The 144,179-nt window shown below is 45.9% G+C and overlaps 7 protein-coding genes and 1 pseudogene across 8 annotated transcripts; 1 reads left to right on the forward strand and 7 right to left on the reverse strand.

Annotated features, from left to right (window-relative positions):
* Positions 1 to 9,863: 9,863 nt before the first annotated feature.
* On the forward strand, positions 9,864 to 10,820 carry LOC120399962 (olfactory receptor 51G2-like). Its single transcript, XM_039528285.1, has one exon. The coding sequence runs from the start codon at positions 9,864 to 9,866 to the stop codon at positions 10,818 to 10,820; it is 957 nt and encodes a 318-aa protein (XP_039384219.1).
* Positions 10,821 to 16,238: 5,418 nt separating this feature from the next.
* Positions 16,239 to 26,185, reverse strand: LOC120395846 (olfactory receptor 51G2-like). Of its 2 annotated transcripts, XM_039520597.1 has the most exons (6): positions 26,138 to 26,185; positions 22,861 to 22,969; positions 22,503 to 22,576; positions 21,836 to 22,074; positions 21,659 to 21,753; positions 16,239 to 17,213 (listed from the first exon to the last, which is right to left on the reverse strand). In XM_039520597.1, exon 6 carries the CDS (start codon positions 17,172 to 17,174, stop codon positions 16,239 to 16,241), a length of 936 nt encoding a protein of 311 aa, XP_039376531.1. In that variant the 5' UTR covers positions 17,175 to 17,213; positions 21,659 to 21,753; positions 21,836 to 22,074; positions 22,503 to 22,576; positions 22,861 to 22,969; positions 26,138 to 26,185. The 2 variants fall into 2 exon arrangements, with proteins under 2 accessions (XP_039376531.1, XP_039376532.1); XM_039520598.1 differs by lacking the exon at positions 22,503 to 22,576.
* Positions 26,186 to 29,162: 2,977 nt separating this feature from the next.
* LOC120394897 lies at positions 29,163 to 30,885 on the reverse strand (annotated as a pseudogene).
* Positions 30,886 to 45,728: 14,843 nt separating this feature from the next.
* Positions 45,729 to 46,664, reverse strand: LOC120379004 (olfactory receptor 51G2-like). The gene has a single exon (XM_039497143.1). The coding sequence runs from the start codon at positions 46,662 to 46,664 to the stop codon at positions 45,729 to 45,731; it is 936 nt and encodes a 311-aa protein (XP_039353077.1).
* Positions 46,665 to 52,699: 6,035 nt separating this feature from the next.
* On the reverse strand, positions 52,700 to 53,647 carry LOC120378988 (olfactory receptor 52M1-like). The gene has a single exon (XM_039497142.1). It carries the CDS (start codon positions 53,645 to 53,647, stop codon positions 52,700 to 52,702), a length of 948 nt encoding a protein of 315 aa, XP_039353076.1.
* Positions 53,648 to 75,666: 22,019 nt separating this feature from the next.
* LOC120395952 (olfactory receptor 52K2-like) lies at positions 75,667 to 76,611 on the reverse strand. Its single transcript, XM_039520794.1, has one exon. The coding sequence runs from the start codon at positions 76,609 to 76,611 to the stop codon at positions 75,667 to 75,669; it is 945 nt and encodes a 314-aa protein (XP_039376728.1).
* Positions 76,612 to 108,194: 31,583 nt separating this feature from the next.
* On the reverse strand, positions 108,195 to 109,142 carry LOC120392178 (olfactory receptor 52R1-like). The gene has a single exon (XM_039516805.1). It carries the CDS (start codon positions 109,140 to 109,142, stop codon positions 108,195 to 108,197), a length of 948 nt encoding a protein of 315 aa, XP_039372739.1.
* A 31,445-nt stretch (positions 109,143 to 140,587) lies between these two features.
* LOC120375756 (olfactory receptor 52K2-like) lies at positions 140,588 to 141,535 on the reverse strand. Its single transcript, XM_039496704.1, has one exon. The coding sequence runs from the start codon at positions 141,533 to 141,535 to the stop codon at positions 140,588 to 140,590; it is 948 nt and encodes a 315-aa protein (XP_039352638.1).
* Between the last annotated feature and the right edge of the window lie 2,644 nt (positions 141,536 to 144,179).

Raw genomic sequence — 144,179 nt, forward strand, 5'->3', positions numbered from 1 at the left:
CCCCCGTGTGTAGAAACAGCCATGGATTGGAGTTCAGCAGCAAAGTTGTCTCTCATTATTGTCAACCCAAAGCATTCAAAATCCGTGGGACAGAGTCCCCTCCGACACACACACACACACACAAAGATCATGAGATTGACAGAAAAACCATGTGATTCTAGCAGTAATTATTAATTTATTATTAGTAGTATTGCGGGACTTTTCAACTGCCTTCTGTTTTGTGTGTGCAGTGTCCTTGTAGCCATATTGACTATAGGATACTAGAGACACAATGTTATATTGTGTTTTTTGAACATTTAGAGGGCAGTTGCCATCCCCAATTCATATGTGAGCATGTCAGGTTTCAATCCCAACCTTAAACACACCAACAGACATGCGGGTCTTCCTGTGTTTGCTTGGCAGGAGCTCTAGTGAATCTCTCCTGCTGTTCTGTCCCTCCCTTACTTCCTTATCACCCTTACTGCCCCCACTCAATCGCCTGTCCCTCCTGCATTCTGTCTCCCTGCTCCTTCACTCTCCCCAGTATTTCTCCTCCCTTTCCACTCACATTGTCGCTCTCTGCTCCCTCCTCCCCTGTCCCTCTGGCCACTTCTGGTATTAAAATCTATGAATGTACCAGTGCTGTTGAAAGGTAATTGCTTGGACTAGAAATTTGGGACTACATTTGAACCAGGAGCAAATGTTTTCCTTTGTTTCAGAGCAGGGAGGGGTTGTGTGGGAAGAGAGGATCTAGGGTGTGGGCTGAGCAGCCAGAAGGAAGGATCCATATGAACATACCAACCAATAGAGGAGGTTTGAGCTGAACTTCCTATTTGATTATTGCTAATTTCTGCCTTAAGAAAACTAAGCCCCAAGAAAGGGGAGAGCTTCTATAACACATGGGACAGTGTGTGTGACATTTCCCTCTGTGCCTGATCCTGACGATATAGGTCTGTTACAGATCTCAGCTAAAGCCTCTGGTATTTTAGCTCAAGCTCACTGGGTCTGGCTTTTAACTGTGGATGTCCCCAAGCCAGAGTCTCTGCTCTTTCAGTCCCAATCCTCGCTGAACCATGGGACGTGAGGAGGCAGGTGAATAATATTAAATGAAATAGAAAAGAAGCATGGAGATGGGGGAGCTAACTGCACAGGTCAGAGCTCTCCAGACAGTTCCATGTTGGCTTTAGAAGTGGACAGATGTTTATGTGGGAGCTTAAATTTTTTGAAAACCAGTTTGTCAAATAGAGGAGGTTGCAGGAGTGGAGATTGGAGGAGAACACTGAGAATTGGCAACCAAGAACATAGCACATTAAAGGACATAGATGCCCTTCTTATGGTTTAATAGTTTGGGTCCAGATTCTCAGCTGGTGTAACCGTGTGTAGCACCACTGATGTCAATGGACCAGATACTCAACTGGCGTAAATTGGCCTAGCTCCAGTGATATCAATGGATCAGATCATCAGCTGGTGTAAACTGATGTAGTTCTGTTGAGCTCCAAGGACCAGATCCTTAGCTGGGGTAAACAAGTGTAGCACCACTCACATCAATGGGCCAGATCCTGAACTCACGTAATTCAGTGCAGCTCCATGGAGGTCAATGGAGCTAAGCTGATTAACACTAGCTAAGAATCTGGTGATTGGTGTGCAGCACTTATAGGGTTAAAGAACACACAGAAATGTTTTGTTCCCAGATGATCAGCAACCCCTGGGGAGTTTTTGAGGGAACCCATTATAACAATGCCAAAGGGAGAAGCTAACAGGCACTGCATGCTCTGCATGAAAACCCTACAGTGCATCTCATCCCTGTCTGGTGAAGATCATCCCCATTTCCTGCTCTCTGTTCATGCCTGAATTTGGTGAGTATGTCGGTTCCTCCAGTGCAATGCATGGGTCTGTGCAATACATGGGTTGGATTCTGAGCTCAGTTACACTGGGGTACATCTGACATTGTCTTTCCTGGTTTGACTCCAGATTTATACTAGTGTGATGGAAGGGAGAAGCTGCCCCAGAATATATTGAATCTTGTATAGTTCTAAAAGCAGGACTAATGCTACTGACTCACCAATCTCACAGGTGTATTGAGAGGCTTCATTTCCACGCGCAGGGCCAGGTAGGCAGGCAGAGCTTCAGAGTCTCAATGCGTGGATGAGACGCTGGTGTAGAGAGGAGGGGTTCACGTTCATTAGGAACTGGGGAAACTTTTGGGATGGGGGGAGCCTATAAAGGAGAGATGGGCACCACCTAAACCAAAGTGGATCCAGACTGCTGGCACTAAACATTAAAAAGGTTGTAGAGCAGTTTTTAAACTAGGAGATGGGGGAAAGCCGACTGCTGCAGAGGAGCATGTGGATCGGACACAGACTTCTCTTAGGGGAGAGTCTGATGATAGAGAATCTCCAGGTTATAGTCAGGAGCAGAGGACGGAAGAGGATAATGTAAGGGCCAGATCAGATGATAAACAGTCACATAAAAAAGAATCTGGCACATCAGAAAAGGGCAGATAAATAAACAGGGACACGTTTGTAAAGTGCTTGTACACAAATGCCAGAAGTCTAAATAATAAGATGGGTGAACTAGAGTCCCTTGTGATAAAGGAGGCTATTGATATAATAGGCATCACAGAAACCTGGTGGACTGAGAGCAATCAATGGGACACAATCATTCCGGGGTACAAAATATATCGGAAGGACAGAACAGGTCGTGCAGGGGGAGGAGTGGCACTATATGTGAAAGAAAATGTAGATTCAAATGAAGTAAAAATCTTAAGCGAATACACGTTCCATAGAATCTCTATGGATAGAAATGTCATGCTCTAATAAAAATATAACATTAGGGATCTATTATTGACCACCTGGCCAGGAAAGTGATAGTGATGATGAAATGCTAAGGGAAATTAGAGAGGCTATCAAAATTAAGAACCCAATAATAGTGGGGGATTTCAATTATACCCATATTGACTGGGAACATTTCACTTCAGGACGAAATGCAGAGATAAAATTTCTCGATACTTTAAATGACTGCTTCATGGAGCAGCTGGTACGGGAACCCACAAGGAGAGAGGCAACTCTAGATTTAATCCTGAGTGGAGCGCAGGAGCTGGTCCAAGAGGTAACTATAGCAGGATCGCTTGCAAATAGTGACCATAATATAATAACATTTAACATCCCTGTGGTGAGAAGAACATCTCAACAGCCCAACACTGTGGCATTTAATTTCAAAAGGGGGACCTACACAAAAATGAGGGGGTCAGTTAAACAAAAGTTAAAAGGTACAGTGACTAAAGTGAAATCCCTGCAAGCTGCATGGGCCCTTTGTAAAGACAGCATAATAGAGGCCCAACTTCAATGTATACCCCAAATTAAGAAACACAGTAAAAGAACTAAAAAAGAGCCACCGTGGCTTAACAACCATGTAAAAGCAGCAGTGAGAGATAAAAAGACTTCCTTTAAAAAGTGGAAGTCAAATCCTAGTGAGGCAAATAGAAAGGAGCATAAACACTGCCAAATTAAGTGTAAGAGTGTAATAAGAAAAGCCAAAGAGGAGTTTGAAGAACAGCTAGCCAAAAATTCCAAAGGTAGTAACAAAATGTTTTTTAAGTACATCAGAAGCAGGAAGCCTGCTAAACAACCAGTGAGGCCCCTTGACGATCGAAATACAAAAGGAGCGCTTAAAGACGATAAAGTCATTGCAGAGAAACTAAATGGATTCTTTGCTTCAGTCTTCACGGCTGAGGATGTTAGGGAGATTCCCAAACCTGAGCTGGCTTTTGTAGGTGACAAATCTGAGGAACTCTCACAGATTGAAGTGCCACTAGAGGAGGTTTTGAAATTAATTGATAAACTCAACATTAACAAGTCACCGGGACCCCATGGCATTCACCCAAGAGTTCTGAAAGAACTCAAATGTGAAGTTGCAGAACTATTAACTAAGGTTTGTAAAATGTCCTTTAAATCGGCTTCGGTACCCAATGACTGGAAGTCAGCTAATGTAACGCCAATATTAGAGGTGATCCCAGCAATTACAGACCAGTAAGTATAACGTCAGTACCGGGCAAATTAGTCGAAACAATAGTTAAGAATAAAATTGTCAGACACATAGAAAAACATAAACTGTTGAGCAATAGTCAACCTGGTGTCTGTAAAGGGAAATCGTGTCTTACTAATATATTAGAGTTTTTTGAAGAGGTCAACAAACATGTTGACAAGGGGGATCCAGTGGACATAGTGTACTTAGATTTCCAGAAAGCCTTTGACAAGTTCCCTCACCAAAGGCTCTTACGTAAATTAAGCTGTCATGGGATAAAAGGGAAGGTCCTTTCATGGATTGAGAACTGGTTAAAAGACAGGGAACAAAGGGTAGGAATTAATGGTAAATTCTCAGAATGGAGAGGGGTAACTGGTGGTGTTCCCCAAAGGTCAGTCCTAGGACCAATCCTATTCAATTTATTCATAAATGATCTGGAGAAAGGGGTAAACAGTGAGGTGGCAAAGTTTGCAGATGATACTAAACTACTCAAGATAGTTAAGACCAAAGCAGATTGTGAAGAACTTCAAAAAGATCTCACAAAGCTAAGTGATTGGGCAACAAAATGGCAAATGAAATTTAATGTGGATAAATGTAAAGTAATGCACACTGTAAAAAATAACCCCAACTATACATAAAATATGATGGGGGCTAATTTAGCTACAATGAGTCAGGAAAAAGATCTTGGAGTCATCATGGATAGTTCTCTGAAGATGCCCACTCAGTGTGCAGAGGCGGTCAAAAAAGCAAACAGGATGTTAGGAATCATTAAAAAGGGGATAGAGAATAAGACTGAGAATATATTATTGCCCTTATATAAATCCATGGTACGCCCACATCTCGAATACTGTGTACAGATGTGGTCTCCTCACCTCAAAAAAGATATTCTAGCACTAGAAAAGGTTCAGAAAAGCGCAACTAAAATGATTAGGGGTTTGGAGAGGGTCTCATATGAGGAAATATTAAAGAGGCTAGGTCTCTTCATCTTGGAAAAGAGGAGACTAACGAGAGATATGATAGAGGTATATAAAATCATGAGTGATGTTGAGAAAGTGGATGAGGAAAAATTATTTACTTATTCCCATAATACAAGAACTAGGGGTCACCAAATGAAATTAATAGGCAGCAGGTTTAAAACAAATACAAGGAAGTTCTTCTTCACGCAGCTCACAGTCAACTTGTGGAACTCCTTACCTGAGGAGGTTGTGAAGGCTAGGACTATAACATCGTTTAAAAGAGAACTGGATACATTCATGGAGGTTATGTCCATTAATGGCTATTAGCCAGGATGGGTAAAGAATGGTGTCCCTAGCCTCTGTTTGTCAGAGGGTGGAGATGGATGGCAGGAGAGAGATCACTTGATCATTGCCTGTTATGTTCACTTCCTCTGGGGCACCTGGCATTGGCTACTGTCGGTAGACAGATACTGGGCTAGATGGACCTTTGGTCTGATCCGGTACGGCTGTTCTTATGTTCATTAATGGATTAAGATGCTTAAGGGAAGGTCAAGCACTTGGAAAGCTTGAAAAGGGACTGCGAGAAAATTCTTTATGCAGTGTCAATTCTCAAGCCTGCTAGTTAGGGTTTCACCCTGAATGTCTGAAATCAGGGTTCCCCCACATGCGTCTCATGATCCCACTGCAGAAGAGCACTGTGTCCACAAGATACCAAGTATACACATCTCACTGGTCAGGAGTAAATTCTGTGTTCACATAGCAAATGAAATAAGGTTGTGATCATTCGAATCTAGTCTGGTCTAATATTGAACAAAGTGAGATCAAAATTTATTATAAACAATAATCTGGTCAAGGCAGCAAAGAGTCCTGTGGCATCTTATAGACTAACAGACGTTTTGGAGCATGAGCTTTCGTGGATGAATACCCACTTCGTCGGTGCCACAAGACTCTTTGCTGCTTTTACAGATCCAGACTAACACGGCTACCCTTCTGAATAATCTGGTTTTACCTCCTGTCTACCCCAAGCTGTACAATTTCACACGGTAATTCCTGCATCAGACTTATAATGTCTGGCTAGGAGAGTTTACAGCTATGGATGGGAACACACAGGATCTAATATCCCGCAGATTATGACTTGATTCATAGTGTTAAGGCCTTTAGATCATCCCTTCTGTCCTTCTGTCTAGCACAAGCCATCCCAGGTCATCCAGTTACCCTTTTATTGAGTCCAATAACTTGCATTTGACTAAACCAAAACATTTGCTTGGCTAAAACACCCTCCAGAAAGGTGTCCAGTCTTGGTCTGAAGACACTGAGAGATGGAAAATTCATCACTTCCTTTGTGAGTTTGTTCCAGTGGTTCATCTCTATCCCTGTTTATCTAATTTCGGCGTGTCTGAATTCAGCTTCCAGCCAGGGGTTTTGTTCTGTGTTTCTCCGCTAGATTAAAGACCCCATTAGTACCCTTCATGTTCTCCCCAGAAAGGTCCTTACACAGCTCTCCTTTTCAATAAGATGAACAGACTGAGTTCTTTAAGTCTCTCACGTGAGGCATTTTCTCTGTCCCTCAAATAATTTATGTGGCTCTTTTCGGCACCCTCTATAATTTGTCAACATCCTTTTTAAAATGACGGCACCAGAGCTGGATGCAATATCCCAGTGTCGATCTCACCAATGCCCAGTAGAGGTAAAATCCCCTCCCTGCACCCTGGTCACTATCCCGTTCATATATCCAATGATCACATGATCCCTAGCATCACCCCGGAGCTCATACTCAGTCGCTTGTCCACTATGACCCCATAATCCCTTTCAGAGTCACTGCCTGCCAGGATATAGTCCCCCGTTCGGTAGGTCTGCCTGCATGCCTTGGTCCTAGATGTCTCTCTTTGCTTTTGGCCGTATTCAGATGCATGTTGTTCAAATGGGCCCAGCATGCCCGGATGGGTCTGGGGGGTGATGCCCTCACTTCATTATTTACTGCCCCACCAATCTTTGTGTCACCCACAGATGTTACCAGCCGTGATTTTACACTGATATAAAAATAGAGGTCAGAGTCTGATATCACCTACACTGGTGTAAATCTGGAACATTACCATTGTCTTTCCTGGTTTGACACAGATTTCCAAACTGGCTTGGCTCCAGATTTGTGCACATAATTGAAGAGTGTTGATACACCTGCCAGTCACGTACACTAAGAACACAGAAAACCATTCAGCAGACTGTGCTGCTCGCTCTGCCTCCAGCAGAGAATTCAGACAATACAGTCGGAAGGAGAAACTCCAGTTAGGAAGATGAATCTGAAGGCTGTGCAGGAGTAAATCTAAGGAGAGGGGAAGTGAAGATGCTTAGCATCGTAGCCAGTGAAAGGGAGAGGAAAAGAGCGCAAAAAGCCAGTGCACCGTCATATATTCACCATGGGTCAAAGTGAAGTGGGACCCTGGATTTATTATTTTGGGGTGTAACCTGGTCTAAAGATTATGAATTAAATTCCAACTTATCACTTTGAGGGTTGACAGGTTCTTGTCCCAAGATCAGGCTCAGTCAGATTCTTATTAAAGTTCTTATATGACTGGGCACCCCGATGTGCACAGGTGCATCACTTACACTAGAGCAACTCTTTTATATTTACAAATACACTGAGCAAAGACACACGCACAGTAAGGTAGATAGAGATAATACAGACAGTACATCTGAATATCCAGACCGACACCATCCCTTGCAGAACAACCTGAAATGTTAACCATTATCTTCCTCATCACTGTCACCATTCTCATCTTCACCAGTGGCCATCACTCTGGCCCCTACCAAGGTCTACATCTATCTCTCCCCTGCTGCCCTGGGATGCAACGAGGAGTCCTTGTGGCACTTTAGAGACTAAAATATTTATTTGGGCATAAGCTTTTGTGGACTAGAACCCACTTCATCAGATGCATGGAGTGAAAATACAGTAGCAGGTATATTTATATATTATACATGATACAGAAAAAGATGGGAGTTGCCTTACCAGGTCGGGGGGGAGTCAATCTAATGAGACAATTCAATTAACAGTAGAATTCCAAGGGAGGAAAAATGACTTTTGTAGTGGTAATGTGGGTGGCCCATTTCAAACAGTTGACAAGAAGGTGTGAGTAACAGTAGGGGGGAATTAGTATGGGTAAATTAGGTTTTGTAATGTTAAGATGTCCTTCTTCTATAGGTTAGTGTATTTATGATTTCACCCCATTATCATATACATCAAGCCGTTATCATGGCACCCTTGCGGTCAGATGTTCTGACTGAAACCTGGTGTCAGTTCATGTTCTATGGTTGGCTGATATCGCTCTGGATAAAACCCCCTACAGCCACGGAGCTGCACACCTGGTCCTGCTGCCAGCTGCAGTGCTGTGCTCCCGGCCCCCAATCGTGGTACTCTGCAGCCGCCTTGCCTCTTCCCCCAAACACCCCAGCTCCTCCCCCTCCCTCCTGAGCTTATTTCTGGTGCTCCAGAAGCTGTAGGATGGCGGGGGAGGAGTTACTGAGTGCTGGGACCCTGCAAGTGCTCCAGCCCCATATGCCGGTTAACTGAGTTTTCTGGATATTAAAGTGCAGGCTAACAAACCTTGTGCTGTATAATGCAAAGCGAATGTAACAGAGGTAAGCTGGCTCACTGGGCTACAGGGGGCTGTCAGTTTCAGTCCAGAGATTCTGACACTCCATTCCCTTACGTTGGTGCCAACCAGGATTTTACAGTGTGTGAAAAAAGGTTTAAGCTGCTACTGCTGGGAGGGTAGTCCCCAAAAATCCCAAGGAGGGTCTTGGAACACTGATGCGGGACCTGTCCATTGGTGCAGCTACTTTGACTTCAGTGGGATCGCTCGGAGCATGTGAGAGGAGAACTGGGCCCACCCAGGATGACCCCATCTGCAGCTTTCACTGAAACCAAGAGTTTGCAATAAAGGCCGAACTTGCTGTTTCAGGTTCTCCGTGCAAATTGGTTTCCTTTGAAAAGAGTCAATTGTGTGCGCGGACTGTGAAAGAGTGAGGGGGAGGGGGTGGATATGTGTGTGCTAGAGGTAGTGGGGCAGGGAGGGAAGAAAGCAACTGCTCCCCACAGGCCAACAGTACAAAGAACACCCCCAGGTCCACTCCAGGAGGCCACTGGGAGCTGTGAGTGTGCCGCACTTCTGGCAATAGGGCTGATTGAACTGGGTGTCTAAATGCAGATTTGGGTGCCTAGCTTCTGGCATCTACCTTTGAACCCACAGTGTATGCTCGGTACGCTCTCAGCACCCATCCACCAATGCTGAACAGTCTTTCAGGGGTAAGGATGAGGCTCATCTGTGTCACTGGGCCAGCTCCAAAACCCTCTCTCGGTGGTCACTGAGTCCTTACTCCCATGTATTGCAGTGGAAGTTTCTCCTGAGCAGGGGCCTCAGGAGTCGGCCCCCGGTGAAAGGTATGTGAGCTCTGGAATGAGACGATAGAGATGTATTAACTTGATTGAAGCTGCGGTATGTTAGAAGTACGCAGCTCTGATCTCTTGTTCCCAAGAAGCAGTGATGGAGTCAGTTAGCCAATGACAGGGTGGAGTTTTGCTGCCTCAGGAGAAATCATAAGTGATGCACAGAATGCACAACTTCATACAATAAAGAGAGATTGCAAGGTCCTTGCAGCTAGTCAAAGCTAAACAAGATGCCTTTCTAAAAGGGAACAGGTGTGGTTTTTTTTCTCTCTCTCCAGTATCAGCAAATCCCAAATTCACTGCTGCAGCAACTGCTTGGGAATCAGTGGAGGTATACCTGGGAAGAGTTTGGCTCAAGGACTTGTACTATGTTGTGAATAGATTCTGTGGCTCCCAATCATGGCTTTAATAACAAAATTGCTTTTCGTTCTAGGGAACGGTGTGGGTGACCCGGGCGCGGCAGCATGGCAGCTTTCAATCACACCTCAGCCAGCCCTGCCGTATTCCTCCTGGTGGGCATCCCAGGGCTGGAGCAGGCACACGGCTGGCTCGCCATCCCTTTGTGCTCCTTGTATATTGTGGCAGTCCTAGGGAACTGCACCATCCTGTTCATTATATGGGGGGACCTGAGCCTCCACCAGCCCATGTATTATTTCCTGAGCATGCTGGCACTTAGTGACCTGGGCCTGTCAGCTTCCACGCTGCCCACAATGCTGAGCATCTTCCTGCTTAATTCCAGGAAGGTTAATGCCGATGCTTGCTTCGCCCAGCTGTACTTCATCCACACCTTCTCTGTCATGGAGTCAGCCGTGTTGCTGGCCATGGCCTTTGACCGCTTTGTGGCCATTCACAAGCCCCTGAGGTACGCCTCAATCTTAACCAACACCACTGTTGCCAGGATAGGGCTGGCTCTCATGGCGAGGAGCGTGGTCATGGTAATGCCAACCCCTGTTCTCCTACGGCGGCTGCGGTATTGTTTTCCCAATGTCCTCTCCCACTCCTTCTGCCTGCACCAGGATGTCATGAAGCTGGCCTGCTCCAACAGGACGATCAACAGCATCTATGGCTTGTTTGTGGTCATCACCACGATGGGCTTAGATGCGTTGCTCATTGTCCTATCCTATGGCATGATCGTTACGACTGTGTTGAGCATTGCATCCAAGGAGGAGCGCCTCAAGGCTCTGAACACCTGCGTCTCCCACATCTGTGCCGTCCTGATCTTCTACATCCCCATGATTGGCATCTCCATGATCCACCGTTTCAAGGAAAGTGCCTCTCCCCTCGTCCCCGTCCTCATGGCTGATGTCTATGTGCTGGTCCCACCCGTGATGAACCCCATCGTGTACAGCGTGAAGACCAAGCAGATCCGCAGGAGGATAGTCCAGAGGTTCCAGAGGAAGAGGATCCCAAATAAAGACTGAGGGGGCTTGTTCACACTGGCCCTGCACCCATGCCATCATTCACACCTGTGTAAAATGCATCCCTTTGGTTCTGGTAGCATTTGCACCCACTTTTCACAGGTTTATAAGGCGTCATGAGGTGCGAGGCTGTGGCAGAATCAGTCCCATTGTCCGGTGGGATTCTCCATCAAAGGCAAATTGGGAAAACAATGTAAGGATTTCCCAGAGGTTAGCCGCTGGATGGCTACTGGTAGCCCTAGGGAGAGAACAGCTGCTATGGTCCTCACGGCATCCAACTACCCTGACTTCAGTAAAGTTATTCCTGAGATACTTGCTATAGCGGGGGAGGGATAGCTCAGTGGTTTGAGCCTTGGCCTGCTAAACCCAGGGCTGTGAGTTCAATCCTTGAGGGGGCCATTTAGGGAACTGGGGATTAGTCCTGTCTGGGGATTAGTCCTACTTTGAACAGAGGGTTAGACTAGATGAGGTCCCTTCTAACCCTGATATTCTGTGATTCTATGCTGGCCTGACAGTTGCTTCACTTCCTGCCTCAAAATCACATGCAGATTTTCTAAGAGTGGTTAAACAGCTGCTACAGGCATCCCACCCAGAGGTGCCTGTATGTAGAGAGGCAGTGTGACCTAGCAGATAGAGCATTGGGTAAGACTTGGGTTCTAATCCTGGCTCTGCCCCTAGGTATGTTGGGTGACATTGGCCAAATAGCTTCATCACCCTGTGCCTCAGTTTCCCCATATGTAAAATGGAGGTGCTGACACTGACTGCCTTTTAAAGCACTTTGAGATGTGCTGATGACAAGTGCTAGGTATTATTATTAAGCACTCAGTGAGTGATCCCTGTATAGCAACTGTTGTGTCCCATCCCACTCCAGGCCCATACAGCTGGGGCACGGCTTCAGTGCGGCCAAATGCACCAGATATCTCCAAAGGCCTATTTTAGCCTGTACGCACATCATATCCTGCTTTGTGTCCTTCACATCCCAGGTACGCTGGCAAAGACTGAAAAATAATAATAAATTCTGACCTGAAACCAGAACAGTCGAGTGAGCTTGATCTTTTATTATTTCTTTTCAACTAGGCAAAATTACCCCATGGAAATCCCAACCACCTGCTGCTATAGTTTAGGAGGATGCCACAAAAGGATGGGATGTTTTTACATATGACAGCACCACATGTAGAAGAGTTCTTATCTAAGTTCCACGTCATAATTTTCTGCTACTGTCCTGTGACTGGGAAGAGGAAGGATTTCTGTCAGGATTTCTGTATTTTAAGAGGTCTGTGCACCTGTTTTTCAGTTAGCTGTTAGCAAGAGCTGATTTTTTTTTCTTTTCCCTTTTCTCAGCTCTTCCCCAGAGGAGGAGTGAAAGGGCTTGAGGGTGCCCCACAGGAAGGAATTCTCAAATGTGCCTTCCTGAGCTCTCCAAGGAGTTCTGCACTTAGATGGTGGCAGCACTACTAACCAAGCCCAGGGGGATCTGTATTCATTTTTTAAAGTCCTTGTGGGCCCCACTTCTGCACTCAGAGTGCCAGAGTGGGGAATGAGCCTTGACACTGGGATATATATAGTTTCTTTCTTCTCCACCAGGTATCTTCTCTTTTTGTCTTGGGGGGAATCTCCACTGTGTTCCTTGGAGGAACAACAACACCCTGCCTATGCTGCTCACACTCATCACATCTGAGGGACATCTCAGTCGCTTCCTTTATGTTATTTGTTGTGACCAGAGCAGCTTCAAACAAAACAAAAAAGGTTTATTAGTAAACAGCACAAAGCATTACATACAATAGTTTTAAAATAACAAGCAGCTGTCACACATCTACACTCATCCATCTCGCGTATCACTGCAAGCTGAGTTAGGTGGGGTTTGCTCTGGAGATACAGGAACAGAACTGCCCCATCTTACATTCTTTGGGGAAGCCAAGGAGCTCTTGGGCCCCAGCCCAGTTTCCCTGTGTCTCTGGGAGCATCTTCCCATCTGTTTGCCCCTTTCTTGTGGAAGCAGCCAGTGCTGAAACCTGTGTGAGCCTGGGCCCAGGCACCGTTGTGCTCAGCTGTGTCCATGTTACAGGGTAAGAAGCCTCTTATAGACAAATATCAGAGGTGTTGCTCTTTGGATCCCTGACACAGCCCTGTGTGATAGGCCTCTCCCTCCTCTGGGGTGCCACCTGATGTACTGGGGTATCACTGAGCCTGCCAGTTCCACCAGCCTGGGCTCTCTTACACTGTCCTACTGAGCCAGACCCCCAAGCCTCCTCCAGCACACACACACACATGCGTAGGGACACATCCAGCTGCTGAAAGCCACAGACAATGAAATCAGCTCTGCACAGGAAGACTCAGCTCAGGAATTGCCTGGCGCTGAAATACACATCCCATCAGGAGTGTAAACCCAAAATTGTATTGTCCTGCACTGCACAGAGAGCTGTCCAGCACTCCCTCCCTGAATGTGGAGGAATATACACACAGCTCCCCTGGTCCATTATGAATTCCACAAACTGGGTTTTAGAATAAACAAAAATGAGTTTGTTAACTACAAAAAGATAGATTTCAGTGATTATAAGTGACAGCAAACAGATCAAATCGGTTTGATCAAACAAAACGAACACCCAAACCAAGCTTAATACACTAAAGAAACTGGCTACAAGTAATAATTTCTATCCCTAAATGTTGTTTTAAGCAGGTTGCAGAGTTTCTTGAAGATAAACTGCTCTTGCTTGCAGCGTAGAACTCCAGATATTCCCTTCACAGGCTGGACACCTTCTAGCCTGGGTCCAGTTCTTTCTTCCCCAGATCAGTCTTAGGTGTTCTCAGCAGTCATCATGGGCGGGGATTCTGTGAAGAACCGACCCTGATTAACTCAATTCTATGCCTTAAATAGGATTTACACAGGGCAAGAATGCTTTGTTTCCCAGTTTGAGCCCCACTCCCTATTTTTGGAAAAATATTAGCAGGCCAAGATGGGGTCCAATACCACGTGATATGATCACATGAAGCTGCAGTGTCAAAACAGCATCCCAGGAAGCTTCTCAGGAAGATGGGAGATTCGCATGTTCAAACTCCTATTAAAAAGCGACAGAGTCCTATGGCACTTTATAGACTAACAGACGTATTGGAGCATGAGCTTTCGTGGGTGAATACCCACTTTGTCATGTTACCTTAAGTGTTAGATATTATGCTAGCCATTTATAAATGTACAGTTAGTTAATCACTCTCATCGCTGGACTGAGTAATCAGGTCAAGGTTGAGAATGTTTTAGTTTAAGCCTGTTCAGATAAAAGCACAGTGATAGGTGATGTTTCTTGCTTTTAACCGCTTTTCAAATATGGTGAGAAATAGTGAAAAAATGATGCTATCTGAAAGCTAGGAAGGTAACTTGACTAGAACAAAGCTACAGCTCAGTCTTTTAACTGGACTGGAACACATGAGAACAGGCAAACCTTGGTCTTACCCCTCTGATAACAAACTCCTATTGTTCTCCCAAGCAGGGCGGCACGCCACGAGAGGTGCTCTGCCAGTCGCCGGTCCTGCAGCTCCGGTGGACCTCCCGCAGGCGTGCTCCGAAGCCGCGCGGGACCAGCGGACCCTCCGCAGGGACGCATGCGGGAGGGCCACCGGAGCCGCCTGCCGCCCTCCCGGAGACCTGCAGAGCGCCCCTCGTGGCATGCTGCCCCTCGCTTGGCGTGCTGGGGTCTGGAGCCACCCCTGTCCCTAATGGCCCATCCAGGCTGATTGCATAATACCTGGTGGGTGTTCTCCAGGCATAGACACAGTTGTAATTGTTACCTAGTCAATTTTCCTAATTTCAGAGACAGAAATGGTACGTGCATACAAATAGGATAATCATAGTCAGTATCTTTCCAATGGCACCTTACATGATTCATCTTGCATAAAATAATCCTAGATATGCTATAATCATCTTATAACAATATTTCTATGAAGAATATGGGAAGTAGTCACACCCTGATCTTAGAGTCCCATGTGGCTCCCTCGTGAGAGAATCTGAGCACATTGAATGTATATATCTTCCCATCACTGCTGTGAGACAAGGCAAGGTTATTCCCCACCTGTGCAGAGGCTCAGAGACAGCCAATGGCGCATGGCCACACAGGGGAAAGGCGTCAAACCCAGCTCTGTTGAGTCACAGAGCAATGCACAGACCACAGGCAGCATTCCAGCCATGTGAGCGCTGACAGGCCTGGCTGGACTCAGCAAGCGGGGATGTCAAGGAGCCAGTTACAGAGGGTTGATTCACAGGCCTGTTCTCCCCTTGTTTCACCAGAGTTTAGAGCAGCCTGGGGGTTGGGTGGAATTCCACCTAGTGGTAACGGCTTCCAAGAGCGCGGCACACTCTGGCCAAGTCCATGCACACAGGGGCCGCCCCAGAGTGACTCCTTGTGATCTGAGGTAGCCCTGCAGGTGCCCTGCCCTTCCCTCTAGGGTCCTTGCAATAACTGACTCTCAGCCTGGGATACTTAAAACAAGACCCCCCTTTGTGGGGTCACATTTATTCAGTCTTCTCCCAAACACAAGGTCTCCTAACCCCTAGCCCCACCCTCCTCCTTTACTCAAGAGCCACCCACCACCCTGCTGGCTGGGGTCAGCACCGTTCAGGCTGGGCTGCTCCACTACCTGAGGTTCTGGGTCAGGCCAGGGCACCGGCAGGGCTGCGGGTAAGAGCTGCCCTGGGAGCCCAGGCCTCTGTGGGGAGCCTCAAATTCTACAACTTCCCTAAAGGGATGCATCCTGGGGGCACCGGCCGGGCTGGGGGCTGCGGGTCGGGAGTGAGGACTTTTTTTAAAAAGTCTCACTACTGTAACTGGAATTTCTCGTTACCCATACAAAGAGCCCGTCACTCTAATTCGGTCATTAGAACTTGGCTAAAGGGGTAGGGGAAGGGTGGGTGTCTGTGCCCCTTGAATAGCCCCTGGCCAGAGTTGGTGCAACACCCCTGGATCACGCAGCACCCAGAGCGCTCAGGAAGGGGAATGACTGTGACAGCACAACAGCATTGCAGCTTTTTTCATGGCCCCTGCATGTTTAACCAGAGACGGGCGAGGGATGGGCCAGTTATAATGCAATACAACATCCACATCCCGTCTCCTTATTGACTGTATCAAGACTGCTCCAACTGCCGATACAGCTCTTTATGGGCCAACACCTCACCATTCCCCCAGTCTCTCCAGGAGCATAGTAATTTTGTAAATGCTGGTCACCTTCCCCAAATGCACTGTCCTCCCTCACCAGGAAGCAGGAGCAGCCCCTATCCCATTTTTCCAGGCCTTAGGTCCTGCCTGAACCTCTGTCTCCAAAGTGGAGATCAATAGCTTATGTCGTCTCGGATGTAAGGGTCCAGGATGGAATAGGTGTCCCCTGGTTTTCATCTGCCATGTAACCAGCGCTGGACCCGGGTAATGAACTGACCCATCACTTGACAAACACCCTGATTATCCTCGCACGAAGGTGTTTGCTTTTCACGCTGTACACGATTGGATTCATCAGAGGCGGGACCAGCAGGTAGACATAGCCCAGGAGAATCTGAAGCAATGGAGGAGAGCCCTTCCCGAATCTGTGTAACACAGACAAGCCGATCTCTGGTGTGTAAAAGAGAACAACAGCACAGAGGTGGGAGACACAGGTGTTCAGGGCCCTCAGGCACTCCGTGGGGGATGCAACATTCAGCACTGTTTTGAGAATCATCACATAAGAGAGGAAGATGAGCAGCGAATCCAACCCCACCATTAAGAGTGTAATAAACAAACCATAGATGCTGTTGACTGTGATATCTGAGCAAGCCATCTTCATGACCTCCTGGTGCAGGCAGTAGGAATGGGAGAGGACATTGGCTCGACAGTATTGGAACCGCTTCAAGAGAAAGGGGAGTGGGAATGTTAGGACAAACCCTCTTAACACAAACACCAGTCCCATCTTGGCTATTCTCGGAAGAGTTAGGATGGAAGCATATCTCAGTGGGTTAGAGATTGCGACGAAGCGGTCAAAGGCCATCAACAAGAGAATGGAGGATTCAATGAATGACAGTGAGTGGATGAAGAACAGCTGGGTAAAACAGGCATCGAGGCTGATCTCCCTAGAGTTAAACAAGTATATGCCCAGTATCGTCGGCATGGTGGTTATTGACATGCCAAGGTCTGCGACGGCCAACATGGAAAGGAAAATGTACATGGGCTCATGGAGGCTGGGATCTGTTTTTATAATGAACAGAATGACTGAATTTCCTACTATTGAAATAACATACACTAAGCAGAAGGGGACAGAGATCCAGAGATGGACGTCTTCCTGCCCAGGTACCCCGGTGAGAAGGAACACTGCAGAGTTCAATATGGTGTCATTGACAGCTGACATGATGTACTGGGCAGGTCCCAGGAGTTTTTACTTTCCTTCCTAAAAGGAAAAAGAAGAGGAGCCTAGTTGATATTTAACAAGACATTTTTCTGCTCTCAGTGGAAATCTAGAGACTCCTAGGAGTTCAAGGAAGATCAGCAAATACATAGTCTTGGACTTGCAGCAACAACAGGGAGATAGGCATGGCCAGACTGGATCAGATCTGCAGTGCATCTAGCCCAGTATCCAGTGGCCAGCTCCAGATGTTTCAGTGGAAGGTGGAAGAAACCCTGCAATAGGCAGCTCTGAGATAAACTGCTCCCAGGGAAAATTTTTCACTGGCACCCACTAGTAGACATATTTTGTGATGTAAATCAGTAAGGTTTAGAGCCCTTACAAGACTTTTTTTTTAAAAAGTCTCACTACTGTAACTGGAATTTCTCGTTACCCATACAAAGAGCCCGTCACTCTTTCAATTCTGCTAAGCTTTTGGCCCCTGTGATATCTTTTGACTGTGAGTTCCACAGCCTATTTGAGCACTGTGTGATTTTAGAATTGTGACCCTCATACACAGACCCTTTCTGGCCCTCCACTTCTGAGTCTGGCCCTTTGTATCATGACATGTGGGTAAATGCATGGCAAATGCATGATGAAAATGGTATTTATGTGTCCTACATTCAAGCTATTTATAAATGTGTTTCATTGCCTCATTACACACGCACATGCACACACACACACACACACACACATAATTTTCTTCTCTCCTGAGAGTTTAAATGATGCCACTGCCCCTTTGCAATTTTTTGGGAATAAATTATTAGGGCCGAGTGCTTAATTCAATAACAGTGACTTCAACAGCATCACTTTAGATTTACATGTGTACATTCAATCAGAACAAGGCTCTGTTAACTTTCCTTTACCAGATGCACCAGGTGATATACTTTGACCCCCAAGAATCCCTTCAAGAGAAATTGAAGTGTTTTGCCTGCCCAGCTTTGAATGAATCCAGAGAGTTTTATAATCCATGGGCTTCTTTTCATCCTCACAGGACCTAAATCCTCTCTCCATGCAATGGTCTGTAGATATCTGGCAAGTTACACTCTAACACAGACAGTTACTTCAGCTGGGTAGGGGAGGGGTTGGTATCACAAATGAGTGAATAGTGTAAATGCTAGATTTGCACTAATATCCAACTGAATGTACAAGTTACTTCAGCCCTTCTTGTGTAAGAGATGATGAGAGTAAATTACATACAACCAATATTACACTTTCCTGCACCTCAGTTCTATTTGGGGCTGAGTTCTGGTCTCTCATGACTTTTTGGATAGTCTTGCACAGGTATTGCAGTGGGATTGTGTTCATGACTCTGAATGTAAGTGTTAGAAACAGCTTCTGGGGATAGTATCATACAGCTGTTCACAGAAGAAAGAGTTAATAGCACAAACCCATAACAAACAGTTTGTGGGGTACTTCTGATATACTTTCTAAAGCATAAGCCATTAAGTAGAAAGTTACCACTGCTCCTTCCTGTACAGATTCAAATAACTCTGCTGCTGACTTTCAATATACATGCATCTCATGAAAGTTTGGTTTGTAATATTTATATTACAATGAAAAGTTTTGGCATAACAAATCTTTTTTCAGAGAAGATTTCTCAGGTGGGACTTAAAAAGTAGCATATGTAAACAGGGGCTGAATGAACTCTCCTCTGACAGCTACCTGGAAGGGGGAGAGACTTGAGGAGCAAACTGTATTTACATGAACACACCTACTCTCCCTAGATATCAGTAGATAAACAGGTGTTCCTCAAAGTGTTCAACTTTGGCTGGTGTACAAATCCCTTAGTACTGAATGCGGGGATAGTGAAATACTGTTATTAATGTTTTTGTCTTTATTGTATGAATAAAGGGGAGCAAAAGTGTGCTCAACCAGTCTGAAATGAGGTGGTTACCTTCAGCTGAAAGTATCTTGTTAAGCCAGGGGCTCAAAAGCCGGAGCCCTGTGAAGTTAAGAGGGGTGGGGACAGGTATCCCAGGCAGGAGATGTTGGCTTTCTTTAAGGGTCCCGGGTATGGTTTTATCTGTTCCTCCCCATCATTCAAAGATAGAGCTGAATAGACTCCATTGGGAGCCTTTTTTTACTGTAAGTGCTTAAATGAGAGCTGAAATCACTGGTGGTGGAAAAGCATTTCTGCCCAGCCTTCTACAAGCTGACAGTCATGAAGAGTTTTCGGACACAGGGCAGGTGGCAGCAGAATGTAACTGACAGTCAATCGACCAGAGTAGAACAAGTGACTAGTGGGGCAGTCAGCAGAGAGGACCCATGGCTGGTGGGGGTGGCCGACCACAGCAAGTGATCAGATGGCAGGTGGGAGGTGAAATCACACACATGCACCTCTGAACTCCAGGGCCTCACTGACCAAGGACAACCACCATGAGTGGGATGCGGGCACAGTAAAGGAACTTTGGGTTGAAGAACTCAAGAGCACGAGACAGAAGACATGTCCGGCTCACAATTTTAGGATTATGAATCCTGTTTGTGGCATTTTCCCTAATTAATGTCGGGAGACTTCTCTCCCTTTATTACAAGTTTCTTTTCTACACTTGGACTCTGTGCTTGCGAGAGGGAAGTATTGCCTCTCAGAGGTGCCCAGGAGTGGTGTGTAACTTTCCCTGGTTATTGGGTGAGGGCTTGGTCCTCTTCTTTGTTGTATTATTGAAAAGGAACCCCTAGATATTGAAACTGGCTCTGGTTGCTGCCAGCTACATCGGGCCGAAGGGTTACATGTCTGTCATCTTGATTTCTCCCGAAACGGAAAAGATCCCAGCGTCTCAGCCCTCATTCAGTCGCTTGTCAGCAAACAAAAGTCTAGTAGCTCCTCTGTCACTGGGTTAATAACTAACTGATTATCCTCAGGTTCTGTTCTGTCAGTCTGCAGCCTGTATCCGGAGTGGTAACAGGCATCGGGGTCAGTACAGAAAATATCCATTGCCTGAGATTTCACTCTCTAGTACAGAGTAACCCCAGTACCTGTTTTTCAGGCATGATGCAGATTTTCATGAAGTGCATTTAAAAGTCAAATGCAAGTGGAACATCATTTTCCATACAAAAGTAGTCTATTGCTCTCTGACTGCCTATGACCTGTATTAATAAAATCCATAGCAAATGGGAATGATATTGGGACAGACATGGAGCTGAGCTGCCATAATGAATGTGTGTGTTAAACTCAGTTCTTGGGATGCTTCCTGTAAAGCTCTATTGGGTTAACTATTAGAATGTTCATGTTATGGCTGTAGTGAGTGAAACCAGTTTGACTCTTCTTAGTTTAACTGCAGGCTGCTGGAAAACAAGCAGGAAGGGAAGCAACAGCTCAAGAAAAGCCATCGCTCAGTAACCACCCCAGGGAGATTGAGAGACAACATTGGAGCTACAAGCTGGGAAGAGCCTATTTCTGGGCTCCAGCCACATCACACAGCTTGTTTTGCCAGCACTGGGAGTCTGTCCAGAGCTGGGGCAGCTGTTGTGAGAATCTCTTCAGACTGACAGGCACAGACACCGCTGGGGAAGTCATAAGGCCTTCGGCCTGCCTGGGTCCCCGTCAGAGCGGGAAGGCTTGGGAACAGAGACATGTACAGATTGTTGTTTGAAAACCCTCTTATTCTCCCATGTTATACTTTATTCCTGCTGTTCAGATTAAACAATATTCTGGTTCAAGAAGGCTGGCTGGTCACTCGTCTCACCACTAGTCACAGACTCCCAGAGGGAAGAAACACAAGTGCTGGATCCACTTGGACAAGCTCAGCAAGCACAGGTGACCTGCAGTGTGTGGTAACTCCGGGCCCAGTCTGAGGGTGGGAGAATAGAGAGAGAGGGGAGGTTACGCGGCCTGACATCTGGCATTTGGAGACCAGAGAGGGGTTAGACATGCAGGTCGTCCTGTAACTCTGAGGGGTCTCTACAGGGCAGAAGTGCTGGAGCCCTCAGACAGTCAGGAATCAGAAATGAGCCCTACAGGACCTGTTGCCACAGAGCAACGCAGCTTTGAATTCCTGCGTTCATAATAGAGCCAGAGAACAAGACCTTTGAAAATGCATTTGCTGATTAAATTTCCAGAAGCAAATAAACCTGAGGCAATTTGGGAACTACTCACTGATATTTCATGGGGTCTCCTCTCACTCAGCCCTCGGCAGGATTGGGCCCAGAGCACACGGCACCTCTAGAGATGGGCCCCCTTGAGAAATCCTGACTCGGGGCATCAGGGTTTTAACACTCTGAGCTCGCTTTGAATATCAGGTTTCTGTGTAGCTTGAATGACCCATCGTGGAGCATGGGCAGATGCAGGGGAGCTACCTAGCTACTTAGTGTTGCCTGCTCTCCAGCCTCATCACTGAGTCACCCCAACAGCCCAGCTGAGTTTTCTATCACTGCACAGAACCTCTGCAAATGGAAACAGCTCGCAGCCTTTCCCCTTCACATTTTAAAGATCGTGAAACCTGCCAACGTACCTAATTCCTGTTAGCCATGGAGCAGCTGACACCAGAGATCTTCACCATAAAGGACAAGGAGTTATTGGAGAGGTTGCACAGGCAGCAGGCAGTATCTGTTCAGCTAGGGAGGGAACTGCCTTTATGAAGCATGTCTGCACATTCCCTTGGGGCCATTTGGCGATCAGGAAACCTCACCTGCTTCGCTTAGTGTGCACCAGCTTTAACCCTGTCATGGCCAATGGCAAACTGCAGGAGGCCAACTCACAGGGGACGTGTGGTGATGCTGCCCAACTGGATTGCAGCACAAAATTTGCTGCAGGCTCTATTCCTGGAATCCAGGCTTGTCATCACTGTTTGTTTGGTTCTGATTAGTCACATGGCTACCTCGGGGGTGGCTGAGTGGTAACGATGATGCTCTCAGAGCTGTGATCTGGCTGAAATAAAATATAATAATAATAATTACATCTCTATCCGATATAACATGAATTTGGATAAAACGCGGTAAAGCACCGCTCCAGGGGGGCGGGGCTGTGCACTCCAGCAGATCAAAGCAAGTTTGATATAATGCGGTTTCACCTATAACATGGTAAGATTTTTTGGCTCCCAAGGACAGCATTATATCAGGGTCGGGGTGTAATAATAAATAACTAATAATACAGGACCAGCTTTCTCCCAGGCAACCCCTTTTCCTGCATTATGAACCCAGGGTGCAGGCCAGGAAAGGGAGATTCCACAAGGCTCCCTACATGGAGATTTCCCTTGGATCTTTATGGCCCAGGGAGGTAGTGGAATCTCTATGATTGGAGATTTTTAAGAGCATGTTAGACAAACACCTGTCAGGAATGGTCTAGCTAGTACTTACCGGTAGTTATGCCACGAGCTCAAAGGTCTGGACTAGACGACCTCTTGCAGTCCCTTCCAGTCCTACAATTCTCCCTGAGGAATGAAAAGGGGAACCCAGGACCCCGGGATCCCCCAAGATAGGCACAGATCTCAGAGATCCACTGATAGCTAGAACCACCCACCCACAGTCTCTTTTTCTCCACAACTGCTCTAGGACATTCTCCAGCTCCTGGCTAGCACAGGTTCATCAGAGATGTGCTACCAGGGCCTGTCACACTAGCCACTGCCCGCAGGACCTGCTGAAGGGGCCTTGTACAGGGTGGAGGGGGCTGCACAGAGATGGGAAGGCTGGTTAGAGTATCAGATGGGCACAATACCCTAGTCGCAGACTGGTTGGGAGGTTTAGACATTTGCGTTTCCAGAGTGCAGCCATAGACTCCAATTTCTCTTGGGGATCCAAGCAGCTGCAGCTGGGCAGCAGTATGACTGAAAAGGAAACATTTAGTTTGGGTCAAAAAAATTGTTGGGGGAATTCTGTTTTTCAGCACATCTTTAGCTGAAACCATGAACCTCTGTGACTCCTGCTACAGGACCTCACTCCTTGGGGGCAGCATTCACCCACATCAGCCTCCCACACTCAGCAGGCCTTGGGCGTCTGCCGTGGTGTCTATGCCAGCTCTATAACAGAGAGATCCCCTGGAGAAGGCCAGTCTGCAGCAACCCCTCCATCAGTGGAACAGTTTAAGAACATAAGAATGGCCATATTGTTTCAGACTAATGGTCCATTTAGCCCAGTTTCTGGTCTTTTGACAGTGGACGGTACAGATGCTTCAGAGGAAAAGAAGAAAACAGGGCATACATTGAATGATCCTTCCCCTGTCATCTGCACCCAGCTTCTGACAGTCAAAGGTTTAGAGACACCCAGAGCATGGGGCTGCGTCCCTGAACATCCCAGCTAATAGCTTTTTATGGACCTAGCCTCCATGCACCTATCTGATTCCTTTTTGGATCCAGTTAGACTTTTGGCCTTCACAACCTCCCTTGGCAAATTTCTGACATCAAATCCTAGTGAGGCAAATAGAAAGGAGCATAAACACTGCCAACTTAAGTGCAAGAGTGTAATAAGAAAAGCCAAAGAGGAGTTTGAAGAACGGCTAGCCAAAAACTCCAAAAGTAATAACAAAATGTTTTTGAAGTACATCAGAAGCAGGAAGCCTGCTAAACAACCAGTGGGGCCCCTTGACGATCGAGATACAAAAGGAGCGCTTAAAAATGATAGAGTCATTGAGGAGAAACTAAATGGATTCTTTGCTTCAGTCTTCACGGCTGAGGATGTTAGGGAGATTCCCAAACCTGAGGTGGCCTTTGTAGGTGACAAATCTGAGGAACTGTCACAGATTAAAGTGTCACTAGAGGAGGTTTTGGAATTAATTGATAAACTCAACATTAAGAAGTCACCGGGACCCGATGGCATTCACCCAAGAGTTCTGAAAGAACTCAAATGTGAAGTTGCAAAACTATTAACTAAGGTTTGTAACCTGTCCTTTAAATCGGCTTCGGTACCCAATGACTGGAAGTTAGCTAATGTAACACCAATATATAAAAAGGGCTCTAGAGGTGATCCCGGCAATTACAGACCGGTAAGTCTAACATTGGTACCGGGCAAATTAGTCAAAACAATAGTTAAGAATAAAATTGTCAGACACATAGAAAAACATAAACTGTTGAGCAATAGTCAACATGGTTTCTGTAAAGGGAAATCGTGTATTAACTAATCTATTAGAGTTCTTTGAATGGGTCAACAAACATGTGGACAAGGGGGATCCGGTGGACATAGTGTACTTAGATTTCCAGAAAGTCTTTGACAAGGTCCCTCACCAAAGGCTCTTACGTAAATTAAGCTGTCATGGGATAAAAGGGAAGGTCCTTTCATGGATTGAGAACTGGTTAAAAGACAGGGAACAAGGGGTAGGAATAAATGGTAAATTCTCAGAATGGAGAGGGGTAACTAGTGGTGTTCCCCAAGGGTCAGTACTAGGACCAATCCTATTCCATTTATTCATAAATGATCTTGAGAAAGGGGTAAAGAGTGAGGTGGCAAAGTTTGCAGATGATTCTAAACTACTCAAGATAGTTAAGACCAAAGCAGACTGTGAAGAACTTCAAAAAGATCTCACAAAACTAAGTGATTGGGCAACAAAATGGCAAATGAAATTTAATGTGGCTAAATGTAAAGTAATGCACATTGGAAAAAAATAACCCCAACTATACATACAATATGATGGGGGCTAATTTAGCTACAACGAATCAGGAAAAAGATCTTGGAGTCATTGTGGATAGTTCTCTGAAGATGTGTGCAGAGGTGGTCAAAAAAGCAAACAGGATGTTAGGAATCATTAAAAAGGGGATAGAGAATAAGACTGAGAATATATTATTGCCCTTATATAAATCCATGGTACGCCCACATCTTGAATACTGTGTACAGATGTGCTCTCCTTACCTCAAAAAAGATATTCTAGCACTAGAAAAGTTTCAGAAAAGGGCAACTAAAATGATTAGGGGTTTGGAGAGGGTCCCATATGAGGAAAGATTAAAGAGGCTAGAACTCTTCATCTTGGAAAAGAGGACACTAAGGTGAGATATGATAGAGGTCTATAAAATCATGAGTGATGTTGAGAAAGTGGATAAGGAGAAGTTATTTACTTATTCCCATAATACAAAAACTAGGGGTCACCAAATGAAATTAATAGTCAGCAGGTTTAAAACAAATACAAGGAAGTTCTTCTTCACGCAGCGCACAGTCAACTTGTGGAACTCCTTACCTGAGGAGGTTGTGAAGGCTAGGACTATAACAATGTTTAAAAGGGGACTGGATAAATTCATGGTGGCTAAGTCCATAAATGGCTATTAGCTAGGATGGGTAAGGAATGGTGTCCCTAGCCTCTGTTCATCAGAGGATGGAGATGGATGGCAGGAGAGAGATCACTTGATCATTGCCTGTTAGGTTCACTCCCCCTGGGGCACCTGGCATTGGCCACTGTTGGTAGACAGGATACTGGGCTAGGTGGACCTTTGGTCTGACCCAGTATGGCCTCTCTTATGTTCTTATCTGAGCATCTAGAATGAATTTATCTTCCCGACGCCTATTATAGACTTGTGAAGAGGCTCAGAGACAGCCAATGGCTTCCCCATGGTCACACATGGCCAGGGAATCAAACCAAGCTTTCTAATGTCATAGACCCATGCCCAGACCACAGGACCAGCCTTCCAGGCAGTGACAGGCCCAGCTGGGTTCTCTGCTAAGCCAGCCCTTTGCTGTAGAGCATGGGGATGGCAAGGACCCAGTTACAGCGGTTTGATTTGCTGGCCTGTTCGCTCCCTGCTGCGGCAGAGTTTAGAGCAGCTTGGGGGCTGAGCTGCACTCTGCCTGGGAGGTAAAAGCTTTCAAGAGCACAGCCCACTCTGGCCAAATCCCTGCACATGGGTGCCACCCCAGAGTGCCCCCTTGTGACCTGAGGCATCCATGCAGGCACCATGCCCTGCCCTCTAGGAACCTTACAATGATTTACGCTCAGCCAGGAATACTTAAAACAAGCCCCCTTAGTGGTGTCTCATTAATCCAGTCTTCTCCAAAACACAGTCTCTCCTACCCACCTCCTTTACTCAGGAACCCCCCATCGCCGTGCTTGCTGGGATCAGCAATGGTTCAGGCTTGATGCAACCCCTGCTCCTCCCCTTCCCCTGAGTCCTGCCCCCTGCTCCTCCCCTTCCCCTGAGTCCCTGCCCCTCCCCTTCCCCTGAGTCCCTGCCCCCTGCTCCTCCCCTTCTCCTGAGTCCTGCCCCCTGCTCCTCCCCTTCCCCTGAGTCCTGCCCCTGCCCCTCCCCTTCCCCTGAGTCCCTGCTCCTCCCCTTCCCTGAGTCCTGCCCCTGCTCCTCCCCTTCCCCCGACTCCTGCCCCCTGCTCCTCCCCCTCGCCTGAGTCCCTGCCCCTCCCCTTCCCCTGAGTCCCTGCCCCCTGCTCCTCCCCTTCTCCTGAGTCCTGCCCCCTGCTCCTCCCCTTCTCCTGAGTCCTGCCCCCTGCCCCTCCCCTTCCCCTGAGTCCCTGCTCCTCCCCGTCCCCTGAGTCCTGCCCCCTGCTCCTCCCCTTCTCCTGAGTCCTGCCCCCTGCCCCTCCCCTTCCCCTGAGTCCCTGCTCCTCCCCTTCCCCTGAGTCCTGTCCCTGCTCCTCCCCTTCCCTGAGTCCTGCCCCTGCTCCTCCCCTTCTCCTGAGTCCTGCCCCTGCCCCTCCCCTTCCCCTGAGTCCCTGCTCCTCCCTTCCCCTGAGTCCTGCCCCTGCTCCTCCCCTTCCCTGAGTCCCTGCCCCTGCTCCTCCCCTTCCCCTGAGTCCTGCCCCTGCTCCTCCCCTTCCCCTGCGTCCCTGCCCCCTGCTCCTCCCCTGCTCCCCTTCCCTGAATCCTGCCCCTGCCCTCCCCTGAGTCCCTGCCCCTGCCCCTCCCCTTCCCCTGAGTCCCTGCCCCTGCCCCTCCCCTTCCCCTGAGCCCCTGCCCCCTGCTCCTCCCCTTCTCCTGAGTCCTGCCCCCTGCCCCTCCCCTTCCCCTGCGTCCCTGCCCCCTGCTCCTCCCCTTCCCTGCGTCCCTGCCCTCTGCTCCTCCCCTTCCCCTGAGTCCTGCCCCCTGCTCCTCCCCTTCCCCTGCGTCCCTGCCACCTGCTCCTCCCCTTCCCCTGCGTCCCTGCCACCTGCTCCTCCCCTTCCCTGAGCCCCTGCCCCTGCTCCTCCCCTTCTCCTGAGTCCTGCCCCTGCGCCTCCCCTTCCCCTGCGTCCCTGCCACCTGCTCCTCCCCTTCCCCTGAATCCTGCCCCTGCCCCTCCCGAGTCCCTGCCCCTGCCCCTCCTTCCCCTGAGCCCCTGCCACCTGCTCCTCCCCTTCCCCTGCGTCCCTGCCCCCTGCTCCTCCCCTTCCCCTGAGTCCCTGCCCCCTGCCCCTCCCCTTCCCCTGAGTCCCTGCCCCTTGCTCCTCCCCTTCCCCTGAGTCCTGCCCCCTGCTCCTCCCCTTCCCCTGAGTCCCTGCCCCCTGCCCCTCCCCTTCCCCTGAGTCCTGCCCCCTGCTCCTCCCCTTCCCCTGAGTCCTGCCCCCTGCTCCTCCCCTTCTCCCGAGGCTCCATCCCCTAGGCAGGGTTGAGCCAGGCCATAGTAAGAGCTGTCGCGGGAGCCGAGGTTGCTGTGGGGAATCCCAGACTCACCACATTTCTTGGGTTCTGCATTCAGGGGGCGGGGCGAGGAGATAGGTTGGGGGCTTCTCTTGGGACCCCAGTTCCTGGCCAGGTCAGGTGGAGAATCTGGGGTGCCTCACGGTGGTTCTGGCTCCCTGGGCAGCTCTTACCATGGAGAGGGGGGTGGAGCCTTGAGGGAAGAGGAGGAGTAGTGGGTGGGGCAACAAATAGGAAGAAGACGGGCGGGACGGGGTCATGCAGGGGATGGGGCCCCTGCATGTGTCCCTCTTTTGCCTTTTGAAAAGATGGTGACCCTACACTGAACAGGCTGGGCTGGGATAGTGGGAAGCTGGGCCTCTGTGGGGGAGCTGAGGATCGTTTCCACCCCTTTGCAAGCAGCTCAGGAAGCACAGACAGAGGGGCCGGGGCGGGAACCTGGGCCTGAGTCTCTTGCTCAGACTGCTGTGTCAGACTCTCACTCAGGGCTAGTCTACACTTACCAGCCGGGTCGACGCGGTGAGTTCGACTTCTCTGAGTTTGAACTATCGCGTCTAATCTGGACGCGACAGTTCGAACTCCGGAAGCGCCGCGGTCGACTCCGGTACTCCACCACTGCAAAAGGCGGTGGCGGAGTCGACCTTGGAGCCGCGGACTTCGATTCCGCGGCGTCTGGACGGATGAGTAGTTCGAACTAAGGTACTTCGAATTCAGCTATGCTATTCACGTAGCTGAACTTGCATACCCTAGTTCGACCCCCGCCCTTAGTGTAGACCTGCCCTCACACAGGCAGCTCTGCCCTGCCTCGCTGGGGAGTGGGCTGAGCAGGTGTGCTGTGTGCAGGGGAGGGGGCTGCCTAAATGGCTTCTCCTGGGGCTCTGGCATTAATCATGTTTCTGACATGACACAGGCAAAATTACCTGGAGGGCGTAGGGGAAGGGTGGGTGTCCGTGCCCCTTGAATCGCCCCTGTCCACAGCTGATGCAGCCCCCATGGATCAAGCAGCACCCAGAGCACTCAGGAAGGGCCTGGACAGCAGAACAACTCTGCAGCTTTTTTTATGGCCTGGCGATGTTTAGCCAGAGATGGGACAATGACAGGCCAGGTATAACGGGAAACAACATTCACATCCCTTCTCTTTATTGTCAGTATTGACAGCAATTCTGAGGTCAGAGCATCCACCAATATGGCTCTTTGTGGGCCAACATCCTACTGGTCCCCTGGCTCTCCATGAAGATAGTCACATTTTAAATGCTGCTGCTTGCCTTGATCTCTTTCCCCCAGTTCACTGTCTTCCCTCACCATTCCCTCTCCCACTGCTCCAGGCCTTGGACCATGTGAAAACCTCTCTTTACAGTGAGGGGATCAGTAGCTCATGTTGTCTCAGATGTAAGGGTGCAGGATGGAATAGGAAGCCCATATTTTTCATCTCCCATGTCACCAGCGCTGGAGCTGGGTGATGAGCTAAACTTTTACTTGATGAACACCTTGATTATCCTCACACGAAGGTGTTTGCTTTTCACGCTGTATACGATTGGGTTCACCAGGGGCGGGAAAAGCAGGGAGATGTAGCTCAGGATAATACGAAGCAAGGGGGAAGAGCTATTCCCAAATCTGTATATCACAGACAGGCTGATGTCTGGTGTGTAAAAGAGCAGGACAGCACAGAGGTGGGAGACGCAGGTATTCAGGGCCCTCAGGCACTCTGCATGGGACACGACGCTCAGCACTGTTTTGAGGATCATCACATAAGAGAGAAAGATGAGCAGCGAGTCCAACCCCATAGTTAAGAGTTTAGCAAACAAGCCATAGATGCTGTTGACTGTGATGTCTGAACAAGCCATCTTCATGACCTCCTGGTACAGGCAGTAGGAATGGGAGAGGACATTGGCTCGACAGTATCGGAACCGTTTCAGGAGAAAGGGAAGTGGGAATATTATGACCACCGATCTAAGCACAGCCACTAGTCCTACCTTGGCTATTCTTGGCAGGGTTAAGATGGAGGCATATCTCAGTGGGTTACAGATCGCAATGAAGCGGTCAAAGGCCATCAATAAGAGTATGCAGGATTCAGTGCATTGAAGCAAGTGGATGAAGAACAGCTGGGCTAAACAGACATCGAGGCTGATCTCCCTAAAGTTAAACAAGAATATGCCCAGTATCGTCGGCATGGTGGCTATCGATAAGCCAAGGTCTGTGACGGCCAACATGGAAAGGAAAATGTACATGGGCTCATGGAGGCTTGAATCTGTTTTTACAATGAACAGAATGACCGAATTTCCTACTATCGAAATAACATACATGAAGCAAATGGGGACAGAGATCCAGAGATGGACGTCTTCCTGCCCAGGTATCCCAGTGAGAAGGAACACTGCAGATTGGAATTTGGTGTCATTGGCAGCTGACATAATGTACTGGGCAGGTCTGAGGAGTTTTCAACTTTCCTTCCTGAAAAGAAAAAGAAAAGGAGACTAGATGATGTTTAATGAGACATCTTTCTGCTTTCTGTGCAGGTCTAGAGACTTGCAGGAGCTCAAGGAATATCAGCAAGAACAGCATCGATAGGAAAATAGGCATTGCTAGACAGGATCAGACCTGTAGTTCATCTAGCCCAGTATCCATTGACTAGTTCCAGATGCTTCAGATGAAGGTGGAAGAAGCCCTGCAGTTGGGAGCTATGAGATAACCTGCTCTCAGGGAAAGTTTCCCCCCCGAGACCCAATATTTAGACATTATTTGTGGTGTAAGTCAGGAAGGTTTAGAGCCCTTCCAAGACTTATTTTAAAATAAATCCTCACTGCTGTACTTAGATTTGACCATGAGTTCCACAGCTTACTTGAACACTATGTGATTTTACAATTGTGACCTTCACAGACTCATTTTCTGGCGTTCCACTTTCCGAGTGTGGCCCTTTGTATCATGATGTGGGTAAATGCATGGCAAGTGCATGGTAAAAACGGTATTTGTGTGTCCTGCATTCAAGCTACTTATAAATGTGTTTCATTGCTTCATTATACTCCAGATTCACGTGTATAAATTCAATCAGAAAAAAGGCTTAATTAACTTTCCCTTACCAAATGCCCCCAGTGATACACTCTGACCCTCAAGAATTCCTCCAAGAGAAGCTGAAGTGCTTTAACTGGACAGTGTTGATGGAATCCAGAGAGTTTGATCATCCTACTGGCTTCGCTTCATCCTCCCAGGACGTGCATCTTTTTCCCATGCAAGAGTCTGTAGATATCAGGCAAGTTACAAGCTAACACAGACAGTTACTTCAGCTCGGTGGAGGAGGTGTTTTCATCACAAATGGGTGAATACTGCTAACACTGGTGTTGCACTAATGTCCAGGTGTGTGCGCGCAAGTTACTTCAGCTATGCTCATGTAAGAGATGATTGGCATAAATTACATAAACCACTATTGGACTCCCATTTCCTGCACCTCAGCTCTACTCTTTGCTGAAACACAGACCAGCAGTTCTGGTCTCTCATTACTTTTTGGAAAGACTTATAATGTATTGCCGAGGGTTTGTGTTCATGACCCTGAATATAAGTGTTAGAAAAAGCTTCTGGTCAGTTATCAGGAGACAGTATCATACAACTGTTCAATGTACAAAGAGTTAATAGCAGAAACCTATTGCAAACAGCATGTGGATTACTTTTGAGACACTTTCTAAAGCCAAAACTATTAAGCAGTAAAGTTACCACTGCTCTTTCCTGCAGAGATTCCAGCAACTCTGCTGCTGGTTTTTGATATACCTCATGAAAGTTTGCTTTGTAATATTTTTATATCTGTCTCAGCCCTCATTCAGTTGCTTGACAGCAAACAAAACTCTAGTAGCTCCTCTGTCCCTGGGTTAATAGCTGACTGGTTCTCCTCAGGTTCTGTTCTGTCAGTCTGTAGCCTGTATCCGGAGTGGTAACAGGCTTTGGGGTCAGTATAGAAAATATTCGTTCCCTGAGCTCTCACTTTCTAGTACATAGTGACCCCAGCAGCTGCTATTCAGGCAGGATGAGGGTTTGCAGGAAGTGGATTTCAAATTCAAATGCATAAAGCATCTGGGAACAACATAATGAATGTCTCTGTTAAACCCAGTTCTTGGGATGTTTGCTGTAGAGCTACATTGGCTTAACTAGTGGGATGTTTATGTTATGGCTGTACTGGGTGAAACCTGCATGGCTCATCTTAGTTTAACAGCAGGCTGCTGGAAAACAAGCAGGAAGGGAAACGATAGCTCAAGAAAAGCCACCACTCAGTAAACACTTCAGGGAGGTTGAGAAACAACAATGGAGCTACAAGCTGGGAAGAGCCTATTTCCGGGCTCCAGCCACGTTACACAGCTTGTTTTGCCAGCGCTGTGAGTCTGTGCATAGCTGGGGCAGCTGTTGCTAAGAATCGCATCAGACTGACAAGCACAGACACTCTGGGGATGTCTGAAGGCCCTCGGCCTGCCAGGGTACCCTTCAGAGTGGGAGGGTTTGCGTCAGAGACCTGTAAAGACTCCTGTTTGAAAACCCTTTAATTTTCCCATGTTACACTTTATTCCTGCTGTTCAGATTAAAAGTGTTTTGGTTCAAGCAGGCTGGCTGGTCACTTGTCTCACCTCTATTCACAGGCGCCCAGAGGGAAGAACCACGGGTGCCGAACCCACTCGGACCTGCTGGGAAAGCAGAATCGGCCTGCAGTGTGCTATAGCCCAGGGCCCAGTCTGAGGGTGGGAGGATCACAGGATTCCATCCCATGAGAGGGAGAGGCCACGAGGCCTGACATGGCACTCAGAGAGCAGAGAGGGGGCAGAGATGCCAGTAGACCCATAACTGCGAGGGGTATCTACAAGCTAGAAGTGCTGGAGCTCTCAGCCAGTCAGAAAACAGAAATATGCCTCTTTGGACCTTTTACCACAGAGCAACGCAGCTCTGAATTCCTGCGTCCACAATTAAGCTGGAGAATAAAAATCACTGAAAATACATTTGCTGATTAAATTTCCAAGAGCAAATAAATCTGAGGCAATTGGGAACTAGTCACTGAGATTCCGTGGGGTCTCCCCTCGCTCAGCCCCTGGCAGGATCGGGCCCAGTGCACATGGAACCTCTAGAAATGGGACCCCTTGAGAAATCCTGACTTGAGGCATCAGAGTTTTAACTGTATGAAGTTGCTTTCAATGTGAGTTTTTTGTGTAGCTTGAATTACCCACTGTGGAGCATGGGCAGATGTAGGGGAGGGGTTCCCTAGCCACCTGTTGCTGTCTGCCCTCCAGCCCCATCACTGAGTCACCCCAACAGCCCATCTGAGTCCTCTGCCGCTACACAGAACCTCTGCAAATGGAAACAGCTTGCAGCCTTTCCCCTTCACTGCACATTTTAAAGATACTGAAACCTGCCAACGTACCCAATTCCTGCTAGAAGAGGAGCCGCTGACACCAGAGGTTTTCACCCTAAAGGACAAGGAGTCATCGGAGAGGTTGCACAGGCAGCAGGCAGTATCTGTTCAGATAGGGAGGCAGCTGCCTTTATGAAGCATGTCTGCACATTCCCTTGGGGGCCACTTGCCCCTCAGGGAATCTCAGCTGCTTGACTTACTGTGCACCAGCTTTAACTCCCATCATGGCCAATGGCAAACAGCAGGAGGCCAAATCACAGGGGACGCGTGGTGATGCCAGCCAACCTTACTGCAGTGCCAATCCTGCTGCAGGCTCTATTCCTGGAATCCGGCCTTGTCATCACTGTTCATATGATTCCAATTAGTCACAGGGCTACCTCAGGGGTGGCTGAGTGGTAACGGTCATGCTGTCACAGCTGTGATCTTGCTGAAATAAAATAAAATAAAATAAAATAGGATCAGATTTCTCCCCTGGAGCCCCTTTCCCTGCATTGTAAAACGAGGGTGCAAGCCAGGGAAGGGAGATTCCACAAGGCTCCATACAGGGAAATTTGTCTCGGATCATTTCAGTAGTAGAGATTCCTTCCCTTCTCCCAGAGGAATGAAAAGGAGACCCAGGATCCCCAAAGTTAGGCACAGATCTCAATGATCCACTTGTAGCTCATCTCACCCACAATCTCTGTGCCTCCACAACTGTTCTTGCTCCTTGCTAGCACAGGTTCATCAGAAATGTTCTACCTGGGCCTGTCACAGTAGACACTGCCTGCAGGATCTGCTGAAGGGGGCATTGTACAGGGTGGAGGATGTTACCCGTGGTTCTTTTAACCGAAAGCTCTTGGTAACGTTTACTCTGTGTAAGGTGGGGTCAGGAAATAAGGGGAGACACGGCCGTCCGACCGATAGATGGCTGGCAGGACAATACAAGAATGCTTTCACTGAAAGCTACACTTTACTAGTCTCAAGCACTTACACATGTCTGCAACAGGTTAGTAAAACAGCCCCAATCCTCAATAATTACTGAAGCAGAGAGTGGCTTTCGAGTGGCACCATAACAGGCTTCTGCTGGCTAGGCTTCCATCTGCGCATGGGGACCAAGATGAGTCCAGAGGGAGCGTCCCTGAAGATCCCCTTCTGAGAAGTCCAATTACCTCAAACTTTCCCCCCTTATTTATACATTAGTAATACAATGCCATATCCCTTAAAGAGAACTTGCTAAGCAAGCAGTTTTTAAAGATCAAGCAAGAGATTTTCTTATGTTCATCAATTTACCAGATATGGTTTTTTGTTGTTGTTGTTTTTTCCAGGATGTCCATGCCTTGAGTCCCTGACAAACATTCCTGGAGCCACATATAGACAAACTTCCTGGTTTTTTTCTAAAATACATGGATCAGCAATTTCAACATTCCCAGCAGGAAGGACGTGGGGTCAAGCTGCCCTGTCTGTGGCACCCCAAATCCCCTCCCCTTTTGCCCTGGTTACACTGAGGCCGCTGCATGACCAATTTATGACCTGCTGACTTGGCTACTTTTAGCAATAAGCAAGAATGGCTCAGTATGACCTGCTAACTCGACCGCTGTTAGAAACACCTAGTGGTTCAGTACGGCCTGCTCACTTGGCTACTATTAGCAACAAGCAATAGTGGTTTAGGCACTTTACTGGTTTGCCAAAATCTCCCTGAACAGAGAAGGCTACACAGATATTGGAAGGCTGGTTAGCATAGCTGATGGAGACATTGGCCCAGCAATAGACTGGTTGGGAGGTTTCAACCTTTCCATTCCCGAAGTGCAGCCGTAGACTCAGTCACTACAACCATTGTTTCTGTTACGAGGGAGAGGTAGATTAAAAGCCTCCCATTTCTTTTGGGGATCCAGAATGTCAGCTCTGTAAACAAAGGCTGTTGTGTATCTACCCCACATCGAGGGGAAAGTGACCTATATTAACAAGTTTGCATTGTACAGATCCCCATGCAGTGCAAGATGGGATAATTCTGGATTTATACTCCTGCAAGAGTCCAAGGCTGCCTACCTGGGAAATTGGCTGTTGTCTCCTGTTTGTCCTTGAGTGGCTTTGGTAAAGCACTCAGGTAGCTCAGTTGGGCGTGTGGTGCCACCTGCTGTCATGCTGGGTGATAACAGGGCCTGGAGAGGCTGGCTGTGTCAGCAGCAGATCAGTGTGAGAGAGGCCAGCCCAGCTGAATGGTTAGGGGTCTCTGCAGTTCCATGGGATCCCAGCCTTCTCCAGGGGTGACAAGCCATCAAAAAAGTTTTAGAACAAACTGATAATTTAAACAAGAAAAATCACCAGGACCAGATGATATTCACCCAAGAGTTCTGAAGGAACTCAAATATCAAATTGCAGAACTATTAAACGTAACCTATCACTTGAATAAGACTCTGTACCAGATGATTCACAAATAGATAATGTGAGGCTGATTTTTTTAAAAAGGCTCCAGAGGTGATCTCAGAAATGACAGGCCAGTAATCCTAACTTCAGTACCAGGTAAACTGGTTGAAATTATAATAAAGAACAAAATTATCAGACAAATACATGAACATGATTTGTTGTGGAAGAGTCAACACTGCTTTTTAAATGGGAAATCATGCCTCACTAATGTATAAAAATTCTTTGAGTTGGTCAACAAAAATGTGGACAAGGGTGATCCAGAGGATATAGTGTACTTGGACTTTCAGAAAATCTTTGACAAGATCCCTCACCAAAGGCTCTTAAGAAAATTAAGCAGTCATGGGATAAGAAGGAAGATTCTCTCCTGGGTCAGTAACTAGTTAAAAGACAGGAAACAAAGGGTAGGAATAAATGGTCGGTTTCAAAATGGAGAGAGGTAACTAGTGGTGCCTCACAGGGGTCTGTACTGGGACCAGTGCTGTTCCACATATTAATAAATGATCCGGAAAATGGGTAAGGAGTGAGGTGGCAAAATTTGCAGACAAGACAAAATTATTCAATATACTTAAGTCCAAAGGAGACTGTGAAAAGTTACAAAGGGATCTCACAAAATTCAGTGGTTAGGCAACAAAATGGCACATGAAATTCAGTGTAGATAAATGCAAAGTAATGCACGTTAGAAAACATAATCCCAACTAACCTACAAAATGATGGTTCCAAATTAGCCATTACCACTCAAGAAAGAGATCTTGGAGTCATGTATTGCTCTCTGAAAACATCCGCTAAATGTGCAGGGCCAGTCAAAAAAGCTAACAGACTTCTGGGAACAATAGATCATGGATATAATAGGCCAGGACAGGTTAAACCTCCTTGGCACAGCTGTGGCCGCTGACCGCCAGTTGCGGGGTTTGCCCAGGGAAGTTTTTGCTTATTATTATACACCATGCAGGTTCCAGTGTGGCTGGGGAGGCAGTATGTGTTACTCAGCTTCCTGCATTCTCCATGGAGATTACTGATGAACCCAGGAAGCTGAGTAACGCATACCACTGTGAGAGATTGTCACCCCTGGGGTGCACTCTGGGAGCCAGTGGAACCGCTGTGCCATTTAACCCTCCAGCTGGGCTGGCCAATCTTACACTGCTTTGTTGGTGAATACAGCCAGCCTCTGCAAGCCCTGTTATTACCCAGTACGACAACAGATGATGGTGCCACACATCCAACTGAGCTGCCTAAGTGCTTTACCTAAGCCATTCAAAGACAGGCAGGAGACAACAGCCAATTTCCCAGTTCACCTGCCTTGCATGCTCCTGGAGTATAAACCCAGAATTATACCATCTTTCACAGCACAGGTATCTGCACAGCATAATTATTAATCTACGTCATTAATATAGGTGACTTCCCCGTTGATGTGGGGAAGATATGCAACAGCATTTGTACACAGAGATGAAATTTTCACCAGACATTACTCAAAACATGCTGGTAAAGATAAAGCATAAAGCAAATTTATTAACTACAGAAAGATGGATTTTAAGTGGTTATATGGGATAGCAACCAGATTAAAGCAGATTACCTAACAAATAAACAAAAATGCAAACTAAGCCTAACATACTAGATAGATTGAATATGAATTAGAAATTTCTCACACTGACTGATGATACAAGCAGTCCACCAAGTTTCCATATGCAGGCTGGACATCCCTTTAGTCTGAGACCAGCACTTCCCCCAGTTCAGTCTTTGTTTATCCGGTGTTTCTCATGTGTGGTGGTGAGTGAAGTCGAGAGATGGTGTCACTCCCTACCTTATATAGTTTTTCCATATGGTGGGAACCCTTCATTTCAAGCCAAGTTCCCAATCCAATTTCTGGAAAAACACAGGTACCAAAATGCAGTTCAGTGTCATGTGGTCTCACCCCATGCCTTTGCCAGCCCTGCTGAGTCATAGCAGCCTGTCATGGGGTCACTCAGTACCTTGGCACCTCCTGTTGGGTGTTTCAGGAATTAGCTCAGTCCCAGCAGGTGCAGGTAGTGGTGTCTCTCCCACCCTCGCCTCTGCCTACAGACCATTACAGCTCCTTTCTCTCAGCATCTGCTTTGTGGCACAGCCCTCCCGCCATGTCACCATCCGGTTTCCCCCCCTTCTTGGGGACTCCTGCACCAAGAGTCCAGCTACTCCTTGCAGTGGCTTGGCAGTCCACAGCTGGTCCACACTCCTTCAGTGGCTAGTGGGGGCTATGCCTGGCTACTACTCCAGGCCCCGGCCCAGGGACCCTGCAAACAGCAGCTTCTTATTGCCTTTTCCTTCCAGCTCACTGTCTCTGTTCCCTGGGACACTTCCGCGCAGCCTCAATTCCATCTGCTCCTGACTCTGGCTCCAGCTCTTTTGCCCTCTTCCCAGGGCCTTGATCCTCTAAGTCCTGGCAGCCCGCCAGGAGCCCGCCCTAACTCCCCCGTTCCCTGCTAGCACGTGCCCTTCCCCAGGGGCTGGTCTCTCTGTAGCCCTCTAGAAAGTCAGTCTTCTCCCTAGGGCTCTGGTCTAATCTGCTCTGGTCTGCAGCTTCCTTTTATATGGGCCAGCTGGGCCCTGGTTGGCTGGTCCAGCTGCCACCCAAATTATCTGTAGCTGCTGCCCTAATTGGCTGTTTCCCCTGAAGCCCCTCCTTAGGCTGCCTGCCAGTCAAGGGCCCTAGGCTGGTTTTAACTGGCTCAGGGCCAGTGCGTGGCAGGCGCCAAGTCACACAGCAGTTACTGATAGGCTGGCTGAAATGGTCACAGGAAGGTTAAGCTCTTCTGTGGTCCATTGTCTTTGCTGATGATCCATCAGCACTGTCTAGCTTCTTCCTTGTTGTACCAGTGAGGCTATATGTCGGTGTTACCCAGAGTATTGAAACACAGATCCATAGTGAATAGACATAACTTAGGTACAAAAATGATACATACACACAAACAGGATAATCATATTCACCGAATCATAACTTTTCCAATAACACCTCACAAGACATATATTGTCCCAGATACATCATAATTATCTCATAACCATACCACTATGATTAATATATGGTGCAGCATCACAATGTCCTCTATCAATACCTTAATGTGGGACAGTTCCTCATATCTGTCACCTAAAAAAAATGGGTCAGGTGTGGGACTTTTCCTCACATCCTCCGCTGTGAAGACCAATGCAAAGAATGTATTTGGCTTCTCCACAACAGTCTCCAGTGGCCCCACTGATCGTTTGGCAGGTTACTGCTTCTGATGTACTTTGAAAAAATTGCTGCTAGTTTTTGTTTCATTTGCTAATTGCTTTTCAGATCTTTTGAACTAGATGCACAGTATTGCCAAGCCCCATTCAACAATTATAAGTCACTCCTCCAAAACCCATGAGACTGGTTAAAAATAATTAGATTTAAAAATAGATGAATGTGGAGTTCGTTTTCATTTGCCTCTGGTGTCCAAGTTGTTGGGGTCAGCTGCTTCGGATTTTCTAGCTTTTCTGCAACTCTCTTTAAAAAAAAAATTTTTTTTTGAGAAAACAGAATGCTGAGATTCTCTGTGCAGTGCCTTGATTCCAGAAGTTGGATCTTTAAGAAAGACAGGAAATCATGCGAGACTCCCAATAAAATCCCAAGGTGGGGTGCTGCTGGCTGTATCTCAAGCAGAGCACCCACAAATGAAGGAACTGAGGGTTAGTTAGTGTACATTTCTGATCTCACAGACCAGTGGCAGAGACGCTGTTTCCCTCTGCACTGGGCTACAGAGCCTCATGTTGTAAGGAAGAGGGTTACAACACAGACAGACGGACATAACAGTGACTGTCTTGTAGAGTCACAGCTTCCTCAGACACAGCTCAGAGGGTCTCCTCCTCTTGTTCATGTAAGCAGGGGAATGGTCCCGCTATTGTGGGGAACTTTCCTGGCTTCTGCAATACCCCGGTGAAGTGGGCTAGTGAAAGGATCTGAGTCCTCGCTCCCACTTCCTTTACCCAGAGGCCTCCCTGCCCTCGAGGACTCCCCTTCCACTCTCCTGTCTGGCAGAGTCCTCGTAACCCCAACAAGGCTCGGCCAGGATTCCTGGGGGACTCGACCCCCAACCCTGCTGTGGTCACCGAGGACAGGGGCTAGGGTGTCCCCACTCCGGGGTGCTCTCTCTCTGGGCACCTCCCTGACCCACTGATCATTTCATACAATTTAAAACAAATGCAAGTTATTTAATCAACAATTAATTTAAAAAAAGAATAACGAAAAATGGGAAAGGTTGAAGGAAACACATCACCCTGCTCTGTGGCAGGGAACATCACAAACAGCGTCTCTGGACATCAGGGCACTTCATAGTCTGTTCCTTGTAGGTCCCCGGCCTCCTTCTCAGACCCTGGCTGTGCTGCAGGGATGCTGCAAGTTGGACACTTGCTCTGGTGGTGGCCACACACCTCCGTCTTTGGGTGATGGGACCCTTCTTCCCAGCATTAGCCCCCCCACGGGTTAAGATCCGCCTCCCAGTCTGGTCTGCAAGAACCCTTGGCTGGGGGTGTCTTTCTGCGCTGGGCCCTTTGCCCAGGGTCCCCCCTTGGCTAGCCCCAGTTGCTCACCACACCTGGCTCCAGCTCCAGCCCCAGCTGTACTCTGCCTCTGCACTGCTGCTGCTGCTCTGCCTCCAGCCCCCTGGGCTGCTTCTCTGGCTCCGCTGGCTCTGTGGCTGCAGCTCTGCTCCCAGCACAGGATCTGCTCTCCCTGGGCTGTGCCTCTGGCTCTATGGCTGCAGCTCTGCTCCCAGCACAGGGTCTGCTCTCCCTGGGCCGTGTCTCTGGCTCTGTGGCTGCAGCTCTGTTCCCAGCTCAGCTTGGGCACCTGCTCTCTCCTTAGCTCGGCCCCACTCTGTCTGACCCAGGCAATTCCAGCACACATAGAGGATGGGACCTCCCTGGCCTCCTGACTCCCTGATTAGCCTGTCCACCTGTCAATCACGCTGACCTAGAGCATTGGCTTCTCCCCATTGTTCCTGGGGACTGTCAGTCTCAGGGTCCTGATTTCTCATTGACCCTTCCCCTTTTAGTGCTGGGAGCTAGCAACCAAAACACCCCCACTGAATGTCAGTGTAACCCTTCTGCCAGGCCGAATGGATAGCATCAAGGGCCAGGTTCCCTTCCTTACAACGTAATGCAAACCAGCTCGAGCCCCCACCCAGTGACCTGGGAAAATCTTACAAACACATTCCTGGGCACCTCGAGGAGGCAATACTTCCCCTCTCGCAAGCACAGAGTCTCGGTGTAGCAGAAAATGTTTAATAACATGAGATAAACAACATAGCATTAAATTGGGAAAACATCTCAACTAGAGTTCATAGACCAAACCATGAGCAAAGACCCACCCCAGGAAATTGGGCTGTGTCCTCTTCCCTGGGCTCTTGAGTCCAGCAACCCCAAAATCACCCCAAGACTCCAAAGTCCAATACCCCAAATGTCCCTAGAGTCCAGCAACCCAAAGATCACCCACAGTCCCAAAAGTCCCGCAACCCAAAAGTCTCTGTCCCGGGTCAATGCAGCCCCCGAGTTCAAGAGTCTATCTGCAGGGTTTCCCCCCACCCCAGCCTGGGTAGAAAGGGGCACCTTACGTGGTCCAGGGCCAACTGCCCCGTCTATCTGTGGGGTTCTGCTTCAGCCGTCCCCACAAACTGCTCAGCTCCGCTCCGCCAGTTGCTCTGCTCCACCAGCTGTTCCAGGATCCACTCCAGCCATCCCCACAAACTGCTCAGCTCCACTCCGCTCACTGCTCTGCTCCACAATATAGCTTCAGGCTCCCCCACTCGTTAGCACAGCACTCAGTGCTCTCAGCTAAGCAATTTTAGCTCTTTAGTGATTTCAGCTCATAGTAGGGGAGCCCCAGTGCTGGTGCATCATTAGCCCAAAGTGAGTTCAGCTCAGTAACCTATAACTAGATTCTTAAGGCAATCAAAAATCAGCTCTGATATTCAACAGTGGAGAGAGGAGAAGGTGCAATTGGTGCTTCTGGCTCACACAAGGCACCCACACCACCAGGTACAGATATCTATCCCCAACCTCTCTCCAGTCATTGGGTTTTGGAACCCATGTCTCTTGTCTAGCGAGTGCTACTTAGTTGATGGTGAGACTCTCTCTCATAAAACAGTTTCATAGTTCCTCATTTACATAATCAGAGTGACAACACTTTATTCCTCCTGCCACAATAACAAAGAAATTGGGGATCCCACAGCTGTGAAAGTAACCATTTTAGGATGCTGTGGGCTTTGCTAGGTGGGGTGGGTGTGCCTATGCAAACACGATCAGCCTCTGAAATTCTTTTCCACACTCACCATAATTCACCACCAGAGGTCAGGGTAGAGCTCATCCTGACTCTGCTTACATCAGTAAGGGGGCAACAGTCCCCTTACATTCAGGCATGAGACATGCACACGCTGGGTAAACAAGGCCATGCCCATTCTTAATAGAAAGGGGTGTGACTCAAGCCCTGCTCCAAATGTCTGCTGCTAGCTCCCTATTGGACCCAAACAGCCCCCTCCCCCACATCCAGCAACCCCCAAAGTTGGTGATGATGGAAATTTGGATGCAGGGTGTGAGGTCTATCTCCAGCGCTAGAGTTGCTATCAGTGCTCATGGACTGGGTGGGGGTCAGGATCAGCCCAAGGGCTCTATTCAGCCAGGCAATTCTCTCCAGATCCTTCGCTCTCTGAAAGCACATCCTGATTCCCCCTCTTACTGCCAAACTGCAGGAGGAGCCCAGAACTCCCTCATCAATAGGGGCTGTGCTAATGACAGGCCTTGTCACCAAGGTATGTTGGGAAGAGTTCAGGTTTTCCACCCAGTGCCCCAAATCTGAAAGCTGAAATCTCTCTAAGGTACTTAGCTATGATCTCAACTATTGTAGTATCTGAGTGCCTCAATCTCTAACATATTTAGCAGAACAACAACCCAACAAGTGCTATTAACACCACGGGACAGTGTAGCCTGATCTATAGATGATGAATAAAAAATTGTAGTTATTACTTTATAATAAATGGAGATATACCTATCTCATAGAACTGGAAGGGACCCTGAAAGGTCATTGAGTCCAGCCCGCTGCTTTTACTAGCAGGAAGAAGTACTGATTTTTGCTACAAACCCCTAAGTGGCCCCCTTAAGGATTGAACTCACACGCCTGGGTTTAGCAGGCCAACACTCAAACCACTGAGCTATCCCTCCCACAGTTGTCAACTTTGAGGGTTGACAGGTTCTTGACCCAAGATCAGGCCCGGTATTATTAAAATTATTATATAGCTGGAGACTGACATGCCCAGATGCAACACCCGCATTACAGGAACTCTTTTATATTTACAAATAAATATTTATTAATACATTTAGCAGAAAGTACATCTGAACATCCATACTCACACCATCCCTTGCAGAACAACCTGAAATGTTAGCCATCAACTTCTGGTCCCACCCAAAGGCTATATCGCTCTCTCCTACTGCCCTGGGATGCCACTTTTCTAATATGTTACGCTGACATTACCATGTCTAATACATATTCAGTAGGGGTTTTTCCCATCTTCCTTATTTGTATTTCCTCCCTTTACCAACATTAAGGTGTCCTTCTTTTATAGGTTAGTGTATTTATGATTTAACCCCATTATCAAACTTTCCAGAAGCTGGTGTTGGTTTATGTTCTGTGGTTGGCTGATGGCGTTATGGACAAAATTCCCCCTACACTCCTCTTCCAGTGCCATATTAAAACCCACAACTTGTGAGTTACCTAAGTTTATATTTGTCAAAGTTCATAGGTCTCAAGCCTCATGCTAACTGCTGAAGGCAACATCTTACATGATACAAGCCTGTAAGTTCCTTGTGTTACTGCTGATTATAATGAAACAGAATATAATGCAAAGCAGTGAATATAATAGAGGTAAGACCACTGGGCTACAGCAGATCCCAAGACCAGAAGGCACCACTGTGATCACCTAGTCTGACCACCTGTAGAGCACAGGCCAGAGATCTGCCCCACAATAAATCCTAAAGGAGAGCTCATTGACGCTGATGGGTCTACTTAGACTCATAGACTTTAAGGTCAGAAGGGACCATTATGATCATCTAGTCTGACCTCCTGCACAATGCAGGCTACAGAATCTCACCCACCCACTCCTGTAACAAACCCCTGACCTATGTCTGAGTTATTGAAGTCCTCAAATTGTGCTTTGAAGACCTCAAGCTGCAGAGAATCCTCCAGCAAGTGACCCGTGCCCCATGCTGCAGAGGAAGGTGAAAACCTCCAGGGCCTCTGCCAATTTGCCCTGGAGGAAAATTCCTTCCTGACCCCAAATATGGCGATCAGCTAAACCCTGAGCATGTGGGCAAGACTCACCAGCCAGCACCCAGGAAAGAATTCTCTGTAGTAACTCAGATCCTGTCCCATCTAACATCCCATCACAGGCCACTCTTAGAACATCCTTGATTTAACAATTGTCTCCTTCTGCCTTGATTTAACAATTTTCAGTGCTGGAGAATTTACCATGGTACTTGGTAAATTGTTGCAATGGTTAACTACACTCACTGTTAAAAAATTATACCTTAGTTCCAGTCTGAATTTGTCTAGCTTCGGATTCCAGCCATTGGATCACACTGTAACTTTCTCTGCTAGATTGAAGATCACATTGTTAAACGTTTGTTCCTCATGCAGGTACTTACAGACTGTAATCGAGTCACCCCTTCACCGTCTCTTCATTAAGCTTCTTGAGTTGTTGTCTCTAAGGCAGGTTTTCTAATCCTTTAATCATTCTCATGTGTCTTCTCTGATCCCACTCCAATTTATCAATTTATCAACATACTTCTTCAACCGTAGACACCAGAAGTGGATACAGGATCCCAGCAGTGTTCACAGCAGAGCCAAATACAGAATAACCTCTCTGCTCCTATTCAAGAAGTCTCTGGTTGTACATCCCAGATTGCACTAGCTTTTTCAGATGAAACATCACACTGGGAGCTCATATTCAACTGATTATGACCCCCAAGTCTTTTTCAGAATCACTGCTTCCCAGGATTGGGTCCCCCAGCCAGTAAGCATGGACTGTATCTCTTGTTCCTAGATGTAAACATTTACCATGCACTGTATTAAAACACATGTTGCTGAAGTATGGAGGGACTAAGTGAGTTGCCCAAGGTCATAGAAGAAGTCTGTGGAAGAGCCTGAAACTGAAGATAGTTCTTCTGAATCCCAGGCCAGCACTTTAACCACTGAACCTCTCTTCTCTGGGGCTAGTGGCTGAGGAGGGAGCAGCTGGCAGCTCAGCATGATGAGATTACCAGAAACTAAGAGAATTAACTCCTGTGACATCACCAAACAGGAACCCAAGAACAATTCCTTTTCCAGACAATAACACTGAGTCATGCTTTCTCCTGAATCTGTTTAGGGACAAATCCATCAGCCAGGGAACAGATCAGGGTCACAGTGGACAAACAATTCCACATGAGCTCCCAGTGTGATGCCAAATCAGCTAGTGTGACCCTTAGGGACATAGACGTGGAGCGACCTCCTGGCATATGGTCTAGTGCATAAACCTGTCATTTTCAAACCAGCTGGGTTGTTTCCCCTCACTGTTCCTTTTGGGTGGCTGTTCCAGAGCCTCCTTTCTCTGATGGTCAGAAACCTCCTTCTCCTTCCCAGCCTCTGTTTGCTTCTGGTCAGTTTGTCCCCATTTGCTTGTGCCAGCACTATCCTTTAGCTTCAAGAGCTCATCTCTCTCCCAGGTATTTACCCCCACAATATATTTATAGAACACTCTGATCCCCACTCAGTCTGCATTGTGTTAGGCTAAACCAGCCAAGCTCTTCAAGTTTCCTTGTAAGCCAGGATGTCCATTGTGCTGACCATCCTAGGACACCTTCTCTGAACTTTTTCCAGTCTCAATTCTTCTTTCTGGAATATGAGTGACCAGAATTTTACACAGTTTGCCAGAGGAGGTGTGACATTATTGACATGAACTGGGATTGTATAGATCATGGTTGCAACCAAGGTCCCATAGTGGCATCAAATCTTGTACAAAGGAGGTCAAATAAGGTGTTTATGAAATGGTTGTAATTTGTTGGTTATAATTATACTGTCTGTATGTGTGTATCATTTTGTATTTGAAGTTATGAATATTAGCTAGGTACTTGTATCTCAATGTGTTTGATTCTAAGAAGCATTAGTGAAGAATTTGATCAGCTTCTTGATTTCATCGTCAATGTTACCAGTGCTGGAGCTGGGTGATGAAGTGACCCTTCACTTAATGAACATCTTGAATATTCTCGCACGAAGGTGTTTGCTTTTCAAGCTGTACACGATTGGATTAATCAGGGGAGGGACCAGCAAGGAAATGTATCCCAGGAGAATCTGAAGTAAGGGAGAAGAGCCCTTCCCGAATCTGTGTATAACAGACAAACCGAGCTCTGGTATATAGAAGAGCAGGACGGCGCAGAGGTGGGAGATACAGGTGTTCAAGGCCCTGAGGCACTCCTTGGAGGATGCAACAATGAGCACTGTTTTCAGGATCATTATGTAAGAGAGGAAGATGAGCAGCGAGTCCAACCCCATCGTTAGAAGTTTAGCAAACAATCCATAGATGCTGTTGACACTGATATCTGAACAAGCCATCTTCATGACCTCCTGGAAGAGGCAGTAGGAATGGGAAAGGACATTGGCTCGACAGTATTGGAACCGTTTCAGGAACAAGGGGAGTGGGAACACTATGGCAATCCCTCTGAGCAAAAACACCAGTGCCATCTTGGATATTTTCGGCAGGGTTATGATGGAAGCATATCTCAGTGGGTTACAAATTGCAATGAAGCGGTCAAAGGCCATCAACAAGAGTATGGAGGATTCAGTTAATTGAAGCGAGTGGATGAAGAACAGCTGAGCAAAACAGGCATTGAGGCTGATCTCCCTAGAGTTAAACAAGTATATGCCCAGTATCGTCGGCATGGTGGCTATCGATAAGCTAAGCTCTGTGACAGCCAACATGGAAAGGAAAATATACATGGGCTCATGGAGGCTTGGATCTGTTTTTATAATGAACAGAATGACTGAATTTCCTAATATCGAAATAACATACATGAAGCAGAAGGGGATAGAGATCCAGAGATGCATGTCTTCCTGTCCAGGTATCCCAGTCAGAAGGAACACCGCAAATTGAAATTCGGTGTCATTGACAGCTGACATACTGTAATGTGAAGGTCAGGAGAGTTTTCAACTTTCCTTCCTAAAAGGAAAAAGAACAGGAGACTAGATGATATTTAATGAAAAATCATCTGCTCTCAGTGCAAGTCTAGAGATGCCCAGGAGCTCAAAGTAGATCAACAAAAACATACTCTTGGGTTTACACCAATGATAGGAAGATAGGCATTGCCATACTGGATCAGACCTGTAGGTCAGTGGCCCAGTATCCAGTCGCCAATTCCAGATGCTTTAGGGGAAGGTGAAAGAACCCCTGCAATAGCAGTTGAGAGAGCCTGCTCCTAGGGAAAATTTCCCCAAGATACCCACTAGTTGGACATATTTTGTGGTGTAAATCAAGAAGGTATATAGCCCTACCAAGACATTTTAAAAAAAACATTTCTATTGTAATTGAATTTTTTGGTTACCCATAGAACCATCCAGTCCCTCTTTGAATCCCGCTAAGATCTTGGCCCCATCGATATCTTGTAGCTGGGAGTTCCACAGCCTATTTGACAATTGTGTAATTTTAAAATTATGATCTTCACACAGACACCCTTTCTGGCCCTTCACTTCTGAGTGTGGTCTATTGTATCTTGACATGTGGTAAACACACGGCAAATGCATGCTGAAAAGGATCATGTCCTGCATTGAAGCTATTTCTAAATGTGTTTCATTGCACCATTTACTATCCTATATATTTTGCCCACTCCTGAGAGTCAAAATTATACCACTGCCTCTTTCCAGAACATGGCATTACTATTTAGGGCCAGATTCTTTATTCAGTAATATTGACTCCAGATTTACATGTGTAAATTCAATCAAAACCAGGCTCTATTAACTTGCCCATACATAATCCTCCCGGTGATACACTCTGACCCCCAAGAATCCCTCCAAGAGAAGCTGAAGTGCTTTGCCTCTCCACTCTTGACTCAATCCAGAGAGGTCGATCATCCTCCAGACTTCTTTTCATCCTCGCATCAACTGCATCCTCTCCCCATGCAAGGGTCTGTAGATATTTGGCAAGTTACAAGCTAACACAGACAGTTACTTCTGCTGGGTGGGAGAGGGATTGGTTTCATGAATGGGTGAATACTAGAAACACTGGTGTTCCACTAATGTGCAGTTGAGTGTACAAGTTACTTTAGCAGTGCTCCTGTAACAGATGATGAGTGTGAATTACTTACTACCACTGTTACACTCCACTTTCCTGCACCTCAATTCTACCCTTTTCTGAATCACTGACCAGTGGTTCTGTTCTCTCATAACTCTTTGGAAAGACTTGTACAGGTATTGTAGATGGATTGTGTTCATGACCCTGGATGTAAGCTTCTGATCAGCTATCAGGAGACAGTATCATACAACTGTTCACTGAACAAAGAGTTAATAGCACAAACCCATTGCACACAGTATGTGGAGAACTTCTGAAATACTTTCTAAAGCCAAAACTGTTAAACAGTAAAGTTACCGCTGGTCCTTTCTGCAGAGATTCTAGTGACTCTGCTGCTGGCTTTCGACATACATTCATGATGAAAGTTTTCTTTGTAATACTGTATTACAATGAAAAGTTTTGGTAAAATATTTACACATCTGTATTTTAGTATGAACCACAGGTGCCGAACCCACCCAGATCTGCTTAGCAAGAACAGTTGACCTGCAGTGTGCTGTAGCCCAGTGCCCAGTCTGAGGGTCAGAGAATCAGGGGATTCCACCCTATGGGAAGGAAACCTATGAGGCCCGACATCTGGCAGAGATGCAGGTAGCCCTGTAACCCTGAGCAGTGTCTACAGGGCAGAAGTGCTAGAGCCCTCAGCCTGTCAGGAAATAGAAATGTTCCCTATTGGACCAGTTACCACAAAGCAACGCAGCTCTGAATTCCTGCGTTCCCAATCAAGCCAGAGAATAAACCCTTTTGAAAATGCATTTGCTGATTAAATTTCCAGGAGAAAATAAACCAGAGGTGTTTTGGGAACTAATCACTGATATTCTGTGGGGTTTCTTCTTGCTCTGCCCATGGCAGTATCAGGCCCAGAGCACACGGCACCTCTAGAAATGGGATCCCTGTCACTGAGTCACCCCGACAGCCCAGCTGAGTCCTCTGCCTCTGCACAGAACATCTGCAAATGGAAACAAGCCTTTTTCCTTCACGTCACATTTTAAAGATAGTGAAACCTGCCAATGTACCCAATTCCTGCTCAACGTGGAGCTGCTGACATCAGAGGCCTTCACACTTATGGACAAGGAGTCATCAGAGAGGTTGCACAGGCAGCAGGCAGTATCTGTTCAGATAGGGAGGCAAGTGTCTTTATGAAGCCTGCCTGCACATTCCCTTGGGGCCACTTGGCCATCAGGGAACCTCAGCTGCTTGGCTCAGTGTGCAGCAGCTTTAACCCCGTCACAGCCAATGGCAAACTGCAGGAGGGCAAATCACAGGGGATGCCTGGTGATCTTACCCAACTGGACTGGGCTTGTCATCACTGTTCGTATGATTCCAATTAGTCACATGGCTACCTCAAGTCTCTGTAATGATGCTGCCTTTGGCGGGACACGACTGAGAGTATCAGCTCAGGACAAATTGCTTAGAGCAGGGAAGTCACAGCCCAAAGCTGGGTGTGTCCTTTACTATTAAGGCACCGAACCAGCCAAACAGACAGGACTTTCGTTTTACCCCACTGGCTAGCTAGAAGTCACACAAGCAATTCCCTCAGATACTCCAGTTCCCTTCTATCACGCTTCTGCTCCTTATGGGGATGAATTGTTATGAAAACCAACACCCCAGTAAAAGAAAAAAGGTTCTCCCGATCCCAAACGACCAAGCCCCAGACCCAGGTCAATATATGAGTCAGATCTTACCCACAAATCACGCTGTTGCCAACCCTTTAGAATCTAAAATCTAAATGTTTATTCATAAAAAGAAAGAAATACAGATTAGAGCTAAAACTGGTTAATGGAATCAATTACATATATTAATGGCAAAGGTCTTGGTTCAGGCTTGTAGCTGTGATGGAATTAACTGCAGGCTCAAATCAAGTCTCTGGAGAACATCCACTGCTTGGCTGGGTCATTCAGTCCTTTGTTCAGAGCTTCAGTTTGTAGCAAAGTCCCTCCAGAGGTAAGGAGCAGGATTGAAGACAAAATGGAGACGATGCAGCAGCATTTTATAGACCCTTGCCAAGCGGCCTGTGCTTCCTTTGTTTCAAACACAAGCTGCCCAGCACATGGCTTGGAAAACCCTTAGAGTTCTGTCCATAGGCATGTCCCTGCCTGCCTTGCTGAGTCACAAGGCCTATCTGCCTTCTCTCAATGGGTCAATTGTACAGCTGATGGTCCTTAATGGGCAATCATGCAGGCTAGGCAGTGCTGATGCCAAATTGTCCTGAGTGTCACCCAGAAGCACAGCACAAGTTTGAAACAGACAGTATAGAGCCAATACTTATAACTTTAAATACAAAAATGATACATGTGTACAGATAGCAACCTTTTCCTAGACACCTTACTTGACCGCCTTTGTACAAGATTTGGTGCTACTATAGGACCTTGGTTGCAACAATGATCTATGTGGTCCCAGCTGGCGTAAATAACGTCACAGTCTCCCCACATGGAAATTTCGGTCGGATCATTCCAGGAGGGGGGGTGCTTTCCCCTCTTCCTGAGGAATGAAAAGGGAGACCCAGAATAACCACTTATGCACACATCCTTGTCTGAGTCAAACACGAGTAAAGAAACTGTGAATGAAACATACAAGGATCGTGCTACCACACAATTTTGAGAAGATAAACAACTGTCTCGGTTGGGATGTGATGTCGCAGGCCCCATTTGTCTCATAATTCCAATGGATACATGTGGACATGCATTCAAACATATAGATCTCTCCCTTTCAGGCCTTTCAAAACATTTAGGGCAATACCAATTTAATAATTGCTCCTATTTGATTAGATTGGGGATCCTTCCCAATTCTAGGGATTGTAATGTCTCAGTGACAGTGTTAATCATCATTGAACAAGAGCAGAGCACCACACCAGTAGTGTCTGACGACACTTGGGAGGTTGGTGATCTGGTAATGCTGTTATCCTACAAAGCACCAGAGCATAGGCTGTGTAATCGGTGAATCGGACCTTTCTGAATCATCGATAAACTCAATTCAGCAGTGTACAAGATTAGAGTAACAGGAGGCAAGCATACTAAAGATAAAATCTCTCATGCTAATCAGTTAAATCTGTTTCAATCATTCAGGTCCCCGGAGCAGCTTGATTCAAAGGAGATGATCAAGTGAGTGACAGGGAGGGGGAAAAAAGAGCGAGCAGTAGTGGCGAGGACTTGGGGCAAGAGGCAGAGAAGGGAGTGGGGCATAGAGGCAAGATGTGCAGAAGTGGCTGTGGCCTTGATGGGAGATGTGTACCAGGGTCATAGCCTTGGGGAGAGAAACAGGATAGGAGGCAGGGACCTTATGACGCAGCAGTCAAAAAAGTGAACAGAATGTTGGGAATCACTAGGAAAGGGATAGATAATAAGACAGAAAATATCATATTGCCTCTATATAAATACATGGTACGCCCACATCTTGAATATTGCATGCAGATGTGGTCGCCCCATCACAAAAAAGATATATTGGATTTGGAAAAGGTTCAAAAAAGGACAATAAAAATCATTAGGGGTTTGGAATGGCTCCATATGAGGAAAGATTCATAAGATTGGGACTTTTCAGCTTGGAAAAGGGACGACTAAGGGGGGATATGATAGAGGTCTATAAAATCATAACTGATGTGGAGAAAGTAAATAAGGAAGTGCCATTTATTCCTTCTCATAACTCAAGAACTGGGGGTTACCAAATGAAATTAATAGGCAACAGTTTAAAACAAACAAAAGGAAGTATTTCTTCACACAACACACAACCAACTTGTGGAACTCCTTGCCAGAGGATGTTGTGAAAGTCCATCAATGGCCAAGATAGAAAGGGATGGTGTCTGTTTGCCAGCAGCTGGAAATGGGTGACAGGGGATGGATCACTTGATGATGACCTGTTCTGTTCAGTCCCTCTGGGGCACCTGGCATTGGCCACCATCAGAAGACAGGACACTGGGCTAGATGGATCCTTGATCCAGCCCAGTAGGGCATTATTATGTTCTTATGTGCACAGGGGTCCAGTTATCAGTAACTAGAAGGGTGGCAAACCAATGAGTTCTACATTAACCAATTCCCCAGTATTTCGCACTGACACAGCACAGCATGGTCAGGAAAGGGTCTAATGCAGAGTTGGGAAACTGCAGCCCGTGGGCCACATCCAGCCCGCAGGATCATCCTGCCCGGCCTTTGAACTCTCAGCTGGGGAAGCTCGCCCCCGACCCCTCCCCGGTGGTTCCCCCTTCCCCACAGCCATGCCGCCGCGTGGGCAGCAGGGCTTACTCCAGATGGACGGCGCGGCTGCCAGTCCTGCCACTCTGAGTGGCATGGTAAGGGGGTGGAGAGCGGCGGGGTTGGATCAGGGCAGAGGGTCCCAGGAGGTAGTCAGGGGACAGGGAGCAGGGGGTGGTTGAATGGAGCAGAGGTTGTTGGTGGTGTGGTCAGGGGATGGGGAACAGGGGGATTGGATAGTCATGGGAGTCCAGGGGGGCCATTCAGGGGGCGGGGTGTGGATAGAGGTCAGGGAAGTCAGCGGACAGGGAGCAGGGGGTTTGATAGGGGTAGCGTCCCAGGGTGGGGGTTAGGGGCAGGGGGTCACAGGAGGGTGTGCTCAGGGGACAAGGAGCAGGGTGGGTGGATGGGTGGAGGGTTCTGAGGGGGGCAGTCAGGGGGTAGGAAGTGGGAGGGGGCGGATAGGGGGCGAGGGGCCAGGCTGTTTGGGGAGGCACAGCCTTCCCTACGCGGCCCTCCATACAGTTTTGCAACTCCGATGTGGCCTTTGAACCAAAAAGTTTGCCCACCTCTGCTCTAATATCTCTTTGACTGCCCAGTCAGTAATTTAGGGAAGAGAGCAGAGTACCAAGTCACCAGCCAGCTCGGCACAGAGCTCAGTCTGAGAGCCAGAGCACAAGGAAAAAGCTTTACATTCCTTTATGAGTGAAGAGCCGGAGTAGCCTCTCCTGGATCTGTTTGGTCCTCACTCCATAGATGATGGGGTTGAGCATGGGGGGCACCAGGAGGTACATGCTGGCAATGAGAACATGGAAATGCAGGGGCACATTGTAGCCAAACTGGTGTGTGAGGGAGGAGAAGAGAGCTGGGATGTAAAAGCTTAAGATGGCACAGAGGTGGGAGCTGCAGGTCCCCAAAGCCTTGAGCCGGGCATCCTTTGTGGGGAGGCTGAAGATGGCCCTGAGGATCTGGGTATAGGACACAGCAATAAAAATCATATCCAGACTTCTCACACAGAGTATCATAAAGAGACCATAGTAACTACTGACGTGAGTGTCGCCACAGGCCAGCTTCACCACGGCTATGTACTCGCAGTGCGAGTGGGGGATGATGTTGGTTCTGCAATATGGCCATTGCCTTGCCAGGAAGGGATAGGGCAGTAGGAGCATGATGCCACGCAGCACCAAGACCAGTCCGATCTTGGCCACCAAGGGGTATGTCAGGATGGTGGAATGTCTCAGGGGATGGCAGATGGCCACGTAGCGATCAAACGCCATGGCCACGAAGATCCCAGACTCCATCACCAAGAAGCAGTGAATGAAGTACATCTGGGTGAGGCAGGCACTGAAATTGATCTCTCTGGAATTGAACCAAAAGATGCTCAGCATTTTGGGCAGGGTGGACGTGGACAGGACCAGGTCAGTGATGGCCAGCATGCAGAGGAAATAGTACATGGGCTCATGGAGGCTTGGTTCCGTCTTCACAATGAACAGGATGGTGAAGTTCCCCAAGATGGCTATGATGTACATGGTGCAGAAGGGGATGGAGATCCAGACATGGGCCGCCTCCAGGCCAGGAATGCCCAGCAGGATGAAGGTGGAGGGGTTGGTGAAGTCGGTTTTGTTGGAATCTGACATGGAGTAAGGGAGAAGTTGTTCAACTCTGAGGCGTTCCCAGGGTGATGGTCGCAGTAGAAAACCCTGGATGGAGAGACAGTGATAATATGAGCCACTTCTTGCACTACTGGATAATTTTCTCATGGGTGAAACAGATTGGTTGCTCTTCACACACATTTTCATTTTTCAGCTAAATGAATTATGAACAACTGACCCTACTAATGCCAATTCCATATCTGATGGTCTTCCATGCAGCAATAATTTCTACATGTTGTGGTCTGGGAAACCTTAATAAGCACCAGTAGGAAACACAAGTGTGGATACTTGTTATCCCTCATTCGTCCTTAATGCAATGAAAGCCAGGCTAGAAAGTCTATGCTATTCCCCCATGCACCCGGTTGCTCAACATCTGAAATTGTAAAGAAAAAAGAAAAGAAAAGAAAAGAAAAGAAAAGAAAAAAGCTTTCCCAAACCATGTATCAAGGGGAAACATTCCAACTAGAACCACCTCAGGGAAAAGATCAGGGTGTCATTGACAGCTGTTTCATGGAAACACCTGCTCATTTACAGTAGCAGCCAAAACAAAGAAAATGTTCAGATGCCCAAAAAATGGGGTGGAGAACAACCTGCTCTGGAAACGCACTCACTTTGATCACCCAGTCTCTATAAAGCATATAGCAGATAGAAAGGGGATTTCTGAAACAGGCTGTGAGAATGGAGGAGGCAGCCATCTTTAATATTTTGAGATATACCCTATCTCATAGAATTGGAAGGGATGCCAAAAGGTCAATCAAGTCCAGCCCCCTGCTTTCACTAGCAGGACCAAGTACTGATCTTGCCCCAGATCCCTAAGTGGCCCCCACAAGAATTGAGCCCACAACTCTGGGTTTAGCAGGCCAATGCTCAAACCACTGAGCTATCCTTGAACAAACAGACAGAAAATTCTGGGACTGTTTAGTTTAGAGAAGCCACAAAGAAGGGGGCATATGATAGAGGAGAACAAAATAACAGAATGGAACTGATTACATTCAAATGGACAGAGAACAGCTCCCAACCAGTAATATCTATAGATAATTAGTGCTTCAAAAGGGCTAATTCCTCAAAGATGACAAATTATCCACAAAACTGATTGGGAGGAAAAAAAATATTCAGAAAAACAGGAAGGAAAATTGGGAGTTCTTTAAGAAGAGTTTATAGATAGCTAACAAGCCACAATTCCACAGTCAAGAAAGTGAAGATCTCATATCAGATGAGCTGATGAAATACTTTCTAGTCCATTAGCAGTTAAGGAGGATGTTAAGCAGCATCTGACAGATCTCAGGAAGCAGTTATCAATGGGGCATTGCAGGGAATGAGGGTGCTTCTAGTGCAGTTCTGCAGGATCAGTTCTAGGCCCCATGCTATTCCATATTTTCATCAATGATATGGAAGCAAATAGAAAATCACTGCAGACAAATAGCAGGGGATCCAAAATTGGCAGAGTGGTTACAATGAGGTAGCCAGGGCAGACACCGATGTTTTAATATAGTCAAATGCAAAGTTATCATCTCAGAACAGGGAATGCAGGAACGACCCACAGACTCAATCACTGTATAATGGAGTTGAGGGACCCTGAAAAGGATTTAGGGGTCACTGTGGACAACCAACTCATCGTAATGGTGAGCTGGAGCAGGGGAAGGATTTTACTTCTGCATATGGCATTGGTGAAACAAAATGCATCCATTTCCGGGGTCCACATTTCAAAATTTGAAAATTTGGAGAACATTCAGAAAAGAGCCACAAAAAGGATTGGAGGCTTCAGAAAATGCCGGCCAGTGAGAGACTTAAAGAGCTTCATCTATTTATCTTATCAAAAGGACGATCAAATGGAGAATTTCATGGGGAGAAAACCATGGGTAATAACGGGCTCTGTAATATAGAGGAGAAAGGCAGAGCTAAGCCCAAGCAAGATAAATTTCAGTTGGAAATAAGGGCCAAGTGTTTAGCACTGAGGTTGATTAACCATTGGGACAAACTGCAAAGGGAAGTGGTGGATTCTCCACGTCCCCATGTCTGCAGATCCAGACTGGATGCTTTTCTGGAAGATCTGCTTGAGGGCTTGTCTACATTTCAAATGCTACAGTGGCACTGCCATGCCATCAGCATAGGTAATCAACTTCCGTGAGCAGTGGTAGCTAGGTTGACCTCATAGTGGGATCTACACCCAGGGCCAGCTCCAGGGGTTTTGCCGCCCCAAGCAGACAAAAAAAAAAAAGCTGTGATCGCTATCTGTGGCAATTCAGCGGGAGGTCCTTCGCTCCGAGCGGGAGTGAGGGACCCTCCGCCGAATAGCTGAAAGTGCCGCCCCGCTCCGGAGTTGCCGCCCCAAGCACCTCCTTGATAAGCTGGTGCCTGGAGCTGGCCCTGTCTACACCGGTGTTAGGCTGATATATCTACATGTCTTGCGGGAGTGGATTTATTTGCTATTGCAAAGAAAGAAAATAAAGTTTTAGGTTGCATTAATGGCATGCAAATTTCCAGAGGTGACAGTATTCCTCTACTCAGCACTCGTTAGGCTTCAGCTGGAGTATTGTGTCCAGTTTCGGTCACCAATGTATAGGAAGGATCTAGAGAAATTGGAAAGGATCCAAAGGCGAGAGACAAAGATGATCAAAGGGATGGAATGCAAGCCATACAAGCAAAGGTTGAAGGAACTGGGTATGTTTAGTTTGGAAAAGAAGAGATTGAGCAGGGGCTGCATAAAAAAAGATAGAGAAAAGTTGTTCTCTCTTGCCACAGAGGCAAGACAAGAGTCAATGGGTTCAAACTACAACAGAGCAGATTTAGATGAAATCCAGGAAAAACTTCCTAACTGTAAGACAAGGAGGACACTGGAACAGACATGGAAGCTCCTTCGCTAGAAGTTTTCCAAAGAAGGTTGGATACTCATCTGTCCTGGATGGTTTAGAAAAAACAAATCCTGCATCTTGGCAAGGGGTTAGACTAGATGACCCTTGTGGTCCCTTCTCATCCTGTGGCTCTATGATTCTATGAGGTGAAATCGTACCGTAGACCTGTCTTAGTCAAACACAAGTCTTTGGCCTTAATACAGGGGAAACTGGGTGAAATGTAACACCTGTATTATACAGTAGGTAATACAGGATGATCTACTGGTGCCTTCTGACCATGAAGCCTATGAATTTGTCAATAAATAAACTAGATCACACATTTATATTTACTCTATCTCACCGTTAGGATATAGATATTCAGGCCTGTGTGTAAAGGCCTATACTTTAAGAATTTTGGTGTATGTTTATCACTTAGCTAGTTATTGAGGTATAAAAGAAAGAATCTGTGTAAGGGCCTTCTCTCCCTGTGATAGTCTGACGACCTGCTCTTAGGCTAAAGCCTTTGGCCAAGCAGCAGAGGCAGCCATAAGCTGGGAAATGAACGGTCACATCCTCACATTCCAAACTAGTAAGGCAATCTGGGGCTGTTAGGAAGGGGATCCGATCTATCACCTCCAGGGAAAGAGAAGAGCCTAGAAGATGTAAAAGGAAAAAGTGACCGGGGGGAAGCTGTTCTAGATTTGATTTTAACAAACAGGGAGGAACTCGTTGAGAATTTGAATGTGGAAGGCAGCTTGGGTGAAAGTGATCATGAAATCATAGAATTCACAATTCTAAAGAAGGGTAGAAGGGAGTACAGCAAAATAGAGACAATGGATTTCAGAAAGATGGATTTTGGTAAGCTCAGAGAGCTGCTAGGTAAGGTCCCATGGGAATCAAGACTGAGGGGAAAAACAACTGAGCAGAGTAGGCAGTATTTCAAAGGGACACTATTAAGAGCCCAAAAACAAGTTATTCCGCTGGGAAAGAAAGATAGAAAATGTGGCAAAAGACCAGCTTGACTTAACCACGAGATCTTGCATGATCTAAAAAATAAAAAGGAGTCATATAAAACATGAAAACTAGGACAAATTACAAAGAATGAATATAGGCAAACAACACAGGAATGCAGGGGCAAGATTAGAGAGGAAAAGGCACAAAATGAGCTCAAACTAGCTACGGGAATAAAGAGAAACAAGAAGACTTTTTATCAATACATTAGAAGCAAGAGGAAGACCAAGGACAGGGTAGGCCCACTGCTCAGTGAGGAGGGAGAAACAGTAACAGGAAACTTGGAAATGGCAGAGATGCTCAATGACTTCTTTGTTTTGGTCTTCACCGAGAAGTCTGAAGGAATGCCTAACATAGTGAATGCTAATGGGAAGGGGGTAGGTTTGGAAGATAAAATAAAAAAAACAAGTTTAAAACCACTTAGAAAAGTTAAAGCAGCAAAGAGTCTTGTGGCACCTTATAGACTAACAGACGTTTTGGAGCACGAGCTTTCGTGGGTGAATGTCATGCATCCGACGAAGTGGGTATTCACCCACAAAAGCTCATGCTCCAAAACGTCTGTTAGTCTATAAGGTGCTACAAGACTCTTTGCTGCTTTTACAGATCCAGACTAACACGGCTACCCCTCTGATACTTAGAAAAGTTAGATGCCTGCAAGTCACCAGGGCCTGATGAAATGTATCCTAGAATACTCAAGGAGCTAATAGAGGAGGTATCTGAGCCTCTAGCTATTATCTTTGGAAAAGGGCAAACATAGTGCCCATCTATAAAAAGGGAAATAAAAAGAACCCAGGAAACTACAGACCAGTTAGTTTAACTTCTGTGCCAGGGAAGATAATGGAACAAGTAATTAAGGAAATCATCTGCAAACACTGGGAAGGTGGTAAGGTGATAGGGACTAGCCAGCATGGATTTGTAAAGAACAAATCATGTCAGACTAATCTGATAGCTTTCTTTGATAGGATAACGAGTCTTGTGGATAAGGGAGAAGCGGTGCATGTGGTATACCTAGACTTTAGTAAGGCATTTGATACGGTCTTGCATGATATTCTTATCGATAAACTAGGCAAATACAACTTAGATGGGGCTACTATAAGGTGGGTGCATAACTGTCTGGATAACCGTACTCAGAGAGTAGTTATTAATGGTTCCCAAGCCTGCTGGAAAGGTATAACAAGTGGGGTTCCGCAGGGGTCTGTTTTGGGACCGGCTCTGTTCAATATCTTCATCAACGACTTAGATATTGCCATAGACAGTACGCTTATTAAGTTTGCAGATGATACCAAACTGGGAGGGATTGCAACTGCTTTGGAGGATAGGGTCATAATTCAAAATGATCTGGACAAATTGGAGAAATGATCGGAGGTAAACAGGATGAAGTTTAATAAAGACAAATGCAAAGTGCTCCACTTAGGAAGGAACAATCAGTTTCACATACACAGAATGGGAAGAGACTGTCTAGGAAGGAGTACGGCAGAAAGGGATCTAGGGGTTATAGTGGACCACAAGCTAAATATGAGTCAGCAGTGTGATGCTGTTGCAAAAAAAAGCAAACGTAATTCTGGGATGCATTAACAGGTATGTTGTGAGCAAGACACGAGAAGTCATTCTTCCGCTCTACTCTGCGCTGGTTAGGTTTCAACTGGAGTATTGTGTCCAGTTCTGGGCACCACATTTCAAGAAAGATGTGAGGAAATTGGAGAGGGTCCAGAGAAGAGCAACAAGAATGATTAAAGGTCTAGAGAACATGACCTATGAAGGAAGGCTGAAAGAATTAGGTTTGTTTAGTTTGGAAAAGAGAAGGCTGAGAGGGGACATGATAGCAGTTTTCAGGTATCTAAAATGGTGTCATCTTAGCCTCTAAGGATAGAACAAGAAGCAATGGGCTTAAACTGCAGCAAGGGAGGTTTAGGTTAGACATTAGGAAAAAGTTCCTAACTGTCAGGGTGGTTAAACACTGGAATAAATTGCCTAGGGAGGTTGTGGAATCTCCATCTCTGGAGATATTTAAGAGTAGGTTAGATAAATGTCTATCCGGGATGGTCTAGACAGTATTTGGTCCTGCCATGAGGGCAGGGGATTGGACTTGATGAGCTCTTGAGGTCCCTTCCAGCCCTAGAATCTATGAATCTATGAAATTTAGTTTGATAATTTTCTGTCTGGTAAGAACTCACTTATCAATAGACACAGCTGGGAAACCCTTATGTCTTTATAGATGTAGTTGTGAAATCCTCACTTCTGTATTGTTTTGTCATTAGAGTTCCCACTTTGCTATTGTTTATTTGCATGGTCTCTGTCTGGTTCTGTGATTGTTTCTGTCTGCTGTATAATTAATTTTGTTGGGTGTAAACCAATGAAGGTGGTGGGATATAATTGGTTAGATAATCATGTTACAATATGTTAGGATTGGTTAGTTAAATTTCAGTAAAATGATTGGTTAAGGTATAGCTAAGCAGAACTCAAGTTTTACTATATAGTCTGCGAGTCAATCAGGAAGTAAGAGGGGAAATGGAAACAGGGAATGGGGGTGGTGGAATTGGAATTATGTTTCACTAGGGGGGGAATAGGAACAGGGGATGGGAACAGGAATAGGGACACAGGCAAGGCTCTGTGGTGTTAGAGCTGGGAAGGGGGACACTGAGGAAGAAAACTGGAATCATTGCTTGCTGGAAGTTCACCCCAATATACATCGAATTGTTTGCACCTTCGCACTTTGGGTATTGTTGCTCTCTGTTCATGTGAGAAGGACCAGGGGAGTAAGCGGGTGACGGAATAAGCCCTCTAACACTCACCACTCACGAACAAGGGAACATTCAGTTGCACTGAAAGTCTGAACAGATAACACTGGTAAAAGAAAATGTAATGGCTGCGCAGAGCAGAAAGGAGCACAGTCTTACTCTCCATCCCATCACGCCCATGTTGCACTGGGTTTGTCAAGCAGGTGAGCTCCTCAGCAAGAGATGGTACCTGTGAATCCTGAGTTGGAAGTGTCTTCCCTGGGAATCCCGTCCCACACCTCTCTCACCCCAGAATCTGCCGCAGCATCCCACGCTGAGAGCCGACACAGGGGTGTGCACTGTTTATAATATAGCTCTGTGCAATCCCAGTGGAGTTTGCTCAGCCTCAAGGAGAGAAACAGCATCTGGATGGAAATAGGCTGGAGACTGGACACACTCTAGCTAATGTCTCTTCTTCCATGTCTTCACTTCTGTGCTTTTTATCCAGCTTTAGGAGTAAACAGCAATTATAGGACCTTCCCAAAGGGAGATGAGAAATCTTGAGCTCTGTGCTGAGGCCGAGAGGAAGGCTTATGAATCTGAAAATGACATAGCTGGAATGTGCTTTATGCAAAAGGTCTTTTGTAACATATCGTTGGAAAACTTATAATCTGCTAAATTTCATTTTCCTATTTGTATTCATGTATAATTCTTATTTCTGAAGTTAGAAATATAGGATATAAACTTGTACTACTATTGTAGTCAGATTAAGTGGAGACCATTAAGGATGGTTCAGAAACAGTGAGTTGTAAATGGCTCATTTACCTGCAAGCCTTCCTGTGTATGTGTGGGCCAGCCGGTGGGTAATGAAGAATGAGGTCTCACAGGGACATGTGATCATGTCGCCTGACACTGAAATCCATCTTAAATCTTGTACTTTTCCATTTAGAAGGAGGGGTGGGGGCCAAGCACAGACAAAAGATTCCCGCCTTGTGCCACAGCTATAAAAGGGGGTGGTGCAGGACAAAATGGAGGCCAATAATGAGAAAACCCCTGCTTACCACCTGAGATGTCTGCTGGAAATAACAAGGATTCTACCAGGGGAAAGGATTGGGCCCAGACTAGGAAAGAGCCTAGTCTGTGAAATAAACTTATTGGAACATCTTTGAGAGTGCGATATTACCTGTTAGCAGTTTCTTAATGTATGAGGCTTAGACTTGCCTGTTTTGTTTTATTTTGCTTTGTGACTTACTTTGTTCTGTCTGTTATTACTTGAAACCACTTAAATCCTACTTTTTATACTTAATAAAATCACTTTTGTTCATTAATAAGCCCAGAGTAAGTAATTGGTACCTGGAGAAGGCAAAGATCTGTGCATCTCTCTCCACCAGTGATACAGAGGGAGGACATTTTATGAATTTACCCTGTTTAAACTTTATACAGAGTAAAACAGATTTATTTGGGGTTCAGGCTCTCAGAAAGGCTGAACACTGGGAAAGTCCCTGTTAACTGAGAAGCCTCTGGGCTGAGTGAATCTCAGTTTCTGTGAACTGCAGAGGTCCATGATCCAACCTCTGGGTCTGTGCTGAAGCTGAACTGGAGTGTCTGGCTCAGCAAGACAAGAGAGGAGGGGCGGCCGTTCTGGCAGGAGGGTTGTCATCACTGGTACCCCAGCGCATCAAGTGACAGTCTTGAGGGGGTCTCTATTTAATTAGACACCTGAAAACTCTAGGCTTTGGGCAGATAACTTAGCAATTAGCTGACAAGGGCACTATATCTAATTCCTGTCTAAAAGAAATAAAAATAAATAAATATTAGACCAACTTAGCTGTGGTACTAACATTTTCTTACATCTTACATCAAGTCACTTAAGGGACACTAGTGAGTTTTAAAATTTGAATGTATATTCTTACTTTTTTTAGTAACTGAGGAGACAGAGAGACCCCATCAGAACTCCTGGGTTCTATCTCAGCTCTGGGAGAGGAGAGGGGTCTAATAGATTACAGCAGGGGGCGATAAATCCGCAATCTATAAAAGAACATCAGAATGGCCATAGTGGGTAAAACCAATGGTCCATCTCTCCCAGTATCCTATCTTCCAACGATGGCCAATGTCAGGTGCTTCAGAGAGAAAGAATTGAACAGGTGATCATCAAATCATAGAATCATAGAAGAATCATAGAAGATTAGAGTTGGAAGGGACCTCAGGAGGTTATCCAGTCCTATCCCCTGCTCAAAGCAGGACCAACCCCAACTAAAACATCCCAGCCATGGATTTGTCAAGCTGGACCTTAAAAACCTCTAAGGATGGAGAATCCACCACCTCCCTAGGGAACCCATTCCAGTGCTTCACCACCCTCCTAGGGAAACAGTGTTTCCTAATATCCAACCTAGACCTCCCCCACTGCAACTTGAAACCACTGCGCCTTGTTCTCTCATCTGTCATTATTGAGAACAGCTGAGCTCCATATTCTTTGGACCCCCCTTTAGATAATTGAAGGTTGCTATCAAATCCCCCCTCACTCTTCTCTTTTGCAGACTTAATAAGCCCGGTTCCCTCAGCCTCACCTCATAAGTCTTGTGCCCCAGCCCCCTTATCATTTTTGTTGCCCTTCGCTGGACTTTCTCCAATTTGTCCACACCCTTTCTGTAGTGGGGGGCCTCCAAGTGGACACAGTACTCCAGATGTGGCCTCACCAGTGCTGAATAGAGAGGAATAATCACTTCCCTCAATCTGCTCACAATGCTCCCACTAATTCAGCCCAAAATGTCGCTAGTCTTCTTGGCAAATATGGCACACTGCGGACTCATATCCAAATTCCCACCCACTGTAATCCCCAGGTCCTTTTCTGCAGAACTGCTGTTTAGCCAGTCGGTCCCTAGCCTGTGGCAGTGCACGGGATAAATGCCAAGATTCCTATACCATGGACAACATTAACGTCTACATTGACTTGATATGAATTGGGTTCTAAACATTGGCAGAGCTTGTATGGATTAAGTAGCTATGTTCTTTAGCTCTAGGCAAGATCACATGAAACATACAGAAACCATACTGGAAAAACAGATCCAATCCGCTATTGTTCCAACCAAGTTTTACCTTGAGTTTTTAAAGAGATTCAATCATGTTACAGAACATGACTTTGATGAACCATTTCTGTTATACACTGATACAGCTTCTAACCCAATACTAACTGTAGTAAAACAGAACCAAGGATGGGGAGCTCTTGATATGCAGTCACCGATGTTTGTGTCCTTCCTTCCTGCATGAATTTTGTGTTGGGGGTGTGACATTATCTAAATGAACTGTGACCACATAGATCATTGTTGCAACCAAGGTTATATAGTTGCACCAAATCTTGTACGGGTAACGTGTCTATGAAAAGGTTCTAGTTTGCTGATTGTGATTATGCTCTTTGTATGTGTGTAGCATTTTTATATTTAAAGTTATGAATATTGGCTATTTACTTGTATCTCAATGTGTTTGATTCTAAGTAACACCAGTGAAGCATTTGGCCAATTTATTGAGAAGGGACTATTCAGATTAAGTTCCCAATCAAGAAACATTTAACTGACAATGGACCTTAGGATACTTCAATCCACATCTGAGGAACCTTCCTGGGAACTTTCAAGGTATCATGTGAACAATGGCAGAGGACATGAAAGGCCCTGGAAACTCCTCCATTTGTTCTTCAATCCTGCTTCTAACCTCTGGAGGAACTTTGCTACAAACTGAAGCTCTGAATAAACGACTGAAAGATGCATCCAAATCTGTGGATGTACTCCAGAGACTTGTCTTGAGCCAGCAGTTTATTCCACCACTGCCATAAGCCTGAACTAAGAACTTTGCAATTGTTGTATGTATTTGATTCCATTTAACCAATTTTAACTCTCATCTATATTTCTTTCTTTTTATGAATAAATCTTTAGATTTTAGTTTCTTTGATATATTGACCTGGGTCTGGGGGTTGGTCCTTTGGGATCAGGAGAATCTTTAATTGGGGACACTGATTTTCATTACCATTTGTTCATATAAGGAGTGCTATTGGTGGTGATACAAAGGTACTGGTGGATCCGAGGGAACTGCTTGTATGACTTCTGGTTAGCCAGTGGGGTGAAACCAAAATCCTCTTTCTTTGGCTGTGACTGCCCTGCTCTAAGCAATTTGTCCTGCACTGATACTGTCAGCATGTCCCCCAAGAACACCCCTGGTTACAGAGGGTGCGGGCTCTGGCTGGGGGTGCAGACTCTGCAGGAGGGCTGTGGATGAGAGCCTTGGGGTTCAGGCTGCCGGGGGCTGCCAGGGGCTGTGGCAGCAAGAGAGACTTCCCCCAGCCCTTTCTTGCCACAGCAGCTTGGGGCCAGGGGAGAGGCACTGGACGCCTCTCAATCATCATGAATTTGAAACTACACTGACTTTATTGCCTCTGCAAGCAGAGATCAAAGCGGGGAGGGCAGGGCAGCCTCCAGCTGCCATGATATTCCAGGCAGGAGTGAATCTCCATTAGACAAAGCTTAAAGAAGAGAATGACCTGGAGTCATTTCCATTTTTGCCCAGGCGCCCCCAGCCGACCCCACTGAGGCCAGCCAGGAGCACTCACGGGACGACGATGATGGATACCAGTCGTACTGTACCGTCTGCCGTCGGGAAGGGAAGGGAAGGAGAAGGGAAGGAGATGCTGCTGTGTAGTGCTGCAGCACTGCGTCTGCCAGCAGCATCCAGTAAACATACAGTGACATTGAAAAAAGATGAGAAACAATTTTTTCCTTTGCTTTCATGGGGCGGGGGAGAGGAGGGGCTGACGACATATACCCTGAACCACCCGCGACAATGTTTTTGATCCTTTAGGCTTTGAGAGCTCAGCCAAGAATTCAAATGGTTTTTGGAGAGTGTGGGAACTGTGGGATAGCTACAGTCGTTAGTCGCCCCTCCCTCTGTGAGCGTCCATTTGATTCTTTGGCTTTCTGGTATGCTTGTCTCAGCTCCTTAATTTTCACGCAGCACTCCCTGTTGTGGCCTCTGTCCATCATAGCCTTGGAGATTTTTTCAAACGTTTTGGCATTTCATCTATTGGAACAGAGTTCTGATAGAACAGATTCATCTCCCCATACAGAGATCAGATTCAGTATCTCCCGTACGGTCCATGCTGGTGCTCTTTTTTGATTCTGGGACTACATGGTCACCTGTGCTGATCAGCGCTCCACGCTGGGCAAACAGGAAATGAAATTCAAAAGTTTGCGGGGCTTTTCCTGTCTACCTGGCCAGTGCATCCGAGTTCAGATTGCTTTCCAGAGCGGTCACAATGGTGCACTGTGGGATAGCTCCCGGAGGCCAATACCTTCAAATTGTGGCCACACTAACCCTAATTCGAAATGGCAATACCGATTTCAGCGCTACTCCCCTCGTCAGGGAGGAGTATAGATATCGATATTAAGAGCCCTTTATATCGAAAAAAAGGGCTTCGTTGTGTGGACGGGTGCAGGGTTAATTTGGTTTAACGCTGCAAAATTTGAGATAAACTCGTAGTGTAGATCAGGCCTATATCTTACAGAGGAGAGTTTCCTTGCTCAGAAAGTGCACATCTAACCTGGGGGAATACCAGACCAGCAATGGATATGCTTGGGGCTTTAATGTGAATTATAATTGAGACTCTTTTAAATCCCCTCATTGATGCCCAGAAAGTCAAAAAAATGTTCAAGAAAGAGAAAGGTTTGCTAAAAAAAATATCTGACCCCGTTTAGGAAGTGGTGAAGGGGGTAAAAAAAAAAAAATGAAAGAAAGGAAAATGGAGTGTATAAAACTAAAAAGGGAAAGGGAGGCAAGCAAGGAGAAATCCAGAGCCAAGAGAGAGAAAAGACAATAGAGAGAATATTTTAAATATATAAAAAAAAAAAAAAAAAAAAAATCCAGACAATGGTATTGGTTGTTACTAGATGGAAGTGGTAGAATAGAATTATCAATAATAATGCAGAAAATGTAAAAGTGTTTGCTAAATATTTCTGTTCTATATTTGGGGAAAGAACAGATGATATAGACTCATCATATGGTGATGATAACACTTTTTACATTCCGCTGGCATCAGGGCCGGCTCCAGGGTTTTTGTCACCCCAATCGGAGCCCCGCTTTCTTCTTCGGTGGCACTTCCGCGGCAGGTCCTTCCCTCCGAGAGGGACTGAGGGACCGAGGGACCCACCATCGAATTGCCGCTGAAGACCTGGACGAGCCGCCACTTCCCCTTGGCCTCCCCAAGCACCTGCTTGCTGTGCTGGTGCCTGGAGCCGGCCCTGACTAGCATCTCAGGAGGATGTTAAACAGAAGCTACTACAGTTAAACATTTTTAAATCCACAGATTCTGATAACTTGCATCTCAGAGTTTTGAAAGGTCTGGCTGAAGAGCTCAGAGGACAGTTAATGTTAATTTTCAATAAGTTGGTGAAATGGGGAAGTGCACGAAGACTGAGACAGTGAATGTTGTACTAATTTTTTAAAAGGGTAAACAGAATAGCACAGATAATTATGGGCCTGTCAATCTGATATATGCCTGGCAAGATGATGGAGCAGCTGATACAGATAAAGAATTAAAGGAGGGTGTGATGGGCTGGATCACAGAACCCCCCTTGGGAACTGCCAACTTATGTGCTAAGACTACTTCTGCCCCTGCTTTCCCCGCCCGCTTGGGACTCCAGCACCCTGTCCTGCTGAGCCAGACACGCCCGTGTGCTCCAACACAGACCCAGGGTCTGAACCAAGTGCCCAAAAGCTGCAGGCTTAACTGAAAGCAGCTCACAGAAGTGTTCCTGTCTTTAACACTCAGATGCCCAACTCCCAATGGGGTCCAAACCCCAAATAAATCCGTTTTACCCTGTATAAAGCTTATACAAGGTAAACACATAAATTGTTTGCCCTCTATATCACTGATAGAGAGATATGCACAGCTGTTTGCCTCCCACCAGGTATTAATACAGACTCTGGATTAATTAATACAGAAAGTAGGATTTAAGTGGTTCCAAGTAGTAACAGACAGAACAAAGTGAATTACCAAGTGAAATAAAATAAAACACACAAATCTAAGCCTTATACAGTAATACAACTGAGTACAGATATAAATCTCACGTTGAGAGATGTTTCAATAAGTTTTTTTCACAGACTGGATGACCTCCTAGTCTGTGCACAGTCCTTTCCCCTGGTGCAGCTCTTGTTCCAGCTCAGGTGGTAGCTAGGGGATTCCTCATGATGGCTGCTCCCTTTTCTCGGTTCCACCCACTTATATAATCTTTTTCATAAGGGGGGAATCCTTTGTCCCTCTGGTTCCCACCCCTCCTTCTCAGTGGAAAAGCACCAGGTTAAAGATGGATTCCAGTTCAGGTGACATGATCACATGTCACTGTAAGACCTCATTGTCCACCTGCCAGCACACGCATATACAGGAAGACTTACAGGTAAAACACACCCATCTGCAGTCAGTTGTCCTGGTTAATGGGAGTCATCAAGATTCCAATCCACCATTAATGGCCCACACTTTGCATAATTACAATAAGCCCTCAGAGTTATATTTCATATTTCTAGTTTTAGATACAAGAGCTTTGTAAATCTCTCATGGAATCACATCACCGCTAGGTGCCTTTCCGGATTTCATCTGTTTTACATCTTTTTGCCGCATCAAGAGTTGTTGGTATAATGAGCTGTGAATCATTAGCCCACTGAGAAATCTCTTCAAGAATGCTGCTGTCAAAAGTTGATATCTGGTTTAATAAATTGAGAAAATGTTCAGCCCGGCGATCAAGGATTTTAGTACTAGCTGTAATCTAAGTGCTGCCATCAGCAAAGCACACTGGCATAGAGCCAGCCAGAAATGCATGGTCAACAGACTGCCTTCAGTCCATCCTAGAATGCGTTAAGATCGAGTCTGTTGTCTGCGTCTTGAAGTTTGACTGCTTTCCATGTCCACCAATCCTCTTTCATTTGCTGTAATACATTAGAAGTGTTAGGATATAGATGTTCAGGCCTGTCTGCAAAGGCCTATACTTTCAGAATTTAGCTGTATTCTTATCACTTAGCTAGTTATAGAAGTATAAAAGAAATGTAATTTGTAGAATGTTTTCTTGTTGCCCTTTATGTCTCTAGCTAGTTTGATCTCGTTTTGTGCCTTGGCCTTTCTAATTTTTCCTCTACAGACTTGTGTTATATACATCCTTTGTCATTTTATCCAGTTTCCACTTTTTATAGGACATGGTTTTGGGTTTTTTTTAGATCATTCAGCATTTCCTGGTTCAGCCAGGGTGGTCTCTTGCCATACTTCCTATCTTTCCTATGCAGTGGGATAGTTTGCTCTTGTGCCCTTAATAATGTCTTTTTGAAAAATACCAACTGTCTTCGATTGTTTTTATTCTTAAACTTGCTTCCCATGGGATCTTACCTATCAACTCTCTGAGTTTGCTAATGTCTGCCTCTTTGAAATCCATTCTCTTTATTTTGCTGTTTTCCCTCCTACCATTCCTTAGAATCATGAATTCTATCATTTCATGATTCCTTTCCCCCAAGCTGCCTTCCACTTTCAAATTATCAAACAGTTCCTTCTTATTTGTCAAAATCAAATCTAGAACAGCCTCTCCCCAAGTAGCTTCCTCCACTTTTTGGAATAAAAAATTGTCTCCAATATATTCCAAGAATTTATTAGATAATCTGTGCTCTGCTGTGTTATTTTCTCCACAGGTGTCTGGGTAGTTGAAGTCCCCAATCACCACCAAGTCTTGTGCTTTGGATGATTTTGTTAGTTGTTTAAAAAAAAGCCTCATCCACCTCTTCTTCCTGGTTTGGCGGTCTCTAGTAGACCCCTACAATGACAGCACCCCTTTTTTTTACCCCTTTTATCCTTACTCACAGACTTTCCCCAAATCTGTCTCCTATTTCCATCTCAACCGCAGACCAAGTGTATATATTTTTAATATATAAGGCAGCATCTCTTCCCTTTTTCCCTGCCTGTCCTTCCTGAGCAAGCTGTACCCTTCAGTACCAATATTCCAGTCATGCGTATTATCCCACCAAGTCTCTGTGATACCAACTATGTCACAGTTGTGTTCATTTACTAGCACTATGAGTTCTTCCTGCTTATTCCCCATACTTCTTGCATTAGTGTGCAGACATCTCAGATACTGATTTGATCTCCCCCCTCCAGTTCTGTCTTGTCTCTCCATGATCCCTGCTATTAGAGCCCATGTTCCCCCCATTTCTGACCCTTCTCCCAGATATCCATGTCTTTTACTTACCCGTAGGCTTTGGCCACCTGCCCCCTTCGAACCTAATTTAAAGACCTTCTCATTAGGTTAGCCAGTCTATATCCAAATATGCTGTTCCCCTTGCTCGATAGATGGACCCCATCTCTGCTTAGCAGTCCTTCTTCCTGGAACAGCATCCCATGGTCAAGGAAGCCGAAGCCCTCTTGGTGACACCATCTTTGAAGCCAGGCATTCACTGCCAGGATGCATCTGTCTCTGCCCAGGCCTCTACCTTTGACCAGAAAACACCATCTGCACTCCACTCCTTCACTTGTACTCTCAGAGCCTTGGGAGTCACTTCTGATTGGCTGAGGGTCATAGCTCGCAGTGTCATTAGTCCCCACATGGATGAGTAGCATGGTGTTGTAGTCAGAGAGCCGGATGATCCTTGGCAGTCCTTCCATAACGTCTCTGAAATGGGCCGCTGGCATCAGCATACCTCCCAGGGTGCCATGTCAGGGTGACAGAGAGGTGCCTTGGTCCCCCTCAGAAGAGTCTCCAACTACCACTATCCTACGTTTCCTCCTGGGAGTGGTGGCTGAAGACCTCCCAGCATTGGGGGTACACGGCTTCTCCTCCTGCACCTTACGGGGTGATTCTTCATCTCTCGTTGCCAGGGGAGCGTAACGGTTCTCCATCACCACAGTGGATGGGTTGTGTGCAGGGGTGCAGCACTGCCTGCTGCCAGAAGTGACTAGGTGGCAGAGTTCTCCCCCTGACAGAGCCATCTCCCCTTCCCCCAGTGGTGTGTAAGCAGCCCTCTGTAGTGGATAGCTTCCCCTGCCTGGACATCTCCACATCAATATTCTCAAGGAATTCCTCATGGGCACAGATGCTCCTCACCCTAGACACCTCATCCTGTAGCTCTGCCACCTGCTTCCTGAGAGATTCCACCAGCAGGCACCTCTCACACTGGATGCCCCGCCCCGCCTGGTTTTCTGAGAGTGGCAGGCCACAGGCTCTGCAAGACCACACAAGAATCTGGGTAAAAGCGTCCATGGTCAGGTTGTCTGTCTGGATACTGGCACAGGCGGAGGAGACACGAGCAGTGTTGCAACAGGCAAAGTCAACCTTCCTAACCATAGTGATTATCGCAGGACACCATCTTACAAACTCCCTCTCAAACTCCCCTATTTGCAGTCCCCTGTTCACTAGCTCCCCCTTCTCACTTAAATTATGGCTTTTAAGGCCTTCTCTCCTAGAGCAGCCCTACCTCCTTGTGACAGGTTCGGTCACAGAGACCCCCTTAAGACTGTCACTTGATGTGCTGGGATACCACCGTATACAGGTTAAATTCATAAAATGTCCACCCTCTATATCACTAATAGAGAGATATGCACAGCTGTTTGCGCCCTCCCCCCAGGTATTAATCACTTACTCTGGGTTTATTAATAAACAAAAGTGATTTTATTAAGTATAAAAAGTAGGATTTAAGTGGTTTCAAGTAATAACAGACAGTGTCACACCCCAATGGCCCCATCCCTCGAGTTCCCTGGGGAAGCAGATCAGTATTGTATGTTGCTAACACTGTTGCAAGCATCACAAAGCATTATGGAAGGGGGTTAAAGGTGTGGGTGTGGAATGGAAGATTCCTTTGCAGGTTTCAGGCCAAGGAGTGGGGGGGAGAAAAAAACAGCAGAGAGAGAGAGGAGAAGCAGAAAATGGGTTAACTCTGTGCTCCTGCTAGACCCGACATAAGACGTTGGCTTCAGCTGGCTCAAGGCTGCAGATGGGCTGCTACCTGCTAAGAAAGAAAGGGGGGTGGATTTCAACGCTGCCGTGCTGTGAGAAAGGAGAATCACAGAACAAAATGCAGAGGCTGCAAAAAGAAGCGAGACCGATGAAGGACAGCAAGAGAAAAACATGACGGTCTCATGGTCCTGAAGCTGGTTGTTTGGAGGAAAGCCAAAGAAGCCACAAAAGGCGGTCTGGACTGGAATACCAAGCACAGGGACAAAGGTCTTTGAAGGGGACCCCCACAAGAGACTCCAGGGCATAAAACCCTCTCAAGAGCAGAAGCAAGTTGGAAACTTTGCAGTGGAACCCCGGACGAGCTGTGCACAGGACAGACTTCCGTCCATCCCACCCCCTTCCTCTTCTGATGGTACCCCCAGGCCTGGCCAGCCTGGGGCGGCTTGGCTGTGAGTATGAAAGTGGGTCAGGGTTTGAGCACTAACACTTCTTCCTTCTTTTGAGTGATGTGGAAGCAGTTCTGGCACTTACCGCTGTCCTTTTTTATTATTTTATTAATAAAGCTTTAAAATTTAGACCCTGGGTGTGTGTGCGTGTCCTCCCCCCACAAAGATGCTGTGGTGTCAGCCTGATCAACAGACATTCCAGGCAGATGGGTAATAAAAATCTGTCACAACAGAACAAAGTAAATCAGAATTCAAAATGAAACAAAACACGCAAGTCTAAGCCTGATACATTAAGAAACTGATTACAGGTAATATCTCACTCTCAAAGATGTTCCAATAAGCACAGACTAGATTCCTTCCTAGTCTGGGCCCGATCTTTTCCCCTGGTAAACTCCTTGTTAGTTCCAGCAGACATCTCAGGTGGTAAGCAGGGGTTTCCTCATGACTGCCACCCCCTTTGTCCCATAAGGTGGAAATCCTTTGTCTGTGCTTGGCCCACACCCCTCCTTCTAAAAGGAAAAAAATATAAGATTTAAGATGGATTTCAGTGTCAGGTGACATGGTCACGTGCCCCTGTGAGACCTCATTCTTCATTACCCACAGGATGGCCCTCAGGTACACAGGAAGGTTTGCAGGTAAATAAACTCATGTGTTGTTGTTCTTACTCCTTGATACTTCCTGCAGTGCACATATACGCTCTGTGACTTTATTCTTTCCAAGTGCTGTTATTTTAGTTTTTTGACTAGTCTGTGCATTTCAAAATTTTATTTCTCTCTTACGCTTAAATTTAATTCTTTGAGTGTATATATATTTATATATATAGAGAGAGAGAGAGAGTTAGAGTTAGAGTTTTGTTTCTACTGGTGGCGCACATCTGCACATTACCTTGATATTGGTTCAAAGATCAAAATTTATTCCGCAAATGGATGGGAAAAAAATAAGAGGGAACATTGATTTTGTTGCCTTTTAGTTAATTTAAAATAAATTTTGTAATGTGTCATTACACCACCATGGCTTCAGCTCTGGTGACTACAGTTTCAATCTTAACAGAGTGAAAGTCACTTCTGCTGCTTGCTCCAAATTTAGAGTCTCTAGGAACACATAAAGACCAAAGGTAGTGACCACACATACATTCATCAGTACAAGGTCTAGTGTACTTTATAAGTTTTATTAAAATTACAATTACCCAAGCATATAGAAATTCTATACACACCTCTGCACCAGTTACCAATATAGTTATATTCCCATCCTTAACAATAGTGATAGGGTCTGATGGGTCTCTCATAGCTTGATCATCAGTAGACGGGTGGATCCTGTTGGAGTCTTCCATAGGGAGTTGATTTTTCCCACTCTGGCCATTCCCTTTTTATAATATGATTCTGTCTATACCTACATTTTGTCCCCTGAAAACTTAACAGAACCCAATTTTCTATAGGTGTGGTAAGTTCCCTTTATTCTCATTACCATTGATGCACAACCTGTATCCTGTGACATATGTCTGAGACAGGCGTGCTTTTACAGTATTTTTATGATCTAATATTAAACTTCTGGGTAATTTTGCACAATATTATCACTTAGTGCCTCTTTTCCCAGAATCTTAGGGCATCGGGTTATTTTCCAGTCACTTATACCATCATTTCTTGTCTCCAACGCCTACAATAGCTAAACTAAAATCTTGCAGGCCTCAACCTACAGGTTCTTGCATTTCAACTTGTCTTACTCATGTCTAGTACTTGGTTCCTCTAAATACTGATCAGTCTCACACTTCTATAATTACACAATTTAACCCTAATTAACATACAGTGAAAATAAAGTATAACATATTGATTAATCATAACATCACAAAATAAATGAATAATGAACTAAAATTATTGGCTACAATTTAGACCCCGTCATTTTATAGGTATACTTGAGATGAAGTTTTCCAATATGCATTACTTTGTCCACATCATCCTGGAACATCACTGGGATTGGTCAGAGCCCTCTAGGGTATTCAGGGGGCACCTCCTGGAACTCCTGGCTTCTTTTCCAGCTGAAACCTGTCTCTGCTGCAGCCAGAGCCCAGCAACCAAAGAGTCCCCTCTGTCGCCCTGGTGCCTCTCTCCTGCCCCACCTTCTTCTGACTCATCAGTCTCTGTGTTTTTGAAGGGCTGGAGCAACACTTCCTTTCTCTGTTTCCTCTTCTGGGGAGGTCCCATTCCTTCCATGGCCACCCCTCTGCAGAGAAGCTGGAGAAAACTGCTTTTATCTAGAATTCAGTTACTCCCTTCTACTGGGCGAGCTCTCACTAGGGCTGAGAGTCAATGACCAACCTATTTATAGAGCAATGCCTCTACTTCAGCTTTCTTCCCCTTCATACAAGGTGTGTGAGAGAAGAGTACAGGAAAAGCCCAAAGACATAGGGGATACAGAGGGTTTCTATAACAAAGGGTGAGTTAATGGGGTTTCCATCCATCTAGGTTTTATCCGGACACTCCGTTTTCTGGCTTCTGTGTCTGGGTGCAATGCAGGGTTGTTGTGTCACATCCCAATGGCCCCATCCCCGTAGGGAGTCCTCCGGGGAAGGCAGATCAGCATTGTATGTGGCTAACACTGTTGCAAGCATCGCAAAGCATTTTGGGGAGGGTCAAAGGTGTGAGTGGAGAGTGGAAGTTTCCTTTGTGGGTACAAGAGGCCAAAAGAGGAGGAAAAAGAGAGCAGAAAATGAGTGAACTCAGCCCTGCAGCTGACAGGCTCAGTCTGAAGATAAGACGCTGGCCTCCGCCCAGGGACACTGCTCGCAGCCGAAACTTGGCTGACAACTGAGAAAGACGAGGGCTTGAAAATTGCCCAAGCGGCCGTGGGAAACTGACTACATTGATCTGCGCCTGCCAGACAGCAAAGCCAGTGGAGAGGAAAACAAGGCCCAGGGCTGCTAGTCTGAAAACACAGGTGAGACAACAAGAGGGAGAGCCGCATCAGGCATCCCTGAAGCTAGAATGTTTTGGGAAAGGGAAAGAGACCATAGCAAGCCTGTTAAGTATCAGAGGGGTAGCCACATGCGTCTGGCGAAGTGAGTATTCACCCACGAAAGCTCATGCTCCAATAGGTCTGTTAGTCTATAAGGTGCCACAGGACTCTTTGCTGCTTTTACAGATCCAGACTAACATGGCTACCCCTCTGATACATAGCAAGGCCGTTTGGACTGGTGCAAAGAGCACCAGGAACAGAGGGCTCTGGATGAAAACACTCTCAAAGAAGCCCAGGACTTAAAACCCTCGTGTGAGCTGGTGCAATCTTGAACGGCCCAGGCCCAGGACAGCACTGCTGTACACTCCCCCCCCCACCCCTTTCTTCTTCTGATGTTTCACCCAGACTTGGCCAGTCAGGGCCGTGTGTGTGCGAGTATGAAAGTGGGTTAGGGCCTGGGGGCATTAATGCTTTCTTTCTTCCTCTGAGTGATGTGGGAGCATTCCCAGCACTCTCTGCTGTTATTTTATTATTTTATCAATAAACCTTTAAAATTTAGACACTTGGTGTGTTATGTCATCTCCTCCCCAAAAGATCCCGTGGCCACAGACTGATCAACTGTCATCCTGGGTGGATTGGTAATGAAAATCTGTCACAGTTGGGTGCTTGGTTGTGAACTAGACAGTCCAGCCAAGAAGGACATCTGGCTGTGTCTGATTCCTGCAGGGCAGGGTGCAGGCATTGGGTCATTAACCCACGGGTCTCAGTGGACTAGGTGGGGCATGGGAAGGGGCCTAGGGGAAATATGTGGGGCAGAGGTCAGTGTCTTAAAGAAATAGGGAGAAGAGGGTGGAGTCACGGGGTCCAGTTACCAGCAGTTAGAAAGGTGGCAACTCAATGAGTTAATGAGTTGAATACAGACTGATTCTCCAGTTTGTTATGCTGACACAGCGCGGTAAGGTCAGGGAAGAGTTGAATGTCTCTTTGACTGGCCAGTCAGTGATTCAGGGAAAAGGGCCCAGCACCATGTCACCAGCCAGCTCTGCATGGAGCTTGGTCTGAGAGCCAGAGCACCAGGAGAAAAATTTAGGTCCCTTTATGAGGAAAGAGCCGGAGCACCCTGTCCCGGATCTGTTTGGTCTTCACCCCGTAGATGATGGGGTTCAGCATGGTGGGCAGCAAGAGGCATATCGTGCCAATGAGAATATGGAAATGCAGGGCTATATTCTGCCCAAACCGGTATATGAGGGAGGAGAAGAGACCTGGGATGTAAAATGCTAAAATGGCACAAAGGTGGGAGCCGCAGGTGCCAAAAGTCTTGAGCCGGGCGGCTTTTGTGGGGAGGCTGAAGATGTCCCTGAGGATCTGGATATAGGACACAGTGATAAAAATCACATCCAGACCCATCACACAGAATAGTACAAAGAGGCCGTAGTAACTACTGACACTGGTGTCGGCGCAGGCCAGCTTCACCACGGCCATGTGTGCGCAGTACGGCTGACGGATGATGTTGGTTCTGCAATATGGCCACTGCCTTACCAGGAAAGGCAAGGGCAATGCAATCAAGCCGCTGCGAAGCACAGCCAGGCCAATCTTGGCCACCATGGGGTTTGTCAGGATGGTGGAATGCCTCAGGGGATCACAGATGGCCACATAGCGATCAAAAGCCATGGCCACGAAGATCCCAGAATCCATCGCTGAGGCGCAGTGAATGAAGTACATCTGGGTGAGGCAGGCATTGAAATCGATCTCTCTGGAATTGAACCAGAAGATGCTCAGCATTTTGGGCACAATGGACATGGACATGACAAGGTCGCTGATGGCCAGCATGCAGAGGAAATAGTACATGGGCCCATGGAGGCTCGGCTCCATCTTCACGATGAAAAGGATGGTGAAGTTCCCCAAGACGGCTATGGCGTACATGGTGCAGAAGGGGATGGAGATCCAGACATGGGATGCCTCCAGGCCAGGAATACCCAGCAGAATGAAGGTGGAGGGGTTGGTGAAGTCGGTTTTGTTGGAACCTGACATGGAGTAGGGGAGAAGGGGTCCAACTCTGAGGCAAAATGGTGTCTCCTGTATGTACCGTACGTTCCTCTGACTTCCTGTATGTGCCCAGAGTCTAGGGTGTTCGTCACAGGACAAATGTCTGAATGGAGAGACAAAGTTAACATGAGAAACTGCATGGAAATACTTAGGGAGATCTGAGAGTGGGAAAAAACCAAACCTTTTCCAAGACGTGCCAGGGGCAAACAACCCAACTAGAACACACCTCAGGGAAAGGACCTGGGCATCATTGATAGTAGCTCCACGGAAACACTTGCTCATTCACAGCAGTGGCTGAAGACAGTGTTCGGATGCCTTAAGGAATGCGATGGAGAATACTCTGCTCTGGATATGTGCTCAGTTTTGGTCATCCAGTCTCTATGAAGGATATAGCAGACAGAAAGGGGATTTCTAAGACAGGCTATGAGAATGGGGGAGGCTGCCATATGCCGACTTTCTGTATGTGCCCAGGGTCTAGGGTGATGGTCACAGTCCAAATGCTTGAATGGAGGGACATTGTTAATATGGGACACTACATGCACTACTAGGGGCTGTTCTCATGGGTGAAGCAGATTGGTCGCTCTTCACACACTAAGAATTGACATTTTCATTATTCAGGGAAATGAATTATAAACAACTGACCCTACTAATGCCAACTGCATATTTGATAGCATGTGTCTATTACACCTACATGCCATAGTGTGTTAAAGCACCAGCAGGAAACACAAGTGTGGATACTGGTTATCCCTCATTGCTCCTTAATCCAATGAATGCCCGGCTAGAGAGTCCATGCTGTAGGCAGTTCCCCATTCACCTGGTGGCTCAAAATCTGAGCGTGGAAAAAAAGCAACTCTTTGATGGGTGAAACATACTAACTAGAATACACCTCCATGAAAAGATGTGGCTGTCCACTGATAGCAGCTCCAGAGAAACACCTGCTCATTGGCAGTTGTGGCCAAAAGAAAGACAATGTTCAGATATCTAATGAAAGGGATGGACATTTGCTCAGTTTTGATCACCCAGTCTCTATAAAGCAAGGGTCGGCAACCTTTCAGAAGTTGTGTGCCGAATCTTCATTTATTCACTCTAATTTAATGTTTCATGTGCTAGTAATACATTTTAAAATTTTTAGAAGATCTCTTTCTATATGTCTATAATATATAACTAAACTATTGTTGTATGTAAAGTAAATAAGATTTTTTAAATGTTTAAGAAGATTCATTTAAAATTAAATTAAAATGCAGAGCCCCCCAAACCGGTGGCCAGGACCCGGACAGTGTGAGTGCCACTGAAAATCAGCTCATGTGCCGCCTTTGGCACACATCCCATAGGTTGCCTACCCCTGCTATAAAGGATATAGCAGATAGAAAAGGGATTTCTGAGACAGGCTATGATAATGGGGAAGTTTTGCCATATTCAGACAGACTGAAAACTCTGGGACTGTTTAGTTTAGAGAAGAGACAAATGGAGCATATGACATATGAGAGCAAAATAAAGAATGGAACTACTGACATTGAAATGGACAGAGAACAGTTCCTAACCAGTAATATCTATAGATACTTCGTTCTTCAAAGAGCTAATTCCCCAAAGCTGAGCAAAATTATCATCTTAACTGATTGGGAGGGAAAAAACGAGGCAGAAAAATGGGAATGAAATGTGGGAACTCTTGAAGAAGAGATCATTAGATAGCTTAAAACCACAAGTCCACAGTCAAGAAAGTGGACAACTTTGGAGAAAATGCTGGTTCAGTGGCAAAGTGGAGGCAGCAATTAGAGGTGAAAAACAATATCAAACAAATGGGAAAAAGGGAAAATAGAAAACAAATAATACAAACTGGAAACTATGAACATTGATGAAGGATGTTAAAAGCATCAGGGAAAAATCCATGCTTGGCAGGGCTAAGGATCTAAATAAGGGGTATCTTATTAAGTATATTACTAGAAAAGAAATCGTAGAAAAGATGTAGGCCAATTCCACAGGGAGAAATGAAGCTTCATCATGTTTCAAAAAAAGTAGTGTGTTCAAGAAATCATTTTGTTCTGCATTCGGAAAGAAGCAGTATGAGGTACTGATATCACATGAAGTGTTGAAATACTTTCCAGTACATTAGAAGTCAAGGAGGATGTTAAACAGCATCTACCAGAGAACCTCAGAGTTAAGAACACCAGAGTTACGAACTGACCGATCAACCTCGACAAAGTTAAGAAACAATGGAAAAGCTGGTATGGGATTAGTTAAAAAAATCCCTCTAGGAATATGATTAATGACAGTCAACAACATGGTTTATGGAAAACAGGTCTTGCCATATAAACCCAATTTCATCCTTTAATGACTGTATACATTTGGTTGGTCAAAGGAACTGTGCACATGCCATAGACTTCAATTTCTCTGAGACATTTGATTTAGTAGGGGAAAACATTCAAATAAAAAAAACCCAACATTGTTCAATATCAGTGGAGCACACGTAAAATGGACAAAAACCTGGGTAACTGACACATCTCAGAAAGCTATTGCCAATGGGTCATTATCAGTGAATGGGGCTGTTTCTAGTGGGGTTCTGCAGGGATCAGTTCTAGGCCTGATGCTATTCAATATTCTCATCAATGATGTGGAAGGAAATAGAAAATCACTGCAGATAAAATTTGTGGATGTCCCAAAGATTGGCAGCATGGTTACAATGAGGCATCCAGGGCAGGCACACCCATTGATCTGGAGCATTTGGTGAGCTGGGCCTGTGCAAACAAAATGTTTTTATCCAGTCACATGAAAAGTGATCCTCTCGGTGCAGAGAATTCAGGCCCGATCCACAGACCAGGGCACTGTATTATGGAACGCAGGGACCCTGAAATGGATTTAGGGCAACACTGTGGACAATCCTCTCATCGTGAGCTCTCAGTGCGATGCTGTGGCCAAAGTGCTGATGTGATCCTTGGATCAGGGCCACAGGGGTTAGCGGGCGGCCTGACGCCGGGAACAGCAGATGGGTCTGCCTCCTCGCACTCCGCAGTGGCAGCGGGAAGCAGAGCAACCCCACCTCAGCCCACTCCACTCCCTCAGCTCCCAGTGCTTGGAGGAAGGGGTCAGGCCCACCCCTGCACTCCCCAGTGGTGGGAAGCAGGAGCAACGGGGCTGCGAGCTGGCAGATGTTCCAGCCGCCGCCCCTGGAGAGTGCAGGGCAGGCCTGACCCCTTCTGCCGGCTCCAGGACCTCTGCTAATCCCGCAAACCATGTCGCCCAGGGGAGGGGGTGTGGGGGAAGAGGTGGAAGGGGGCGGGGTGGGGGGAACAGGGGCAGAAAGAGATGGGGTGAGGTGGAGCCATGGAAGGGGCTTGGGGGAAGGGGTCAAATGGGGGGAGGCCGGGGGCAGAGCGGAGGGCTGGCTGGGGGATGGGGCTGGCCGCTGGAGCCAGCGCCGCATACTCAGCCTGCAGCTGCCTAGAGCCCCAGCTACATGGTGCCCTACGCAGCTGCGTATTCTGCCTATGCCTCAGGACGGCCCTGGCTTGGATGCATAAACAGGGGAGTGGTGAGCTGAAGCAGGGAAGGAATTTACCTCTGCCTGAGGCATTGGTGAAACCAACTGTGTCCAGTTCTGGGGTCCACATTTCAAAAGGGATGATGAAAAATTTGAGCTGGTGGAGAAAAGAGCCACAAAAATAATTGGAGGCTGCAGAAAATGCCGGACAGAGACAGAGACTAAAGAATTTTGTTTATTTATCTTAAATAGTAATAACGGGCTCTGTAATCTAGCGGAAAAAGGCCGAGGAAGACCCAATGGCTGGAAGCTGAAACCAGACACATTCCAGTAGGAAACAAGGGCCAAATGTTTAGCACTGAGGGTGATTAGTCATTGGAACAAACTGCAAAGGGAAGTGGTGGATTCTCCAACTCCCCAAGCCTGCAGATCCAGACTGGATGCTTTTTTTGAAGATCTGCTTGAGAGCTTGTCTACACTCAAAGTGCTTCAGCGTAGACACTATTTACACCGACGGCAGGGTTTCTCCCATCAGTGTGGCTAATCCACCTACCCGAGAGGTGGTAGCTAGGTCAGTTGAAGAATTCATTTGTGGATCTTATGCCATCTACACTGGGGTTAAGTTGAATTAGCTACATCTAATAGGGGTGTGGGTTTTCTTATTTGCTGTCTCTCAAAAAGCAAATGTAATCTCACGTTGTGTTATTGGAGGCATAGCATGGAGGTCATGAGATATGATAGTACCTCTCTACTTGGCATTGGTTAGGTTTCAGTCGAAGTACTGTGTCAAATTTTGTATGGAAGGATGTAGGGAAATTGGAATGGATCCAGATGCAAGTAAAAATATGTTACGAGGGATGATGACAGCCGTATGTGAAAGTTGAAGGAATCAACTGTGTTCAGTTTGGAAAGAGGAGATTAGGGGGACATGATCACGGACTTCAAATACTTCAAAGGCTGCCAGAAAAAAGGTGGAGGAATGTTGTTCTCTCTTGCCACAGAGGGCAGGACAAGAGTCAGTGTGGTCAAACTCCAGCACAGCAGATTTAGATGAACTCTCAGGAAAAAAAACTTCCTAACTGTAATAACAGGACAATGGAACAGACAACTTGGGAGGTTCTGGAAGTTCCTTCACAGGAAGCTTTCCAAATGAGGCAAGACAGTCACCCACTGTGCCACTGAAATGCAGCCACCTTGGTGTTGGATTGGGCAGAGACGCACAGAAAAGAGGGACATTTTGGCCCATGATGCTGGAGTAAATTCATCCCCTGTGGCAAGGTCCCTGGGCTGTTTAATGGATGCACAGAGTGGAAAGGACCCCAGACCTATTCTCTATCCCATCACACCCACATTGCACTGGGTTTGTCAAGCAGGCGAGCTCCTCAGCAAGAGATGGGTACCTGTGAATCCTGAGATAGAAGCGTCTTCCCTGGGAATCCCCCTCAGGTAGCCGTGTTCCACACCTCTCTCACCCCAGCATCTGCAGCAGCATCCCGTGCTGAGAGCTGATACACAGGTCTGCACTATTTATAACAGAGCTCTGGGCAATCCCAGTGGGGTTCGCTCAGCCTCTGGGGAGAAGCGGCGTCTGAACGTAAACAGTTTGCAGACCAACCTGTCTGGGCTTCTGTGCTATTTATGCATCTTTAGGAGTAAACAGTAATTAAGGGACCTTCCCAAAGGGAGATAAGGACTCTGGGTCTTTGTGCTGCGTCTGAGAGGAGTTGACTGCTCTGTGCATTTGTGTATATTATTATACTTTATTAGGAAAAAAAATAGAGATAATGCCTAGGTCTCCATAGGGTCTGATACACTGTCAATGCCCAGGTAGATTGTAGACAGACAGATCTGGAGAAAGATGCCTGAGCAGAGACACAAACACTCTGCAGGTACACAGGGCTGTTGTTAAGGGGTCAGAGATCAGTAATTCTCCTCTGTAACTATCATCATTCTGTGCAGCACCTTTCAATGAAAGATCTTGAAAAGTCCTAGAAAAGAAAGTAACTATGAACATATCCCCATTATACAGATAGGCAAACTGAGGCACAGGTAGATGTTTTATTTTCCCCTCCCTTTCCCAGCTACATAAACAAGCCCTGGCTCAGGGCCCCTTCTCCACCTACCCTGAGAACTGCTGATGAGGGAGATTTATGGCAACAAATTGGTGCAGAGAAATGCATCATGTGTAATGCTATGAGTATTAGATAGGGATAGATTTACTAACAGTGGGTGTTTCTATTGCTTAATAAGGGTTTGGGGGGTGTTGTAACAGATGTGGGCGTGTACATACTAACCCAGGGGTTGGCAACCTCTGGCACGTGCCTGGGCCGGGCCAGTTTGTTTATCTGCCACGTTGGCAGGTTCAGCTCATTGCGGCTCCCGCTGGCTGCGATTCGCCATCCCAGGCCAATGAGGGCGTTGGGAAGCGGCACGGGCGAGGGATGTGCTGGCCGTGGATTCCCGCCACCCCCAATGGCCTGGGATGGCGAACTGCGGCCAGTGGGAGCCGTGATCTGCCGAACCTGCCGACGCGGCAGGTAAAGAAACTGGCACAGCCCTCCAGGGTGCTTACCCTGGCAAGCCGTATGCCAGAGGCTGCCAACCCCTGTACTAACCTAAACAAAAAGAGTATGTTGGAATTATTTCAGGGCTTCCTGGACACTTGGATCCAGGGGAACAAGTATCACAATAAAACAGCCTGTGCTCATATCCACCTCTGGGTCGACCTGCTCTTTTTCTTTTAACAATTAGGACCTTTTGATAGCAACACACTAGAAATAATAAATAATCATCTGGGTTTAATGCATGGAGAGGCTGTGCCCAAGGTCACCCAGTGAATCCATGTCAGAGCTGGGTCTATTCACTCCCAGCTCCCTGATGTCTGATGATGCTTTATTTCTAGTTAACTGACTTGGGCCAAATCTTCCTATGGTGTAACTGGTTCCACCCCACTGAAATCAGGGGAGATCCTGTGCACTATATAAACCAATGGAGAGAGAGCACCAGGCATTTGCGCTGTTTCAGGGACTGTATGAGCCTGGTCGGAGAGAGACTAAGCCCTTCCTGCTGCCTCAGTTTCCCCATCTGTAAAAGGGGGATACTTCCTGGGAGTAATGAGCAACAGTCTGTGAAGCACCAATCAACAGTCAACTCTGTGCCCATGTGTCACCGTGCCTCAGTGGGACACAGCTGAGGATGCCAAATTCAGGACCAAGTGCTGAGAACTAGGGCAGACTCACCCCAAACTGTGGTTATTCTATCATTAAATTATACCAAGCCAGCAACAAGAGGAAACTTCTGTCTCATTACCTTTGTCATAGGTTTATTCCCCACTTTGAACTTTAGCGTCCACAAAATGGGGACCTGCATGGACTCCTCTAAACTAAAATCCTAGTTCAGATCTGGTATGCTGCCACCAGCTAGAAGTTCCAGTGTCTAGCACACTCCCTGTTCCCCCAAAACTTTCCCTGGGGAACACAGATCCAAGCTTCTTGGATCTTAACACAAAGGGAAATAGCCCATTCCCCCATCTCCCCCTCCCTTATCCGTCGGGAGAGATCACCTTGATTCAAACTCCTTGAATCAAACAAAGAGGGATTCTCTTTCCCCCCCTCCTCCTCCTCCTCTTCCCCTGAGATTCCAAACAAGGGAAGAAATCAATCAGGTTCCAAAAAGAAAAGATTTTATTAAAAGAAAGAAAGAAAGTAACACTATCTCTGTAACACCAGGATGAAAAGATTACAGGGTCTAGCTTATAAAACTGGAGAGACTTCCCTCCCCCCTTTTCTCAGGATAATCAAAAGTAACAGCAAACAGAAATAAAGAGATTTCTCCAGCCAACACACATTTGCAAATACAGAAATTAATTATAAGACTAATCCGCCTTTCTAATACTCACTATACTGAATAAAAGAACTACTTCAGGAAACTTGGAGAGTCTGGAGATACGACTGGCCCCTCTTAGATCCAAAGAGAGAACACCCCCCAAACAAAGAACACAAACAAAGACTTCCCTCCACAGAGATTTGAAATTATCTAGTCCCTTGATTGGTCCTCTGGTCAGGTGTCCGTCAGGTTACTGAGCTTGTTAACCCTTTACAGGTAAAAGAGACCTTAACCCTTAACTATCTGTTTATGACAACCTTCGTTAACAGAAACCAAAAAAACTAGACTCCTTAGGCATCCCAGCCCTTGGCTTACCACTGTGACACCGGAGCGTATGATGTGTGGTTACTGAAAACCGGTTTAATCAGATACAGGATCCTTCCAATCCCAAGAGATCAGCCGCATAGCCAGGCCAATATAGAACTCAGATCTTACCCAATAATCACACTGCTCCCAATCATTTAGCAATTAAAAACTAAAGGGTTAAAAAGAAAAGAAAAGAAAAGAAAAGCTATAAATGGTTAACAGATCAGATACATCCAAGTGATTTTTCAGAGTTCAGAGATCAGGACCACAGCAGTGATGGAATAAACTGCTAGCTTGCAAAAGTCTCTCTGGAATCACCCAATCAGGTTGGGGGTTATGAATCCTTGTTCAGAACTTCCTTGCTAGAAATCCAGTCCAGAGAAATGTAGCAGGAAATGAAGACAAGATGGAGATGTCTGGGGGTCCTTATAGATCCTCTGCTCTGGGCATGGAATTTTACTGTCCCATACAAAGCTCACAGCCCCTGTTCATGGAAAGTTACTGGCCCAAGTTGGAGTGCAGGGTCACATGAGCATGTCACATGTCCTTAAGTGCTTTGATGACTCACAAGGGCAGCCATTGCCCATATTCTTGCTGAGGTGTGTTTCTTCTGTGGCCCATTGTGAGAGCTAAGTGTCCTGGAAGGGCCATCAACACGGAGTTGTCTGGCCTTCATGTGTGGTGTTACCCAAGCATACAACACAGGTATAAGATACAAGTCCATGGCCAATAATCATAACTTCAGATGCAAAGATGATACATGCACATAAACAGGATAATCGTACTTAGCAACTCGTAACTTTCCCAGTGACACCTGACAGGACATACTGTGTACAAGTTTTGTTGCAAATGAATAACAGTGGTAGCAACAATGATAAAAATGGTCCTATTCAATCATGCAGCATCACGCCATGTTCTCTACCCATGATGGTGCTACAGCTGCTACCCACCTAGCAAAGGGCATTGCCCGAGATCTAGCAGGGCAAGCAGCTGGGACACTACAGCCACTGGAGGGTGGGAAGAGCAGATAAACACTTGTTCTCCTCCAGGGAGCCTGCTCCTTGTACAAAGAAAGGAGGAAAGAGATCTTTAAAAGTGAGAGGTGGACGTCCATCAACTTGGCTGTTTCCTCCAAGCGTCGCCAGCCAGTCCCCTTGGCTTTCAACAACCTTAACTTGTGTTTGACTAAAGCATCTTCCAGAAAGGCGTCCAGGGCTAGATTCACAAAGGCACTTAGGTAATCACTGAACTTAGGCGCTGCTGCCTTTCTCAAACCCTGGCTCATCTCCTGCCTAAACCTGTAGGAGCCTCAGGTTCTGCCAGGAGCCTGCACAAAGCAACTTGAGTGCTGATGTTGCTCCACTAACGAGGTGCTGCTCCACTAACAAGCTAACAAGGTGCTCAGAGCCTTAGCTCAGGCCACAATTCTGGTAGGATTCTCCAACTAGGTGTTCCCCCGTGCACCTCACCAGCAGACTCAATGTGCTAGGGGTTCTCATACCACACCTCCCGCATGGGTCCTTGCAGATCGGGAATGTGTGTGCATGTACATGGGTCCATGTGTGTGTGCATGTCTGTCCATGTGTGCAAACCCCAGAATATCTCATAGCCCAGAGGTTTAACAACCTCACCTGGAATGTGGGAGACCCAGATTCAAATCCCTGCTCTGCTGAAGGTTTATTTGTACAAAGTGGAATGGCTGCAGCCAGAGAGACTGAGCACCCCACTCAGAATAGCCATTTGCCTGATGCTCAGGACACACACATGGGAAATCTGTGTTTAACACCCTGCTCCAAATCAGAGACAGCAGAGATTTTGGACCTGGGTCTCCCATGTCTCTCTCGGTCTCTCACGAGAAAGTGCTGACCTGTCCTAGGTAGCTGACTCCAGCAGAGGGCTCAGAGTTGACACCGAAATCAGTGGGAGTTAGGTGCCTAAGGACCTTTGTGAACCATTAGAAAACCCCCCGTTGGATGATGATTCCCCACGGACATCTCCTTTCTGAGATCTATCAGTTAGCCAGTTCTGACTCCATCTAACGAGTGCTCTACTGATACTCTCTAGTGCTAGTTTGTTAATCTGAATGTTGTGTGTTACTAGGTCAAACAACTTGCAATGGTTCAAGTCTGTTCCATCTCCCCAGTTCCCTTTATCACCCAAACTTCTTATTGCCCAAAAAAGCCATGAACTGTAGTCCTACCCTTTTATTCCATATTGACTAAGTCCCTTTTTCCATTTTTATGCCCAGGAGTGATGTCAAACTAACAGGGATTTCATACCCAAATCATCTGTTTTGGAACACTGGCATAACATTATCACTAGAGATCTCCTCAGACAGCTTTTAGGACTCTCTGGGTGCGAAATTTCTGGGGCTGCTGATTTAAAAATATTGATCCCTAGTAGGTGCTGTTTTCCATCCTCCATAGCTACCAGTGGGCTGCAAAGAAATTCATGTTCATGAGTACAGCATCCTGCTTCTTTCAAATACAGCACAGACAGGTTTGTAAAACATTTTTGCCCTTCTGCGTTATTATTAACAGTGTGACTATCTGCATCTAGTACAGGCCTGTACTGCTATTAGGATTTCCTTTGTTTCTAATGTACTTGCAAATCTTCCTCTTTTTTCATTAGCCCTGCCAGCCATGGGTTAATCTCTGGTGTCTTTTGCTTCCCTTAGCCATTTTCTAATGGTCTAAGTCTGTTCCATCTCCCCAGTTACCTTTACGAGTCACATAATTCCCTTCCCCACAACCCCAAGAGCTGGCGACTTGTCCAGGTAGGGCCCCCACCCCCAGAATTTCCATCCCTGTCACACAGTGATACCCCTCACCCAGGACCAAAACCACATGACAGACCACACAGCGACAGCTCACGGAAACACCTCCGCAGACTAGGTTAAACTCAGTGTCTGCCTGCACTGGGTAAAAGGGGGAGATCAGGCTGAACAGCCTTTCTGGGGGTGAAGGGGGACCCAGCAGCAGCTCTGCCTCTGCAGGGAAGCAGAGGGACAGACTTGGTGGGAGGGAGAGAGGATGTTGAGACTAAAAGGAGCCAGTGTGAGCAACTATTCCTCCAAAACTGTTCGGTCTGTGCATGAGGCAGTATGTCCACTCCCTCATTCACACAGCTTCAAGGCTCTGTGGTAATGTGATATGGATACTCCATGACCCTTTATTATCACCTAAACAAAGAAATTACATCTGTTTGACCTGTCAGATTTTCCATCAAATCATCATTGGCATGAACTGTAGTCCTACCCTTTAATTCTTTATTGACTAAATCCCCTGTCTGATTTTCCATTATTATGCCCAGGACTGATGATGATACCAGGCATTTTATACCCAAGTCATCCCTTCTTGGAATACCGGCATGACATGAGCCCTCCATCAGGCTTCTAGGATATCCCTGGTTTTCCAATATTTTTTAAAAATTAACATCAGTGGGGCAGAGATTTAATCAGACAACTCTCTTAGGACTCTCTGGATGTGAGATATCTGGGGCTGCTGATTTTAAAATATTGATCCCTGGTAGGTGCTATTTACCATCCGCCATAGCTACCAGTGGTCTGCAAAGATGCTCATGTTCATGAGTACAACATCCTGCTTATTCAAATACAGCACAGAAAGGATTATTGAACATTTTTATCCTTTCAGCATCATTAACAGTTTTACTATCTCCATCTAGTAAAGGCTTATATCTCTCTTAGGATTTCCTTTGTTTCTAATAGAGGTAAATATCTTTTTATTTTCCTTTGCCCTGCTAGTCATGGATTTGTCTCTGGTGCTGTCTTTTGCTTCCGTTAGCCATTTTCTGTACTTCAAAACTTCTAATTTCTATCAATTGCTATCCACTTCCCCTGCTTTAGAGGCACTGATGGAAGATCTCCTCCTGTCAATGGACGGGGGGCACATGTCCATGCTCAGCCTCCTGGAACTCATTGCATTATTTGACCCTGTTGGTAATGAGATGCTGCTGTCTCACATAAAGGCACCAGGAGTCTAGAAAGAAGCACTAAAATGGTCTGAATCCTTCTTGGACGGATGCACCCAATAAATGGCGATGGGAAACTGCACCTCCAGCACTAGACCCCTCCCTTGTGGATTCCCTCAAGGACCAGTTCCTTCTCTGGGGCTTTTCAACATCTCTAGGCAGCCTCTATGGGAACTGTCATACAACATGGACTCGAACACCAACAATATGCAGGTGACACCAAGCTCCTCCTCTCTTTCCCATGTGAATACACCACTATCACCAAGATGGCCCTGTTCTTTGCCTTTGGCTACAGAGGAAGCCCAAACCATTCTTGGCAGCTAAACTACAGTGTGTTGGTAACTTGAATACAGGGTGACATGGTGCCCCTGTTGAGCTCAGAGAGGAGAATTCATTCACTATCATTCCAGGGCTTCAAAACCCAGGTGCTCTGCACCAGAGAAATACCCGTGTTAAATGAGCAGGCAGAGAGTTCAGCTATGGGAATCCAAGTGCCCTCAAGCCGGGGCACTCATAAGAACATAAGAACGGCCATACTGGGTCAGAGCAAAGGTCCATCAAGCCCAGTATCCTGTCCTCTGACAGTGGCCAATGGCAGGTGCCCCAAAGGGAATGAACAGAGAGGTTATCATCAAGTGATACATGCCCTGTCACCCAGTTCCAGCTTCTGGCAAACACAGGCTAGGGACACCATTCCTGCCCATCCTGCTAATAGCCATTGATTGACCTGCCTTCCATGAATCTATCTAGCTCTCTTTTGAACCCCATTATAGTATTGGCCTTCACAACACCCTCTGGCAAGGAGTTCCAGAGGTTGACAGTGTGATGTGAAAAAAATACTTTCTTGTGTTTCTTTTAAAGCTGCTACCTATTAATTTCATTTGGTGACCCCTTGTTCTTGTATGATGAGAAGGAGCAAATAACACTTCCTTATTTACTTTCTCTATACTACTCATGATTTTATAGACCTCTATCATATCCCCCATTAGTCGCCTCTTTTCCAAGCTGAAAAGTCCCAGACTTATTAATCTCTCCTTATACAGAAGCCATTCTATACCCCTAATCATTTTTGTTGCTCTCTTCTGAACCTTTTCCAATTCCAATATAGGCTTTTTGAGATGGGGCGACCACATTTGCACGCAGTATTCAAGGTATGGGTGTACCATGGCTTTATATAGAGGCAATATGATATTTTCTTTCTTATTATCTATCCCTTTCTCAATGATTCCTAACATTCTGGTTGCTTTTTTCACTACCACACAGACTGAGTGGATGATTTCAGAGAACTACCCACAATGACTCCAAGGTCTCTTTCTTGAGTGGTAACAGCTAATTTAGACCCCATCATTGTATCTGTATAGTTGGGATTGTGTTTTCCAATGTTGATTCTGTTTTCCACTCCTGAAAAGTCTGACTCAGACTGGAACATTCAATTTCAGTTCCACCTGGGAGAGACTGGGAGGAAATGAACCAAGAGAGAGAGAACAAATCCAGGTCAAACAATGATCCAGTCTCTATGCTGCCTATAGGGACCCCCCCTTGTTCCAGGGAAGCTTTTGGGGGAAGGGAAAGGTCTCTGTGCCCAGGACAGAGCCCCGGCTACACTCCACCCACAGGATCATTCCATTGGCGTTGGTTTTACTACGTCTGTTCCGCTGAAGTGACCCCAGTGACTGAGATGCGTTGGCAGGTTTCTTAGTGGGAGCGGAAGTGGAGTCCTGGAGTGGACACTTACTAGGAGTGGGGAGCTCACAAACTTCAGCTGGTTCTGAAAACCTCAGGTTCACCTTGAGAGCATGGTGAAGGTTCAGGCTCCCTCTGCCAGCCTTTCCTCTACATCCCACTCAATGAACGGTCCCTGCCAGAGCGGGAGTCCATTCCCTCTTGGTGTGACAGAGACTGTGACTACAGAACGGATGTCAGGACTCCTGGGTTCTGTCTGTCATCCTGCCACTCATATTCTCCGTGGCCTTGCCCAAGTCACCTTTTATCTTCTTTTACACAAAGGGCATTTCTCCTGCATCTGCATTCCTATTAATCCTTATAATCAAGAGAGCAGGAGAGAATCTGATGAAGAAATACCAAAGAATCTGCAACTTATGTATTAGACACAGAAATACTGCCTACATATGCCTTTGTCCCCTAACACCACGTCAGCACATTAGCAGCTTATTAGACTCATAGACTTTAAGGTCAGAAGGGATCATTATGATCATCTAGTCTGACCTCCTGCACAACGCAGGCCACAGAATCTCACCCATCCACTTCTATAACAAACCCCTAACCTATGTCTGAGTTATTGAAGTCCTCAAATTGTGGTTTGAAGACCTCAAGCTGCAGAGAATCCTCCAGCAAGTGACCCGTGCCCCATGCTGCAGAGGAAGGCGAAAAACCTCCAGGGCCTCTGCCAATCTGCTCTGGAGGAAAATTCCTTCCCGACCCCAAATATGGCGATCAGTTGAACTCTCAGCATGCGGGCAAGACTCACCAGCCAGCACCAAGGAAAGAATTCTCTGTAGTAACTCAGATCCCACCCCATCTATCATCCCATCACAGACCACTGGGCATACTTACCTGCTGATAATCAAAGATCAATTGCCACATTAATTGCCAAAATTAGGCTATCCCATCATACCATCCCCTCCATAAATTTATCAAGCTTAGTCTTGAAGCCAGATATGTCTTTTGCCCCCACTACTCCCCTTGGAAGGCTGTTCCAGAACTTCACTCCTCTAATGGTTAGAAACCTTCCTCTGATTTCAAGTCTAACTTCCTAGTCTCCAGTATATATCCATTTGTTCTTGTGTCCACATTGGTACTAAGCTTAAATAATTCCTCTCTCTCCCTAATATTAATCCCTCTGATATATTTATAAAGAGCAATCATATCCCCCCTCAACCTTCTTTTGGTTAGGCTAAACAAGCCAAGCTCTTTCAGTCTCCTTTCATAAGACAGGTTTTCCATTCCTCGGATCATCCTAATAGCCCATCTCTGAACCTGTTCCAGTTTGAATTCATCCTTCTTAAACATGGGAGACCAGAACTGCACACAGTATTCCAGATGAGGTCTCACCAGTGCCTTGTATAACGGTACTAACACCTCCTTATCTTTACTGGAAATAACTCACCTGATGCATCCTAAAACTGCATTAGCTTTTTTAACGGCCATATCACATTGGTGGCTCATAGTCATCCTGTGATCAACCAATACTCCAAGGTCCTTCTCCTCCTCTGTTACTTCCAACCAATGTGTCCCCAATTTATAACTAAAATTCTTGTTATTACTCCCTAAATGCACTTTTCACTATTACATTTCATTCTATTACTATTACTCCAGTTTACAAGGTTATCCAGATCTTCCTGTATGATAGCCCGGTCCTTCTCTGTGTTAGCAATACCTCCCAGCTTTGTGTCATCTGCAAACTTTATTAGCACATTCCCACTTTTTGTGCCAAGGTCAGTAATAAAAAGATTAAATAAGATTGGTCCCAAAACTGATCCCTGAGGAACTCCACTAGTAACCTCCTTCCAGCCTGACAGTTCACCTTTCAGTATGACCCGTTGTAGTCTCCTTTAGCCAGTTCCTTATCCACCTTTCAATGTTCATATTGATCCCCATCTTTTCCAATTTAACTAATAACTCCCCATGTGGAACCGTGTCAAATGCCTACTGAAATCGAGGTATTGTTATACTTTACCCTAAAATATCCCAACACTCCCCCACTCTCTTCAAAGAACCGCCCAGGCGCCTCTTCTTCTCGCACACTGAATGGCAGGGCACTCGGGCTGGAGGCCCTGGCTCCAGTTAACCTGATACCTTTGTTGTGGAGAAATGGCACACGTGAGCAAAGGGGGGATGATAGCATCAGCATTGCAACATTGGTATGCCCCACAGTTTTCCATAACGGCCAAGCAGCCCTATCTGCCTAGCCCACAATGGTGGCAGACCGGTAAAAACCAAAGCTGCTGGGAACCCCACCCAGTGGGGACCTTTTGTAAATATTCAAATTAATGTGATCAATATGCCAAAATGTTGTTCTTATAATTATGTTCTTGTTTGTGTTTGTATGTATTCCGGCTCAATAAAGGCCTATCTTTGTGCCAAGGCCAATTCCCTTACAGTAGCAAAAAACATTGTTAAGGGACTTTATCCCACAGTTTGGCCTGCCGGCCTCTATTAATAGTAACCAAGGCACCCATTTCACAGGCCAAATCATGCAACAAATTGTTTGTTTGGGGTTCTGCATTAATTATGTCTCTGACATTACTCAGTCACAAGCACCTGGCTGAGGGTGTGGAGGATGGGTGGGTGTCTGTGCCCCTTGAATAGCCCCTGTCCACAGCTGGTGCAGCCCCCCGGATCAAAGAGCACCCAAAGCGCTCAGGAAGAGCCAGGACTGTGACTTTTTTCCTGGCCATTGAATGTTTAGCCAGAGATGGGACAGTGACAGGTCAGGTATAAAGTGAAACAACATCCACGTCCCTTCTCTTTATTGACTGTATCAACTGGAATTCTGAGAGGGGAGCAGCCACCGATACGGCTCTTTATGTGCCCACATCCCACCGGTCCCCTGGCTTTCCATTAACACTGTCGAAGAAAAACTCAGTTCTCGCTTTTTGTTTGGGTGCAGCAAAATCAAATACTTTATTATTTCTCCAGTAATTACAATGGAGGGAGAGAGTGCCATAGGACACAGGGTCGCCCCAGTCCTGGACAGGTCTCTCAACTGGTAAACAATTACATTAAGCCTTTATACCTTTGTTACAGACAATTTCTAGCAATCATGGAGACAGTAAAAAGCAACAAATACATTTTGTTTATACATAGCAGAAAGGCTTATCTTATTTGTCTCACTCCTAAGAAAAGCAAGCCTGCATTTTGGTTAGTGATTGCAAGGTCGTAATAACGGTGTACACAGTTCTTGTCCTGTCGCCTCGCACTATCTTTGCTCCTACAAGTCTCACGTCATTAGGGTTACAGTATGGCCTGACTCTTGCTAACTGACTGACACGCATTAAAATCCGTTTCAAATCCTTATTGAAGCTTTCCCTGCTTCCACACTCCCCCCTTTTGTACTTCTAGTACAACAAATATTTTCAAATCTCCATTTGCATTAATTCGTGGAGTTCAGATTCTACATCAGATGTTTCAACCTTAGGGGTTTTGATTGGATGTAATGACAAAGCATGATTAGCATGAACATGAAAGGTAGTGCTATTCGTACGTTTTTTACAACAACAACAACAATAATATAATCCTAAAATAACTAACAACACTACAAACAATAACATTCCCAGAGGAATAATATAATGGGGCTGTCGTACAATTTTGGTTACAAAGCACAAAACATCATACTTAGTACATAAAGTAGACATTCTATAAGCTGTATGAAAGGCATTCTGTTCAGCATGATATATATTCTGAAGCATATGAATTTGCCCTTGAAATTCAGAGATTCTTCAAACCTCTGGTAACAATGAAAGCAAATTTTAAAACCGAGCAGGCACTACTCTAATCCAATTAAAATATACCTGAAATCTAAGAGCTACTTACAACATTCTATCTGCAGGCCAGTAAATGATATGATTGCCTGCAGCAGTGGTAAGATTAATATGTATATCTTGTAAAGTGGTGGCATCAACGTACACACAGCTATCATTAGCTTGAAAAAGTGGGTGTCCTGTCAAGGTAGTTCCTTGACCTCTACCCTCCCAGCAAATATTGTCATAAACAGTGACAACTTCCCCTGGCTTCAGTTTCTGTACACACTGAAGCTGTGGTGGTTCTAACGGCCAAAATGTCCATAGATTTCCTAACCCCATCCAAATATCAGCTGTAATCCCAGGAGCACTAACTAAAAATCGATTAGGAGAATCAGGCGGTCTCACTTCCCAGATATCTCGGTGAATCACCCAATCCCACATGCATCCTCCCCATGGACCCGGTAGGATTCGGTATGTGGGAGCCCACACCCCCCCCTCACCGGTCCATATGCTTGGAAGGAGCACTGTAAATGTCCACACTTCCATCTAGAAAGTGTCCAAGTATGTCTGCATGACCACAGATCAGATGGTACTCTTGATGCGTCTGTAAGGGCAGTGGGCCAAGTCTGGTCTAGATCCCACTGCAATGCCTTCCCAGCCTCAGTGATATTCAATACCATCACTGTCAATAACTTCTGGGTCATAGAACTAAGGGTGGAAATGACATGTAACTCACCAACTCCAGCCTGTACTTAAGATAGCTGAGTTTCAATAATAAGGCTAGTAGCCTTTTCCAGTGGGCCCAATTTCTTATCATGTTTTTGGCCTGGAAGAATAGTCCAAATGGCTACGACACTATCGGCCCCAGCCCACAGGGATCTGGTCAATTCCCTTTGTCCAGAGGAAATAACCCAGCCCTTTTTGTTGTGCTAATCTAATGGCAGCCCCTTGTGAGCAATCTGGGTATTTAGAAGTAATTTGAAAACTGGATAAGGGCAATGTCATTTAAAATCCAATTAGGGAGGGCAATACATACTGAAGGATTTATCCAGAACACAGGGCGCAGCCTGTAGAATAAACCCCAAAATCCAATTAATACCACAGTCCCAAGCATGGGTCCCACAAATTTCTTCCTGCCAGTATGTAATTCTTAGTTTCTCCACCAGGGTCAGTTCTCAATGTCCTTTTCAGTCAGGAATTCCTGGACTTTGGCAATGTCAGTGGAGTGAGTGTTCCTTCTTCTTTCCTGAAGCAGTTGTGGTTCAGCATCCTACAGGGGAGAGTACCAGGACATCATCCTGTAATGATTTGCTTTTTCTACAAAAGTTCAAAGGCACAGTAGTTTGTCAGTGGACAAGGGAGAGGTTGCCAGCACGTCACCTTGTCCTTTTTCCTGCTGTCCAGAAGCACAGTGGAACTAGAAGAAAGAATAGGCTAATCATCAGTAGGAAAATTCTCCTGATGTGGAGGGGTCTTTTTGCAGTGAGAATCCTGGGTCCAAGCAGTCAGTCTATGGCACTTCACAGCGGTGTCGGTAGACAGCAGGACTTGGAAAGGGCCTTTCCAGCGTGGAGCCAAGGCAGTCTTCCATTGATGGATCTTTATGTAGACCCAGGCTCCTGGTTCCAACGAGTGGCAAGGTTGCACAGGATCCTTCGGTAGTGCTTCCATCACCTGTGTATAAAAAAAAACTTAACACATTTCATTAGTGCCTGACAATACTTAAGCATTATGTTATCCATCAAATGAATGTCCATCTGAACTGGGGTTAGTGGGGGTGCAGTTGGTAGTCACATTGGGTGTCCTGTCAAAATTTCATGAGGGCTGAGTCCAGTCGTTCGATTGGGAATGGCTCTCATACTCATCAGTGCCAAAGGAAGGGCATCCAGCCACTTCAAGTTCGTTTCAGCACAAATCTTGGCCAGTTTATTCTTTAAAATCCCGTTCTGGCGTTCCACTGTCCCAACTGTGGGTGGTGAGGGCAGTGAGTTGCACATAACTCCTTTACAATCTGTCCAGTAAAATGAGTTCCACGATCACTGTTGATACTCACAGGGATGCCAAAACGTGTATAAAAATCTTTAAGCAGAAATTTCACAACAGTCCTGGCATCTGCTTTCCTGCAAGGAAAAGCTTCAACCCAATTGGTAAATACATCAACTAAAACTAATACATATTCATAACCACAACATTTAGACATTTGAATAAAATCAATATGAATATTTACAAAGGTCCCAAGGAGGATGATGGGCTGCCCGCTGCACACCAATTTCGTTTAACTGCAGCAACCATCCCCTGTCCTTGGTAGTCAGCCAAGTCCTAGCCGTGAGCGGTGTCCTTGACTTTTTTTTTTAACCTACAAAGGAAACTTGTACTCTTTACTTATACACCTTCTTTTATACCATGAACACATAAACATTACTGTTATACAGTACATTAGTCTTATTGTTCAATGTATGCCACTTATACCCTGTCACTAAAATAACCTTATTACAGAACTTTGGAACAACAAGCCAGGACAAGCACACCCACTTTGAGAAGTTCACTTAATATAACCTCCAGTCCAATAGCTTTCCACCATCCCCAGCCCTCTGGCTAAAAGTCTGAGGTAGCCAGAAGGATCCCTTGTACAATATGGGGAGTGGGTTAACTTTTCATGTCCTTGCTTCCAAAGACTGTCAGTATGCAAATTTTAACAACAATTCTCAAGTAAAAGATTTGGCCAATGTAGTTTCTTTCTCTTACTGAAGATAATGTATTAGACTTTAGTATATCACATTTGTCTGATGTAACCAAACACTGTATTCTAAGTTGAACAAAACAAGTATCTGCATTTCAATCCAACACTTCCGCTTGATTTCAAATCAGACCATCTCATGAAAATATTAAACACAACAATTCTGGCCACGAGACAAACACCACAAGACAGAACATAGAACACACAACATAATTGTGACTGTGCCAGTAAATCATGGTACATTGAATGCTGTGCAGCTGGCATTAGTTTTCTTTGATTATCTGAAAGACAAAAACAGAGGTCCACCCCTTCTGGGCAGTTAAATACTTAAAATATACAAATACTCCTGTTGATTCTAGGCAAAACAGAGGAATTACCCCATATTTTCTCGTATGTGTTTCTTAGACAGCCCTGGTTCAGTGACCTCTACCTTATCAGTTAGTTAATTTGCATTAACACAGATGCTTTCTGGCTTGCTTTTTTTACTTTTAACTCCTGCTTTTAAACACTGAAAGAAAACATCACCACTTATAGTGCCTGTAGAGCCTAATAAAATTTTCATTACATAGCACTGTATACATTCTTCAACTGATTTAACAAAATTGTTCATAGCCAAACGATTGCAATCTAATAATTTCTTTGCCTGAATTTATTTACAAACATTTCAAAGACACCAAAAAACTGTTCTCTTAAAAATCACTTGCTTTTCCCTTCCAACAGCCACTTTACCAATTCAAATCACCATTCCAAATATCCTTCTGAGTATTTGAAATTCTCATGCTTATATTCACTTACTCCTTATTTCCACTACGCCCTCAAAAGTTTCCAACCTGTTTTCCAATCTCTCTGTCTGTTGCCTGCCCGCCTGGGCCCGATCCTTTTTTTTCTCACTGAGCCGTCCCTTCCATTTGGCACCAATTTGCTCCACTACCAGTTTAGCTAGGATGGTGAGCTTCTCAACTAGCCCCACCCTTCTGGTCTTTTCCCCAAAACATTTCTACTCACAAGACTACCCGAGTCCTCCCTTGTAAGGCTTGCCACCTGGGCAAAAATACATGGCCATTGCGTAAAGGCCATTTACTCAACACACAATCCAAACCCCTTTAGGGGGTCTACCCAGAGACCCACCCATTTGTCTGCTGACACTTAAACAGAAAAGAAAATTACACAGAAAGCAGAGAAAATTACAGTCTAAGCCAAATTTTTCTACTTCTATTACATTGTCCGTTACAGGGGGCGGGACAGAAAGATCTCAATACAACCTCAGAGCTTCATCGCACACATGGCTTCCACTCCGAGGAATTACGAACGAGAAGTTCAGTTCCGCTCACACACCCAACGCCCAAATGAACAGAGCAGAAAAACAACAGTAACTGGTTAAACAGAACAGAACAAAACTAAATAGTGTTTCCTTATTCTATTAGGGCTCACCTATAATCATGCAATCCTTATCATATAACACCAACAATACCAAACAAAGCAAACATAAAATAACAAGGGTAAAACAGATAGATGGTGTAAATTCTGCAGGGCTCCCCCATTATTAATTGCTCACCAAACCGTGACAAATTTCCTTGCTCAGAAAGTGCACATCTAACCTGGGGGAATTCCAGACCAGCAATGGCCAGTTTCACAAGGCTGAAAACTATTCTGAGCCAAGGTAGCGGGGAGGAAGAATTAAATCAGAAAAATGTGAAATATAATTGAGACTTTTTTAAAAATCCCTCATTAGATGCACAGAATGTCACAAAATGTTCAATCAAGAAAGAAGTTTGTGCTGGCTAAAATATCTGACCCCGTTTAGAGGGGAAGTGAAGGTAGGTTTAAAAAATAAATGGAAGGAAGGGGAACTTATGTAGTCTATAAAACTGATAAGGGAAGCCAAGGGAGAAATCCATGGCCAAGAGAGTTAAGGACAATAAGAAGGAGTATTTAAAATATATTAGGAACAAAAAAAAATCCAGACAATGGTAATGGTTGTTACTAGATGAAAATGGTAGAATTATCAATAATAATGCAGAAAATGTAAAAGTGTTTGCTAAATATTTCTGTTCTATATTTGGGGAAAGAACAGATGATATAGACTCATCATATGGTGATGATAACACTTTTTATATTCCGCTAGCATCAGGGCCAGCTCCAGGGTTTTTGTCACCCCAATCGGAGCCCCGCTTTCTTCTTCAGTGGCACTTCCGCGGCAGGTCTTTCCCTCCGAGAGGGACTGAGGGACCAAGGGACCCACCACCAAATTGTTGCTGAAGACATGGACATGCCGCCCCTTCCCCTTGGCCACCCCAAGCACGTGCTTGCTGTGCTGGTGCCTGGAGCCGGCCCTGACTAGCATCTCAGGAGGATGTTAAACAGAAGCTACTGAAGTTAAACATTTTTAAATCTACAGATTCTGATAACTTGCATCTCAGAATTTTGAAAGGACTGGCTGAAGAGCTCAGAGGGAAGTTAATGTTAAATTTCAATAAGCTGGAGAAATGGGGAAGTGCAAGAAGACTGAGACAGCGAATGTCGTACTAATTTTTTAAAAGGGTAAACAGGATAGCACAGATAATTATGGGCCTGTCAATCTGATATATGCCTGGCAAGATGATGGAGCAGCTGAAACAGATAAAGAATTAAAGGAGGGTGTGATGGGCTGGATCACAGAACCCCCCTTGGGAACTGCCAACTTATGTGCTAAGACTACTTCTGCCCCTGCTTTCCCCGCCCGCTTGGGACTCCAGCACCCTGTCCTGCTGAGCCAGACACGCCCGTGTGCTCCAACACAGACCCAGGGTCTGAACCAAGTGCCCAAAAGCTGCAGGCTTAACTGAAAGCAGCTTACAGAAGTGTTCCTGTCTTTAACACTCAGATGCCCAACTCCCAATGGGGTCCAAACCCCAAATAAATCCGTTTTACCCTGTATAAAGCTTATACAAGGTAAACACATAAATTGTTTGCCCTCTATATCACTGATAGAGAGATATGCACAGCTGTTTGCCTCCCACCAGGTATTAATACAGACTCTGGATTAATTAATACAGAAAGTAGGATTTAAGTGGTTCCAAGTAGTAACAGACAGAACAAAGTGAATTACCAAGTGAAATAAAATAAAACACACAAATCTAAGCCTTATACAGTAATACAACTGAGTACAGATATAAATCTCACGTTGAGAGATGTTTCAATAAGTTTTTTTCACAGACTGGATGACCTCCTAGTCTGTGCACAGTCCTTTCCCCTGGTGCAGCTCTTGTTCCAGCTCAGGTGGTAGCTAGGGGATTCCTCATGATGGCTGCTCCCTTTTCTCGGTTCCACCCACTTATATAATCTTTTTCATAAGGGGGGAATCCTTTGTCCCTCTGGTTCCCACCCCTCCTTCTCAGTGGAAAAGCACCAGGTTAAAGATGGATTCTAGTTCAGGTGACATGATCACATGTCACTGTAAGACCTCATTGTCCACCTGCCAGCACACGCATATACAGGAAGACTTACAGGTAAAACACACTCATCTGCAGTCAATTGTCCTGGTTAATGGGAGTCATCAAGATTCCAATCCACCATTAATGGCCCACACTTTGCATAATTACAATAAGCCCTCAGAGTTATATTTCATATTTCTAGTTTTAGATACAAGAGCTTTGTAAATCTCTCATGGAATCACATCACCGCTAGGTGCCTTTCCGGATTTCATCTGTTTTACATCTTTTTGCCGCATCAAGAGTTGTTGGTATAATGAGCTGTGAATCATTAGCCCACTGAGAAATCTCTTCAAGAATGCTGCTGTCAAAAGTTGATATCTGGTTTAATAAATTGAGAAAATGTTCAGCCCGGCGATCAAGGATTTTAGTACTAGCTGTAATCTAAGTGCTGCCATCAGCAAAGCACACTGGCATAGAGCCAGCCAGAAATGCATGGTCAACAGACTGCCTTCAGTCCATCCTAGAATGCGTTAAGATCGAGTCTGTTGTCTACGTCTTGAAGTTTGACTGCTTTCCATGTCCACCAATCCTCTTTCATTTGCTGTAATACATTAGAAGTGTTAGGATATAGATGTTCAGGCCTGTCTTCAAAGGCCTATACTTTCAGAATTTAGCTGTATTCTTATCACTTAGCTAGTTATAGAAGTATAAAAGAAATGTAATTTGTAGAATGTTTTCTTGTTGCCCTTTATGTCTCTAGCTAGTTTGATCTCGTTTTGTGCCTTGGCCTTTCTAATTTTTCCTCTACAGACTTGTGTTATATACATCCTTTGTCATTTTATCCAGTTTCCACTTTTTATAGGACATGGTTTTGGGTTTTTTTTAGATCATTCAGCATTTCCTGGTTCAGCCAGGGTGGTCTCTGCCATACTTCCTATCTTTCCTATGCAGTGGGATAGTTTGCTCTTGTGCCCTTAATAATGTCTTTTGAAAAATACCAACTGTCTTCGATTGTTTTTATTCTTAAACTTGCTTCCCATGGGATCTTACCTATCAACTCTCTGAGTTTGCTAATGTCTGCCTCTTTGAAATCCATTCTCTTTATTTTGCTGTTTTCCCTCCTACCATTCCTTAGAATCATGAATTCTATCATTTCATGATTCCTTTCCCCCAAGCTGCCTTCCACTTTCAAATTATCAAACAGTTCCTTCTTATTTGTCAAAATCAAATCTAGAACAGCCTCTCCCCAAGTAGCTTCCTCCACTTTTTGGAATAAAAAATTGTCTCCAATATATTCCAAGAATTTATTAGATAATCTGTGCTCTGCTGTGTTATTTTCTCCACAGGTGTCTGGGTAGTTGAAGTCCCCAATCACCACCAAGTCTTGTGCTTTGGATGATTTTGTTAGTTGTTTAAAAAAAAGCCTCATCCACCTCTTCTTCCTGGTTTGGCGGTCTCTAGTAGACCCCTACAATGACAGCACCCCTTTTTTTTACCCCTTTTATCCTTACTCACAGACTTTCCCCAAATCTGTCTCCTATTTCCATCTCAACCGCAGACCAAGTGTATATATTTTTAATATATAAGGCAGCATCTCTTCCCTTTTTCCCTGCCTGTCCTTCCTGAGCAAGCTGTACCCTTCAGTACCAATATTCCAGTCATGCGTATTATCCCACCAAGTCTCTGTGATACCAACTATGTCACAGTTGTGTTCATTTACTAGCACTATGAGTTCTTCCTGCTTATTCCCCATACTTCTTGCATTAGTGTGCAGACATCTCAGATACTGATTTGATCTCCCCCCTCCAGTTCTGTCTTGTCTCTCCATGATCCCTGCTATTAGAGCCCATGTTCCCCCCATTTCTGACCCTTCTCCCAGATATCCATGTCTTTTACTTACCCGTAGGCTTTGGCCACCTGCCCCCTTCGAACCTAATTTAAAGACCTTCTCATTAGGTTAGCCAGTCTATATCCAAATATGCTGTTCCCCTTGCTCGATAGATGGACCCCATCTCTGCTTAGCAGTCCTTCTTCCTGGAACAGCATCCCATGGTCAAGGAAGCCGAAGCCCTCTTGGTGACACCATCTTTGAAGCCAGGCATTCACTGCCAGGATGCATCTGTCTCTGCCCAGGCCTCTACCTTTGACCGAAGAAAACACCACCTTCACTTGTACTCTCAGAGCCTTGGGAGTCACTTCTGATTGGCTGAGGGTCATAGCTCGCAGTGTCATTAGTGCCCACATGGATGAGTAGCATGGTGTTGTAGTCAGAGAGCCGGATGATCCTCGGCAGTCCTTCCATAACGTCTCTGAAATGGGCCGCTGGCATCAGCATACCTCCCAGGGTGCCATGTCAGGGTGACAGAGAGGTGCCTTGGTCCCCCTCAGAAGAGTCTCCAACTACCACTATCCTACGTTTCCTCCTGGGAGTGGTGGCTGAAGACCTCCCAGCATTGGGGGTACACGGCTTCTCCTCCTGCACCTTACGGGGTGATTCTTCATCTCTCGTTGCCAGGGGAGCGTAACGGTTCTCCATCACCACAGTGGATGGGTTGTGTGTAGGGGTGCAGCACTGCCTGCTGCCAGAAGTGACTAGGTGGCAGAGTTCTCCCCCTGACAGAGCCATCTCCCCTTCCCCCAGTGGTGTGTCAGCAGCCCTCTGTAGTGGATAGCTTCCCCTGCCTTGACATCTCCACATCAATATTCTCAAGGAATTCCTCATGGGCACAGATGCTCCTCAGCCTAGACACCTCATCCTGTAGCTCTGCCACCTGCTTCCTGAGAGATTCCACCAGCAGGCACCTCTCACACTGGATGCCCCGCCCCGCCTGGTTTTCTGAGAGTGGCAGGCCACAGGCTCTGCAAGACCACACAAGAATCTGGGTAAAAGCGTCCATGGTCAGGTTGTCTGTCTGGATACTGGCACAGGCGGAGGAGACACGAGCAGTGTTGCCACAGGCAAAGTCAACCTTCCTAACCATAGTGATTATCGCAGGACACCGTCTTACAAACTCCCTCTCAAACTCCCCTATTTGCAGTCCCCTGTTCACTAGCTCCCCCTTCTCACTTAAATTATGGCTTTTAAGGCCTTCTCTCCTAGAGCAGCCCTACCTCCTTGTGACAGGTTCGGTCACAGAGACCCCCTTAAGACTGTCACTTGATGTGCTGGGATACCACCGTATACAGGTTAAATTCATAAAATGTCCACCCTCTATATCACTAATAGAGAGATATGCACAGCTGTTTGCGCCCTCCCCCCAGGTATTAATCACTTACTCTGGGTTTATTAATAAACAAAAGTGATTTTATTAAGTATAAAAAGTAGGATTTAAGTGGTTTCAAGTAATAACAGACAGTGTCACACCCCAATGGCCCCATCCCTCGAGTTCCCTGGGGAAGCAGATCAGTATTGTATGTTGCTAACACTGTTGCAAGCATCACAAAGCATTATGGAAGGGGGTTAAAGGTGTGGGTGTGGAATGGAAGATTCCTTTGCAGGTTTCAGGCCAAGGAGTGGGGGGGAGAAAAAAACAGCAGAGAGAGAGAGGAGAAGCAGAAAATGGGTTAACTCTGTGCTCCTGCTAGACCCGACATAAGACGTTGGCTTCAGCTGGCTCAAGGCTGCAGATGGGCTGCTACCTGCTAAGAAAGAAAGGGGGGTGGATTTCAACGCTGCCGTGCTGTGAGAAAGGAGAATCACAGAACAAAATGCAGAGGCTGCAAAAAGAAGCGAGACCGATGAAGGACAGCAAGAGAAAAACATGACGGTCTCATGGTCCTGAAGCTGGTTGTTTGGAGGAAAGCCAAAGAAGCCACAAAAGGCGGTCTGGACTGGAATACCAAGCACAGGGACAAAGGTCTTTGAAGGGGACCCCCACAAGAGACTCCAGGGCATAAAACCCTCTCAAGAGCAGAAGCAAGTTGGAAACTTTGCAGTGGAACCCCGGACGAGCTGTGCACAGGACAGACTTCCGTCCATCCCACCCCCTTCCTCTTCTGATGGTACCCCCAGGCCTGGCCAGCCTGGGGCGGCTTGGCTGTGAGTATGAAAGTGGGTCAGGGTTTGAGCACTAACACTTCTTCCTTCTTTTGAGTGATGTGGAAGCAGTTCTGGCACTTACCGCTGTCCTTTTTTATTATTTTATTAATAAAGCTTTAAAATTTAGACCCTGGGTGTGTGTGCGTGTCCTCCCCCCACAAAGATGCTGTGGTGTCAGCCTGATCAACAGACATTCCAGGCAGATGGGTAATAAAAATCTGTCACAACAGAACAAAGTAAATCAGAATTCAAAATGAAACAAAACACGCAAGTCTAAGCCTGATACATTAAGAAACTGATTACAGGTAATATCTCACTCTCAAAGATGTTCCAATAAGCACAGACTAGATTCCTTCCTAGTCTGGGCCCGATCTTTTCCCCTGGTAAACTCCTTGTTAGTTCCAGCAGACATCTCAGGTGGTAAGCAGGGGTTTCCTCATGACTGCCACCCCCTTTGTCCCATAAGGTGGAAATCTTTTGTCTGTGCTTGGCCCACACCCCTCCTTCTAAAAGGAAAAAAATATAAGATTTAAGATGGATTTCAGTGTCAGGTGACATGGTCACGTGCCCCTGTGAGACCTCCTTCTTCATTACCCACAGGATGGCCCTCAGGTACACAGGAAGGTTTGCAGGTAAATAAACTCAAGTGTTGTTGTTCTTACTCCTTGATACTTCCTGCAGTGCACATATACGCTCTGTGACTTTATTCTTTCCAAGTGCTGTTATTTTAGTTTTTTGACTAGTCTGTGCATTTCAAAATTTTATTTCTCTCTTACGCTTAAATTTAATTCTTTGAGTGTATATATATTTATATATATATAGAGAGAGAGAGAGTTAGAGTTAGAGTTTTGTTTCTACTGGTGGCGCACATCTGCAAATTACCTTGATATTGGTTCAAAGATCAAAATTTATTCCGCAAATGGATGGGAAAAAAATAAGAGGGAACATTGATTTTGTTGCCTTTTAGTTAATTTAAAATAAATTTTGTAATGTGTCATTACACCACCATGGCTTCAGCTCTGGTGACTACAGTTTCAATCTTAACAGAGTGAAAGTCACTTCTGCTGCTTGCTCCAAATTTAGAGTCTCTAGGAACACATAAAGACCAAAGGTAGTGACCACACATACATTCATCAGTACAAGGTCTAGTGTACTTTATAAGTTTTATTAAAATTACAATTACCCAAGCATATAGAAATTCTATACACACCTCTGCACCAGTTACCAATATAGTTATATTCCCATCCTTAACAATAGTGATAGGGTCTGATGGGTCTCTCATAGCTTGATCATCAGTAGACGGGTGGATCCTGTTGGAGTCTTCCATAGGGAGTTGATTTTTCCCACTCTGGCCATTCCCTTTTTATAATATGATTCTGTCTATACCTACATTTTGTCCCCTGAAAACTTAACAGAACCCAATTTTCTATAGGTGTGGTAAGTTCCCTTTATTCTCATTACCATTGATGCACAACCTGTATCCTGTGACATATGTCTGAGACAGGCGTGCTTTTACAGTATTTTTATGATCTAATATTAAACTTCTGGGTAATTTTGCACAATATTATCACGTAGTGCCTCTTTTCCCAGAATCTTAGGGCATAGGGTTATTTTCCAGTCACTTATACCATCATTTCTTGTCTCCAACGCCTACAATAGCTAAACTAAAATCTTGCAGGCCTCAACCTACAGGTTCTTGCATTTCAACTTGTCTTACTCATGTCTAGTACTTGGTTTCTCTAAATACTGATCAGTCTCACACTTCTATAATTACACAATTTAACCCTAATTAACATACAGTGAAAATAAAGTATAACATATTGATTAATCATAACATCACAAAATAAATGAATAATGAACTAAAATTATTGGCTACAATTTAGACCCCGTCATTTTATAGGTATACTTGGGATGATGTTTTCCAATATGCATTACTTTGTCCACATCATCCTGGAACATCACTGGGATTGGTCAGAGCCCTCTAGGGTATTCAGGGGGCACCTCCTGGAACTCCTGGCTTCTTTTCCAGCTGAAACCTGTCTCTGCTGCAGCCAGAGCCCAGCAACCAAAGAGTCCCCTCTGTCGCCCTGGTGCCTCTCTCCTGCCCCACCTTCTTCTGACTCATCAGTCTCTGTGTTTTTGAAGGGCTGGAGCAACACTTCCTTTCTCTGTTTCCTCTTCTGGGGAGGTCCCATTCCTTCCATGGCCACCCCTCTGCAGAGAAGCTGGAGAAAACTGCTTTTATCTAGAATTCAGTTACTCCCTTCTACTGGGCGAGCTCTCACTAGGGCTGAGAGTCAATGACCAACCTATTTATAGAGCAATGCCTCTACTTCAGCTTTCTTCCCCTTCATACAAGGTGTGTGAGAGAAGAGTACAGGAAAAGCCCAAAGACATAGGGGATACAGAGGGTTTCTATAACAAAGGGTGAGTTAATGGGGTTTCCATCCATCTAGGTTTTATCCGGACACTCCGTTTTCTGGCTTCTGTGTCTGGGTGCAATGCAGGGTTGTTGTGTCACATCCCAATGGCCCCGTCCCCGTAGGGAGTCCTCCGGGGAAGGCAGATCAGCATTGTATGTGGCTAACACTGTTGCAAGCATCGCAAAGCATTTTGGGGAGGGTCAAAGGTGTGAGTGGAGAGTGGAAGTTTCCTTTGTGGGTACAAGAGGCCGAAAGAGGAGGAAAAAGAGAGCAGAAAATGAGTGAACTCAGCCCTGCAGCTGGCAGGCTCAGTCTGAAGATAAGACGCTGGCCTCCGCCCAGGGACACTGCTCGCAGCCGAAACTTGGCTGACAACTGAGAAAGACGAGGGCTTGAAAATTGCCCAAGCGGCCGTGGGAAACTGACTACATTGATCTGCGCCTGCCAGACAGCAAAGCCAGTGGAGAGGAAAACAAGGCCCAGGGCTGCTAGTCTGAAAACACAGGTGAGACAACAAGAGGGAGAGCCTCATCAGGCATCCCTGAAGCTAGAATGTTTTTGGAAAGGGAAAGAGACCAAAGCAAGCCTGTTAAGTATCAGAGGGGTAGCCACATGCATCTGGCGAAGTGAGTATTCACCCACGAAAGCTCATGCTCCAATAGGTCTGTTAGTCTATAAGGTGCCACAGGACTCTTTGCTGCTTTTACAGATCCAGACTAACATGGCTACCCCTCTGATACATAGCAAGGCCATTTGGACTGGTGCAAAGAGCACCAGGAACAGAGGGCTCTGGACGAAAACACTCCCAAAGAAGCCCAGGACTTAAAACCCTCGTGTGAGCTGGTGCAATCTTGAACGGCCCAGGCCCAGGACAGCACTGCTGTCCACCCCCCCACCCCACTTTCTTCTTCTGATGTTTCACCCAGACTTGGCCAGTCAGGGCCGTGTGTGTGCGACTATGAAAGTGGATTAGGGCCTGGGGGCATTAATGCTTTCTTTCTTCCCCTGAGTGATGTGGGAGCGTTCCCAGCACTCTCTGCTGTTATTTTATTATTTTATCAATAAACCTTTAAAATTTAGACACTTGGTGTGTTATGTATCAGAGGGGTAGCCGTGTTAGTCTGGTTCTGTAGAAGCAGCAAAGAATCCTGTGGCACCTTATAGACTAACAGATGTTTTGCAGCATGAGCTTTCGTGGGTGAATACCCACTTCTTCGGATGCAAGCAGTGGCACGCTTGCATCCGAATTCACCCACGAAAGCTCATGCTGCAAAACATCTGTTAGTCTATAAGGTGCCACAGGATTCTTTGCTGCTTGGTGTGTTATGTCATCTCCACAGACTGATCAACTGTCATCCTGGGTGTATTGGTAATGAAAATCTGTCACAGTTGGGTGCTTGGTTGTGAACTAGACAGTCCAGCCAAGAAGGACATCTAGCTGTGTCGGATTCCTGCAGGGCAGGGTGCAGGCATTGGGTCATTAACCCACGGGTCTCAGTGGACTAGGTGGGGCCTGGGAAGGGGCCTAGGGGAAATATGTGGGGCAGAGGTCAGTGTCTTAAAGAAATAGGGAGGAGAGGGTGGAGTCACGGGGTCCAGTTACCAGCAGTTAGAAAGGTGGCAACTCAATGAGTTAATGAGTTGAATACAGACTGATTCTCCAGTTTGTTATGCTGACACAGCGCGGTAAGGTCAGGGAAGAGTTGAATGTCTCTTTGACTGGCCAGTCAGTGATTCAGGGAAAAGGGCCCAGCACCATGTCACCAGCCAGCTCTGCATGGAGCTTGGTCTGAGAGCCAGAGCACCAGGAGAAAAATTTAGGTCCCTTTATGAGTAAAGAGCCGGAGCACCCTGTCCCGGATCTGTTTGGTCTTCACCCCGTAGATGATGGGGTTCAGCATGGTGGGCAGCAAGAGGCATATTGTGCCAATGAGAATATGGAAATGCAAGGCTATATTCTGCCCAAACCGGTATATGAGGGAGGAGAAGAGACCTGGGATGTAAAATGCTAAAATGGCACAAAGGTGGGAGCCGCAGGTGCCAAAAGTCTTGAGCCGGGCGGCTTTTGTGGGGAGGCTGAAGATGTCCCTGAGGATCTGGATATAGGACACAGTGATAAAAATCACATCCAGACCCATCACACAGAATAGTACGAAGAGGCCGTAGTAACTACTGACACTGGTGTCGGCGCAGGCCAGCTTCACCACGGCCATGTGTGCGCAGTACGGCTGACGGATGATGTTGGTTCTGCAATATGGCCACTGCCTTACCAGGAAAGGCAAGGGCAATGCAATCAAGCCGCTGCGGAGCAGCACAGCCAGGCCAATCTTGGCCACCACGGGGTTTGTCAGGATGGTGGAATGCCTCAGGGGATCACAGATGGCCACATAGCGATCAAAAGCCATGGCCACGAAGATCCCAGAATCCATCGCTGAGGCGCAGTGAATGAAGTACATCTGGGTGAGGCAGGCATTGAAATCGATCTCTCTGGAATTGAACCAGAAGATGCTCAGCATTTTGGGCACAATGGACATGGACATGACAAGGTCGCTGATGGCCAGCATGCAGAGGAAATAGTACATGGGCCCATGGAGGCTCGGCTCCATCTTCACGATGAAAAGGATGGTGAAGTTCCCCAAGACGGCTATGGCGTACATGGTGCAGAAGGGGATGGAGATCCAGACATGGGATGCCTCCAGGCCAGGAATACCCAGCAGGATGAAGGTGGAGGGGTTGGTGAAGTCGGTTTTGTTGGAACCTGACATAGAGTAGGGGAGAAGGGCTCCAACTCTGAGGCAAAATGGTGTCTCCTGTATGTACCGTACGTTCCTCTGCCTTCCTGTATGTGCCCAGAGTCTAGGGTGTTCGTCACAGGACAAATGTCTGAATGGAGAGACAAAGTTAACATGAGAAACTGCATGCAAATGCTTAGGGAGATCTGAGAGTGGAAAAAAAACAAGACGTGCCAGGGGCAAACAACCCAACTAGAACACACCTCAGGGAAAGGACCTGGGCATCATTGATAGTAGCTCCACGGAAACACTTGCTCATTCACAGCAGTGGCTGAAGACAGTGTTCGGATGCCTGAAGGAATGCGATGGAGAATACTCTGCTCTGGATATGTGCTCAGTTTTGGTCATCCAGTCTCTATGAAGGATATAGCAGACAGAAAGGGGATTTCTAAGACAGGCTCTGAGAATGGGGGAGGCTGCCATATGCCGACTTTCTGTATGTGCCCAGGTTCTAGGGTGATGGTCACAGTCCAAATGCTTGAATGGAGAGACATTGTTAATATAGGACACTACATGCACTACTGGAGGCTGTTCTCATGGGTGAAGCAGATTGGTCGCTCTTCACACACTAAGAATTGACATTTTCATTATTCAGGGAAATGAATTATAAACAACTGACCCTACTAATGCCAACTGCATATTTGATAGCATGTACCTATTATTCCTACATGCCATAGTGTGTTAAAGCACCAGCAGGAAACACAAGTGTGGATACTGGTTATCCCTCATTGCTCCTTAATCCAATGAATGCCCGGCTAGAGAGTCCATGCTGTAGGCAGTTCCCCATTCACCTGGTGGCTCAAAATCTGAGCGTGGAAAAAAAGCAACTCTTTGATGGGTGAAACATACTAACTAGAATACACCTCCATGAAAAGATGTGGCTGTCCACTGACAGCAGCTCCAGAGAAACACCTGCTCATTGGCAGTTGTGGCCAAAAGAAAGACAATGTTCAGATATCTAATGAAAGGGATGGACATTTGCTCAGTTTTGATCACCCAGTCTCTATAAAGCAAGGGTCGGCAACCTTTCAGAAGTTGTGTGACGAGTCTTCATTTATTCACTCTAATTTAAGGTTTCGCGTGCTAGTAATACATTTTAAAGTTTTTAGAAGATCTCTTTCTATATGTCTATAATATATAACTAAACTATTGTTGTATGTAAAGTAGATAAGATTTTTTAAATGTTTAAGAAGCTTCATTTAAAATTAAATTAAAATGCAGAGCCCCCCGGACTGGTGGCCAGGACCCGGACAGTGTGAGTGCCACTGAAAATCAGCTTGTGTGCCGCCTTTGGCACACGTCCCATAGGTTGCCTACCCCTGCTATAAAGGATATAGCAAATAGAAAAGGGATTTCTGAGACAGGCTATGAGAATGGGGAAGTTTTGCCATATTCAAACAGACTGAAAACTCTGGGACTGTTTAGTTTAGAGAAGAGACAAATGGAGCATATGACATATGAGCGCAAAATAAAGAATGGAACTACTGACATTGAAATGGACAGAGAACAGTTCCTAACCAGTAATGTCTATAGATACTTCATTCTTCAAAGAGCTAATTCCCCAAAGCTGAGCAAAATTATCATCTTAACTGATTGGGAGGGAAAAAACGAGGCAGAAAAATGAGAATCAAATGTGGGAATTCTTGAAGAAGAGATCATTAGATAGCTTAAAACCACAAGTCCACAGTCAAGAAAGTGGACAACTTTGGAGAAAACGCTGGTTCAGTGGCAAAGTGGAGGCAGCAATTAGAGGGGAAAAACAATATCAAACAAATGGGAAAAAGGGAAAATAGAAAACAAATAATACAAACTGGAAGCTATGAACATTGATGAGGGATGTTAAAAGCATCAGGGAAAAATCCATGCTTGGCAGGGCTAAGGATCTAAATAAGGAGTATCTTATTAAGTATATTACTAGAAAAGAAATCGTAGAAAAGAAGTAGGCCAATTCCACAGGGAGAAATGAAGCTTCATCATGTTTCAAAAAAAGTAGTGTGTTCAAGAAATCATTTTGTTCTGCATTCGGAAAGAAGCAGTATGAGGTACTGATATCACATGAAGTGTTGAAATACTTTCCAGTACATTAGAAGTCAAGGAGGATGTTAAACAGCATCTACCAGAGAACCTCAGAGTTAAGAACACCAGAGTTACGAACTGACCGATCAACCTCGACAAAGTTAAGAAACAATGGAAAAGCTGGTATGGGATTAGTTAAAAAAATCCCTCTAGGAATATGATTAATGACAGTCAACAACATGGTTTATGGAAAACAGGTCTTGCCATATAAACCCAATTTCATCCTTTAATGACTGTATACATTTGGTTGGTCAAAGGAACTGTGCACATGCCATAGACTTCAATTTCTCTGAGACATTTGATTTAGTAGGGGAAAACATTCAGATAAAAAAAACCCAACATTGTTCAATATCAGTGGAGCACACGTAAAATGGACAAAAACCTGGGTAACTGAGACATCTCAGAAAGCTATTGCCAATGGGTCATTATCAGTGAATGGGGCTGTTTCTAGTGGGGTTCTGCAGGGATCAGTTTTAGGCCTGATGCTATTCAATATTCTCATCAATGATGCGGAAGGAAATAGAAAATCACTGCAGATAAAATTTGTGGATGTCCCAAAGATTGGCAGCATGGTTACAATGAGGCATCCAGGGCAGGCACACCCATTGATCTGGAGCATTTGGTGAGCTGGGCCTGTGCAAACAAAATGTTTTTATCCAGTCACATGAAAAGTGACCCTCTCGGTGCAGAGAATTCAGGCCCGATCCACAGACCAGGGCACTGTATTATGGAACGCAGGGACCCTGAAATGGATTTAGGGCAACACTGTGTACAATCCTCTCATCGTGAGCTCTCAGTGCGATGCTGTGGCCAAAGTGCTGATGTGATCCTTGGATCAGGGCCACAGGGGTTAGCGGGCGGCCTGACGCCGGGAACAGGAGATGGGTCTGCCTCCTCGCACTCCGCAGTGGCAGCGGGAAGCAGAGCGACCCGACCTCAGCCCACTCCACTCCCGCAGCTCCCAGTGCTTGGAGGAAGGGGTCAGGCCCACCCCTGCACTCCCCAGTGGTGGGAAGCACGAGCAACGGGGCTGCGAGCTGGCAGATGTTCCAGCCGCCGCCCCTGGTGAGTGCAGGGCAGGCCTGACCCCTCCTGCCAGCTCCAGGACCTCTGCTAATCCCGCAAACCATGTCGCCCGGGGGAGTGGGTGTGGGGGAAGAGGTGGAAGGGGGTGGGGTGGGGAACAGGGGCGGAAAGAGATGGGGTGAGGTGGAGCCATGGAAGGGGCTTGGGGGGAAGGGGTCAAATCGGGGGAGGCCGGGGGCAGAGCAGGGGGGCTGGCTGGGGGATGGGGCTGGCCACTGGAGCCAGCGCCGCATACTCAGCCTGCAGCTGCCTAGAGCCCCAGCTACATGGTGCCCTACGCAGCTGCGTATTCTGCCTATGCCTCAGGACGGCCCTGCCTTGGATGCATAAACAGGGGAGTGGTGAGCTGAAGCAGGGAAGGAATTTACCTCTGCCTGTGGCATTGGTGAAACCGACTGTGTCCAGTTCTGGGGTCCACATTTCAAAAGGGATGATGAAAAATTTGAGCTGGTGGAGAAAAGAGCCACAAAAATAATTGGAGGCTGCAGAAAATGCTGGACAGAGACAGAGACTAAAGAATTTTGTTTATTTATCTTAAATAGTAATAACGGGCTCTGTAATCTAGCGGAGAAAGGCCGAGGACAACCCAATGGCTGGAAGCTGAAACCAGACACATTCCAGTAGGAAACAAGGGCCAAATGTTTAGCACTGAGGGTGATTAGTCGTTGGAACAAACTGCAAAGGGAAGTGGTGGATTCTCCAACTCCCCAAGCCTGCAGATCCAGACTGGACGCTTTTTTTGAAGATCTGCTTGAGGGCTTGTCTACACTCAAAGCGCTTCAGCGTAGACACTATTTACACCGACGGCAGGGGTTCTCCCATCAGTGTGGCCAATCCACCTACCCGAGAGGTGGTAGCTAGGTCAGTTGAAGAATTCATTTGTGGATCTTATGCCATCTACACTGGGGTTAAGTTGAATTAGCTACATCTAATAGGGGTGTGGGTTTTCTTATTTGCTGTCTCTCAAAAAGCAAATGTAATCTCACGTTGTATTATTGGAGGCATAGCATGGAGGTCATGAGATATGATAGTTCCTCTCTACTCAGCATCGGTTAGGTCTCAGTCGAAGTACTGTGTCAAATTTTGTATGGAAGGATGTAGGGAAACTGGAATGGATCCAGATGCAAGTAAAAATATGTTACAAGGGATGGTGACAGCCGTATGTGAAAGTTGAAGGAATCAACTGTGTTCAGTTTGGAAAGAGGAGATTAGGGGGACATGATCACGGACTTCAAATACTTCAAAGGCTGCCAGAAAAAAGGTGGAGGAATGTTGTTCTCTCTTGCCACAGAGGGCAGGACAAGAGTCAGTGTGGTCAAACTCCAGCACAGCAGATTTAGATGAACTCTCAGGAAAAAAAAACTTCCTAACTGTAATAACAGGACAATGGAACAGACAACTTGGGAGGTTCTGGAAGTTCCTTCACAGGAAGCTTTCCAAATGAGGCAAGACAGTCATCCACTGTGCCACTGAAATGCAGCCACCTTGGTGTTGGATTGGGCAGAGACGCACAGAAAAGAGGGACATTTTGGCCCATGATGCTGGAGTAAATTCATCCCCTGTGGCAAGGTCCCTGGGCTGTTTAATGGATGCACAGAGTGGAAAGGACCCCAGACCTATTCTCTATCCCATCACACCCACATTGCACTGGGTTTGTCAAGCAGGCGAGCTCCTCAGCAAGAGATGGGTACCTGTGAATCCTGAGATAGAAGCGTCTTCCCTGGGAATCCCCCTCAGGTAGCCGTGTTCCACACCTCTCTCACCCCAGCATCTGCAGCAGCATCCCGTGCTGAGAGCTGATACACCGGTCTGCACTATTTATAACAGAGCTCTGGGCAATCCCAGTGGGGTTCGCTCAGCCTCTGGGGAGAAGCGGCGTCTGAATGTAAACAGTTTGCAGACCAGCCTGTCTGGGCTTCTGTGCTATTTATGCAGCTTTAGGAGTAAACAGTAATTAAGGGACCTACCCAAAGTGAGATAAGGACTCTGGGTCTTTGTGCTGCGTCTGAGAGGAGTTGACTGCTGTGTGCATTTGTGTATATTATTATACTTTATTAGGAAAAAAAATAGAGATAATGCCTAGGTCTCCATAGGGTCTGATACACTGTCAATGCCCAGGTAGATTGTAGACAGACAGATCTGGAGAAAGATGCCTGAGCGGAGACACAAACACTCTGCAGGTACACAGGGCTGTTGTTAAGGGGTCAGAGATCAGTAATTCTCCTCTGTAACTATCATCATTCTGTGCAGCACCTTTCAATGAAAGATCTTGAAAAGTCCTAGCAAAGAAAGTAACTATGAACATATCCCCATTATACAGATAGGCAAACTGAGGCACAGGTAGATGTTTTATTTTCCCCTCCCTTTCCCAGCTACATAAACAAGCCCTGGCTCAGGGCCCCTTCTCCACCTACCCTGAGAACTGCTGATGAGGGAGATTTATGGCAACAAATTGGTGCAGAGAAATGCATCATGTGTAATGCTATGAGTATTAGATAGGGATAGATTTACTAACAGTGGGTGTTTCTATTGCTTAATACGGGTTTGGGGGGTGTTGTAACAGATGTGGGCGTGTACATACTAACCCAGGGGTCGGCAACCTCTGGCACGTGCCTGGGCCGGGCCAGTTTGTTTATCTGCCACGTTGGCAGGTTCAGCTGATTGCGGCTCCCGCTGGCTGCGGTTCGCCGTCCCAGGCCAATGAGGGCGTCGGGAAGCGGCACGGGCGAGGGATGTGCTGGCCGTGGATTCCCGCCACCCCCAATGGCCTGGGATGGCGAACTGCGGCCAGTGGGAGCCGTGATCTGCCGAACCTGCCGACGCGGCAGGTAAAGAAACTGGCACAGCCCTCCAGGGTGCTTACCCTGGCAAGCCGTATGCCAGAGGCTGCCAACCCCTGTACTAACCTCTACAAAAAGAGTATGTTGGAATTAATTCAGGGCTTCCTGGACACTTGGATCCAGGGGAACAAGTATCACAATAAAACAGCCTGTGCTCATATCCACCTCTGGGTCGACCTGCTCTTTTTCTTTTAACAATTAGGACCTTTTGATAGCAACACACTAGAAATAATAAATAATCATCTGGGTTTAATGCATGAAGAGGCTGTGCCCAAGGTCACCCAGTGAATCCATGTCAGAGCTGGGTCTATTCACTCCCAGCTCCCTGATGTCTGATGATGCTTTATTTCTAGTTAAATGACTTGGGCCAAATCTTCCTATGGTGTAACTGGTTCCACCCCACTGAAATCAGGGGAGATCCTGTGCACTATATAAACCAATGGAGAGAGAGCATCAGGCGTTTGCGCTGCTGCAGGGACTGTATGAGCCTGGTCGGAGAGAGACTTAGCCCTTCCTGCTGCCTCAGTTTCCCCATCTGTAAAAGGGGGATACTTCCTGGGAGTAATGAGCAACAGTCTGTGAAGCACCAATCAACAGTCAACTCTGTGCCCATGTGTCACCGTGCCTCAGTGGGACACAGCTGAGGATGCCAAATTCAGGACCAAGTGCTGAGAACTAGGGCAGACTCACCCCAAACTGTGATTATTCTATCATTAAAGTATACCAAGCCAGCAACAAGAGGAAACTTCTGTCTCATTACCTTTGTCATAGGTTTATTCCCCACTTTGAACTTTAGCGTCCACAAAATGGGGACCTGCATGGACTCCTCTAAACTAAAATCCTAGTTCAGATCAGGTATGCTGCCACCAGTTAGAAGTTCCAGTGTCTAGCACACTCCCTGTTCCCCCAAAACTTTCCCTGGGGAACACAGATCCAAGCTCCTTGGGTCTTAACACAAAGGGAAATAGCCCATTCCCCCATCTCTCCCTCCCTTATCCGTCGGGAGAGATCACCTTGATTCAAACTCCTTGAATCAAACAAAGAGGGATTCTCTTTCCCCCCCTCCTCCTCCTCCTCTTCCCCTGAGATTCCAAACAAGGGAAGAAATCAATCAGGTTCCAAAAAGAAAAGATTTTATTAAAAGAAAGAAAGAAAGTAACACTATCTCTGTAACACCAGGATGAAAAGATTACAGGGTCTAGCTTATAAAACTGGAGAGACTTCCCTCCCCCCTTTTCTCAGGATAATCAAAAGTAACAGCAAACAGAAATAAAGAGATTTCTCCAGCCAACACACATTTGCAAATACAGAAATTAATTATAAGACTAATCCGCCTTTCTAATACTCACTATACTGAATAAAAGAACTACTTCAGGAAACTTGGAGAGCCTGGAGATATGACTGGCCCCTCTTAGATCCAAAGAGAGAACACCCCCCAAACAAAGAACACAAACAAAGACTTCCCTCCACAGAGATTTGAAATTATCTAGTCCCTTGATTGGTCCTCTGGTCAGGTGTCCGTCAGGTTACTGAGCTTGTTAACCCTTTACAGGTAAAAGAGACCTTAACCCTTAACTATCTGTTTATGACAACCTTCGTTAACAGAAACCAAAAAAACTAGACTCCTTAGGCATCCCAGCCCTTGGCTTACCACTGTGACACCGGAGCGTATGATGTGTGGTTACTGAAAACCGGTTTAATCAGATACAGGATCCTTCCAATCCCAAGAGATCAGCCGCATAGCCAGGCCAATATAGAACTCAGATCTTACCCAATACTCACACTGCTCCCAATCATTTAGCAATTAAAAACTAAAGGGTTAAAAAGAAAGGAAAAGAAAAGAAAAGAAAAGCTATAAATGGTTAACAGATCAGATACATCCAAATGATTTTTCAGAGTTCAGAGATCAGGACCACAGCAGTGATGGAATAAACTGCTAGCTTGCAAAAGTCTCTCTGGAATCACCCAATCAGGTTGGGGGTTATGAATCCTTGTTCAGAACTTCCTTGCTAGAAATCCAGTCCAGAGAAATGTAGCAGGAAATGAAGACAAGATGGAGATGTCTGGGGGTCCTTATAGATCCTCTGCTCTGGGCATGGAATTTTACTGTCCCATACAAAGCTCACAGCCCCTGTTCATGGAAAGTTACTGGCCCAAGTTGGAGTGCAGGGTCACATGAGCATGTCACATGTCCTTAAGTGCTTTGATGACTCACAAGGGCAGCCATTGCCCATATTCTTGCTGAGGTGTGTTTCTTCTGTGGCCCATTGTGAGAGCTAAGTGTCCTGGAAGGGCCATCAACACGGAGTTGTCTGGCCTTCATGTGTGGTGTTACCCAAGCATACAACACAGGTATAAGATACAAGTCCATGGCCAATAATCATAACTTCAGATGCAAAGATGATACATGCACATAAACAGGATAATCGTACTTAGCAACTCGTAACTTTCCCAGTGACACCTGACAGGACATACTGTGTACAAGTTTTGTTGCAAATGAATAACAGTGGTAGCAACAATGATAAAAATGGTCCTATTCAATCATGCAGCATCACGCCATGTTCTCTACCCATGATGGTGCTACAGCTGCTACCCACCTAGCAAAGGGCATTGCCCGAGATCTAGCAGGGCAAGCAGCTGGGACACTACAGCCACTGGAGGGTGGGAAGAGCAGATAAACACTTGTTCTCCTCCAGGGAGCCTGCTCCTTGTACAAAGAAAGGAGGAAAGAGATCTTTAAAAGTGAGAGGTGGACGTCCATCAACTTGGCTGTTTCCTCCAAGCGTCGCCAGCCAGTCCCCTTGGCTTTCAACAACCTTAACTTGTGTTTGACTAAAGCATCTTCCAGAAAGGCGTCCAGGGCTAGATTCACAAAGGCACTTAGGTAATCACTGAACTTAGGCGCTGCTGCCTTTCTCAAACCCTGGCTCATCTCCTGCCTAAACCTGTAGGAGCCTCAGGTTCTTCCAGGAGCCTGCACAAAGCAACTTGAGTGCTGATGTTGCTCCACTAACGAGGTGCTGCTCCACTAAGAAGCTAACAAGGTGCTCAGAGCCTTAGCTCAGGCCACCATTCTGGTAGGATTCTCCAACTAGGTGTTCCCCCGTGCACCTCACCAGCAGACTCAATGTGCTAGGGGTTCTCATACCACACCTCCCGCATGGGTCCTTGCAGATCGGGAATGTGTGTGTATGTACATGGGTCCATGTGTGTGTGCATGTCTGTCCATGTGTGCAAACCCCAGAATATCTCATAGCCCAGTGGTTTAACAACCTCACCTGGAATGTGGGAGACCCAGATTCAAATCCCTGCTCTGCTGAAGGTTTATTTGTACAAAGTGGAATGGCTGCAGCCAGAGAGACTGAGCACCCCACTCAGAATAGCCATTTGCCTGATGCTCAGGACACACACATGGGAAATCTGTGTTTAACACCCTGCTCCAAATCAGAGACAGCAGAGATTTTGGACCTGGGTCTCCCATGTCTCTCTCGGTCTCTCACGAGAAAGTGCTGACCTGTCCTAGGTAGCTGACTCCAGCAGAGGGCTCAGAGTTGACACCGAAATCAGTGGGAGTTAGGTGCCTAAGGACCTTTGTGAACCATTAGAAAACCCCCCGTTGGATGATGATTCCCCACGGACATCTCCTTTCTGAGATCTATCAGTTAGCCAGTTCTGACTCCATCTAACGAGTGCTCTACTGATACTCTCTAGTGCTAGTTTGTTAATCTGAATGTCATGTGGTACTAGGTCAAACAACTTGCAATGATCTAAGTCTGTTCCATCTCCCCAGTTCCCTTTATCACCCAAAGTTGTTATTGCCTGAAAAAGCCATGAACTGTAGTTCTACCCGTTAATTCTGTATTGACTAAGTCCTCTATCCACTTTTCCATTTTTATGCCCAGGACTGATGTCAAGCTACCAAGCATTTTGTACCCAAATCATCTGTTTTGGAACACTGGCATAACATTATCACTAGAGATCTCCTCAGACAGCTTTTAGGACTCTCTGGGTGTGAGATATCTGGGGCTGCTGATTTTAAAACATTGATCCCTAGTAGGTGCTGTTTTCCATCCTCCATAGCTACCAGTGGGCCGCAAAGAAGTTCATGTTCATGAGTACATCATCCTGCTTCTTTCAAATACAGCACAGACAGGTTTGATAAACATTTTTGCTCTTTCTGCGTTATTATCAACAGTGTGACCATCTCCATCTAGTACAGGCCTATTAGGATTTCCTTTGTTTCTAATGTACTTGCAAATCTTCCTCTTTTTTCATTAGCCCTGCCAGCCATGGGTTAATCTCTGGTGTCTTTTGCTTCCCTTAGCCATTTTCTAATGGTCTAAGTCTGTTCCATCTCCCCAGTTACCTTTACGAGTCACATAATTCCCTTCCCCACAACCCCAAGAGCTGGCGACTTGTCCAGGTAGGGCCCCCACCCCCAGAATTTCCATCCCTGTCACACAGTGATACCCCTCACCCAGGACCAAAACCACATGACAGACCACACAGCGACAGCTCACGGAAACACCTCCGCAGACTAGGTTAAACTCAGTGTCTGCCTGCACTGGGTAAAAGGGGGAGATCAGGCTGAACAGCCTTTCTGGGGGTGAAGGGGGACCCAGCAGCAGCTCTGCCTCTGCAGGGAAGCAGAGGGACAGACTTGGTGGGAGGGAGAGAGGATGTTGAGACTAAAAGGAGCCAGTGTGAGCAACTATTCCCCCAAAACTCTTCGGTCTGTGCATGAGGCAGTGTGTCCACTCCCTCATTCACACAGCTTCAAGGCTCTGTGGTATTGTGATATGGATACTCCATGACCCTTTATTATCACCTAAACAAAGAAATTACATCTGTTTGACCTGTCAGATTTTCCATCAAATCATCATTGGCATGAACTGTAGTCCTACCCTTTAATTCTTTATTGACTAAATCCCCTGTCTGATTTTCCATTATTATGCCCAGGACTGATGATGATACCAGGCATTTTATACCCAAGTCATCCCTTCTTGGAATACCGGCATGACATGAGCCCTCCATCAGGCTTCTAGGATATCCCTGGTTTTCCAATATTTTTTAAAAATTAACATCAGTGGGGCAGAGATTTAATCAGACAACTCTCTTAGGACTCTCTGGATGTGAGATATCTGGGGCTGCTGATTTTAAAATATTGATCCCTGGTAGGTGCTATTTACCATCCGCCATAGCTACCAGTGGTCTGCAAAGATGCTCATGTTCATGAGTACAACATCCTGCTTATTCAAATACAGCACAGAAAAGATTATTGAACATTTTTATCCTTTCAGCATCATTAACAGTTTTACTATCTCCATCTAGTAAAGGCTTATATCTCTCTTAGGATTTCCTTTGTTTCTAATAGAGGTAAATATCTTTTTATTTTCCTTTGCCCTGCTAGTCATGGATTTGTCTCTGGTGCCGTCTTTTGCTTCCGTTAGCCATTTTCTGTACTTCAAAACTTCTAATTTCTATCAATTGCTATCCACTTCCCCTGCTTTAGAGGCACTGATGGAAGATCTCCTCCTGTCAATGGACGGGGGGCACACGTCCATGCTCAGCCTCCTGGAACTCATTGCATTATTTGACCCTGTTGGTAATGAGATGCTGCTGTCTCACATAAAGGCACCAGGAGTCTAGAAAGAAGCACTAAAATGGTCTGAATCCTTCTTGGACGGATGCACCCAATAAATGGCTATGGGAAACTGCACCTCCAGCACTAGACCCCTCCCTTGTGGATTCCCTCAAGGACCAGTTCCTTCTCTGGGGCTTTTCAACATCTCTAGGCAGCCTCTATGGGAACTGTCATACAACATGGACTCGAACACCAACAATATGCAGGTGACACCAAGCTCCTCCTCTCTTTCCCATGTGAATACACCACTATCACCAAGATGGCCCTGTTCTTTGCCTTTGGCTACAGAGGAAGCCCAAACCATTCTTGGCAGCTAAACTACAGTGTGTTGGTAACTTGAATACAGGGTGACATGGTGCCCCTGTTGAGCTCAGAGAGGAGAATTCATTCACTATCATTCCAGGGCTTCAAAACCCAGGTGCTCCGCACCAGAGAAATACCCGTGTTAAATGAGCAGGCAGAGAGTTCAGCTATGGGAATCCAAGTGCCCTCAAGCCGGGGCACTCATAAGAACATAAGAACGGCCATACTGGGTCAGAGCAAAGGTCCATCAAGCCCAGTATCCTGTCCTCTGACAGTGGCCAATGGCAGGTGCCCCAAAGGGAATGAACAGAGAGGTTATCATCAAGTGATACATGCCCTGTCACCCAGTTCCAGCTTCTGGCAAACACAGGCTAGGGACACCATTCCTGCCCATCCTGCTAATAGCCATTGATTGACCTGCCTTCCATGAATCTATCTAGCTCTCTTTTGAACCCCATTATAGTATTGGCCTTCACAACACCCTCTGGCAAGGAGTTCCAGAGGTTGACAGTGTGATGTGAAAAAAATACTTTCTTGTGTTTCTTTTAAAGCTGCTACCTATTAAGTTCATTTGGTGACCCCTTGTTCTTGTATTATGAGAAGGAGCAAATAACACTTACTTATTTACTTTCTCTATACTACTCATGATTTTATAGACCTCTATCATATCCCCCATTAGTCGCCTCTTTTCCAAGCTGAAAAGTCCCAGACTTATTAATCTCTCCTTATACAGAAGCCATTCTATACTCCTAATCATTTTTGTTGCTCTTTTCTGAACCTTTTCCAATTCCAATATAGGCTTTTTGAGATGGGGCGACCACATTTGCACGCAGTATTCAAGGTATGGGTGTACCATGGCTTTATATAGAGGCAATATGATATTTTCTTTCTTATTATCTATCCCTTTCTCAATGATTCCTAACATTCTGGTTGCTTTTTTCACTACCACACAGACTGAGTGGATGATTTCAGAGAACTACCCACAATGACTCCAAGGTCTCTTTCTTGAGTGGTAACAGCTAATTTAGACCCCATCGTTGTATCTGTATAGTTGGGATTGTGTTTTCCAATGTTGATTCTGTTTTCCACTCCTGAAAAGTCTGACTCAGACTGGAACATTCAATTTCAGTTCCACCTGGGAGAGACTGGGAGGAAATGAACCAAGAGAGAGAGAACAAATCCAGGTCAAACAATGATCCAGTCTCTATGCTGCCTATAGGGACCCCCCCTTGTTCCAGGGAAGCTTTTGGGGGAAGGGAAAGGTCTCTGTGCCCAGGACAGAGCCCCGGCTACACTCCACCCACAGGATCATTCCATTGGCGTTGGTTTTACTACGTCTGTTCCGCTGAAGTGACCCCAGTGACTGAGATGCGTTGGCAGGTTTCTTAGTGGGAGCGGAAGTGGAGTCCTGGAGTGGACACTTACTAGGAGTGGGGAGCTCACAAACTTCAGCTCGTTCTGAAAACCTCAGGTTCACCTTGAGAGCATGGTGAAGGTTCAGGATCCCTCTGCCAGCCTTTCCTCTACATCCCACTCAATGAACGGTCCCTGCCAGAGCGGGAGTCCATTCCCTCTTGGTGTGACAGAGACTGTGACTACAGAACGGATGTCAGGACTCCTGGGTTCTGTCTGTCATCCTGCCACTCATATTCTCCGTGGCCTTGCCCAAGTCACCTTTTATCTTCTTTTACACAAAGGGCATTTCTCCTGCATCTGCATTCCTATTAATCCTTATAATCAAGAGAGCAGGAGAGAATCTGATGAAGAAATACCAAAGAATCTGCAACTTATGTATTAGACACAGAAATACTGCCTACATATGCCTTTGTCCCCTAACACCACGTCAGCACATTAGCAGCTTATTAGACTCATAGACTTTAAGGTCAGAAGGGACCATTATGATCATCTAGTCTGACCTCCTGCACAACGCAAGCCACAGAATCTCACCCATCCACTTCTATAACAAACCCCTAACCTATGTCTGAGTTATTGAAGTCCTCAAATTGTGGTTTGAAGACCTCAAGCTGCAGAGAATCCTCCAGCAAGTGACCCGTGCCCCATGCTGCAGAGGAAGGCGAAAAACCTCCAGGGCCTCTGCCAATCTGCTCTGGAGGAAAATTCCTTCCCGACCCCAAATATGGCGATCAGTTGAACTCTCAGCATGCGGGCAAGACTCACCAGCCAGCACCAAGGAAAGAATTCTCTGTAGTAACTCAGATCCCACCCCATCTATCATCCCATCACAGACCACTGGGCATACTTACCTGCTGATAATCAAAGATCAATTGCCACATTAATTGCCAAAATTAGGCTATCCCATCATACCATCCCCTCCATAAATTTATCAAGCTTAGTCTTGAAGCCAGATATGTCTTTTGCCCCACTACTCCTTGGAAGGCTGTTCCAGAACTTCACTCCTCTAATGGTTAGAAACCTTCCTCTGATTTCAAGTCTAACTTCCTAGTCTCCAGTATATATCCATTTGTTCTTGTGTCCACATTGGTACTAAGCTTAAATAATTCCTCTCTCTCCCTAATATTAATCCCTCTGATATATTTATAAAGAGCAATCATATCCCCCCTCAACCTTCTTTTGGTTAGGCTAAACAAGCCAAGCTCTTTCAGTCTCCTTTCATAAGACAGGTTTTCCATTCCTCGGATCATCCTAATAGCCCATCTCTGAACCTGTTCCAGTTTGAATTCATCCTTCTTAAACATGGGAGACCAGAACTGCACACAGTATTCCAGATGAGGTCTCACCAGTGCCTTGTATAACGGTACTAACACCTCCTTATCTTTACTGGAAATAACTCACCTGATGCATCCTAAAACTGCATTAGCTTTTTTAACGGCCATATCACATTGGTGGCTCATAGTCATCCTGTGATCAACCAATACTCCAAGGTCCTTCTCCTCCTCTGTTACTTCCAACCAATGTGTCCCCAATTTATAACTAAAATTCTTGTTATTACTCCCTAAATGCACTTTTCACTATTACATTTCATTCTATTACTATTACTCCAGTTTACAAGGTTATCCAGATCTTCCTGTATGATAGCCCGGTCCTTCTCTGTGTTAGCAATACCTCCCAGCTTTGTGTCGTCTGCAAACTTTATTAGCACATTCCCACTTTTTGTGCCAAGGTCAGTAATAAAAAGATTAAATAAGATTGGTCCCAAAACTGATCCCTGAGGAACTCCACTAGTAACCTCCTTCCAGCCTGACAGTTCACCTTTCAGTATGACCCGTTGTAGTCTCCCCTTTAGCCAGTTCCTTATCCACCTTTCAATGTTCATATTGATCCCCATCTTTTCCAATTTAACTAATAACTCCCCATGTGGAACCGTGTCAAATGCCTACTGAAATCGAGGTATTGTTATACTTTACCCTAAAATATCCCAACACTCCCCCACTCTCTTCAAAGAACCGCCCAGGCGCCTCTTCTTCTCGCACACTGAATGGCAGGGCACTCGGGCTGGAGGCCCTGGCTCCAGTTAACCTGATACCTTTGTTGTGGAGAAATGGCACACGTGAGCAAAGGGGGGATGATAGCATCAGCATTGCAACATTGGTATGCCCCACGGTTTTCCATAACGGCCAAGCAGCCCTATCTGCCTAGCCCACAATGGTGGCAGACCGGTAAAAACCAAAGCTGCTGGGAACCCCACCCAGTGGGGACCTTTTGTAAATATTCAAATTAATGTGATCAATATGCCAAAATGTTGTTCTTATAAATATGTTCTTGTTTGTGTTTGTATGTATTCCGGCTCAATAAAGGCCTATCTTTGTGCCAAGGCCAATTCCCTTACAGTAGCAAAAAACATTGTTAAGGGACTTTATCCCACAGTTTGGCCTGCCGGCCTCTATTAATAGTAACCAAGGCACCCATTTCACAGGCCAAATCATGCAACAAATTGTTTGTTTGGGGTTCTGCATTAATTATGTCTCTGACATTACTCAGTCACAAGCACCTGGCTGAGGGTGTGGAGGAAGGGTGGGTGTCTGTGCCCCTTGAATAGCCCCTGTCCACAGCTGGTGCAGCCCCCCCGGATCAAAGAGCACCCAAAGCGCTCAGGAAGAGCCAGGACTGTGACTTTTTTCCTGGCCATTGAATGTTTAGCCAGAGATGGGACAGTGACAGGTCAGGTATAAAGTGAAACAACATCCACGTCCCTTCTCTTTATTGACTGTATCGACTGGAATTCTGAGAGGGGGGCAGCCACCGATACGGCTCTTTATGTGCCCACATCCCACCGGTCCCCTGGCTTTCCATTAACACTGTCGAAGAAAAACTCAGTTCTCGCTTTTTGTTTGGGTGCAGCAAAATCAAATACTTTATTATTTCTCCAGTAATTACAATGGAGGGAGAGAGTGCCATAGGACACAGGGTCGCCCCAGTCCTGGACAGGTCTCTCAACTGGTAAACAATTACATTAAGCCTTTATACCTTTGTTACAGACAATTTCTAGCAATCATGGAGACAGTAAAAAGCAACAAATACATTTTGTTTATACATAGCAGAAAGGCTTATCTTATTTGTCTCACTCCTAAGAAAAGCAAGCCTGCATTTTGGTTAGTGATTGCAAGGTCGTAATAACGGTGTACACAGTTCTTGTCCTGTCGCCTCGCACTATCTTTGCTCCTACAAGTCTCACGTCATTAGGGTTACAGTATGGCCTGACTCTTGCTAACTGACTGACACGCATTAAAATCCGTTTCAAATCCTTATTGAAGCTTTCCCTGCTTCCACACTCCCCCCTTTTGTACTTCTAGTACAACAAATATTTTCAAATCTCCATTTGCATTAATTCGTGGAGTTCAGATTCTACATCAGATGTTTCAACCTTAGGGGTTTTGATTGGATGTAATGACAAAGCATGATTAGCATGAACATGAAAGGTAGTGCTATTCGTACGTTTTTTACAACAACAACAACAATAATATAATCCTAAGATAACTAACAACACTACAAACAATAACATTCCCAGAGGAATAATATAATGGGGCTGTCGTACAATTTTGGTTACAAAGCACAAAACATCATACTTAGTACATAAAGTAGACATTCTATAAGCTGTATGAAAGGCATTCTGTTCAGCATGATATATATTCTGAAGCATATGAATTTGCCCTTGAAATTCAGAGATTCTTCAAACCTCTGGTAACAATGAAAGCAAATTTTAAAACCGAGCAGGCACTACTCTAATCCAATTAAAATATACCTGAAATCTAAGAGCTACTTACAACATTCTATCTGCAGGCCAGTAAATGATATGATTGCCTGCAGCAGTGGTAAGATTAATATGTATATCTTGTAAAGTGGTGGCATCAACGTACACACAGCTATCATTAGCTTGAAAAGTGGGTGTCCTGTCAAGGTAGTTCCTTGACCTCTACCCTCCCAGCAAATATTGTCATAAACAGTGACAACTTCCCCTGGCTTCAGTTTCTGTACACACTGAAGCTGTGGTGGTTCTAACGGCCAAAATGTCCATAGATTTCCTAACCCCATCCAAATATCAGCTGTAATCCCAGGAGCACTAACTAAAAATCGATTAGGAGAATCAGGCGGTCTCACTTCCCAGATATCTCGGTGAATCACCCAATCCCACATGCATCCTCCCCATGGACCCGGTAGGATTCGGTATGTGGGAGCCCACACCCCCCCCTCACCGGTCCATATGCTTGGAAGGAGCACTGTAAATGTCCACACTTCCATCTAGAAAGTGTCCAAGTATGTCTGCATGACCACAGATCAGATGGTACTCTTGATGCGTCTGTAAGGGCAGTGGGCCAAGTCTGGTCTAGATCCCACTGCAATGCCTTCCCAGCCTCAGTGATATTCAATACCATCACTGTCAGTAACTTCTGGGTCATAGAACTAAGGGTGGAAATGACATGTAACTCACCAACTCCAGCCTGTACTTAAGATAGCTGAGTTTCAATAATAAGGCTAGTAGCCTTTTCCAGTGGGCCCAATTTCTTATCATGTTTTTGGCCTGGAAGAATAGTCCAAATGGCTACGACACTATCGGCCCCAGCCCACAGGGATCTGGTCAATTCCCTTTTTGTCCAGAGGAAATAACCCAGCCCTTTTTGTTGTGCTAATCTAATGGCAGCCCCTTGTGAGCAATCTGGGTATTTAGAAGTAATTTGAAAACTGGATAAGGGCAATGTCATTTAAAATCCAATTAGGGAGGGCAATACATACTGAAGGATTTATCCAGAACACAGGGCACAGCCTGTAGAATAAACCCCAAAATCCAATTAATACCACAGTCCCAAGCATGGGTCCCACAAATTTCTTCCTGCCAGTATGTAATTCTTAGTTTCTCCACCAGGGTCAGTTCTCAATGTCCTTTTCAGTCAGGAATTCCTGGACTTTGGCAATGTCAGTGGAGTGAGTGTTCCTTCTTCTTTCCTGAAGCAGTTGTGGTTCAGCATCCTACAGGGGAGAGTACCAGGACATCATCCTGTAATGATTTGCTTTTTCTACAAAAGTTCAAAGGCACAGTAGTTTGTCAGTGGACAAGGGAGAGGTTGCCAGCACGTCACCTTGTCCTTTTTCCTGCTGTCCAGAAGCACAGTGGAACTAGAAGAAAGAATAGGCTAATCATCAGTAGGAAAATTCTCCTGATGTGGAGGGGTCTTTTTGCAGTGAGAATCCTGGGTCCAAGCAGTCAGTCTATGGCACTTCACAGCGGTGTCGGTAGACAGCAGGACTTGGAAAGGGCCTTTCCAGCGTGGAGCCAAGGCAGTCTTCCATTGATGGATCTTTATGTAGACCCAGGCTCCTGGTTCCAACGAGTGGCAAGGTTGCACAGGATCCTTCTGTAGTGCTTCCATCACCTGTGTATAAAAAAAAACTTAACACATTTCATTAGTGCCTGACAATACTTAAGCATTATGTTATCCATCAAATGAATGTCCATCTGAACTGGGGTTAGTGGGGGTGCAGTTGGTAGTCACATTGGGTGTCCTGTCAAAATTTCATGAGGGCTGAGTCCAGTCGTTCGATTGGGAATGGCTCTCATACTCATCAGTGCCAAAGGAAGGGCATCCAGCCACTTCAAGTTCGTTTCAGCACAAATCTTGGCCAGTTTATTCTTTAAAATCCCGTTCTGGCGTTCCACTGTCCCAACTGTGGGTGGTGAGGGCAGTGAGTTGCACATAACTCCTTTACAATCTGTCCAGTAAAATGAGTTCCACGATCACTGTTGATACTCACAGGGATGCCAAAACGTGTATAAAAATCTTTAAGCAGAAATTTCACAACAGTCCTGGCATCTGCTTTCCTGCAAGGAAAAGCTTCAACCCAATTGGTAAATACATCAACTAAAACTAATACATATTCATAACCACAACATTTAGACATTTGAATAAAATCAATCTGAATATTTACAAAAGGTCCCCAAGGAGGATGATGGGCTGCCCGCTGCACACCAATTTCGTTTAACTGCAGCAACCATCCCCCCCCGTCCTTGGTAGTCAGCCAAGTCCTAGCCGTGAGCGGTGTCCTTGACTTTTTTTTTTAACCTACAAAGGAAACTTGTACTCTTTACTTATACACCTTCTTTTATACCATGAACACATAAACATTACTGTTATACAGTACATTAGTCTTATTGTTCAATGTATGCCACTTATACCCTGTCACTAAAATAACCTTATTACAGAACTTTGGAACAACAAGCCAGGACAAGCACACCCACTTTGAGAAGTTCACTTAATATAACCTCCAGTCCAATAGCTTTCCACCATCCCCAGCCCTCTGGCTAAAAGTCTGAGGTAGCCAGAAGGATCCCTTGTACAATATGGGGAGTGGGTTAACTTTTCATGTCCTTGCTTCCAAAGACTGTCAGTATGCAAATTTTAACAACAATTCTCAAGTAAAAGATTTGGCCAATGTAGTTTCTTTCTCTTACTGAAGATAATGTATTAGACTTTAGTATATCACATTTGTCTGATGTAACCAAACACTTTGTATTCTAAGTTGAACAAAACAAGTATCTGCATTTCAATCCAACACTTCCGCTTGATTTCAAATCAGACCATCTCATGAAAATATTAAACACAACAATTCTGGCCACGAGACAAACACCACAAGACAGAACATAGAACACACAACATAATTGTGACTGTGCCAGTAAATCATGGTACATTGAATGCTGTGCAGCTGGCATTAGTTTTCTTTGATTATCTGAAAGACAAAAACAGAGGTCCACCCCTTCTGGGCAGTTAAATACTTAAAATATACAAATACTCCTGTTGATTCTAGGCAAAACAGAGGAATTACCCCATATTTTCTCGTATGTGTTTCTTAGACAGCCCTGGTTCAGTGACCTCTACCTTATCAGTTAGTTAATTTGCATTAACACAGATGCTTTCTGGCTTGCTTTTTTTACTTTTAACTCCTGCTTTTAAACACTGAAAGAAAACATCACCACTTATAGTGCCTGTAGAGCCTAATAAAATTTTCATTACATAGCACTGTATACATTCTTCAACTGATTTAACAAAATTGTTCATAGCCAAACGATTGCAATCTAATAATTTCTTTGCCTGAATTTATTTACAAACATTTCAAAGACACCAAAAAACTGTTCTCTTAAAAATCACTTGCTTTTCCCTTCCAACAGCCACTTTACCAATTCAAATCACCATTCCAAATATCCTTCTGAGTATTTGAAATTCTCATGCTTATATTCACTTACTCCTTATTTCCACTACGCCCTCAAAAGTTTCCAACCTGTTTTCCAATCTCTCTGTCTGTTGCCTGCCCGCCTGGGCCCGATCCTTTTTTTTCTCACTGAGCCGTCCCTTCCATTTGGCACCAATTTGCTCCACTACCAGTTTAGCTAGGATGGTGAGCTTCTCAACTAGCCCCACCCTTCTGGTCTTTTCCCCAAAACATTTCTACTCACAAGACTACCCGAGTCCTCCCTTGTAAGGCTTGCCACCTGGGCAAAAATACATGGCCATTGCGTAAAGGCCATTTACTCAACACACAATCCAAACCCCTTTAGGGGGTCTACCCAGAGACCCACCCATTTGTCTGCTGACACTTAAACAGAAAAGAAAATTACACAGAAAGCAGAGAAAATTACAGTCTAAGCCAAATTTTTCTACTTCTATTACATTGTCCGTTACAGGGGGTGGGACAGAAAGATCTCAATACAACCTCAGAGCTTCATCGCACACATGGCTTCCACTCCGAGGAATTACGAACGAGAAGTTCAGTTCCGCTCACACACCCAACGCCCAAATGAACAGAGCAGAAAAACAACAGTAACTGGTTAAACAGAACAGAACAAAACTAAATAGTGTTTCCTTATTCTATTAGGGCTCACCTATAATCATGCAATCCTTATCATATAACACCAACAATACCAAACAAAGCAAACATAAAATAACAAGGGTAAAACAGATAGATGGTGTAAATTCTGCAGGGCTCCCCCATTATTAATTGCTCACCAAACCGTGACAAATTTCCTTGCTCAGAAAGTGCACATCTAACCTGGGGGAATACCAGACCAGCAATGGATATGCTTGGGGCTTTAACTGGGCCAGTTTCACAAGGCTGAAAACAATTCTGAGCCAAAGGAGCGGGGAGGAAGAATTGAATAAAAAAAATGTGAATTATAATTGAGACTCTTTTAAAAATCCCTCATTGGATGCCCAGAAAGTCACAAAATGTTCAATCAAGAAAGAAGTTTGTGCTGGCTAAAATATCTGACCCCGTTTAGAGGGGAAGTGAAGGTAGGTTTAAAAAATAAATGGAAGGAAGGGGAACTTATGGAGTGTATAAAACTGATAAGGGAAGCCAAGGTACACAAGGAGAAATCCATGGCCAAGAGAGTTAAAGACAATAAGAAGGAGTATTTAAAATATATTAGGAACAAAAAAAAAATCCAGACAATGGTATTGGTTGTTACTAGATGGAAGTGGTAGAATAGAATTATCAATAATAATGCAGAAAATGTAAAAGTGTTTGCTAAATATTTCTGTTCTATATTTGGGGAAAGAACAGATGATATAGACTCATCATATGGTGATGATAACACTTTTTACATTCCGCTGGCATCAGGGCCGGCTCCAGGGTTTTTGTCACCCCAATCGGAGCCCCGCTTTCTTCTTCGGTGGCACTTCCGCGGCAGGTCCTTCCCTCCGAGAGGGACTGAGGGACCAAGGGACCCACCACCAAATTGTTGCTGAAGACATGGACATGCCGCCCCTTCCCCTTGGCCACCCCAAGCACGTGCTTGCTGTGCTGGTGCCTGGAGCCGGCCCTGACTAGCATCTCAGGAGGATGTTAAACAGAAGCTACTGAAGTTAAACATTTTTAAATCTACAGATTCTGATAACTTGCATCTCAGAATTTTGAAAGGACTGGCTGAAGAGCTCAGAGGGAAGTTAATGTTAAATTTCAATAAGCTGGAGAAATGGGGAAGTGCAAGAAGACTGAGACAGCGAATGTCGTACTAATTTTTTAAAAGGGTAAACAGGATAGCACAGATAATTATGGGCCTGTCAATCTGATATATGCCTGGCAAGATGATGGAGCAGCTGAAACAGATAAAGAATTAAAGGAGGGTGTGATGGGCTGGATCACAGAACCCCCCTTGGGAACTGCCAACTTATGTGCTAAGACTACTTCTGCCCGTGCTTTCCCTGCCCGCTTGGGACTCCAGCACCCTGTCCTGCTGAGCCAGACACGCCTGTCTGCTCCAACGCAGACCCAGGGTCTGAACCAAGTGCCCAAAAGCTGCAGGCTTAACTGAAAGCAGCTCACAGAAGTGTTCCTGTCTTTAACACTCAGATGCCCAACTCCCAATGGGGTCCAAACCCCAAATAAATCCGTTTTACCCTGTATAAAGCTTATACAAGGTAAACACACAAATTGTTTGCCCTCTATAACACTGATAGAGAGAGATATGCACAGCTGTTTGTCTCCCACCAGGTATTAATACAGACTCTGGATTAATTCATACAGAAAGTAGGATTTTAGTGGTTCCAAGTAGTAACAGACAGAACAAAGTGAATTACCAAGTGAAATAAAATAAAACACACAAATCTAAGCCTAATACAGTAATACAACTGAGTACAGATAAAAATCTCACGCTGAGAGATGTTTCAATAAGTTTTTTTCACAGACTGGATGACCTCCTAGTCTGGGCACAGTCCTTTCCCCTGGTACAGCTCTTGTTCCAGCTCAGGTGGTAGCTAGGGGATTCTTTATGATGGCTGCTCCCTTTTCTCAGTTCCACCCACTTATATAATCTTTTTCAGAAGGGGGGCATCCTTTGTCCCTCTGGGTTCTCACTCCTCCTTCTCAGTGGTAAAGCACTAAATTAAAGATGGATTCCAGTTCAGGTGACATGATCACATGTCACTGTAAGACCTCATTGTCCACCTGCCAGCACACGCATATACAGGAAGACTTACAGGTAAAACACACCCATCTGCAGTCAATTGTCCTGGTTAATGGGAGTCATCAAGATTCCAATCCACCATTAATGGCCCACACTTTGCATAATTACAATAGGCCCTCAAAGTTATATTTCATATTTCTAGTTTTAGATACAAGAGTTTTGTAAATCTCTCATGGAATCACATCACCACTAGGTGCCTTTCCAGATTTCATCTGTTTTACATCTTTTTGCCGCATCAAGAGTTGTTGGTATAATGAGCTGTGAATCATTAGCCCACTGAGAAATCTCTTCAAGAATGCTGCTGTCAAAAGTTGATATCTGGTTTAATAAATTGAGAAAATGTTCAGCCCGGCGATCAAGGATTTTAGTACTAGCTGTAATCTAAGTGCTGCCATCAGCAAAGAACACTGGCATAGAGCCAGCCAGAAATGCATGGCCAACAGACTGCCTTCAGTCCATCCTAGAATGCGTTAAGATCGAGTCTGTTGTCTGCGTCTTGAAGTTTGACTGCTTTCCATGTCCACCAATCCTCTTTCATTTGCTGTAATACATTAGAAGTGTTAGGATATAGATGTTCAGGCCTGTCTGCAAAGGCCTATACTTTCAGAATTTAGCTGTATTCTTATCACTTAGCTAGTTATAGAAGTATAAAAGAAATGTAATTTGTAGAATGTTTTCTTGTTGCCCTTTATGTCTCTAGCTAGTTTGATCTCGTTTTGTGCCTTGGCCTTTCTAATTTTTCTCCTACAGACTTGTGTTATATACATCCTTTGTCATTTTATACAGTTTCCACTTTTGATAGGACATGTTTTTTGGGTTTTTTTAGATCATTCAGCATTTCCTGGTTCAGCCAGGATGGTCTCTTGCCATACTTCCTATCTTTCCTATGCAGTGGGATAGTTTGCTCTTGTGCCCTTAATAATGTCTTATTGAAAAATACCAACTGTCTTCGATTGTTTTTATTCTCAGACTTGCTTCCCATGGGATCTTACCTATCAACTCCCTGAGTTTGCTAATGTCTGCCTCTTTGAAATCCATTCTCTTTATTTTGCTGTTTTCCCTCCTACCATTCCTTAGAATCATGAATTCTATCATTTCATGATTCCTTTCCCCCAAGCTGCCTTCCACTTTCAAATTATCAAACAGTTCCTTCTTATTTGTCAAAATCAAATCTAGAACAGCCTCTCCCCAAGTAGCTTCCTCCACTTTTTGGAATAAAAAATTGCCTCCAATAGTTTCCAAGAACTTGTTAGATAATCTGTGCTCTGCTGTGTTATTTTCTCCACAGGTGTCTGGGTAGTTGAAGTCCCCAATCACCACCAAGTCTTGTGCTTTGGATGATTTTGTTAGTTGTTTAAAAAAAAGCCTCATCCACCTCTTCTTCCTGGTTTGGCGGTCTCTAGTAGACCCCTACAATGACAGCACCCCTTTTTTTACCCCTTTTATCCTTACTCAGAGACTTTCCCCAAATCTGTCTCCTATTTCCATCTCAACCGCAGACCGAGTGTATATATTTTTAATATATAAGGCAGCATCTCTTCCCTTTTTCCCTGCCTGTCCTTCCTGAGCAAGCTGTACCCTTCTGTACCAATATTCCAGTCATGCGTATTATCCCACCAAGTCTCTGTGATACCAACTATGTCACAGTTGTGTTCATTTACTAGCACTATGAGTTCTTCCTGCCTATTCCCCATACTTCTTGCATTAGTGTGCAGACATCTCAGATACTGATTTGATCTCCCCCCCTCCAGTTCTGTCTTGTCTCTCCATGATCCCTGCTATTAGAGCCCATGTTCCCCCCATTTCTGACCCTTCTCCCAGATATCCATGTCTTTTACTTACCCGTAGGCTTTGGCCACCTGCCCCCTTCGAACCTAATTTAAAGACCTTCTCATTAGGTTAGCCAGTCTATATCCAAATATGCTGTTCCCCTTGCTCGATAGATGGACCCCATCTCTGCTTAGCAGTCCTTCTTCCTGGAACAGCATCCCGTGGTCAAGGAAGCTGAAGCCCTCTTGGTGACACCATCTTTGAAGCTAGGCATTCACTCCCAGGATGCATCTGTCTCTGCCCAGGCCTCTACCTTTGACCAGAGAAAACACCATCTGCACTCCAAACTCCTTCACTTGTACTCTCAGAGCCTTGGGAGTCACTTCTGATTGGCTGAGGGTCATAGCTCGCAGTGTCATTAGTGCCCACATGGATGAGTAGCATGGTGTTGTAGTCAGACAGCCGGATGATCCTCGACAGTCCTTCCATAACGTCTCTGATATGGGCCGCTGGCAGTCAGCATACCTCCCAGGGTGCCATGTCAGGGTGACAGAGAGGTGCCTTGGTCCCCCTCAGAAGAGTCTCCAACTACCACTATCCTACGTTTCCTCCTGGGAGTGGTGGCTGAAGACCGCCCAGCATTGGGGGTACATGGCTTCTCCTGCACCTTAGGGGGTGATTCTTCATCTCTCGTTGCCAGGGCAGCGTAATGGTTCTCCATCACCACAGTGGATGGGTTGTGTGTAGGGGTGCAGCACTGCCTGCTGCCAGAAGTGCCTAGCTGGCAGAGTTCTCCCCCTGACAGAGCCATCTCCCCTTCCCCCAGTGGTGTGTCAGCAGCCCTCTGTAGTGGATAGCTTCCCCTGCCTTGACATCTCCACATCAATATTCTCAAGGAATTCCTCATGGGCACGGATGCTCCTCAGCCTAGACACCTCATCCTGTAGCTCTGCCACCTGCTTCCTGAGAGATTCCACCAGCAGGCACCTCTCACACTGGATGCCCCGCCCCGCCTGGTTTTCTGAGAGTGGCAGGCCACAGGCTCTGCAAGACCACACAAGAATCTGGGTAGAAGCGTCCATGGTCAGGTTGTCTGTCTGGATACTGGCACAGGCGGAGGAGACACGAGCAGTGTTGCCACAGGCGATGTGAACCTTCCTAACCATAGTGATTATCGCAGGACACCGTCTTACAAACTCCCTCTCAAACTCCCCTATTTGCAGTCCCCTGTTCACTAGCTCCCCCTTCTCACTTAAATTATGGCTTTTAAGGCCTTCTCTCTTAGAGCAGCCCTACCCCCTTGTGACAGGTTCGGTCACAGAGACCCCCTTAAGACTGTCACTTGATGTGCTGGGATACCACCGTATACAGGTTAAATTCATAAAATGTCCACCCTCTATATCACTAATAGAGAGATATGCACAGCTGTTTGCGCCCTCCCCCCCAGGTATTAATCACTTACTCTGGGTTTATTAATAAACAAAAGTGATTTTATTAAGTATAAAAAGTAGGATTTAAGTGGTTTCAAGTAATAACAGACAGTGTCACACCCCAATGGCCCCATCCCTCGAGTTCCCTGGGGAAGCAGATCAGTATTGTATGTTGCTGACACTGTTGCAAGCATCACAAAGCATTATGGAAGGGGGTTAAAGGTGTGGGTGTGGAATGGAAGATTCCTTTGCAGGTTTCAGGCCAAGGAGTGGGGGGTGGAGAAAAAAACAGCAGAGAGAGAGAGGAGAAGCAGAAAATGGGTTAACTCTGTGCTCCTGCTAGACCCGACATAAGACGTTGGCTTCAGCGGGCTCAAGGCTGCAGATGGGCTGCTACCTGCTAAGAAAGAAAGGGGGGTGGATTTCAACGCTGCTGTGCTGTGAGAAAGGAGAATCACAGAACAAAATGCAGAGGCTGCAAAAAGAAGCGAGACCGATGAAGGACAGCAAGAGAAAAACATGACGGTCTCATGGTCCTGAAGCTGGTTGTTTGGAGGAAAGCCAAAGAAGCCACAAAAGGCGGTCTGGACTGGAATACCAAGCACAGGGACAAAGGTCTTTGAAGGGGACCCCCACAAGAGACTCCAGGGCATAAAACCCTCTCAAGAGCAGAAGCAAGTTGGAAACTTTGCAGTGGAACCCCGGACGAGCTGTGCACAGGACAGACTTCTGTCCATCCCACCCCCTTCCTCTTCTGATGGTACCCCCAGGCCTGGCCAGCCTGGGGCGGCTTGGCTGTGAGTATGAAAGTGGGTCAGGGTTTGAGCACTAACACTTCTTCCTTCCTTTGAGTGATGTGGAAGCAGTTCTGGCACTTACCGCTGTCCTTTTTTATTATTTTATTAATAAAGCTTTAAAATTTAGACCCTGGGTGTGTGTGCCTCGTCATCTCCTCCCCACACAGAGATGCTGTGGTGTCAGCCTGATCAACAGACATTCCAGGCAGATGGGTAATAAAAATCTGTCACAACAGAACAAAGTAAATCAGAATTCAAAATGAAACAATACACGCAAGTCTAAGCCTGATACATTAAGAAACTGATTACAGATAATATCTCACTCTCAAAGATGTTCCAATAAGCACAGACTAGATTCCTTCCTAGTCTGGGCCCGATCTTTTCCCCTGGTAAACTCCTTGTTAGTTCCAGCAGACATCTCAGGTGGTAAGCAGGGGTTTCCTCATGACTGGCACCCCCTTTGTCCCATAAGGTGGAAATCTTTTGTCTGTGCTTGGCCCACACCCCTCCTTCTAAAAGGAAAAAAATAGAATATTTAAGATGGATTTCAGTGTCAGGTGACATGGTCACGTGCCCCTGTGAGACCTCATTCTTCATGACCCACGGGATGGCCCACAGGTACACAGGAAGGCTTGCAGGTAAATAAACTCATGTGTTGTTGTTCTTACTCCTTGATACTTCCTGCAGTGCACATATACGCTCTGTGACTTTATTCTTTCCAAGTGCTGTTATTTTAGGTTTTTGACTAGTCTGTGCATTTCAAAATTTTATTTCTCTCTTACGCTTAAATTTATCTTTGAGTGTATATATATATATATAGAGAGAGAGAGAGAGAGAGAGAGAGAGAGTGTTAGAGTTTTGTTTCTACTGGTGGCGCACATCTGCACATTACCTTGATATTGGTTCAAAGAGCAAAATTCATTCCGCAAATGGATGGGAAAAAAATTAGATGGAACATTGATTTTGTTGCCTTTTATTTTATTTAAAATAAATTTTGTAATGTGGCATTACACCACCGTGGCTTCGGCTCTGATGACTACAGTTTCAATCTTAACAGAGTGAAAGTCAATTCTGCTGCTTACTCCAAATTTAGAGTCTCTAGAAACATATAAAGACCAAAGGTAGTGACCACACATACATTCATCAGTACGAGGTCTAGTGTACTTTATAAGTTTTATTAAAATTACAATTACCCAAGCATATAGAAATTCGATACACACCTCTGCACCAGTTACCAATATAGTTCTATTCCCATCCTTAACAATAGTATTAGGGTCTGATTGGTCTCTCATAGCTTGATCATCAGTAGACGGGTGGATCCTGTTGGAGTCTTCCATAGGGAGTTGATTTTTCCCACTCTGGCCATTCCCTTTTTATAATATGATTCCGTCTCTACCTACATTTTGTCCCCTGGAAACTTAACGGAACCCAATTGTCTATAGGTGTGGTAAGTTCCCTTTATTCTCATTACCATTGATGCACAACCTGTATCCTGTGACATATGTCTGAGACAGGCGTGCTTTTACAGTATTTTTATGATCTAATATTAAACTTCTGGGTAATTTTGCACAATATTATCACTTAGTGCCTCTTTTCCCAGAATCTTAGGGCATCGAGTTATTTTCCAGTCACTTATACCATCATTTCTTGTCTCCAATGCCTACAATAGCTAAACTAAAATCTTGCAGGCCTCAGCCTACAGATTCTTGCATTTCAACTTGTCTTACTCATGTCTAGTACTTGGTTCCTCTAAATACTGATCAGTCTCACACTTCTATAATTACACAACTTAACCCTAATTAGCATACAGTGAAAATAAAGTATAACATATTGATTAATCATAACATCACAAAATAAATGAATAATGAACTAAAATTATTGGCTACAATTTAGACCCCATCATTTTATAGGTATACTTGGGATGATGTTTTCCAATATGCATTACTTTGTCCACATCATCCTGGAACATCACTGGGATTGGTCAGAGCCCTCTAGGGTATTCAGGGGGCACCTCCTGGAACTCCTGGCTTCTTCTCCAGCTGAAACCTGTCTCTGCTGCAGCCAGAGCCCAGCAACCAAAGAGTCCCCTCTGTTGCCCTGGTGCCTCTCTCCTGCCCCACCTTCTTCTGACTCATCCAGTCTCTGTGTTTTTGAAGGGCTGGACCAACACTTCCTTTCTCTGTTTTCTCTTCTGGGGAGGTCCCATTCCTTCCATGGCCACCCCTCTGCAGAGAAGCTGGAGAAAACTGCTTTTATCTAGAATTCAGTTACTCCCTTCTACTGGGCGAGCTCTCATTAGGGCTGAGAGTCAATGACCAACCTATTTATAGAGCAATGCCTCTACTTCAGCTTTCTTCCCCTTCATACAAGGTGTGTGAGAGAAGAGTACAGGAAAAGCCCAAAGACATAGGGGATACAGAGGGTTTCTATAACAAAGGGTGAGTTAATGGGGTTTCCATCCATCTAGGTTTTATCCGGACACTCCGTTTTCTGGCTTCTGTGTCTGGGTGCAATGCAGGGTTGTTGTGTCACATCCCAATGGCCCCGTCCCCGTAGGGAGTCCTCCGGGGAAGGCAGATCAGCATTGTATGTGGCTAACACTGTTGCAAGCATCGCAAAGCATTTTGGGGAGGGTCAAAGGTGTGAGTGGAGAGTGGAAGTTTCCTTTGTGGGTACAAGAGGCCAAAAGAGGAGGAAAAAGAGAGCAGAAAATGAGTGAACTCAGCCCTGCAGCTGGCAGGCTCAGTCTGAAGATAAGACGCTGGCCTCCGCCCAGAGACACTGCTCGCAGCCGAAACTTGGCTGACAACTGAGAAAGACGAGGGCTTGAAAATTGCCCAAGCGGCCGTGGGAAACTGACTACATTGATCTGCGCCTGCCAGACAGCAAAGCCAGTGGAGAGGAAAACAAGGCCCAGGGCTGCTAGTCTGAAAACACAGGTGAGACAACAAGAGGGAGAGCCTCATCAGGCATCCCTGAAGCTAGAATGTTTTGGGAAAGGGAAAGAGACCATAGCAAGCCTGTTAAGTATCAGAGGGGTAGCCACATGCATCTGGCGAAGTGAGTATTCACCCACGAAAGCTCATGCTCCAATAGGTCTGTTAGTCTATAAGGTGCCACAGGACTCTTTGCTGCTTTTACAGATCCAGACTAACATGGCTACCCCTCTGATACATAGCAAGGCCGTTTGGACTGGTGCAAAGAGCACCAGGAACAGAGGGCTCTGGATGAAAACACTCCCAAAGAAGCCCAGGACTTAAAACCCTTGTGTGAGCTGGTGCAATCTTGAACGGCCCAGGCCCAGGACAGCACTGCTGTCCACCCCCCCACACCCCTTTCTTCTTCTGATGTTTCACCCAGACTTGGCCAGTCAGGGCCGTGTGTGTGCGAGTATGAAAGTGGGTTAGGGCCCGGAGGCATTAATGCTTTCTTTCTTCCCCTGAGTGATGTGGGAGCGTTCCCAGCACTCTCTGCTGATATTTTATTATTTTATCAATAAACCTTTAAAATTTAGACACTTGGTGTGTTATGTCATCTCCTCCCCAAAAGATCCCGTGGCCACAGACTGATCAACTGTCATCCTGGGTGGATTGGTAATGAAAATCTGTCACAGTTGGGTGCTTGGTTGTGAACTAGACAGTCCAGCCAAGAAGGACATCTGGCTGTGTCTGATTCCTGCAGGGCAGGGTGCAGGCATTGGGTCATTAACTCACGGGTCTCAGTGGACTAGGTGGGGCATGGGAAGGGGCCTAGGGGAAATATGTGGGGCAGAGGTCAGTGTCTTAAAGAAATAGGGAGAAGAGGGTGGAGTCATGGGGTCCAGTTACCAGCAGTTAGAAAGGTGGCAACTCAATGAGTTAATGAGTTGAATACAGACTGATTCTCCAGTTTGTTATGCTGACACAGCGCGGTAAGGTCAGGGAAGAGTTGAATGTCTCTTTGACTGGCCAGTCAGTGATTCAGGGAAAAGGGCCCAGCACCATGTCACCAGCCAGCTCTGCATGGTGCATGGTCTGAGAGACAGAGCACAAGGAGAAAAATTTAGGTCCCTTTATGAGTAAAGAGCCGGAGCACCCTGTCCCGGATCTGTTTGGTCTTCACCCCGTAGATGATGGGGTTCAGCATGGTGGGCAGCAAGAGGCATATCGTGCCAATGAGAATATGGAAATGCAGGGCTATATTCTGCCCAAACCGGTATATGAGGGAGGAGAAGAGACCTGGGATGTAAAATGCTAAAATGGCACAAAGGTGGGAGCCACAGGTGCCAAAAGTCTTGAGCCGGGCGTCTTTTGTGGGGAGGCTGAAGATGTCCCTGAGGATCTGGATATAGGACACAATGATAAAAATCACATCCAGACCCATCACACAGAATAGTATGAAGAGGCCGTAGTAACTACTGACACTGGTGTCGGCGCAGGCCAGCTTCACCACGGCCATGTGTGCGCAGTACGGCTGACGGATGATGTTGGTTCTGCAATATGGCCACTGCCTTACCAGGAAAGGCAAGGGCAATGCAATCAAGCCGCTGCGGAGCAGCACAGCCAGGCCAATCTTGGCCACCACGGGGTTTGTCAGGATGGTGGAATGCCTCAGGGGATCACAGATGGCCACATAGCGATCAAAAGCCATGGCCACGAAGATCCCAGAATCCATCGCTGAGGCACAGTGAATGAAGTACATCTGGGTGAGGCAGGCATTGAAATCGATCTCTCTGGAATTGAACCAGAAGATGCTCAGCATTTTGGGCACAATGGACATGGACATGACAAGGTCGCTGATGGCCAGCATGCAGAGGAAATAGTACATGGGCCCATGGAGGCTCGGCTCCATCTTCACGATGAAAAGGATGGTGAAGTTCCCCAAGACGGCTATGGCGTACATGGTGCAGAAGGGGATGGAGATCCAGACATGGGACGCCTCCAGGCCAGGAATACCCAGCAGGATGAAGGTGGAGGGGTTGGTGAAGTCGGTTTTGTTGGAACCTGACATAGAGTAGGGGAGAAGGGCTCCAACACTGAGGCAAAATGGTGTCTCCTGTATGTACCGTACGTTCCTCTGACTTCCTGTATGTGCCCAGAGTCTAGGGTGTTCGTCACAGGACCAATGTCTGAATGGAGAGACAAAGTTAACATGAGAAACTGCATGCAAATGCTCAGGGATATCTGAGAGTGGAAAAAAAACAAACCTTTTCCAAGACGTGCCGGGGCAAACAACCCAACTAGAACACACCTCAGGGAAAGGACCTGGGCATCATTGATAGTAGCTCCACGGAAACACTTGCTCATTCACAGCAGTGACTGAAGACAGTGTTCGGATGCCTGAAGGAATGCGATGGAGAATACTCTGCTCTGGATATGTGCACAGTTTTGGTCATCCAGTCACTATGAAGGATACAGCAGACAGAAAGGGGATTTCTAAGACAGGCTATGAGAATGGGGGAGGCTGCTATATGCCGACTTTCTGTATGTGCCCAGGGTCTAGGGTGATGGTCACAGTCCAAATGCTTGAATGGAGGGACATTGTTAATATGGGACACTACATGCACTACTAGGGGCTGTTCTCATGGGTGAAGCAGATTGGTCGCTCTTCACACACTAAGAATTGACATTTTCATTATTCAGGGAAATGAATTATAAACAACTGACCCTACTAATGCCAACTGCATATTTGATAGCATGTGTCTATTATTCCTACATGCCATAGTGTGTTAAAGCACCAGCAGGAAACACAAGTGTGGATACTGGTTATCCCTCATTGCTCCTTAATCCAATGAATGCCCGGCTAGAGAGTCCATGCTGTAGGCAGTTCCCCATTCACCTGGTGGCTCAAAATCTGAGCATGGAAAAAAAGCAACTCTTTGATGGGTGAAACATACTAACTAGAATACACCTCCATGAAAAGATGTGGCTGTCCACTGATAGCAGCTCCAGAGAAACACCTGCTCATTGGCAGTTGTGGCCAAAAGAAAGACAATGTTCAGATATCAGACTGAAAACTCTGGGACTGTTTAGTTTAGAGAAGAGACAAATGGAGCATATGACATATGAGAGCAAAATAAAGAATGGAACTACTGACATTGAAATGGACAGAGAACAGTTCCTAACCAGTAATATCTATAGATACTTCGTTCTTCAAAGAGCTAATTCCCCAAAGCTGAGCAAAATTATCATCTTAACTGATTGGGAGGGAAAAAACGAGGCAGAAAAATGGGAATGAAATGTGGGAACTCTTGAAGAAGAGATCATTAGATAGCTTAAAACCACAAGTCCACAGACAAGAAAGTGGACAACTTTGGAGAAAACGCTGGTTCAGTGGCAAAGTGGAGGCAGCAATTAGAGGTGAAAAACAATATCAAACAAATGGGAAAAAGGGAAAATAGAAAACAAATAATACAAACTGGAAGCTATGAACATTGATGAGGGATGTTAAAAGCATCAGGGAAAAATCCATGCTTGGCAGGGCTAAGGATCTAAATAAGGGGTATCTTATTAAGTATATTACTAGAAAAGAAATCGTAGAAAAGATGTAGGCCAATTCCACAGGGAGAAATGAAGCTTCATCATGTTTCAAAAAAAGTAGTGTGTTCAAGAAATCATTTTGTTCTGCATTCGGAAAGAAGCAGTATGAGGTACTGATATCACATGAAGTGTTGAAATACTTTCCAGTACATTAGAAGTCAAGGAGGATGTTAAACAGCATCTACCAGAGAACCTCAGAGTTAAGAACACCAGAGCTACGAACTGACCGATCAACCTCGACAAAGTTAAGAAACAATGGAAAAGCTGGTATGGGATTAGTTAAAAAAATCCCTCTAGGAATATGATTAACAACAACATGGTTTATGGAAAACAGGTCTTGTCATATAAACCCAATTTCATCCTTTAATGACTGTATACATTTGGTTGGTCAAAGGAACTGTGCACATGCCATAGACTTCAATTTCTCTGAGACATTTGATTTAGTAGGGGAAAACATTCAGATAAAAAAACCCCAACACTGTTCAATATCAGTGGAGCACACGTAAAATGGACAAAAACCTGGGTAACTGACACATCTCAGAAAGCTATTGCCAATGGGTCATTATCAGTGAATGGGGCTGTTTCTAGTGGGGTTCTGCAGGGATCAGTTCTAGGCCTGATGCTATTCAATATTCTCATCAATGATGCGGAAGGAAATAGAAAATCACTGCAGATAAAATTTGTGGATGTCCCAAAGATTGGCAGCATGGTTACAATGAGGCATCCAGGGCAGGCACACCCATGGATCTGGAGCATTTGGTGAGCTGGGCCTGTGCAAACAAAATGTTTTTATCCAGTCACATGAAAAGTTACCCTCTCGGTGCAGAGAATTCAGGCCCGATCCACAGACCAGGGCACTGTATTATGGAACGCAGGGACCCTGAAATGGATTTAGGGCAACACTGTGGACAATCCTCTCATCATGAGCTCTCAGTGCGATGCTGTGGCCAAAGTGCTGATGTGATCCTTGGATCAGGGCCGCAGGGGTTAGCGGGCGGCCTGGCGCCGGGAACAGGAGATGGGTCTGCCTCTTCGCACTCCGCAGTGGCAGCGGGAAGCAGAGCGACCCCTCCTCAGCCCACTCCACTCCCTCAGCTCCCAGTGCTTGGAGGAAG

The sequence above is a fragment of the Mauremys reevesii genome, linkage group 1 (assembly GCF_016161935.1).
Source record: "Mauremys reevesii isolate NIE-2019 linkage group 1, ASM1616193v1, whole genome shotgun sequence".
Taxonomy (NCBI): domain Eukaryota; kingdom Metazoa; phylum Chordata; order Testudines; family Geoemydidae; genus Mauremys; species Mauremys reevesii.

Bases quoted from the DNA above. Each gene is read 5' to 3' on its own strand.
- LOC120395846 (XM_039520598.1), bottom strand. From the start codon at position 17,174: ATGTCAGCTGTCAATGACACCATATTGAACTCTGCAGTGTTCCTTCTC.
- LOC120378988 (XM_039497142.1), bottom strand. From the start codon at position 53,647: ATGTCAGATTCCAACAAAACCGACTTCACCAACCCCTCCACCTTCATC.
- LOC120379004 (XM_039497143.1), bottom strand. From the start codon at position 46,664: ATGTCAGCTGTCAATGACACCGAATTTCAATTTGCGGTGTTCCTTCTG.
- LOC120399962 (XM_039528285.1), top strand. From the start codon at position 9,864: ATGGCAGCTTTCAATCACACCTCAGCCAGCCCTGCCGTATTCCTCCTG.
- LOC120392178 (XM_039516805.1), bottom strand. From the start codon at position 109,142: ATGTCAGGTTCCAACAAAACCGACTTCACCAACCCCTCCACCTTCATC.
- LOC120375756 (XM_039496704.1), bottom strand. From the start codon at position 141,535: ATGTCAGGTTCCAACAAAACCGACTTCACCAACCCCTCCACCTTCATC.
- LOC120395952 (XM_039520794.1), bottom strand. From the start codon at position 76,611: ATGTCAGGTTCCAACAAAACCGACTTCACCAACCCCTCCACCTTCATT.